The sequence below is a fragment of the Micropterus salmoides genome, unplaced genomic scaffold (genome assembly GCF_014851395.1).
Source record: "Micropterus salmoides isolate LMB-PRFRI ecotype aquatic unplaced genomic scaffold, ASM1485139v1 Ms_hic_scaffold_20, whole genome shotgun sequence".
NCBI lineage: Eukaryota > Metazoa > Chordata > Actinopteri > Centrarchiformes > Centrarchidae > Micropterus > Micropterus salmoides.
Window position 1 is genome coordinate 26,485,542 of NW_024041151.1, and position 121,384 is coordinate 26,606,925.

Consider the following 121,384-nt stretch of genomic DNA (forward strand, 5'->3'; position numbering starts at 1 on the left):
TACTTTTAACCTACTAGAGAAATGAAAGTATGCACATCCAAATTAAACAACCACTAAATGTTTTGAACATCTGTACACCAGAAGATTTCAGCCTGTTGAGAAGACTTTGTTCAGACTCTTAAATTATTGTCGTATGTAGACCTACAATGCAGAAGAAAATTTCGTCTTTTCCCACTTTTTCCAAATAACACAGCTCGCATCTGTTTTCCTCCTGATTATTTTTTAATCTGTCGACCACAACAGCCAGAGGGAGAATTTTACTTCTTAACTGTTTAGCTACAGCTTCCAGATAAGGTGTGACATATTTAGGAGTTTGCGCTTTATGTAATTAAAACCCCACTTTTTTTTTTTCTTTGACATTTATTTAACTAAAATGTTCTCTGCTATGTACACCTGCTTTTTGAGAGTGTCCTGGCTAAAATGGCGGCACATCGATGTTGGGCAAATTAACACACACTAAACTCTAAACTGAGGAAATGACAAATGGAAAAAGTATATAATGCAAACACTTCTCCATGTCTTAGGGCTACTGCAAATATTCAGTCCTGTTCTACGGATATTACAATGACCAGAGGACCATCGGCTTGCTCAAGTTCAGGCTGCCTCTGTCTTACCTCATGGTCGGGATCGGCACCTTCGGCTACAGCCTGATGGTCGTGATCCGCACGTGAGTCTGCAGCAGCATCCAGCTCAGGAGGCTCCATGTGTTTGCTTTTCATTCATTTACTGTCAAATAAGTTACCCAAATATTCTCAGCCAGGCTGCATCAACAACCCCTGAGCATTAACCTTAATACTGTCCTGGGAAAATCATCAAGCTCCATTTTTGAGTATTTGAATAATTGGATTTGGGAAGAAATGCTGTTTGTTTTGATATGATTTCAAGTTTGAAAATGTGACAAAACAAAGGATAACGGAACTTAAAGACATCAGGATTAAAACAGCTGTGCTGTTGCTGGTTAGTGATGCAAATATCGAGATTCATTTCAGTAATGTTTTCTGATGTAATGTCTAAAGAAGGATGTTTTGTTTTTTTCAGAATGGCCAAGAACGCTGATGTCGGTGGTGGAGACGGAGAGGAAGGAGAGTTCACGTTTGCCTGGAAGATGTTCACCAGCTGGGATTACCTCATAGGCAACTCGGAGACCGCTGACAACAAGTACGCCTCCATCACCACTAGTTTCAAGGTAACCATGGCAACCATTTTACAAGAAACATACTTTTGTTCTGTATTTTTCAGTACAGCTGTTGTTCAATTTGAGCTCACTGCCACGCCACTGATGCAGTCAATGACAGGATGAGTGCTCTGCTGACCATAAATCCTCTCTGGTCCTGTTTTGACAAGAACAGGAGTCCATTGTGGATGAGCAGGAGAACCAGAAGGATGAGAACATTCACCTGCGGAGGTTCCTCAGAGTCCTGGCCAACGTCATGATCATCTGCAGCCTCGGCGGCAGCGGCTACCTCATCTACTTCGTGGTGAAGAGGTCTCAGGAGTTCGCCGACAGGGACGACCTCAGCTGGTACGAGAAGAACGAGGTAATGATGTTCAGGTGGTTCTGAATGAAACACTGAAAATGATGTTAATAATGCTGACACTGCAACTTCAGGTACTAGTAGCGGCTGCTAAACTACTGCTAGTAGTGCAGCTAGTGTTACGGTACAACCATTATGCTGTTACCAGGTTTATTGGACGCTGAACAATGGTAACAAAGTCAAATTCAAATGCAAAAGGTCTCCCTGTTGCCTGCTTTCTTACTATAACTACTACTACAAGTAATACTCTTTCTTATAGCCTACTACTACTGCTCACTCTCAACTCAAAGTCCATGTAGTTGCTCGTTCTGGAGCTTTTCCACCATACCACATGGTCACCTATAAACTGTTACCTATAAAGGTCTAGAAAAAAAGGCAGAGTGAGGGAAAAGACTTTCCATCAAAAACTGCTCTAACAATAATAACAGAAAAAAGAAATGTTAAACAACTGAAATAGGAAGACAAATATAGAGAAATAAAATGGTGTTGTCTGTTGTTATTAAATAATTATTTGACATGAAGATGTACTGGTGACTTTGAATGTTTTGGACAGCTGGAGATCATCATGTCTCTGCTGGGTCTGGTGTGTCCTCCTCTGTTTGAGACCATCGCCGAGCTGGAGGACTACCATCCTCGAATTGCCCTCAAATGGCAGCTGGGACGAATCTTTGCCCTCTTCCTGGGAAACCTCTACACCTTTCTGTTCGCCCTGTTTGACGAAGTCAACACCAAGGTATGATAGCAGTGTCTCTGTGTGTGACCCCATTTCCCACAAACGCTCCTGATTGTGAGATAACTTTGTGAAATCCTTCAGACAATGCTGGCACAATGTTGCTCATTTTAATTCATTTTTAACTTCATTTTTGCAGGACCATAAATCTTTGATATTTATTTTACAAAGGGTATGAGTTCTGGCCTGCTTTGTTTTGTTTTGTGGCTCCACCTGGAACCGTTGTCATGTTAACCTTTGATGGATCCTCCACTAGACACTCATATAAAAAGACTGCTGACTTCTTTGTGCCTTGCAGCTGGAACAAGAGGAGTCCATTAAGAACGCCACCATCTGGGCCATGAAGGAGTACTACGAAAACTACACACGTATGGTTAACGACACCGACGCCATCCCACCCCCCATGAATCCTGCTGATGTCATCAGAGGACCCTGTTGGGAGACCGCTGTCGGCATAGTAATGAAATTTAAAAAAAAAAAAAAATTATATGACACAGAGACAATACATTTTAGCCAAAAGTTATGCATTTTCCTTCAGTCACTATTTTGCAAATCATTCATTTCAGAATTATCTTGTTCTTACACTTCTCTCAAGCCAAAGAATCATCGGATTTTCATCGGATTTTCAAACCACTAAAAGTTGTTCAGACAGCAAAAAATCTACACCTACGCTGAGTAATTCTCCAACTGGTTGTTCAAGATTTAAATAAATTGATTTCTTGAGTCTGCTGTTTTGATTTGAAATTAAGTCTCAGTCTTATAGTTCCTAAAAAAGCCTGAAATGGGAACGTGAGAGATGGCATGCTGCTGACAAACTGCGGCACAAACCCTTTTCTCTCTGAATTATCCTGAATTTGTGCTGTTGCAGGAGTTTGTGAAGCTGACGGTGTCGGACATCCAGGTGAGCTACCTGACCATCCTGATTGGTGACTTTGCTAGAGCCGTCATCGTTCGCTTCCTCAACTACTGCTGGTGCTGGGACCTGGAGGCTGGATTTGTAAGTATGCCAGCTGAAGCATTTTGTGGTTCAAATTTATTTTAAATAGTTTACTTGTGTCTAAAGAACAGTCCATCGTTCGTTAAATAGTGAACCTTTTCCCACCTGTGAGTAGCTCCTCCATTTCTGTGAGCGTTGTTGTCTGTATGTACCATTTTTTATCTTACTAGCTGTAAGATAAGCGTGGCTGCGTTCACTGATCAGCACTTGAAGAAGCAATCGCACCACAGATGTTATTCACTTTTTGACCTGCTGTATCAGTAAAAGCACAGATGTTTAACTTTAATGATAGTTCAGTCCCGTTATTGATCCCAGTGAGACATTCCAATGAGTGAACATCCAAAATGTCTGCTGTAAAAAAGGTCTCTGTAGTAAAATGACAGACAAAACTTTATTTTAAACTCCAAGTGTTATTACACCTGTACCTTTTCTTTTGTTTGTACTTTTTAGCTGTTAAATTTGGTTAAATTTCAGACATTCATTTCCCCCTCAGGGTGAAATGTATTAACTTTGGTATAATTTGCATAAATTTGCATCTTTGCATCGATTTTGTATGTAATCAAGCGCGAAACGCTCGCTTCGCGTTGTATGTGAGCATACAGTTAGGGTTAGCAGAGGGGTGTTGCCACAGGTCAAAAGTTTAATTTGTCCAACACTTTTATGACCAAATATTTACAAAACCAAATAAAATTATCATCAGCCTCAATTGTTCTGGCTGAGTATGTGGTAATGGTAGTAACACTTAACTAAGATGGTGAACATGGTAAACATTATACCTGCAAGACATTGTCATTGTGAGCAAGCTGTCTAGCCTCCCCGAACCGCTAGCATGGCTGTAGATTCTCTGTCTTGTTTCATACATTTTATATACAGTATATCATTATTCTTTTTGTCACAGGTCTAACCTGTTAACTTACTTGAAATCTAGTTTTCTATCTACTGACCTGGGACTTATTTAAAGCTAGTTAGGCAATTTATTCATAAGCAATTTTTGTTGTTTTTTGTTGAAATACATCCCGACAACAATCAATAAATCAAATGCTCTGACACAAAAAATTTAAAAAGTCCGGTATCCGTGGCTGTTGCAGGACTGTAAAAAGCATGTCCAATAATTTCATTCAAACCCAATGAAATGGTTGGCTGGCCTGCCTGTCTCCTTACCTATCTGCCCCTGCACATGAAAATGTGTTTTAGGGGAGTGGCTTTTGAGGGAGGCCTGAGAGAAGGGGTTGGGACTTTTAGTTTTTTTTGTGGTGGTAGGATACTTTCAAAATTGAGCTGTCTCATGTTTAACTGCGAGTTAAAAATATGATTAGTAAAGCTTTCAGTAAATAGTAAGTAACCATTGTCTCTGTTCACTTTTAGCCCTCATACGCAGAGTTTGACATCAGTGGTAATGTGCTTGGATTGGTCTTCAATCAAGGAATGATCTGGTACAAATTTTAAATTTATACGTACACGGCACTCACTCAGGTGCCAGTGTGTTCCTGTGTGCGTGTGTGTGAGTTTACATGCATGGGTGCATGTTCTGCATGTGTCCAATGTCACAGAGTAAATCGATTATGTATTACCAATAATACTGCCAGTGTTTGGACTAATTATTTTTCATCATATCTTCTATTGTTCTATTCTATCATGGTGTATGTTGAAAGTGTTTCGATACCCCTAAGGTTAAGAAATTGTGCATTTAATTGTTGTGTATTATTTCCCCAAAATTTCCCCAAAACTCCCTGTGATAACGCTTAACTTGGTTCGTAATTTGACCACAGTTACACCATGTTTCGTGTTGGTAAATATAGGTCTAAACAGCATGTAAAAAGCAAGCATTCATATATAAGATGTTAAACAACATCTGATCACATTACATGATGTCATGTTCTGGTGTACTTCAGGATGGGTGCATTTTATGCTCCTGGATTGGTCGGCATCAACGTGCTCCGCCTCCTCAGCTCAATGTACTATCAGTGTTGGGCTGTAATGGCCACCAACGTCCCCCACGAGAGAGTCTTCAAGGCCTCCAAGTCCAACAACTTCTACATGGGTCTGCTGCTCCTCATCCTCTTCCTCAGTCTGCTACCTGTCGTCTACACCATCATGACCCTTCCACCCTCATTTGACTGCGGCCCCTTCAGGTAACAACACATACAAAAATACCTCAACCAAATAATTAAGTTATAGGAGCATAGTTAGAAGTGAGCATGTGCAAATGCAAACACATGTTGACCGTGCTGATGTTTGCAGCGGGAAGCCGAAAATGTTTGATGTGATCATGGAGACGATCGACCTGGACCTGCCAGCCTTCATGGGGACAATCTTCAGTTATGCAGCCAACCCAGGCCTCATCATACCAGCTGTACTGCTCATGGTGTGAGTGTAGAGAAGAGACAGTGGATAATATGCACACACACTTTGAACCCAAATGATCTATTTGATCTAATCTAAATAAATACTTTTTAGATTTTTTAACCCCATATCTGATTTTAAACATTGAGTTGAATTTGATATTTGAGTTTCTGGTCAGTTTTGTCATGTTAAATCTGTCTTGATTTCATTTAAAAGATGCACATTGCACATGCACACATCTCTGGACTGCAGATACACACACAAATGTATTTACACAAATTATTATTTGTTGTTATAGAGTGTGTCTAAAAAGGCTGCAAAACTCCCCATGTTGTCTTTGCATCCACTAAAAAAAAGACAAATCATGTCATTTGTCCTTTACAGACTGGCCATCTACTATCTGAACTCAGTGTCTGAGGCCTACCAAAACTCCAACATGGAGCTGAAGAAGAAGATGCAGATGGTAAGTAAAGAATAGAAATAAAGTAAAGTACATTGTTCAAAACCTGGAAATGACTTAATAATTGGTCCAAAATACTATTTAATAAAACCAATACAAAGAAGTGCAGCTTATGCTTGCTGCGTGGCTCAAGGGATGCATTGTCTCTCAATTGCTGCAAAACTGATGAGATTCCCAACAGCCTCAGTTGTGCTTTGTATTCACTGCTGAATTAGCAAATGTTAGCATGGTAAAATGTTAACATATCTGCTGTACTTCAGCATGTTGACATTGTCATTGTGAGCATGTTAGCATGCTGACGTTAGCATTTAGCTGAAAGGATCACCAAGTCTAAGCAAAGCCTCTCTGAGCTGCTACTCGTACACAGCGTGTACAGATAATCAGCATTTCCCCCTATTTTAGGTCAAGTATCTCCCTAAAGATACTATTTAATTGAGTTTGGTGATATTATATATTTATCTTAGTGGCAACAAATTCATCATGAAAAGACCAAAACCGTCTTACTTTTGCCTGTGTATCCAAAGCCTGATATATTTTACTCCTCTGTGCCATAGAGCTAAATAATTGTCCAAAGACTATTAAAAACATATCGATGAGCCACACTGTTGCACTGTTTGACATGTTCCTTCATTACCATCAAAACACTTCAGTATATTTTGTCTCAGTCAGTCCTGCTGCTGTAAATACTCACTTGAGCACCAAATACGTAATAATCTGCAACAAATTCACTATTTATACCTGTTTGAGTAATGTTTGCTAAAAAATACAGTGCCTAGCTGTTTTAGACTTCGACAAAAAAAATCAGCTTACTGACCTGTTTGTAGAGTCTGTTTTATGTCTTGAGTGGGAACAACAAGGCTGGGAGAAGTCAGAAAGCACTGAGCGATGGACTAACACATTGTTGGTTTTGGTCTTATTATGGGATTAACAATAAGAGGAATATAGAATATCTCCAGCCGTATCCTTTAAGCACCTTCTTCACATGTATTTAACATAAATAACAACACATTAAACATAACTGTTCTGTTCCTTCTCTTTATTTTCTCACTCTTCATGAATTTTTTCATCATCTCCCCACTTTTCTTTCTGACCACTACCTCTGTCTCTGTCTCCCCCCATCTCTGCGTGTCCAGGCTCGGGATGAGGAGAAAAACCGGAGGAATAACACAGACAGCACCAACCAGGTCATGAAAGACTTGGAGGACCTGCTACCGAACCGATCCCTCGCCCCCCCTGCTCCTCCACCTGAGCCTGGTCAGTAAACACATGAACAGCTGATTGTCCTATGCAGATATATGAAGAAAAAAAATACTAAATGCCTCCATATAAAATATATTATTATGTTTTTAGTATTTAGTTAGTATTAGTATTTAATTTAAGTATTAGAATGAAAAGTGAGAACGGTATCTATTTATCTAATACTGATCCAAAGTTTTTCCCCCATATACCATAATTTAAAAATACCATTCCTCCTGATTACCGTTTTATGTTATGCATTCATTGAGGCATTAATGTTGTGATTTAAAAACTAACATGTCTAAACAGAAAAGACACCAGAGCCAGATGCAAAGCCAATGAAGACCAAGCCCGGGTCTGCCGGTAAAGGCGTTAACCTGCAGAAAGATGTGGCTCTGGCATCACCTAACCCCAACGCTCGAGGGCCAGTGAACCGGCCACCTGGGCCTAGAGGACAAGGACCTATGCCAGGCCAGGGTGCCAGACCGGGCCAAGGCCGTGGGAGAGGGCCCCCTCCGAGATAACAGTGTGAGAAAATCACATTCCTGCAGGCTGTGTTCATCCCTTAGACAATCTGCGTTCATTTCACAGCTGGAGACTTAAATAGGCACAAAGCAAGGTGTTGAGATTGTGGCATTTCAGTTACATTTTACTGTTCATTACTGACATTAACAACAATTTGTCTTGAGTAACTTACAACTCATGAAGGAAGATTGTGTTGTTGGTCCACTCTTTTTTTTTCCAACTTAAGTTGAAAAACGTACGTTATACGTTAACTCACACCACACATTTAAATTGGCCTTTCTGCACGGCCAGAACCTGCGACTTTTATGCTTACACTGTATGGATCAATTGACCGGCCGCAACATGGGGGCTCACAATGAAAGTAAGCACTGAACCCCTTTGTCCAGTGACAATTTCAAAAATATTTCAGAACAATACACAGCTGGTGCAGCAAGATGCAGACATACAGTTTATATATATGTTTTATTATATTAGCCTATATAAGTTCAGTTTCAGTCATGCCTGCCTTTTACTAACCTGTGTGGGACCTTGCTTTTATGTTTACTCTTACATTTACAATAACTTTGAAACCCATGGTATGATTCTGACTTTGCAATAAAGTTTGCAGCAGCTCAGTTTATATCCGTTTTAATATCCAATTTTAAATTGTCTTTTATTAATTTATTTTTGTTGTTTTTGCTTGAAACTTCAGAGAAAAGAGGCAAACCGCAGAGGACTCAAGACGTTTGCTGTTTGTTGGATTTATTGTATTTGATGTTGAGTACTAGCATTTATCATTGTCAGAATCATGATAAACAGTGCCAAGTACAAAAACCGATGCAGCAGAACCAGAGATTTTTTTTTTTATTCCACTTATTCTTCTTTCAAAACCTGGCATCTACATTGTCCACAGTATATCCTAAATGCCGACAGTTCGGTCAGAGATTTGTGTGTGTTATGCTAGTAGCAGCTAATGTAGCCTTGAGCCGCAAGGAAGGGCTACAGAGGTCTGGGAAGATCTCACTTCTTTGTAACTCCACACCCCCAGATTATTATTATTTTTTTCATTTTTAAACTTGTAGTCTTCAGCCCCAAACCGATGCTGACTCAAGTGACATCACTTGAGTCAGCTTTATCAGATTATCAGGAGCTTGCGCAGCTCCCCTGGAGTCACAGAAGACTTTATACAACTTTTTTCACATATATACTAGTACCCCCTGACACCTGTAAACAGGCTTTCATGTGTAAAATCAGGTGAGGTCCCCATTCAGCAGTATCAGCTCAAAAATCTGGTTCAGTCATGTAATAGTGCAAAAAACAATGTGTCAGGTCAGTATTTAGGAGTGTTTACTTCAAAAGCTCCTTAAAAACATGAACTACAGTCACCTTCATCTTAGTTGTTACTCTTCTCTGCATGTATGTGCGTATGAAGTTGTTTGATTGAAAGGTGAAGCACTTTGAATTACAATACAAGTCTTTACAGAATGTGAAGGAAATTCTTGGGAGTTGGTCATCAACAGTTATTGATGAAACTCAGGATGTCTTCCACAGCAGTGTTTAATGAAGCTCGGCCGAGGAGAAAATGGTTAGTCTAGAGTGGGAATGAGTGTCAATAATAGCCACAATATTTATCCCTTTACTGTCCCTAAGGAGTCTATGATGTAACCCTACAAGGTAATTATCTACTGGCCTAAATAAGTATAACCATCTTATTGAATGTTGAACTCTAATGTTTACCTACATCACTTTGGAATTAGGAGGCCACATGTATTACATTCTGTGACACAGTCTGTCTGTATACATCAAAGACTGAAGCACCATATCTCTCATTCTTGCTATCTCCCAGCTGTTGTTATGCACCCCAGTGGCGTTTCCAGTGGCGTTTCCAGACATTTTTAACTAACGTGGGGCACGGACTTGTGCAGGGGTAGCATGAAGTAGCCTATGTTCAACCGCCAACATACACACACGTCAAAATAGCATTCCATTAACATGTCTCCACTGCTCATATCAACTTTAATTATGAACATTACAGTTTGATGCATTACAGCCTCAATGCAAGATGGTCCCATTACAATCAGAGTAACTTAAGGTCAGCAGCGGATTACAGAAGTGACAGCACGCATCTTCAAAACCACCCGTAACAGAGAAATGCACTGCACAGAAAAACTATAACAACTGACAGCACACTTTCAAACACGTGAAAAAATGATCTTATTAGTGACAGCGCACTATGACACACATAAAAATGCTGTGTGTCATTGTGCAAAGTAATGTATTACACCCCAGCTAGCAGGCATGGGCATTAATTTATTTAGCTGACGCTTTTATCCAAAACAACTTACACTTGCTATATGAGCTCGCACACCTCTGGAGCACCTAGGGGTTAAGTGTCTTGCTCAGGGGAGAGTGGGGAATTGAACCTGGGTCTCTCACACCAAAAACATGAATCTTATCAACTGCGCCATCACCAGTTGTCAAGAAAAGCAGCAAAACGGTGCAGACTTCCCCAAAGCTTGCAGCTCTGCATTGGTCCAAACCAACCATCTTGGTTAGTTCTTGTTTTGCTCTCACTTTTGAGATGCTGTCTGGATTGCGCGATGCTGTTGCTAGCAGCAGGTGACTCTTCTGGCTCTCAACTTGTGCTTACTGCTATCCCGTCTTTCTTTTTAAGGAAACTCAATATTTTTGGAAGCTTTGCATTTTCTTGCTCAGCAGCTTCTTTTCTTGTCTAAAAGCTGCTTTTGTGTTCATAACTCTGTATGGCGTTAATTTCTCAGTTGCTGTCATGTCACTAGTTAGCATACGCTTCTGTGTGGCTGAAACAGTCCCCGACAAAAACCATTACCTAGAATTCTGCGCGGGTACACGTTGCACTTTTTTAACATAGAAGTGACAAAAAGTCTCTTGGCTCAGAGTAGAGGGCTGCATTGGGAAATGGGTCAGGAGCGGGCAGTTAAAAAATATACTGTGTTTCCTGGGATTTAGCTTGTGCTAATAAGATGGAGTCAATAAACGAAGAGCGGGATCGAGAAAACAGTCCCACGGGGGACTAGCGCGGTGTGTTTGTCCGACTCGGATCATGACTGTTTAATCAGCCCACCTACAAGGCTCACCTGCCAAACACCAACGCAGCATCACTGATAGGCGAATAGTTTTTTTAGATTCACAGAGAGCTTATAATCTAACTAATACGGTTACATCTCTCATGTGTGACATGATGTCACAGGGTTTTGAGGTCATTTTTAAGTCTACATGGAACCTTCCATCCAGGCCTTTGTCGGCTTCACTTCTCAAACTGTGGCTTACCCCCTTGGTTGTAAGACACTTGAGAGGAATGGTTTGAACTAAGGTTACACCTTTGACTGTACTGGCACAAATAGCCAATCATAGTTTGGGAAAATGGTGTGGCCTATCAGATTTCACAGGTGGCACGTGCCACCCAATGCCACCCCCCTAGACACACCCCTGATGCATGGAGGAAATCAGCAGCATAAATATTTCCTGAGAGACAAAGAGGTCATTCAGCTTCTATGTCTGTGAGTGACCTAAACATGACATGTATGACCTGTACAGACCTTTTACCGACAAGGTCCTCTAAAGGAAAATTCCTTCACACAGAAGAGTCGCCCAACCAGTCAGACGTGCCCAAACCTCTGACTGTCACCTTGTAGTAATGTTGTCTTTGAGAGGTGGCAGGTGATTGGCTGATCCTCTGCAGGTGAAACTAATCCTGCCTGAAAATCATCTGGACAGAGTTGGGTGGAGACACTGCAGACTGAGTTAAATACTGCAACACCTGAGATCTGTAAATCTGTGACCATCTCTAACAGCAAAGGTGAGGTTTTTGTTTTAAAATTTTAGTTTTGTTTTAATAATTATAATTTCCCTTAAATTCTTAAGTTCTTCTGCCTTTCTACAGCAAAGTGTTAATGTTTGTGGTTTGAACTTTCCAGCCAAGTAAACATGGCCTTCTTCAAGAACATCTTCAAACATGTCATCAATGACAAAGACCCCAAAGATAACACTGTCACAGTGAGTATCACCTGGGAACTACTAGTCTTGAGAATAATACACTTGTTGTAAAATGACTTCCTGACAGCTGTCTGCAGCTCTGCTTCTTGTCACCTTATTGTCCTCTCCTCCATCTCTCCTGTCACTCTGCCCTGTGATGTAACTGCAATGAATCAAAAACCATCTTTTAAACTGAAAATGATCTGTAGCTTGGGATGCCTAGTGATTTTAGCAGCTGACATTAGTGAAACATTTCTACTTCTGGCTGTTGTTCTAGGTGAAGGATAAGCCGAAACCGAAGTATTATGGAACAGTCGTCCCGTATCCGAACTTCAGTGCCAGCAACGATGCTGCCGTTCTTAAGAGTGCCATTGAAACTAAAGGTGTGTGTGCGCACTCGTGTTATCTTAAAAATGACTTAATGCTTGCAAGGTTGGGCTGTTCTTAAATGTTAAAGTTGAAGAACGGTTAAAACATGGTTAATGTTTCATCTATGAATGACAGGAAAAACCTAATTAAAAGATATTTTGGATGCAACTGAGGATGCTCTTCTGTTTTAAAAAAAAATAATTTTAGTACTTTGGACAAAGACAAATCTTCTTTCTAGACTCCCCCTTCCTGACCTAGCAGCTGCGCTTTAAGTGCTTTAAAGAAAGTAAAGTATATCTTGTCTTCACAGGAGTGGACGAGGCTGCGATCATTGCAATCCTGGTGAAGAGAAGCAACGAGCAGAGACAGATGATCAAAGCAGTTTTTGAAGCTACCGCTGGGAAGGTGAGTATTTAATTTCTCATGAAGACAGAGGCAAGTGTGGTCAATAATAAATGAGCAACAAGCCAAAAAAGCAAAATGAAGCAAACCTGTATAGTTGAATTGACAGGTAATTAAAAAACACCCTTACTCAATAAACTTGTGTGTGTGTGTGTGTGTGTGTGGGGGGGGGGGGGGGGGGGGGGTGCTGCTACAACCTTGCTCAGGTACAGCCACTATAGTAGTGGATGTCTATGAAGATTCTCAGTCATCCAGGTCATAGTTATCCAACGAAGGTTAAAATCAATGATTTTAACCTTCGTTGGATATAGTAGTGGATAGTTTGCAAACTTCACTGACTTCATCTCTGTTCTCTGTTTGAAATGTCTGAATGCTTCCGCTGTTAGGTTTGACTCATCAGAGACAGAAACAGCCTAAACCTTTTATTTCAAAGTGAACACACACACCTGGACAAACAGGTGGAACCGCACTCTTGCAGGTAACAGGTGAAGCACACCCATCAGTGTAGGAACAAAAACAAGTGGGCCTGATTTTGTTTAATTAATTAATTTATGTTAACTAGTTAAACAATATCTTCATCATCCAAGGAGTGTTTGATTAGTTGAATTCACAAGTAGACCCCCTATATCAATACATTTTGGGGGTTTGCTGCTATAGCCTTGCTTGGTCTGGTATGAACAGTATCATGGTGTATAGTTTGCAAGGACGGACTGACCACGTGGGAGTTTTCCAGGTGGGCCACAGGACAATTGGGTCGATAAACTACATAGTATTAAAATAGAGACAAAGAACTGCAATTGAAAATCGATTGGTATGTGCCTTGATCGACTGGCGCATAACACGTGGTTATTGGCCCAGGCGGGGGCGGGGCGGGCGGGGCAGGGCGGGGAAGTGCCTCAAAATGACAGACTTTTCTTTTGGTTCTGCTGCTACAATCTATATATTTAATGAGACATTAATATGATGGCTTACTGTTTTTTGTTAGATTAGCTTAGAGACAACCACAAGTCAGATCCCAATGTAGACAGACTAAGGGAATCTTGGGAAGTCAAGGGAAAAATAATGTGTCATTATCCTATAATTACTACTAGTGTCCACAGTGGTAGTTGTTCAGCACAAGTTATACAGTCTTGCTTTAGAGCCAATATGTGTAGAATTGGCAGGCCTAGTGTGAAAAAAGTCACTGTGGCAGATGTTATGATCATCACAACACCCCAGAACAACCACACGCTTTAATTTTCAGCAGCAGTCTTAGTTTTGAAATGCCATGATCGAAATGAACAGTAGTACCCTCATGCCTTTGTGTGACTGCTCCCTGTGTCTTGCAGAAGCTGGAATTAGCTCTGAAGTCGGCTCTCAAGTCACATTTAGAGGACGCCTGTCTGGCTCTGCTCATGACACCCGCCCACTTTGATGCCTACCTGCTCAGGAAAGCTATGAAGGTAAATATCAGCAGTGTTTGTACTAAATACCAGAGGAGGACTGTTTTAGATTTTGTCACTCCTAGCATTTGCTCTGTTCCAACAGGGTCTGGGCTCAGATGAAGATGTCCTCATTGAGATTCTGGCAACAAGATCAAACCAACAGATTCAAGAGATCAAGAGGGTCTTCAAAGAAGGTGAGGCCTGATTCAGTGCAGCCACTCTGTTACTTGTTGGTGTACATTCAATGGAATTTTCCTGAAAGGTTTTCACATTTTACCTAACATCATACGCACCAGAGACACTAAAGAGTGTCATTTTAGTGCCTCCAGTGCACGCAGCAGCAGAAGCACTCTATGCTGAGACCGCACAGCACTGGAATCACCCAGTCGTGAGGATTTAATTCTCTAAACAGCAGCTTTAACCACAGCGGTTATGCTTTGTTCCATTATGTTACTGCAAAGTCTGTTATCTTGGAGCTAAAATGCTCTTTGTCCCTTAGATTACAAAGCAGAGCTGGAGGATGTTATTAAGAGTGACACCAGTGGTGACTTTACCATGGCCCTCCTGGCCATGTTGAAAGCTAGCAAGGATGAGAGCACTGTAGTCGACATGGCTCTGGCAGAAAAGGACGCAAAGGTAAAATCAGGAAAATCAACTTTTAAAGGATAAGTCTGCCGCTATTCAACAATTGTTCTTACTGTCAACAAAACTCATTAAAGAAAACTAAGCCAACACTACTTTGTGATTTCCCTACTTAGGGAACCCTATGATTCATAATTTATTTGCAAAAAACGAAGAAGAAACGTAATTTCTTAAACAGACAGTTACTGTAACTTTTAATTTGGGACCTTCGGTGGCGGATTATACTTATTTGCTGCCCTAGAGAGTATTTCCAGCAGCATGACCATTTACTGTATGTGGGACTGACTCAAGTTAAACTACAGTGTGTGGTGGATGGTAATATAGGATCATATCAGTCGGTGCAACTGTGTGGCTCACTGATGTGTTTTTAATAGTTTTTGGACAACAATGGAGCTCTGTGGCACAGAGGAGTAAGATCACGCTTTAAATACAAAATGACTAAGTTAGTAAGATCAATTGTTGACAATACGAAAAATATAGAATTTCACCAGATGTTTTCTTTAATGTAAAAATTTAAAGAAGAGAACAACATTAACTGGTAATGGATTGTTACTGTTTTGTACCTTTTAGATTCTGTTTGAAGCAGGTGAGACCAAACATGTCAATGTTTCTACCTACATCGACATCCTGACCACACGGAACAACCTGCAGCTCTCTAAAAGTGAGTGCATGAAATGTCTCATCAGAGGCTGAAACAGCAAAAACTTTTATTTCAAAGTGAACCCACACACCTGGAATAACAGGTGGAACCACAATCTTGTGTTGGAACAATACTGAGAAATGTGGGCCAGATTATTTAAATATATTTTTTGTTAAATGATTTCTTCATCATCCATGGATGAATTGTGAAAATGAAAAACAGTTGCACCCTGTTCTGGTAATATTTCTTTAGGTGTATGCATCAAGTGTTTAAGCACACATAGCACACTCTTTCATCAAGGCGAGGTGAATAAAGCAACAACATCTAAAACAAGATCCAGTTTAAGCATCATATGATGTGCTCCTGTTTTAATTAAATTTTAACTTTAGCTCAATGTGTATTTAGTTGCTTACAGGATATTAATTCTGGAAGTTCATATCTAAAGATCCTTTTAAACCGGCTAAAGAGTGTTTTCTAAATCCCAAAAATGTTTAGGTAAATGGGCTGATCTCATACCTTTTGAGTACAATAACGTTTTGGAAAGCGTTTTGTCTGACAAGAAGCCCATTAACCTATAAATCCCTGTTTATCTGTTTACCTGCTAGCATTCCAGCAATATGCCTCCGTCAGTGATGTCACATTACCAAAAGCCCTGGACATGAAGCTGAAGGGAGACATTGAAAAATGCCTCCTTGACCTTGGTAAGGGGGATTTTGTTATTTCTTTCCTGGTTTGATCAGATCTGGTTTCACTTTTCATGAATAAAAAGGTCACTTGAGTTTTGCAGTATGCCAAACAAATTTTAAAGGCCTAGAAATCCATTTTCTCAATAGGCTTCTTACTGTGAGCAGTGGTGTCCTAACACATAAACATAATGTTCTGCCACAGTTACAACTGTTTTGGTTATTTAATATGTGATTTTTGTTGTTTGCGTATGTTGCTAAACCACTGAAAATCAAATCTGATCAAACCACACTCACATAGCCTTGAAGCAGCAGCTGAGCTCAGTACAATCTCTTGATAAATAATAATTAAAGATGTTTTTCTCTTAACTTTAACATTGATTGTTGCACATTGGGTAATGGATATTCAATATTATACTTAAGGTTTAAAAACAAGTTGTCATGGACTCAAAGAGCTTATTTTTGTCATTGTCAAGCGGTGTTACTCTGGCATAGATCCCGACTGATATGGGATTTTTGATACCAATACCAATTTAAAAGGGGTAAAAAATCAAGTATTACTGATATGGTGGCCGATGGGGCCATTTTTAGCTGTAATGAAAATAGACCTTTTCTAGGCTCTGATTTTGCACCGACATAACAATGCAAAGGTAATCAGAAGGAAGCTTTCTCAAACAAATACAAATATTTAACTTAAATAATCTTTAACATGTTTAATGGTTACAATAAATGTAAGGTATTTCACAAACTAGTTAGCAACTTACTGTGAAGACGCCGCTTGACTGTGTCCGCACCACCCTCTGCTCAGCTGTGATGTGAGTTGGAACAGCAAAAAAATACAAAAATACAAGTGCAAGTGAAGAGAAGTGCATAAAAACAACAGATTTGAGCCCTGGATAGACCTGATCCCAGTGATACTATCTGCACATCCAAGTCTTCCAGTGTGTGGCACAAGGGCATCATGACCTCACACACCATGAGATCAGGGAGAGTCTAAAACCTTGTTTGGACTACTGAATCCTGAACATGAAACTTCATAAGATGAACTATAACACAGACGTGAATGAAGAGACATTGTGAACTGTAAGACACAGCAACATCTAGTCGGTGCATATTTTCACTGATGATGTTTTTTTGTGTCTTCAGTGAAATGTGCCTGGAACACACCAGCCTTCTTTGCTGAGACGCTCCATCACGCTATGAAGGTGTGTATGAATATCTCCTTCCCTCTCACCATATGTAACAAGTGTGTGTGAGACTTTTCCCACACACATCCTCTGCTGAGTGAAGTTTACAAGGTCAGTTTTACTTAGAACTTGAAAAAACACGTCAACGCTATCAAGTCTGCCATAATACGTTACATTCACATGCAAATGGTAATGTGAAAGCTGACATTAATAATCAAAGGTTTTCATGTAAATGAATCCCTGTTTTGCCGCCGATTCTCTGGAAATGTCTTTGAAGCACCATAAATATTGTCAGCCTCTGGAAAACACTGCTTAACTGCAGTGACTGGTTATGCAACCAACACAGATGTAGTGTGAAGGAATGCTACATAACTTTACCCGCTATCATACAAATAATGAATGAGAAAATGTAACTAAACAATGTGTAAAAACCCGCAGAGTGAGGCGATTTGCATACACTCATGCTTTCTACCTCTTCAGTAATGGAGGCTCTGCTCCGTTCTCGCAGGGCCTCGGCACAAACGAGAACGCACTGATCAGGGTGCTGGTGAGCCGCTCTGAGGTCGACCTGAAGAAGATCATCGATGAATACAAGGCCATGTTCAACATTAGCCTACAGGAGCACATAGTGGTAAAATGACATTAAGTATTCAAAGTGTCACTCATTCAGTACAGACACAAGTGACTGAAACTATCTCAGCTGACCACATCTTTGTCTCTGTTTCACAGAAAGAGACTAGAGGAGACTTTCAGCATGTCCTGCTTGGACTGTGTGGATCTAACTGAAATTCTGCTGTAACCACTTTACTGGAAAACAAGGCCAGCTTGTCCACTGGATGCCACTGAAACCTCACATCTTTCAAAATGATTATGAATAATGTGACCAATCTGTCTTATTGAGTTGATGTTATCCCACCAACAATAAAAAACATCTCAAACCCTTTCTTTTTGTTGTTTGGTATTTCTTGTTTTGCTTTCATGTATTGTTTTTCTTTTTTACAATGAATCCACCTGCAGGTCTGTCTACTTGTATATTGAGTTCTAATTCACAACATGGATAATTATTATAAGAAAATTATGTGCATGGGGAGGAAGATGGAGCAGGAAACAAGGAGCTAGAAAGGTTTGGATAGATAATCTCAAAGATTAAATCTGAAATATATGCTACAACATATCCCATGAGTCTTTGACACAGAGCCACTGTAAAAGCCTTGTGGGAGCTGTAGTTGTTTAATGTTACCAATGTTACCAAATAAAATGTGCTCTTTTATTTTTGCTCAGCATGAGGTTTTGGCCAGTACAGTAGTAGATACTTTGCAAACCCATTTCCATCTGTCTGCCAAAGTCTGGACTTTTAAGTAATTTAAGTCACAACCATGAAATGGTATGCAATTTCATATATTGTAAGTCAAAATTATGAAAGATTTAGTCAATTTGATTAGATCTTTTCAGAAAAGATTATGAGAAACTAAGGCAGAAGCATGAGAGGAGAGAGAGAGAGACTATTGCTTACGTACTTTGGATAGGTGGCGGCAGCCGGTGGGATGAGGGGTGGGGGGTGAAAACAGGTGAAAAAATGAAAGATTTCTAGGCTGGGCTAAGCCCCCAATGTTTCAAGAGCCTGGAAACGCCCCTGGTGTCATTCCATGTCATCTCTTTTTCCTACATTGAGCTTTGGAAGCTAATGGGAAGGGATTGAGCCTGAACGTGGGCCGGCTTTCTTAAGATTGTGCACACACACAACAAGAACTTTAGAACATAATTCACCTGAATGCACATAGCTACTTACATTCATCGTCATCATCTGCGCAGAACCCTGAACTGCGCAGGAGCAACGCTCGCGAACACACACACACGCACGTGACGTGGACCGCTTACCGTGTCCGGAAGTGCTGGGGCTTGTTGGGCAGCTTGGATGTTTTTCCTTTCATTACGGACTGTAGCTGTTATTGTGGTCAACTCAGCCTAAAAACGGCACATTATATTGCTCAAACAATGAGACCACGTGTATTTGTTTGACGTACTCAGCACACAGAGGACGTGTCGCTGCGGGGGACTGGATATAATCTAACTTAACTGACATGCCAGATGGCTAGCTCGCTAACAGGCTAGCTAAGAGGTATGTTAAGATATTGGGGACATAAAGACTGCAACTGGACTTCAGCTGGTCGAGTTTAGGTGCTTTAAAATGGAAGAGAAATACAGCAGCAACGTACTCTCAGGGGGGAAACTGGGAATGGTCGAAGTGCCCAATTCTAGGTATGTGTTTTAAGCTGATTGTTTCACCACATATTTAGTGTCAGTGCAAAATAAATAGTGCAAAACCTTTTATAGAACGGTTGTGGGGTTTTTTCTGTATCTCCCACTTCCAGTACAAACATATGTTTCTTTGTCCTTTTTCCTCTTCAGGTTAACCAGATATATAGTTTTGCTGGTTGTCACGAAGGTCCTCAAGGCTCTTGGGATCTTTGAATCTTATGATATCCTAAAAGTTGTTCACATTGTCCAGTTTATCTTTATACTGAAATTAGGGTAAGTACTTGCTTATTACTTGCTTAGGTGTCATTTAATCCATTTTATAATAATATTACACTTGGTTTAATTATAATTACTTTGGATTTTTGGATTTATGGCCGCTGACAACATGCTGACAGTGATCCTTCTCTTTTCTCAGGACTGCTGTTATTCTGCTTTTCTTTCAAAAGCCTTTCTCCTCAGGCAAAATCATCTCAAAAAGACAGGTTTGTTGGATTGTTATTTTTCCATTTGTGTATGATCCAGCTGTTGTTTCATTTATGAAAATCAGAATCAGAAATACTTTATTGATCCCCAATGGGAAATTCTTTTGTCACAATTGTACACTTGTCAAAGGTAGATTGATAAAGAGTAAACATAAATATAGTGTATATATAGTAGCTTATATAGTAAAATTATAAAGACAAATATAAAGGATTGTGGCTGTGTAAAATGTTTACATTACAAAGATGGTGAACCAAAAAGGACTAGTGAATAAACAAAAGATTTCCCCTCATAAGTTCATCTGCTATTTCTGCAGTAGGGACACATACTGTAAATGTCTTTTATCTACCTGCGGATGCGGCTCTGTTGTCTGCAGTGTTTTAAGAATATTTAAGGTTGAGCTTTAAAAACCTAAAAGACTTTTTCATGAAAGACACTGTATCAATGCCACTGTGTCAGCTCGCCATAATGATGAATCTGTTTTCTTTTTAAATCTGTTTTCTTTGTAGTGGATAAAGTTATTAAAGCACGCTGTTTTCAGCTGTGTCATATCCCTCCTGGGCTTCTTCGGATTAACTCTCTGTGGTCCTCTAAGGTAAACTGTCACCATAAATGTTTGTTAGTGTGTTTCATAGCAGTTAATGGCAAAAGCCCTGCGTATAGGTGAGCATATTTGTTTGTATTTAACTGTGTGTGTTGATGTCTTTGTGTGGACTCCGCACGTGTTTAGGGGGTGATTAAAATTGATCCTGTCTTTTACAGAACATTGTTGCTTTTTGAGCACAGTGATGTGGTGATCATTGCTCTCCTCAGTGTCCTGTTCACAAGTTCAGGAGGGGGGCCGTCCAAGGTAGGAGCCCACAAATGAACACAACTGGTTTGGAATCAGAAACTAGCATTTATTTATTTATATTTAAGAATGTCACATATATTTTACACTACATTTATTCATCAATGTATTGTAGTGTCAGCTCTGTCGTGGTTTCATTTAAAGGACCACTTTACCACAGAACCCATTAAAAACCGATTTTTGGTGTCATTTGCTGATGTTTGGAACTGTTGGTTGCAACTCACTCCAGTATGTCCTCAATAACATTTCATCTGTTTCATCCCCAAAGATTACATTTGTCACCATCAGTGTCTGTTTTCATTTATTATTATGACACTATTATTAACAGTTGCCTATAGAATTTGTTGTAACAAATTTAACTAATAGCTTTCTGATCAAATTAAATCCACCAACTTTATGCAGACGACCATTCGCTCACTTCAGCAAAAAATAATAATACCAATTACATACAAAATATGTCTTTTATATATATTATTTTGGCCATCATTCCTACCAGTTGTAACATTGTACTCATCAAGTTATTTGATGAAATCTGGCAAAACAATGTCATTGCTTAAAAACGTCTAACTGCTAAAGTATGTTGGAATACAAAAGCAATCTGTGTGAATATGTTACCCAAACTCTCTGTTGTAAACACGCAATGTTGCTGTGTCCCATATCCATTAATTCTCTATCAAGTAGAACGTAAGTAATAATGCCAGAGAGCATTTTGTTGCTGTTTGGTTTGACCTTGTGGCTGTAACGCTTTGAGAGGAAGACGAGTCTCCTAATGTTGCAAAGAATATAACTGAAATTATAACAAGACAGACGAGGTGACATGGCTTAATCTGCATTTTGGACTTGGACTGTGTGTGCTGCCTCCAAAAAATAAATCACTGTGGTAAAAGTATGTTAAAAGCATACCTGTTTGTTTGTCTGTGGCTTTTCTCAGACCAGAGGCGCTGCTTTCTTCATCATCGCTGTGATCTGCCTCCTCCTCTTTGACAACGATGATCTCATGGCAAAGATGGCAGAGCACCGTATCTTTTACACCTTATGAAGGACAGTAGTCCCTGTCATTGATGTGATCCGTGTTTTTGTTGTTCATCATCATATTTCTCTGTTTGGATTGTGTCTGCCTTGACTCGGCTTCTAACCAGCTGAGGGACATCATGACAGCGCGCTCACTCATTTCCTCTACACGGCCATTGCATTTTTAGGGGTTGCAGATCACAAAGTAAGCAACGCCTGTGTCACGCATGAAATTTGATGTTTAGTGACGATTCCACAAGCATAGTAAATTATTGCCTTTGTTTTCCACATTAATTTCCTCCGTGTCTTCCCGTCCTTCCTGTCAGGGTGGTGTTGTGCTGCTGGTGGTCTCCCTGTGCCTGAAGGTGGGCTTCCACACGGCCTCCAGGAAACTGTCAGTGGAAATTGGTGGTGCCAAACGCCTCTATGCCCTTGACAACCTGGTTTCTGCAGTGGTACTGCTGCCCTGGGTCATAGTGCTGTCAGCAACCACAGACGTAAGTGCACTATGTGAAAAAATTAGAACTCTTGCATGCATGTAGCCCGTTTTGTCCTTTTGAAGAATTGTGTGGTATCATGAAGCTCACAAAGATCTGAAGTAAGTTAGAAACCACAGACATAGTGAACTGTTTTCATTCATTAGAGAGTTAAAATTAGCCACGGAAAGCTTATTTTCTACCTAACAAAATAACCTAACAAGAGTTGCTCTTTCCTCAGTCTTTTCAATCAAATGTTTTCCCTGTTAGGATGCCGCGGCTAGTCACTCTGTTGGTCTGTCCAACACGGTCTGTTGTGATTTATGACCCCCAGAGGATGATATCTAATGTTTTTAGTGACCTCATCTTTCCTGTAATTCCATCTTCTGGTTTAAAATTCTCCTTGGCCAGCTTTGGTCTGTGAGATAGACCACATAAAACTATCCTGTGATCCTTGTTCAAACATAGTAAGATTTCTTAAATAATTTGGACTGTGCTATATAAATGATCGTATAAACAAGATGCATAAATAGGTACTTCTTGAGCTCCGTGTCTCGATACTGTGAATTTGAATTGAAACTATATCTGTTTATGCTCAGATTATGTATCTCACTATTTTTTTCCATCTGTCTCTACACCAGAGTAAAGTAGAATCATGGTCGGCCCTCATCCTGCCGTTCGGGATGATAATCTTCTCTGTAATGATCCTGGAGTTTTACGTCGAGGCCATCTGCAACACAAAGATGGAGATGCCGAGGTGCGCCCGCTACGGCACCATCGCCCTTTTCTTCAGCGCCGTGCTGCTGGCCAACTTCTGGACTCACCCGCTGACCGACCAGCTGCGCTCCATGAGCAAACCGCCACAGCAGGTCAGCACGGAGCACGTGCTCTCTGGAGGAGTGGTAGTCAGCGCCATCTTCTTCATCATGTGTAAGTGACAGCTGTGGGCATCAGCAGGATAAGCTTTCTAATGATAGAACTGAGTTGGGGTTATAAGTCATCATTTGAAAAGTACTGTGCAGGCATTTTCCTTGTTTTGCGTACATACTGTAAGTGTTGCCCAGCACTGGCATAGCGTTTATGGATGTTTATGTACATTTCCCCATTCTCTGAGAAAAACATTTAACTGCAGCTTTCTGTTCCATATCTTCAAATAAAAGGTGGATCTACTTTTTTATACTTTTATTATTTTATTAATTCTCCTCCCTCATATGTCCCTGCAGCTTCCAGTATTCTCTCGTCTCCATCAAAGAAAGGTCAGAAGGGCACCTTGGTGGGTTACTCACCCGAAGGGACTCCCCTGTACAACTTCATGGGAGATGCCCTGCAGCATACATCACAGTCCCTCCCGCGGTTCATCAAAGATTCCCTGAAACAGATCCTGGAGGAATATGACTCCAGACAAATCTTCTACTTCCTGTGTCTCAACCTGGTACGTACGGTGTCAGGAAGAGAACAGTCAGGTGAAAGATCAAGGATATCATCTGGGGGGCCATTTACTGAAACTCTTAAAAATTGGCAGCACTGCAAAAAACATTATTGTTCTGCCAGGTAAAATTAAAGGGTTAAAATTTCTGATTTCAAAATAAAAGCTTTTGTAATAAAAGAAAAATAAAGAAAAATAGAAAGATATATTATTACATAGGGTAAATTAAGGATAAAAAAAGGATTGATAATCCAAATAAGACAGCTATTGTGGGGATATCCCCCACAAACTGCTCCTGCTCTCCTACAACATCTTGACAGTTGTGTTGGAAAAAGAAACTTCCACTAAGGAGATGTCCTTGCTACTGTTTCTAGGAATTCAGGGGGGTTAATGACCTGAACAGGACTTTACATTTACACACAAGTTGCAAATTATATAACTCCACATATTTAAATTTGTCTGTTTCTGACGAAAAATAATAAATAAAATAAAATAAAGCATTTTGGGCATCAAAAATATAATTGGGGAAGTTCAACTTAGATATTTTCAGTTAGATATTTTCAAGTTGTAAATTAAATTTCAACTTTGTTTTCAGACGATATTTATGACTTGACTGTAGAGGTGGGTTTGACTTCAAATACTCTGTTGTTATTTTGAGTTCATGTAAGCTATGTTGCTCTGCACATTTCAGGCTTTCACCTTTGTGGAGCTGTTTTACGGCGTTTGGACCAACAGTCTGGGATTGATCTCTGATGGCTTCCACATGCTGTTTGACTGCTCGGCTTTAGTCCTCGGCTTGTTTGCTGCCCTTATGACCCGCTGGAAAGCTACTAGGATATTCTCCTATGGGTAAGGTCAATAAAGAACATGTGCAAAGGCTTTGGCAGGAGATATTTGAATAATTGAAAGCACTTGAACTTCAGCTGGATGTTGAAAAAACATTTTCCCTCCCAGGTATGGTCGTGTTGAAATACTTTCTGGATTCATCAATGGGCTGTTCCTGATGGTCATCGCTTTCTTTGTCTTTGTTGAGTCAGTCACCCGTGTGTTGGATCCTCCTAATATAAACACAGACATGCTGACTGTGAGTAAGCTGCATCTACAACTCATGTAAAGGCTTGTGACTATTATGTACTTTGGTAACATTTATTTGGTATGTCCTGATATTTTTCCTTTGACATCATGTCTGCCAATACACAGTCCTCCCTAGGTATTTATTTTTTCCTGCTTAAAACAACCGCACATCGTGCTCTTCAAGTATTATTTAATTTAAGTATTATATTTTATTATATTTTCAACGTGAAAGTACAAGTCAGCCTGTCAAAACAGTTGAAGAATGCTGAAGGCGGTAATGTCATTAGGGTTATCTTGACTTAAAGACTGCAAATGTATATTAGAAAGCTTGTGTTACAAACTGGGGCTGTGGAGTTTGAAAGACATGGGCATTTACCAGACAGGGAGGGTCTAATGAAAAGACACTTATCTAATTACATAATGGGGAAACGTATGATCAACATGAGAGAAACTAAAAGTCAGCTAAATCTCGGCCTCTGCCACATTCTGACCGTTCTTTTAATAATCTCTCTCTAACACAAGTCCCCCAGTTTAATGGATGTGCCAAAATTAATCACTGAAGTGAAGCCCTTTAAGAATGAACACTTTTATTTAGGGATGCACCGAAATGAAAGTTCTTGGCCGAAACTGAATATAATAAAAAACATTCCCAAATGCCGAAGGTTTTTTACATTTTACATTTATTTTGCCAATATTTTTCAGAATGTGCTTTTTACTCAGTGTTTCCCACAGGATTTGGAGAGAGTATGGGGGTGGGCCCAAGGCCTGAAAGGGTCCGATAAAGTAAATTGGTGTCCATTTACTTTTAATGGACAAATATAATATGTTTTATACTTTCTGTGAATATAATCCAATTAATCTTGTCTATACAGACACCTTATTTTGAAAACAAGACGTTGTCACATGTGTATCCTCGCGCAAAGTCTGACGCAATTTGATAAATAATGTTGTATGTGGTTCTCGTATTACGTACTTCATAGTAGAGGTTCTCCGATCAGGATTTCTTGGGCTGATCAGCGATTGCTGAAAGCAGTATTGGCTGATATCGATCACTGGGTCTATTTGAAGTCTTTTATTTATCATGTAGCATTGTGCAGTATACTGTATATTTATTTAATTGGTCCTAAGAACAATGTATTAAGTATTAAAATTAAATGAACAGATGATAAAGTATCATGAAATGACAATTTTATTGCAAGGAAACATGGGCAACAAATTCCACTCTATCTGTGTTAGAGACTTAAACCATAGCAGCCTTTGCCTGGTTACTGTGAACATCTTATAGCTTAACAAATATAGCTTTCCTGTGGAATAAACTACAGTGTGTTGTAATGTGAGGCTACGTCCACACCACTGTGTTATTTCTGTAGTTCGGTAGTAGGTCACCCTTACTTCATAGCCTCTCTTCAGGTAGGATTCTCATACTGCAACACAGAGACAAACTGACAGGATAAAGTTTTTCTTTCGCGCTATTTCTGGTCAATTAATTTTGGTGGCCGAACATTCTGTGCATCCCTACTTTTATTCAGTGTCATACACCACACGGGTCTCCAAGATATTACTTAAATTACATACAGAGGCATGATCAAACAAAAAAGGAATGCAAGCAAAACACAGAGTAATCTCCTTATGTGTCAAAGCATAGTATGTCAGATGAAAACAGCAAATTAAACATTACTCTTATACGTTGATGGCAATCATGACAAACAGGTGGGAGGATGTCCAGCAGACCTCATTCAAATCAGACTTTAATGGCTGTCTCAATAAAAACATTCTTACACATCCTTTATATTTAGGATGATATTGGGGAAAGTTATATGTGCCATCAGTCATGGTAAGTAATGGTCTTTGATCGAGTCGTTAGACATCAGTCAGTCTGAATTCTGCGTGCCATTTTTCTACCCTTTAGCCCGTGTCTGTCGGAGGATTACTGGTCAACCTGGTGGGCATCTGCGCTTTCAGTCACGCTCATTCTCACGGCGCCAAAAGCTGCCCATCGCACGACCACGGCCACTCACACCATGGCCACTCCCACAGCGAGCACAGCCACGGAGGTCACGGCCACTCTCACGGAGGGCACAGCGGACACGGACACGGCGGGCACGGGCACTCCCACGGCTCAGGGGGCGGAGGCATGAACGCTAACATGAGAGGTGTGTGTTTCATTTAATGCGCTAAAAATTGAGCTTTGTTGAGAGGACATTGTATCTGGATATAATCCTCATTTTCTTTTCTTCCAGGTGTTTTCCTCCATGTCCTGGCTGACACATTAGGCAGCGTTGGCGTGATCATCTCCACCATCCTCATCCGTCAGTTCGGCTGGTTGATTGCCGACCCCATTTGCTCGCTCTTCATCGCCACGCTCATTTTCCTCAGCGTTATCCCTCTGCTGAAGGACGCCTGCGAGGTTCTTCTTCTGCGAACTCCCCCAGAAAATGAGAAGGACCTGAACAGTGCGCTGGAAAAGGTGAGGAGTCCCGCGTGATGAGGTCAAAGTTACTGCGGGGGGGGATTAAAATTGTGTCTTTCTTCTTTCTTTCTTTAATTTTGTGTTTCTTTAATAGATTTTGGTTTTACAAACTAACAGTACGTATGAAGGGCAGACATTGGGGCAATTCTTTTTTTCTATTTCACGAGATGAGATGAATGGTGGCAGTTTTTGAACTGTTGTGTGAAGATGACTTCCTAAAAACATGTCAATGAGACAAACGATGTGATCAGGTATTCAGTGTAAATTTTAAAACAGTTCTTTTCACCTCCACCAAGGAGGTTTGTTTCCAGGATATCAGAAAAAAAAAAAGTCGACATGAAACTTGGTGAAAAGAGACAGTTTCAAACTTGTGTATAAGCTGGAAATTTCCCATTTTCTTGAAACAAATGACAATCTATTTAAATTACGTCAATCAAATCACTCACATCAACATACGGTAAGTCATTCAAGAAGGTACTTGAGCATTATTATCTGCCCTGGCAATGGTAAAATGTTCAGCAGATATTTTAAAAACGGTTACGGTCTGTTTTTTCAGATTGAGAAGATTGAAGGAGTTCTGTCGTACAGAGACCCTCATTTCTGGAGGCACTCAGCCAACGTGATCGCAGGGACCATCCACCTCCAGATCATGTCAGACGTGGTGGAGCAGAGGATCATACAGCAGGTAGAATTAAGAGTCATACTGATGTTTCACTGCAGACTCCTATCTGTGGGCCTAACTTCATCATACCAGCTGACAACAGTTTGATCTTTGGGCAGATTGTCATGAAATTTTGAGAATGTGTTACTGACAGTTCTAATATGCCTGTGACTGTGTGGTTCCCCCCTCTATTTGTAGGTGACGGCCATTTTGAAAGATGCCGGGGTGAATAATTTGTCGGTCCAGGTGGAGAAGGAGGCATACTTCCAGCACATGTCTGGACTCAGCACCGGATTTCAGGAAGTTCTGGCAATGACGCAGCAGATGGAGACCATGAAATGCCTCAAAGACGGGACATGCATCATGTAACGACCAAATGGGGACCAAATGATACTTCACCGATTCAACCCTCAGTCTCTTTTTCATTGAAATGTACAGTTTATGTATGTATGTGGTTCAAATAAATCTGAATATATTGGTTTTATATTTGTGTCGACTGCATTTTGTTTGTGTGCAGAATTTTTCCTTCTCTAAACATTCACTGTTGAACTGTCTTTATTATTTGCATTTGGCATTTTCACTGCAGCAGCACTTGCCACAACAAAGAAAGTGTGTTTTGATTGTACAAAATCTCACTACACTGAGAGACGTTTAAATATTTGTCTAAATCATAAGATTTGGGACTGACTGCTAGTTCACAGCTGTAACTGTATAACAATCAATAGGGAATAACATTCCCACATTTGCTTTGTTCTGCTATCCCTCAATGGACCCTATTGCCCTATGCCCCCAGATTTACAGTATTTGTTTCATTTCTCAGCTGTGTTGACATCAGTTTGTGACAGAAATGCCAAAGATATGTTTGAGGTAATTTAGAAACTGTCATGATTACATAGTTTAGCCACCAGCAAGCATTGACAAATTGATCTAACAATGGTAAAATGTCGCCCGCCATCTATCTCTGTCACAATTCTTAAAAAACATATTCAAGAGATCCTTTTTTTAAATGTTTAAAAACCAAAACTAATATTGGCCAATATATTTTACATATGGCCACCAAAAGGCAGCATTGTTACACTAAATGTCATGGTTTGCTTCACTGAGTACTCCTGAAATCATACTTTATGTTGTTATCCTTTCTGTGTCTGACTGCTTCTGTAATGTATTTGTACTTTGTCCGGCGCAACCATAACCAGTTGGGATTGGAACTGTCACATCCCACCTTTTGTTCTATGTCACTGTCAGAAGGTATTTGGTCCTAACTAGAGATATGTTGGAAATGTTCTGACATTTGAGTCACTACTTGAGATTCAGTAATGGTACTGATAAAGACTGACCATGAAGATGTCGGTCTTCCCTTTCTAAATCTCATTAATTTGCAGATCATGCTAATCTATATTCCCCATTAGGGGACAGTAAAAATCAAGGGCTGAATACAGCAGTGACCAATGAGACGTTAAACAAAGTAATGTTGAATAACCATCTTGCTTTATTTGAGCAATGAGCATTAATCTAATGCATATAAATGTGAAGAAAAACACAGTTTCACACGCTTTCTGTTGCTACAGTGCAGAGAGAAATGCTGATTATGACACAACTGATATGTGTTGATCAATGAAAACAGAACTACATGAAAAGTTTCCTTTTACCCACATCCCTACATGTTCAGACTGACATGTAGGAGTCAGGAGTCTGTAATGTGCAAACAACAGGGTTCATGCATCCTACACAGCTGTTCTCCTGTTCGTGCCTTCTACTCTATCTCATTGGAGGTTCCCACGGTGGCCTTGATCTCCATTTCTGCTGGGGAATCAAAAAGAAATCAGGAAGCTGCTATAGACCATAAGCTCATTCCCTGTGTTTAACAAATATCTTAAATAGATTGTTTACCTGGGCAAGGTCCCCCTTCCAACATAACATCATCAATGGCGATGTCACTCCGTACCGATGGACCCCTGGTCGCTGTAAACACAATCTGCAACAGTGACAAGTGAAACAATTGGTCAAAGGCCCTGAAATCAGCTTCTGGCTGTGGCGGAAGAAGTACTTAGATCCTTTGGTGAAGTAAGCGTACCAATACAAAATGTAAAATTACACATAAAAGTCATGCATTAAAAATCCTACTCAAATAAAAGTACAGAAGTATTATCAGTAGTAATGTACTTAAAGTATCAAAAATAAAAGTACTGCAGAAAAACAGCCCATGTGACTAATATATTATTATATATGACATTTGTTGAAGGAGTTCAGTTCAGTGGTTCCCAACCTAGGGGTCAAGCTCCCTTCAAAGGATCACAAATTAAATTTGAGGGGTCGTGAGGTGATTAATTGGAGATGAGAGAAAAACAAACAAAAAACAAATCGTTATTCATATTCATAATCTTTTGCTTTTCGGGGGAAATACTGGAAAATTGTAACTTCTTCAACTAGAAACACATTTTTTAAAATGCTTCACAAGCCGAAGGGGTTGGGAACCAGCAGTTTAAATAATGCATTGTATTTTAAAATCGTATCACATTAACAAACAATCTTCATTTGAAAAATGACAAGTAACTATAGCTGTCAGATAAATGCAGTGGATTACAGAGTACAATATTTTTCTCTGAAATAATAATAGAGTAGAGGTATAAAGTAGTATAAGATGGAAACACTCAAGACGCACAAGACTATTGTACTTAAGATTTAAAGACTCAAAGAGATTCACAAAATCAGCAGTAAAACCAAACACATGTATATTAAAATCACCAAAGATTAGAACTCTATCATATTCAGCCTTGGGAACTGCTGGGAACTTTATGGACATTTTTCGCAATTTATTGACCTGACAAAATAAAACAAAAATAGCCGTAGACTACAAAAGCCCTGAGAGGCAAGTGAGAAAAAGAAATATGGTTATCCATTTCTAAGTCTGATCTAAATTGTTCCCTCTCCTGTGTTTATGACTTAAGAACAAAAAAATAAAGGTTTTGCCAAGATAATCTTTCTAGGTGCTTTATATTGTTTTTCCATCCGTGAAGCAGGTGGAAAAAAAGCTCTGCCAGGGGAAAATAAAAGTTTTGCAAGGTGAAAAGATTTAGCAAGGTGAAAAGATTTAGGATCATTTGTGTACTCAAAGTGTTTGTTGTTGTAATAATCATTTCGACCTATAGAGGCAACCCCGTGTTCTAAATAGAACTAAATGCATTTATTGTTTCTTCCAGGTGAGTTTTTTGTTTCTCCGTGCACTCTGGACACAACGTTCATACAGTGTATTGTGTGTTAGCAAGTCATGTAACATTATATATAATAGGATAGAATTTAGATTAGACTTAGAAAATGGATCACCAGAATAGTGTTTATCTCACTTGCCTCTCAGGGCTTCCATAATAAACATTATCATTATTTGCAGCCATACACGAGTGATTCTATCAAAAAAAGCTTTGTAAAGTGTACTTGAACTTGAAGCCAGTTGACATGCGTTGGTCCAGCACACAGGCTTTAAATATAAAACAGTTAGGAGAGATTTAGTTGCACTCTTGCCTGATGCTGGCTGTCACACTGGTACTCCACTGTGGCCCTCAGCCAGGCAATGCTCTGCTCGCCTCTCCGTTGCCACAGCAACACGTCCTCTCCGTCCTTGTCGAGGTGAACGCTGAGTTGCCCGGTGCCTGAGCCGTACATGTGGTAGTAGAAACGCAGACACTTAGGTCCCCTGGAGCCCCTCAGAGGGCGGGACAGCAGGCGGACACTCTGACCGGGCAGCATGGGCGACGCCTCCATGTGCAGGTAGTATCCTGTCAATCAAAAGTCAACGGGCTCATACTGTGTGAGCAGCACCTGAAGGGTTTTTGTGTGTTTTTGTGCGACAAAATAAAAATTTAACATTTGAATCTCTTCTTCAGCATGCCTGTGTACTGCGTGCATTAAGACATATAAGCAGAGCACTGTGGACTGTGTCCGGCGGTGGCAGGACAGCTGAAGCACGGGGCCCTCACCGAGTCCCGTGGTGTGGTCTCCTCTTGGCCCGGTGTATGACGTCGGGGTGGGTCCTCTCCTCCACTCCCAGTCAGCATCATCACTCTGTTTGTCCTGAGTGTAACCGCACAGGCCTGCTTCAAAGTCACAGTGTCCTGGGAGGGACAACGACAACAAACCTGCCACAGGAAAATGAATGAAACCCTGTTAGGTAACACACAACTCAAACATTAAACATCTGCTTTCATACTATTGTGGGAATCACCTGAAACTCTGAAATTTTAGTCACCCAGACAGATTATTATAAACTGTAACTTTGTATGAAAGCTGTGACCAGCTTTAGATAACACTACAGCAGCAGATTTCCCATTTCCTCAACAAAGAGTGCTTTGCAACATCCCTCCAACCACAACATCTCACTACTGGGTGGTCCATAGCTGACTAGGGGCCCTGCAACCATCAGGGGCCCCAAACAAGCAATTAACCAGTTAGTATGTTATGCACAAAATGGTGATTGAAAAAATAGTGATGGGTTGATATCAGACAAATATACTTTCCTGGCACAAATTCCCTAACAAAATCACCAGGGCAGTTGCATATGTTATGTTAATAATCCCCCCGGGACCCTGTACGCAGGATAAGCAGTTGACGATGGATGGATGTTAATAATCCAGCCTTGATTCCCAGAATGAATTTTGTTATTCTCCGGAAATCCTGGCTGCCATCAGAGTGCTTGTTCAGTTTTACAATAAAATAAAAACAGCTACAGCGCTGGTTGTTGGCAACATGTGCGTACACACTGCAATCTGCAAATAATTTTGGTGTTTTTACCCGCTGACTGCTCACAGTCTCCGAGGCTCACAGTGATGTCGTCCAACGCCACAGAGCCACAGTCCCAGAAGCTCCTGCAGGTGCTGACAAAAACCACCTGAACAGCAATGGTAAACAGTGAGCAGAGACGTCTTCATCAGCTTCATGGTCCCAAAGGAATTTGTACTTCTTTACAACCACTAATCATTTACAGATCAGCTCTGAATAGAACTGAAACTACGGACACTTTGTTGTGGCTGTTGTTCACTTTCTGCTCGCTGTTTGTGTGATATTTTAAAATCCCCCGTGAGGAAGGAAAGAAATCATTAATCAAACGCTGAGTGTGTAAAGTGAGGAACAAAAAGCCAATGTGGGGAAAGCCTTTGAGCATTTTGGCATCCGGATAAATAAATTCTTCTCATCATGCAGAACACATGACGGTACTCTGTCTTTTAACAGTAAGTTGTTCAGTGATAAAAAAGAAATCACAGATCAGAAAGTGAAGCTTTTTAATGAATTACTAGAAATTTGTTTCTTTATTTCATCTGTTGAGCCTGTTTGTCCTTATTTCTGGCCTGCTTTCATTTAATTTCCCCTTCCTTTGTCTTCCCTTGATCCACCATTTGTTTATTAGTTTTTTTTATTAGCTTCTTAAATTGAGCTAAATTTTTTTCTAAAATAATTCCTTTCCTTTTTTAGCAGTGCTAGTGGCGTAGCTGTTGTAACTGTCTGACCGAAATATCTTTCATCTACTTTTGGTGGATTGCTGTGACATTTTGTACAGACATTTGTGATGTTTTCCTCTAATGCCACCATAAGGGCGATATTTGAGGTTTTTAGTGAAATGTGAGTGTCATGAAATTCAGGACATACACTCATGTCCCCCTGAGCATGAACTGAAATAACTTACTAAGGTCAACATGCTGACATGTCCAGTACTTTGGTTTTCCCATCAGCTTCAGCTGTACTTTGTGCTAAGTAGCAAATGTTAGCAAACTAACACGCTAAATTAAAATGGTGACCATCTTAAACATTATACCTGCTAAATACAAGCATTTTAGAATTGTAATTGTGAGCGTGTTAGCATGACATTTGCATTTAGTGTAAGTACAGCCTCACAGAGCTTTGCCACCTTTCCTACTTCCAGTCTTATATCCTTTGTTCCTTGATTTGCTTGTTAGTTCCTCACTTCCTTCCATCTTCTTTCCTTGATCATAAATTTCTAGATTTCTTTCGTCTGTCCATCTTTTTGAATCTGTTGTACATGTTTTTGTCGGCCTTCCTTCATGTATGTATTTTTTTTTATTCACCCCCACCATCTTTCCTTTCAGCCTTCATGTATCCAAGTGTTTATTTATTCCTTTGTTCCGTCCTCTCTGAATTCATTCATTCTTTGGTTCCCTCCCTCTTTTTCTCCTACCTTTTTTTCCTTCCCTCATCCACTTACTCCCTCACTCCCTTTCTTCATCCTTTGATTGGATCTTTCTTTCCCTCCTTCCTTTCCTTTGCACTCCATTCATTCCTTCTTTCTTTTTTCCCTCTGTTTGTTTATCCCTTTGTTTATTTTTTCCACACATCTTTCTCATTTGTCACACATTTCCATTTCCCCTCCTCTGACCTTGGCCGGCCGTGACGTCTGGAAAGTGACGTCTGTCGCGATCCAGATTCCTCTGGACTTCTCCCCCTGAGTCCAGATCTTCTCCTGGCTGCCGCTCTGCTGCTGCAGATACACAGTGAGAGCCCGGTCCGTCTGATTGAAACCTGCAGTTGCCAAAGTTATTTTTGGTTGGTGAATCAGTGAAATACATCACAACACAGGATTCACACATAGACCTCAACCACCACAATTGTCCTCGCAAATATCCTTTAATCCAGAGTTTTTTTGGGTGCCACTCACCCCTTAGAGAGAAGTAAAATCTCAGGCAGTACTTCATGTTCCCAGGCAGAGTTGGACCAATCAGCTGGCTAACGTAACCAGAGTGTGGGCTCAGCCGGGAGTGTGCCAACAGGAAAGATCCTGGAAGGAGAGGACAGCCTTTATTTTCTTGCGAAAATAATCTTCTTCCTCTGAATCTGCTTGCCATCAACCCTCGCACCTGGTATTGATCTTGATTTCAACAGTTTTCAACTGTTTTTCTTCCTCACATCCTGCTTTTTAATATACAGTCTTTGGTTAAACAAAGACTGTATATTAAAAAGCTTTTAACACGTCTTCATTGTTTTTAAAGCTGCATATATTGATTTTTGGCCACAAGGGGGGGCAAAGCATTTACAGATCCAGCGTGCAAAAAGCAACATTATCGATTTGGACTTGTGTTTGTAACCACTAACTAAATATAAAATTAAGTTTAATATTGAGCTGTGTGTGCTTTCCACCAACTACTGTGAAAAATCAAAAAAAAAAAAAAGTCTCTTCAGCTGCTAAATGCTACGCTATATTCACCAGCCAGTCCCTATAGCTTTGTCTGTCTGCTGTTTGTTGCTGGACAGGTGATGATAGGATACATGGGGTTTTAGAGCTTGTTTGCCTAAAACCTCTGCCTGCTGCTGGTGGAAATATGTACCAGACAGTAAATGCGCCATACAACCAAAACAATAAGCTAAAGGAACCTATAAGGCTCTGTAGATCTGCTGAGTTGTCTACTATTTCTTTTATGATTTTGGCTCTCTATGGACAATTTTTATTAACCAGAGAACCAGACGTCTTTCACACATTCTTCTTTCTTGTTAAGACTTGGCACCTGCATTACCCACAATACAACTCGACTCACTCAACTGCAGAGATTTTGCTGTGTTATGCTAGTAGTGGTTTATGTAGCTTCGAGCTGGGAGCGGGATACAGAGGTCTGTTAAGCTCACTTCTGTCTAACTCCACACTCTCAGATTCATTTTCAAACTTGTAGTCACTCACTTGAGGACATTTATCAGTCATTACACAGCCCCTCTGAAGCCACAAAAGTCTTTATATAGCTTTTCACATATGCAACAGTACAACGCCTATAAACAGACAGTAAAATTGAGTTATCCTTTTATGTAGGTTTAAATATTAGAAATGTTCTAAAATCCATTATCAGTTGTTTTATCCCACCTGCTCCTGTGGTGTGGTCTCCATTCCTAAATATGTTGGGCTTCACAGATACTCTCCTCCATGATGATCCCGTCACCTGATCCTGGGTATAGTGGCACAAACCTGACTCGAAGTCACAGTTGGCGATGGAGGGGTCAAAGGTCGGCTCTGTGGACAAATGGCATGTTAACGTTGGACTAACTTTAAGATTAATCAGCAAGATTCACGTAACATTTGTTATGGATATTTAAAGTCCCCAGAGGATGAATCCTACAGTGTTAGTGTGAGGGTTTGGTTTCCTGTTTTAGTTTTTCTTTAGCCTGTTATGATGTGATTTTGGTTTTCTGGTTTGGGTTCTGTGATTTCTGTATCTGGTCATGTCCTGGTTTGTGTTTTGTTTTGCATTTGTTCTGTGTCTAGTGCCAGTCCTGTTTCCTGTTTGGTTCTGTCTCTGTGTTGTATTGGTATCTGTCTCTGTTCCCTTACTTTACTTCTTGTCTGTCAATATCAATATCAGTTTTATTTATATAGCACACTTAAAACAACCAAGGTTGACCAAGGTGCTTTACAGGTTAAAAATACAACAATAAAACAGTAATTACAAAGTAAAAGTACAGCTATCTGCCCTGATGTGTCTCAGCAGTGCCTGGTAACCCTGTCTGTCTGGTGTGTGTTGTCCTGTGTCAGTATTTAAGTCCTCAGTTCTATTCAGTCTTTGTTGTGTCTTCGTCATATGTGGGGTGTTCTGCCTGTTTTTGCACTCTTTGGATTATTCTGTTGATCACCGGCCTGTTTGGAGTTTTGTTACCTTGATGGAATACAACCTTTGTTTGGAGTTTTCCGCAGTTGTGAGTAAGCCTGTGTATTTCTGTTTTGTTTGGAATAAATCACATTAATTGCACCCTGCTCTTCAGTGTCTGCATCTGGGTCCAACCGCCTAGTTTCCTGCCTCTGCACTCAGCCAAACCTGACAGTTTGTGACTTTTCCTCTAGTGCCACAGTGTCAAAACTTTCACTTTCAACTGTACAGAGGAAATATCAAAATCTAAAAGCCACATAGATATAGAATTTAAGGAGCAAATTCATGCCTTTCGGTCCATACTGTAGTACCACCTTTAAGACAAACTTGACATTTTCATGCCCACTACACGTAAACCTCCAAGGTTTGATCTGTCAAATATCTCTTGGCTATTGCAGGTCCTCTTGGCTGCTAAAATCCTAAAATGTTAATATTCTGGATGTTTAGGACGTTCACACAGAAGGTTGTAATGGTGAGATTAAAATGATCCTGTTTACAATTAACAGTGAGTGACTGATCCTATAGCTCACCAGTGTCTGTGCTGCAAAACTCTGGAGAAAAGGAAATGTCATCAATTGCAACACGCCCGCCACTTGGACTGTTAAAGGCCACTTCAAAGACCACCTGGAGAGGCAGACATACACTCATTAAGAAAGCTACATACAATCACACAGAAGTAGATTTTATGCACAATGCAAGTCATTTTGAGGTATAACACTTATGATTCTTTATTAATTTTGCACAAGCTAAACTAAGGCAGAAAAAGGCTGCACATATTTCAAACAGAATGAGGAGCAAGTCAAAAAATTCTCACAAACCTGCCCACTAGGACCCTTCACAGTTTGTCCAATACTCCTGTGTCAGGCAGTGGCGCAGGTTTATTGGACAAACAGTGAATATGATTTTAGCTTCAATGCTGCACACAGATGGAACCTACTTCCTAATGAGCTCAAATGTGCTCCAACCCTAGCCACTTTCAAATAAAATAAAAAATAATAAAAACGTGTGATCTCCTGTGCCTTTGATGTGCATTTGGTGTAACTTACAACTTTACTATAACTGCACTGTAACTGTATTTATGGTCTATTCCATTTGTATTTTATTTAACTGTATGTATTTTTTTTCAAATTGATAAATTTTTAGATTTTATTCTGTTTTCTTGTGCCTCTGTGAAATGTGCCATATCAAAAAAGCTGCCTTGCCTTAATCTCTGTTTAAGTAAGTCATCACATAGCGCAGTATAAATGCTGTATACATAAAGCAGACATGTTAATACTTGACCTGTATAGAGTACGGTGCCTTCAGGTCCACCTGCACAGGTATCCATTCTCCAAGTGTCCTGCTCCAGTCGCTCTGGTTTTCTGGCCCCGCCCTCCACAGCTCCTGGTACTGACCCAGTCGGTCCCTGGTGAAAACAGAGAACAGGTTCCCTCTCTCATCGCTTCGCTGGTACTGAAAACTCAGGCAGCCGGACATTGGCACCGTCGTCATAGGAGACACCAGTTTGGCCACTTCTTTAAAAGTCTTGGCGTAGACGGAGTCCACGTACATCAAGTGACCTGAGAGGGAGTTTAAATATGAGTCAGGTCATGAAATCAAATGCAGCGTCCCCTCAGTGAATTGAGACTGGAGAGTTTCAGAATTCTTTCATGCCGAGCAAGCACTGATTTGGTGACATTTTTAAGATGTCTAGGCTAAATAACCTTTCAACAAGGTTTAAATATATTTCAGTCTGAAGCAGGTTCTAATTGCACGTCTATTTATATTCAATGAAATGCTGTTTAAACAGTCGGTGTGATCAGTCTTTTCTACAACTGAATGTGTCAAAAAAATAAAGAGGTGTTCATTGTTTACTTGTCTGGCATGACAGATCAAGTCTGTCACGGCAGTTCAGCCTTATCAATATCTCGGTACCCTCTGAGATGATATGCTAAAAAGGGAAACCAAAGTTGTTCTTCTCAAGCAAGCTCAGAAGTCTATGTTTAATCAGGTCTGAAGTTTAAACATTTACTATCTGTTAGTTTGGTAATCTCAGTATAAAAAACAAAAACCTACTGTGAATAGTTTGTTGTGTTCATTATGTGTGAGTATTAACAGCCTGACATATCCTCTTCCTCTGTGCCATAGTCCAAAAACTATTAAAATCACATCACTGAGCCACATTGTTGCACTGGTGACGTGTTCCTTCATTACCACTAACACACACACACACACACACAGTAGTTTATTTTGAATAATCACACATACACCGCCCTGCTGCTGTAAATACTCATTAGAGCACCAAATTTGTTTTGATTGATCCCCAGCTGAGCACAGTCCCCAACAAACCCACTATTAACTCCCTTTGGAGGAACATTTGCTAACAGTGCCCAGCTGTTGCAGATTACAGCCTATTTAAAAAAATATATATATACTATACATTTGTATCCCGCTTTTACGGATTTCATAAAGTATTGAGAGATGAACTAATTCATTGCTAGTTCAGGTCAGATTTGTTGACCACACGAAAAATATAGAGAAACCCTAGGCTTCTCCTTCCAGGTGGGGTGTAAATGTTATTAGAATTAAAACTATACTAAATAAGACTAATAATAAGAAGAATGATTGTAGAAAAATAATAGATCTTAAATCTTAAATTTTGTCCTAAATGAAAACCAGCAGGGCTCTAAGTCTTTGGATAAAAACACCTTTGTATGAATAATACGTGAGTAAATCCCACTCACCTGTCCTCTTGTTGTATGTGTGGTCATTTGGCATGTTGGTGTTAAGGAACTGGACCCCGCCTGCTCCCACATACCAGTTTACGTTGGCGTTCCATTGGTTACTGTATCCACACAGGTGAGACTCCTCAAAATCACACTCTAGACGCAGAAAAATTTGAGGTCAGCATCAGACCTGCCAGTTAGGGTGTGGGTGCAAAAGGCTTTTAATTTAATAATGTATCAAATATGCTGTGATGCTGTGACACAGGTGGTCTTCATCCATTCACACTTAAGTGGATTGCTTTTATTCTTTTTGTTTTAAAATATGTGAGCGAAATATGTGTGTCACAGTCACAGACCCAGGCAGTATCCGGGGCTGATGTGGATCTCAAAGATGGCCACGCTGCTCCCAGTGCTCCGTCCAGGTTTACCTTCGATGACAACCTAATCAAAAACACGTGTTCAGTAATACCGTGCAACCATATGGAGGGACACAGGAATGACATCATAGGGTGAGCGAACTTCAGTCAGAGGGTGTTGAAGAAGAAATGTTTCACTTTCTTCTCTGCTGACATTAGTCGCTAACTTTGTCTGTTGTTTGATGCTGGGCTGGGAGCGTACAGTGGATGACTAGAGTTTCTTTGCTGAAAACAAGTTTAAACCTCTGTCATATGCATATTTTCACCTACATAGGTCTGGGCTGAAATATGTTTATGTGCTGAGAGGCCCACACAGACCCGACTTAACCATCATCTAGGTCATGACCCTGTCAGAGTCAGCTCTGCCTCTGCAAATAATATAAACATGTGCTGTACTTACTCCCACACAGTGTTTAGATGATGTGTGTGGGTGTAGGTGTGGGTTTTTTCCCACACATTTCATATTGGCCTCAATTTGGGCCTGCATGTGGAACGTCAACCTATATCTGTCTCCCTTTCAATAACAGCGTGAACTGTTGTTTTCCACACTGTTTACTTTTTTAACTGAACAGGGTTGCGAAGTCAGCAGTTACAAGTATACATTGCACTTGTACATTCTGTGTACATTTTAGAAATAGTAAATAATCTGTAAATTGGTTTGGTGCCAGTAAATTAGTAAGAATATGTCTTAGAGTAAAATTTTTTATGTATCTTGAAGTTCTGTACTTTAAAAAAAGAGAGAATTGTATTGGACTCAATGGTTACGTTAGAGACAATTTATTTTAAATTTTAGCTTGCTTTGGACTTATTTTCCCTCAGTGTTTTCTGATGAAGCACTGAAGGTTTCTACTTGGAGACCATCAATTTAGTTCAATTATTTATTATTATTATTAGAATTATTCATTGTAAAATTCTGACTTTATTCTCAGAATATTAAAAACATGTTCTAAAATTACAACTTTTCTTTAGTCTAGAAATTTTACCCCTTGGTTTCTTGTAAAATATTGTGATTTGTTTTTGTTCTGTTGGCGCCACCATCAAGCTTTTCAGCTTTTTAGCAATGAAATTTAATGAGCACATTCAAGCTCATCAGAGGAAGAACACTTTACATTTTGAACACTTAACGACCTTTCCTTTGGTCCTACACTCAAGAAAAACATTACACTCTTAGTGCCACTGGTAAGGCTCTAAGAATAGCTAAACTGTCAGTATGCTGTTGGTTTCATCCAACATTTTCATATTGCGGATTAAAATAAACTTTAACAACTTCCACGGACCATTGTAGAAACTTTGCACTATACTGCGGCTTTGATTCTGCTTCTTTTCAAGCTATTTTTTAAACAAAGATTAGACACTATTTCAAAAGGTATTTTACCCTGTAAGGTTCAGTGTTGTTCTGCAGGTCCATGCTTGAGATGACCCAGCTGTCAGAGGGCGCCTGGCTGCTCCACAGCGGCCTGTCAAAGCTGTTTCCCTCCGTGCGTTGCAGGACTTCCAGGCTTCCTGACCCGATGATCTGGTAGACAAGCCTCAGGCAGCTCCATTCGCCCTGCTCCAGAGCAGGACTCAGTAGGACCGCTGTGATCTCTCTCAGTGGTCCAGCATCTGCACCTGTCTCATCATCCTGGTCATCGCCTATGGCTGTGTCCACGGCAACAAAACGGCCTGAAAGGAAAAAAGTAAACATTGCAGCTGTCAATAAAAATGGGATCATTTGAAGGACTGCATTTTGACCAGTAACACAAAAAGGGAGAGGTTGAAAAGTGGAAAATCTTAACTTTATGCAAATTAGGACAAGAAGAGACCGAGGCAGGCAAAGTTTGGGAACTCTACAGTCAGCTCTGTGAGGCTGCAGACACAGTGGGACTATGAGCTATATTTTAACATTTTCCATGTTTGCCATTGTCACCTTCACCTTTAGCATATTAGCATGCTAACATTTGCTAATAAGCAATAAAAACAAAGTACAGATGAGACTGATGGGAATATCAGTTTTCCAGGTATTTGGTTATAAACCAACGTATTGGGAGGATTGAAATTTTGATAAAGATATGAAGCGCTGTGAAATAGAATGCATCCGTCCTGACTCGAGTTCACTCAATTCTAGCGTTTTCTAAACAGTTTCTCTTTTGGGTAGAACAATGTTGAAAGGCTGGATACTGTTTCTAACGGAAACTTTATCTAAAATTAGCAGTATCAGGCATTATGCATCAGGAATTATGTCCAAAGTCATGACCCTCTGACTTGCAATAGAATAATATCCACCTCAGCTCCAACCATAACAGCAACTCTTAGCTTTTGTTCTGCTCCAGGGTCTAAGAGCTGTCCTCACTGGTCTGTCATTTATTATCTGTCCCTGTGGAATGCCCTGCTGCCCCAGGGCTCCTACAGTATATCCTGACAAACACACACACACACACACACACACACACACACACACACACACACACAGACACACCAGGACTGTGCTTAATTCACCTTTAATTCAGTCACTGCAAGATGTTTTTCTTATTTTTTGCCAATAAACAGCAATTGTTTGCAAATGTTTGTATTTACACAAAGAATTGACTGATGTGAATTCATCATAACCTTGAGGCTCAGCCAAACCTTGCATTCAGAAAAGAAAAAAGCTCATAAAAATGCTTTATATATTTGGCATGACCTCATTTCTCTTGCCTGAGCTGTGCTGCACAGAACACATGAAGGGAAAGGAGGACTGAGAGAGGAGAATAACTGAGCAACAACTATTAACGCACCAACTACACTGACCTTTTTAACAAGCCGGCAGCAATAGCAACAAGGATGGAAACAGGAAAAGAGAAAGTAGTTGACGTATCCCAGAGCTTATGAGAGTGAGACGGGGTGCAGCAGCAGAGCAATTTTCAGACAAGTACGAGGATCCAAAGCTCATGATGGGAAAAAAAGTCTTTACAAGTAGTTTTTCCAACATGGACTGGCTGCAGATACAGTAGCTCCTGGAACAGGAGGACACAGTCATGCTAGGAGGAAGTCTGCCTCACCAGTCAAACGGATCCAGATGAGAAACAGTTAGGTTAGTTAGGTTTCAAGAACAATAATCATAGTGCAGGGTATATGCAGTATCTCTAAGGGAGCTCTGATTACACCTCTCAAAATTACAGAAGCAGTGAGACCAGATCAAGTGGTTGCTCCATCAAATTTATTTGATGCCATCTTTGGTGCTAAATTAAGTCTTTTAACAAGTAATATATCAGCCATTTGCTGATTCCAGCCTCTCAAGTATGAGGATTTGACACTTACCTGTTACATAATGTTGTAAAGCCAGAGTGCGAGACTTGTTATAATGTTATAAATGACCGTCCATACTGATTAATAACCACTTGGATTTAAATTGAAAAGGGGGATGACACAACTCTCCAAGTAGCTGTGGAGCAACCGTCACAACAGAGTAGAAATTTTCCTGTATTTTTGTAACTATTTCTGAACACAGCCTGGTTTTAGGGAGACTTATGTGCTGGAACAGTTTCTAGATGAACATCAGTCCCCCCCCCCCCCCCCCCCCCACACACACACACACACATTTCTATGCAGTTTTTCTATGATTTCTGCTGGCAGACTCACTTTGACAACAAGTCTCTGGGAAGTCACTGCACCCAGCTGTGCTTTGACAAGAAATAGTTCCAGCAAATAACTCCTCTTAAACAACACATTGCTGTTTTTGAACTTTAGAGAAAGCCACGCCAGCTGTATCCCCCCTGCTTCCAGTCTTTATGCTAAGCTAGGTAGATAACCTCCTGACTCCAGCTCCACAGTTAACACGCAGAAATAAATGTGGTAGCGATCTTCTCATCTTACTCTTGGAAAGAAAGTAAACAAGTGTATGTCCATGCATATTTATACAAACATATACCCACTTCTTTAGTTTTCACTGTACCACTACAATAATAAACAGTAGTTATGATTTTAGTATTAGTTTAAATTTATAGTTGGTTATGTACTGGCGCTGGAGGACCAAATATATTGTGGCTCTCGCCCAAATATGGCTGTCTGAGTGTGGATGTTGGCCGATTTATGCTGAGGGTCCATTTAGCAGCACCCATGCCAGCTTTTGGCCATCATCAGACCAGGGCTACTTCTGATCATTCACTATTTAATTAAATTTTATTTATTTAGTACCAAATCATAGGAGAAGTTATCTCAGGGCTCTTTTCATAAAGAGCAGGTCCTAGTTCAGGTCTAGGCAGAACAAGCCAACCAGATCGATGCGTTAAAGATGGTTCCATATAGGGATATGTTTTGTGAAATTAAAATCAGGTCAAAGATCTGAGAGAGCGTTTTGTTACGTTAACATAACATCGACCTCTTAAAGCAGGCCCCACTTTATGTCGCAGTTAACTTGACAGGATCCTGCTGCTGGGAAACATGATGAATCTGTCTCCAGACGGATATGCAGCTAGACCCATCTCAATATTTTGTGCATGGACTTTGATCTCCACAGAAGAGCCTTCATTTGTATTCAGTCTCAGTAGCAAATGACAGGTGAGCAACAGTTGTGTTATTTCTGCAACAGGGTAAACACTTTAATTAAATTAAGTATGATCTCATCTGCATTTATCTGTTAGAGACTGACATAACTTAGATATGGGTGAACTCATCTGTGTCAGCTGCAGTACCAACCCGATGAGAATACCTAAATCTGTTCTTTCACTCACTCCAGATGTTCAGAGATGCTGGAACACAATGCAGACCAGATGGGCTTTTTTTCACCAGTGTGTTTCGGTGGTGTGTCTGAAACCAACACCAAAACAACTGAACAATAAAGTTTACACTTAGAACAAGCCTCTAAACTAAAAATCATTTTTAAATATTAGAGGACTGACGATGCTGTGTGGCCAGTACCATCTTTGTGCAGGGTCCAGCTTGTAAAGTCTGCATCTGACGTGTATCCGCAGGTGTTGGACTCAAAGTTGCAGGAGCCTGGCAGTAGTTGGTTGTGGGCTTGGATGGTGGCTTTGAGCAAAAGAGAGAAAACCAGAGAGGAGACGAAGTAGAGAGAGGGAATGGTAAGTATGAATCATAGCAACTGGCATTAACAGAAACATGCCCTCATGCCCCAGCACTGGCACGACCGTTAAAAAGTACTCACCAGCAAAAGTTAAGAAGTAGAGTGGAAGCATTGTAGCTTTCTGTGGAAATGAATCGACCCTCCGAGGAAATAAGAAAAGCAAAAGTAGGTCTTAGGTTTGCATCCGCAGTCGGAAAAAATATAACAAGAAGTTGCAACCAAAGTTTGTTGTTGAAGATTTCTCTCGTGTCATCTGAGTGTCTCTCCAGCTCACAGACTGGCAGCACACTGCAGACTCTCCGCTGCGAAGTGTGTGCATGTGTGTGTGTGTGTCTGGACATCAGAGCAGGAAGGAGGAGGGAAAAGGGAGAGTGAGAGGGGGAGAAAGAGGAGGAATGGCTGTTGAGAGAAAGAAGTGAGAGATGTGAAGAAAGGAGTTGGTTCTCCTTTCCTCACATCTCCTCGAGAGCATGGTTGTGGAAGACGAGAAAAGAGTAATGAAAGGGAGAGGAGAAGCAGTCACCTTTTTGTTACACCTTTTTGTTACACGCAGGAAATGTACAGTACGTGTCACGTGAACAGCAAATGTTAAACAATTTATATTAATATTTTAGGCACACTGAGAAAAAAATCTCTTTTTCAACAACAAAATGGTAAAGTACATGTATAAGGGAAGGAGAGTTAGGGATTGAGTGCCTTGATCAAGGGCACATCAGCAATGGCAATAACAGAACGGCAAAGCTATTCATTCACCTCTCCGCCCAGATTTATCCTGCTAGTCTGGGGACCGAACCGTCAACTTTCCAGTCGAGATCACGCTACCGTTAGCCACAAGAATGAGACAGCGTAGGTCGTTCTTCATTGAAACACTTACCTATGATTTCATTTTCCTGACTAGTGACTTCTTGTGGTCATGTGAATAAGGACAGAAGTAGCAGGATGTTAACCTAGCGCAGCCTCTGTACATTTGAGGGCCCTCAGCAGAATAATTTTGGGGACACTGCCTTATATGGATAGACTGTAAAGTATTCTTAGAACCAGCTACAGTATGCAATCACAACCCTTTTTTTTTTACCTCTGGCAACATGATGAGCCGCAGTTCTTTTACTGCTAATGAGATACACTCACTAAAACACTCAAAGTAAAACTCACTGCACTTCTGCCATCTTTACTTCTGCTTGTTTTTTGTTTGAATGCTTAGTGTTGAACATTTCAACTGTGTTTGCCCCATAGACTGTGTATAAAGAGGCGGCTCCAAACCTGCAGTATAAAAACATCTTGATGCAGCAGAAGACCCGAGCAGATTCTGGTTTGATTTTCTATATTTTATAGTATTATCTATACATCAAGATACTATTTCAGCACAGTCAAGTAAATATTATTATTATAGCACATTGAAAAACAACTAATGTTGACCAAAGGGCACAGTATTAAAAACCACCCATGTAAAGTGTAAAACAACTTCAATACAAAACAAAGGTTCAGTCAGCGATATATTAAAAATCAAGGACCCCTGTAAACTAAGTCAGTTTTCACTTGGTTAGACAGATTTGCAGCAAAATTTGTTGGAAAAACCCCAACCCTACCCTGTATATTAAGCTCATTAAACCCATTAAACTCAGCTGACAGGTCAGCCTGTCAGTGCTCAGACCATACGCCGCACACTGGCATCAAATTGGTCTGCATGGCTGAAGAAGGAAGCCTCTATTAAAGATGATGCACATGAAAGCCCACAAACAGTTTGCCAAGACAAGCAGACTAAGGACATGGATTACTGGTACCATGTCCTGTGGTCTGATGAGACCAAGATAAACTTATAGTGTGTCTTGCCTACAGTCAAGCATGGTGGTTGGAGTGTCCTGGTCTGGGTCTGCATGAGTGCTGCCGGCACTGGAGAGCTACGGTTCATTGAGGGAACCATGAATGCCAACATGTACTGTGACTTACTGAAGCAGAGCGTGATCCCCTCCCTTCAGAGACCGGGCCGCAGGGCAGTATTCCAACATGATAACAACCCCAAACACACCTCCAAGACGATCTCTGCCTTGCTAAAGAAGCTGAGGGTAAAGGTGATGGACTGGCCAAGGGTCACAGAGACAACTGCAGCCAACGCAGCAGACGTGTCCAGCAACAGCTGTACGATAGTGTAATTAAAGTTCGTACCCCTGTTATTCTATCTTTAAAGTCTCAGTAATGTTGTATGTAAATGTATGTAAAATTTTAACTTAAATCAAAATGCATCTGGCTCGTGATGTACAGAACATTCTTGGCTTGTGAAACTTAAAAGCACTTTGGAACAAATAAAAAATAAACAACAGTAGTATGAAAGGGGGCTTTATTACTATCATCATTTTAAATACATATTTGCAAGAATTATAGTGTTAGTATATTATACTATATGATTATAGTAGGGTATAGTAGGTAAGTAGGCTTGCCCCATGTAGCTCTACATGGGGCAAGCGGACGAAATAAACGGCATCACGTTTTGTGCGCGGTGGCTTCTGGGACAAACCATACAAGGGAGTTCAACTTCCGTCACGTTTGTCCGTGGTCTGCAGCTGGACCCTATTCCCAAATCCAGTACTGTGAGATTGTCGCTAAGCAGAACGAGGGAGGACTAGGGCTAGTGAGTAAATACATCAGGCAGCAGAAACCAAGGATGATGACAAAGAGGAGGATGAACCTCCATGGAGAGACAAGCCCCTGCACGGCATGTACCACCAACAGATGAAAAAGTGGCTGATATCCTACCAGTGGCTAGGAAAAGCTGGACTAAAGGACAATACAGAAGAACTAATCATGGGGCACAAGAACTGGCACTCTAAAGAGATGAGGACAGCAGGGTGCCACTGGCCAGTACAGCCTTTGATGTCAACACGCAGCTCCTCTGGCTCAAATACGAGGTTGACGGTGTCCTTATTGAGCTCGAGAAGCTGCATGGGATGTGTTCACAAGTGCACTCCGTGCACCTGCTGGTGCTCATGCTGGATAAGATGAAGGCAGTTTCATCTTTTGAAAAAGTACCTTGTGCTTAGCCAGTGCTCAGATGGCCCAAGAAAAGCACCGGCAAGCCCTGGATATACTTGCTTTTAACTATGCGTTCACATACGCAAGATGGCTGCCACGCGTATCCTGCGTTCCTTTGGAGCGCGTTCCTTTGGAGCGTAGGTTGTACAGGTCTCCAGAAATTAACGCAACGCTACCAGCTCGATTGTCGCTATGTTTGATTTGTTTACGATCTGCAAATTTGGAGGTTGTCGAGGAAGATAATCAGGTGTCGGCAAGGGATGATCCGGTCCTGATCTGCCCCCTAGTGGATTCAGGTTTAATCCTCTGCAAAGTACACACGCAAGTATGTGAACAATGCCATTTGCGTCGCTGATGGCTGTCTACGTCTACGCATTGTTAAAAAGCAAGTATATCCAGGGCTGATGGAGTTTTTTTTATCAACATCTCGTGTGCCTAAGGACTTCCGAGCCATATACCATCCAGGCTTCCTTGATTTTGTGGCACCAGTTAGGCAGTCAACATGATTAACGAGGAAACCAAAAGTCTCACGAGAAACTAGGGAACCTGAATTCAGAGAGGCCAGCATCCAGAAGAACAGCCTCAGTAACCTGGCAAATAGTTTTGTACAGGCGTTGTTGGACGCGTGTGTGGCAGATGTTAGCAGGGACGACCCCCACATGGCCATGATGCTGACAATTAAGGACATTGTGTTAGACACGTGGAGGCTGTCTCTGTGCACACCGCCTGTACAATGACAGTCCATGTTTTGTGGTCCTGAGTCGGTATGCAGGAGGAGAGGGAAACCAAGGGCAGGTGTTTAACGCTGTGGGGATGTCTGGTTGTGCCAACTTCCAAAGCTTCAGACCTGTTCAGACCTTTCCTCTTTGGCTGTTTCTCGGCCACCTCTCCTTCACAGTGCCTGAAGTCCAGTACATTTGAATATGCCGGTGTATAAAACTCTCTCTCCCACTGCCCCCCTCCCCTCATCACTCCTGTGCATAAGCACTAATGCCACCTGTTGTTGATTGGCTGGAACAATGTTGTGTAGCAAGGTCCAGAGCAGTCCAAACCATTTACAGAGCCAGGGCTGTGTAGGAAAACAGGAAAATGCACAAAACAGGGAGCACAGAGAGCTATAAGGAAATGTTTTCTGAAATTATCAATAAGTGTATTGCATTACTATCCCTTTAAGTGAATCCAGCATAGAATAACAGGTGTTTTATGGTAAAATACAAAGCATAAAGATAAACTAAGGCAACATAACCAACCGGAAAGTGGTATGCATGTGGAGAGAAGAGAGAGAGAGTGATTAGACTGTAGCCAGAACTATATAACCCAGGAACACACTGGGCACCACAGGTGTTCCAGGTCATGCTAATCAGCCACATACAGAGCAAACATAGATAAAGGTTAGTACCAGATCAAACGGGTATCGTCACACAGTTTTTACGGACATTTTAGACAGTACTTTAACGTTCAACTTGAAAAACAGAGTTTGGGGAAATTTCCTGTTTCAACATGATAGTATTCCATTGCACAAAGCCAGGTCCATAAAGAGATTTTTTCGCTGTATGAGCTGGAAGAAGTTGACTGGTGTGCATAGAGCCCTAACATCAACCCTTCAACACCTTTGGGATAAATTTGAACACCAAATGGCAGCATGGTAATGCTCATAGCTGTGGAATGACATGGATCGATCTCATATCTGTGTTGAGAGTTCACATACTGAGGGCATATATTATGCATTATCAACATATTTTGTGTATTGTATGATAGAATTTCATGAAAACATGCCTCAGACCCAAGTGGCATGATGGTGCTTCACTGTTTGAGGAGAGTCAAAACCTTTTGCACTGAACTGCTTGCAGGCTTTCTTTCTGTATTTGTGAGTATGAACATTAGGCAATTCTGCCTTAATCCTGCATGTGCACTTAGCAAAGCCTGCAGACGTTCCCATGCAGTTTTCACCAGTTTCATTTAAATGCAAATTAACCACGTGGGAATTTGAACGCAACAACGACAAAGACACAATCCTCAAATACTAATAATTACAAAAAAAGTGATTCAAATATGCGAATGGGACTTGTTCACTCACTGTATCCATCCCAGGACTAAAACAAATCGTGGCCATTCCCTACAAGATTGTGGAATATCTTATCTGGACATCTTCACATAATTGCAGATAGAAATGGATCTGAGAGGTAGAGGAGAAAATAACGTAGCAAGCTGGATGCAGGAGACTAGACTTTCCGCATTTGTGATCCATCTGTCAGACCTGCTTTGTCTGCTTGCATTTGTCTCTGTCTTTTCCCCCTTTCTGTACTTGTCTTGTACATGGTCAGTCCTCTGCCTTTGGTTATCAGCATTTTAATGAGGTGCCATGTGCACACTCAGACCAGATGGTTAGGTCAATTCCCTCCATATCATCTCAAGAAAGCCTGACGGCAGCCATTGTTCCTCCTTCAGGAAACACTTTGGATCCTAGTCATCTCCAGCTTCATAAAATAATAATTTTCAAATGCTAATACAAACAAAGAAATGCTTTGTTAAAAAACGGTGAACAGAGAGAAGATTGGAAATAGTCTTCTGACTGTACTGCATTTATTCAGTTCCAAATACAATTTTAGTTTTCCGTTAGTTTACATTTCCATCATTCACCTATTTGACTTCCTGGTTGTCTGTGTCTGTGTAAACCAAGTAGACAACTTTACAATAAATAACTTAAGGGTGCCAGAACATGTCATGTGCAAGGCATGCAGAAGTTACTGTCTGCACGATGATGATAATGACATGTTTCCCTAAGTATGTGATCTGCTGCCAGAGGGCTCAGCAGGTTACATCCCCTTTGTCCCCTCCCCCCCCCACACCCCCCAGACCACCGCTCCGGCCTACAAACTCTGAACAAACAACTCAGAATAGCTATAGGATTTTTGATATGCTCATGTTTGAAGCTTGATGTTAATCATCAAACTAGACCTGCTCTTTTCTCAAGGGGGTGGGGTGATCTCTAAAACTTTAACTCATTATTGTCATATGTGCAGCTAAGAGTTCTCTGTGAAGGGAAAGATGCAGAACAAACCTGTCTCAGATACTGTGCTTTTACTCCATCTGCTGGGAGCATTACTAACAGATTATAATGAAAATCACTTGTAAGTCGTTTACTATGGCCACCCACATAAATGAGACACTGAAATAAACAATTATGTCATTAAATATGCACCCATGTTATTTAGTTATTATCAAAAATATACATTACATAAAAAAAGTCTCCTTTTGAAACTATTATCTTCACTTGACTGCATTATAACAGGAAAAAATCCAGATACACTTTAAAACACATTTGGACAAATTGATTATACAGTGTGCCAGAAATCATCTAGTTCCTCCTTTAATATATGCATTTTCGAACAAGACTAACAGTATTCTATCATGCTAGCACTTCACCCTGACACCCCATAAAACCTACCCTGAATCTGCCTGTATCTTATAATTCTAGTTGTGCTAATATTACTGTTCTTTCTAGCCACAGGCACTGCAACTCAGTTTTGCTCAGTTGTTACACTCGAGTCACCACATTAAGACCTTGCCTCACTGCCCCAGAGCTATACATTTTAACAATCTTCAATATATAACACCTGCTGCCCCTACTCATCCAAGTCTAGTCAAATTTGGATCACTGAATGTGAGGTCCTTATCCAACAAGTACTTCACATTTCAAGATATTATAAACACTACAAATTTAACCAAAATCTGGACGAACCCTGGGTAGCACAATCCCACTGACAGAAGCTGCTCCCCCTGATTTCCACATCTTTCCTCAAGTCGAGGTGGTGTATTAGCTGTTATTTTCTCCAAAAACGTGACCTAGTGTGTCCTGATTTACTGGTAGATAATGGCTAATAACTTACAATTAAATAATAACATGATATGATGGGACAGCCGCCCATCCCTTGGCCATTAATCCAATCAAATCAGAGCCTATGCAAAACACCTTGGAATAATATTCAATAATAATTTGATAGATGGGTAAACACAGTTGTCAAATCTATCTTCTTCCAGTTCAGAATCATCTATATCAGGAAGCTCTTGTCATCAAAAGATATGGAAAAAGTTTGTATTCAAAGCCATGCATTTTCTCGCCCAGAGCTACAATGAAGAACTTCAATCCCCATACATTACAGCTAGGCACTTCCGATCTACAGATTAAGGGTTCCTTTCTATCCCACATACTGATCGAAACCATTTTTGTGAGATGGCCTTCTCACCAGCTGCACCAAGTGTCAAGAATAGAGCCTAAACCCCCTTAATGTTTCTTGACATGATCTGCATTCTTCATCGATGCATATGAATGTCTCTATGTGTTTACTGTGCGTGTATTCCAGTACCTATTTCTATAAACAAATATGACCTTGACCTTGGCACAGCATGGAGCTAAATGCTAAAGTCAGCTTGCTAATCATGTTAAGGCTATAGGTTAAGGCTAAAAATGCTAACATGCTGATAAGCATGTGTAATGGGTACCAATGTTCCCCATCTTAGTTTAGTGCAGTGGTTCTCAAAGTGGGGTCTGGGGACCCCCAGGGGTCTTTGAGGGTGTTCCAGGGGGTCCCCAGCAAAAAGAGGAATACTTTATTTTCGTTCAGTTGAATTCCATCCATAATTAACACAATACCAGAATGTATGACTACTTGGGTCACAGGTTTCAAACACTTTCTGTAATAAAACTTTTAAAAGCAAAAATTCTATTAGAATGGGGACTCAGATTGGGACAATATGTTATCATTTGTGTCAGTTTAGGGGTTCTTGATGTGAAAAAGTTTGAGAACCACTGGTTTAGTGTGTTAGGGTGCTAACATTAGCTAATTAGCACTAAACGGGAATGTCATTATGAATGTTTTGTATTTGGTCATAAACCAAAGAATTGGACCAGTTGAATTTTTGACCTGCTTGTGGCACTCGATTAATAGTCAGGTAATTGCCAAAGTCATTGGGATTCATCCTCGGGCACCGTGGATATCTGGACCAAATCTATCCACCCAATACTTCTCAAAACATTTCATATGTGAGGAAAAGTCAGGGCATCGCCAAAGGCTGTTTGATGGGAATCCATCCAGTAGTTGTTGAGTTATTTCAGTGCCTAGCTAGAAAATTACAAATATTTCACCATACATGAATGTTTTTTAGATAATTATTTAAAATAATTATTTATTGGCCATTTACACATTATTTGTTAATGTTTGCTCTCTAATGTTTAATTCATTTTAATTAATTTATAAAATATTTTATCAATAAACAACTATTACAAAATGGGCTCTGTCCTGGGGCCCTTACTTTTCATCATTTATCTCCTTCCCCTGGGCAATAGGGGCAAATTTCCACAAATTTAATAGTCAATTCCACTGTTACGCTGATGACACCCAGCTCTACCTCTCGACCAAACCCCAGAATTCAGCTGCCATCATAACTCGAACACCCTCCACCCACCACATCACTCCTGTTCTCCAACAGCTTCACTGGCTCCCGGTCCTGTCCCATTACCAATTCAAAGTCCTTCTGTTAACATTCAAGGCCATCCACAACCTTGCCCCTCCGTATTTGTCTGATCTCCTGCAGGGTCCAACTTCCACCCGCTCCCTTAGATCCTCTTCCTCCATACACCTGTCTGTCCCCCCTGCTCGTCTCACCACAATGGGGAGCAGAGCATTCAGCCGTTCTGCCCCCCGTCTCTGGAACTCTTTACCACCCCAACTTAGAAACATCAATTCATTCTCCCATTTTAAATCGCAACTCAAAACACATCTGTTTAAAACTGCCTACCTCATTTGATGTAAATTCTTTGCTTTTAGCTTGTTTTAATGTTCTTAGTTTTGCTGCTTTTAAATGTCTTTGCATCCCTGTACGGTGTCCTTGAGTGCTGAGAAAGGTATAAATAAATATAAAATGTATTATTATTATTATTATTATTATTATTTGTAAGTGATCAGTTGATAATTATAAAAGTTAATTGATCGATCCACTGTCAATATCTTAGTGTATTCATTTCACGCTGTTCATACTGTATATACGTATCTTAGACCATTCATATCTATCCCTCACTGCTATTTATATTACCCTGCACTTCTGTTTAGATCCTAAACTGCATTTTTTTTTGTCTCAGTACTTGTACAATAATGACAATAAAGTTGAATCTAATCTGATGCAATCTAATCAAAAAATAAGTGGTGCCCTAAAGGTGAACCAGGAGGTTGCTAGTTTGATTCCTGGACCAGCAAGAGCAATCTGGAGGGGTAAAGTGAGAGAGAAGCATTTTCATTACTACCACTGTAGTGCTCATGAGCAAGGCCCTTAACCCGCAGCTGATCCAGTGGACATGCTCAGTGGCCAGAAGATAAGAATATGATTGTATTGGGTGTTGATAAACTGTGTGAGTGTGAACAGGGTGTTCCTGCAAAAATAAAGCATTGCTCTCAGTGAAACCTCCCTAGATAAACAAAGGTCAATACTGTCAATAACGTGTTACTTGTGTATCACAGTAACCTGAAACGCAGGCCCTGGGCAGGTAGAAATGGAGTCTGACAGCCTCATGAACATTGGAACCTGCAGTGTACATTTTGAATTGAGGCCATGGGTGTTCTGCTTGATAAGAGATCCTTCTTTAAGGGCTCGTCATGAAAATTTAATGTGCGTTAATTCCTGTAATGGGTTCACTCTGTGCTCACTACATAACTACCAACAGAACATGTACGGTAAACCTTCATACATGTATGCAGCGAGAGAGGGCCATAAATTATTGATGTCTTCTGTGAAAATAGAACAGCAGTGAACTGGAGTTACTGAAATACAGGCTGTGTGACATGAGTTACCATCAGCAGCAGACTGATAAGGTTACCTCAGATGGTATAATAAGGAACTTTTTGATTGGCTCTGGCCTTAAAATGTGTCACACACACACCTCCACATTCAGCTAAAAGTTCACAGCCTGTATTTTACAGAAGGAGGCTGTTTGCGTGGGATCAAAGCTGCGTGGCTGCAGGGATGGCAATCCCAGATTAGATGCCATGGTTACTATTCCACACCATCCTCCGTCACATATTGTTGTCATGGTAACCGCTGCTTTGGTGGAAGGGCATGCGTGACTTAGGTGAAAATGCGTTACAGGGGCTCAACAATGTGTTCATCTGCTCTACCAGCCCTTGAGTGACACTGAAACATGCCTGGATTATCGTGCCAGGAGCCCCGCAAGCACCGCACCCCCTGATTCACTCTCCACTCCACTAGTCTACTCTGTACATTATACATCAGCCATGATTAGTTACTGTATTTCCTATCATACATGTCAGCCTAACAATAAGAACAAAGGTTTGCAATGGATACATTTGCATTTTAATTTGGAAAATCTAATTTTATTGAAACTGCTATAACTCGTGCTTTAAACTACAAATCAAAATAAAACCGCCTGTGTGTTTGATAAAGATTGACAGGTCAATGTATAAATATTCAGTAACTACTGTATAATTAGCATAGGTAATTAACTCATTAGCATCACTGATGGTTATGGTGAGACAGTAATAAGCTCAAGAGGATCTCATTGAAATGAAGTTGTCCTCCTGGTTTGAATGTCAGAGCACTCAATCTTGAAAAAAATTTGACATAACTTAAACAAGAATGCTCATACTATGTAAGTTAATAAGTGAGTTTATAAAACGGGTAGGTCAAATCAAGCAATCTGATTGGTTCATAGTAGTGATATAATGAGCGTATACAACGGGTATGACGTGAAAATCCTTTGGACAGATCCGTATCACTCCGCGACAAACAGAGTTGGAGTTATAATCTGAGCTTCGTGCGGGTCTCACGCCCCATTTACACCTGTTATTAAAATCCGATCTGATACAGATGGCATTTTACCGGCGGAGATAAATAAATAATGAGAGTGAGAGAGAGAGAGAGAGAGAGAGAGAGAGAGAGAGAGAGAGAGAAATTGCGTGATTCAACATTTCCCTCTCTCACATACTCGGATACGCACACACGCACACACACGCACACACACACACGCACACACACACAGTAGTCCACTACTTTCCCCAGATGTCTGGCATATTGCAACAAAGTTTAGGACCTAAGTTTCAATACCGTGTTCAAAAGACTATTGCTCAAGGAGAGACGCAATTCCGCCCTTTATGGTAGGTGAATATTAAAGTGTTATTATTTTAGGCACTGCTGTGACGGCAAATGCGAACAACGCCCCTTAACTGTGGATATAATACGCCTATATCACGGCCTGTCGTGAGCTATTGCTCAAACAATACACATGCTGTATTGCATGTACAGTGTGAACTTTTCTGTTTCCTATGTGAACCTTTTCCCATGACCTTTGCAATTATGAAGTGAGTTGTCCAAATGTGAAGTAGGCCTATTAGCAGATTCCTAATTGACTCCTTTATCTAACTAGCAGGAAAAAGCTTTTAGTTTCCCAAGTTGTGACTCTGTTTTTCAGCCAAACAAAGGTGAATTTCCTTTTCATCCTGTTGGTTGATCAGATTAATTTATCTACTGTTTATCCATCTTATTTTCAATTATTTTATAATTTCAAGCATGGATAAAAGTGTGTTCATCGGCTATTCTCCCATGACACTTTATTGAAACATGTGCATCACATATGGAAGGAGATGATGGCCATATATATAATAATATTAGATAAATTATATCTAATAATTTAGACTACAGGCTACACTTAAGTTAAAGAAAAATAAGTTTTAGAGGCTCAGTGTCATTACATTACTAAGTTTAATGGTGAATTAAAAATCCATAGGATGTTCTTTCTTTCTTACAACTTCTGGCCGCCATCTTAGATTAGCAGGACTGGTTAAATTGTTGGCTTTTGCCTCTGGGCATTTGGGATTTTGAATTAGTTTTTTTTTCCAGCTGAAGAGTATTTTGAGCAAGTTTAAAAAATATATATATTTTTTTGTTTCTTTTACTTTTGTCTGGCGTGTGGGGGGGTTAGCTTATCAGGGCTAAACATTAGCCAGCTCAAGCAGAGGTAACTACAGGTTAAATGTGAGCGGACTCTCAGGTGAGCATAACTGTTTAGCTAACAGATGTGTGTAAACTATGATTGGGCACAAACTGTGGTTAGTGGGATGCCACTTATCCACCTGTCCACCTCATCCACTAGTTTTACTAACTCAGGAGCATCTTTATCAGACCAGAAAGATCCACAGGCAGATAACAGCGACCCCACCGACAGAGCGTGGGCGGGTCGCGGTGATGCAGCAGGCGGGCAGAGCTGGGCAGAGCCCCCGCTGCACTGCAGGCTGCTGCTGATGCGGGAGGTGGCAGCGGGACAGGCTCATGGCCGCGAAGAAGTGTTTGCGTCTGCTCCACCAGCATCAGCGGTGTTTGTAAAAGCGCTTTGTGCATCGCTAATCCGCTCTGATGTCACGGTGCGGAAGGAGGGGCTGAGCTCTCCTGCTTTAATCCGAGCAAGTTGTCTGGAGGGACAAGCCGAGCCGAGCCGAGTCGAGCGAGCGGCCACGGGAACAGGGGCGATGTGTACTGCAGCAGCCGGACTCGGGCCTCACGTCCTCTGACATGCAGGTAAATGAGAGTAATGTCCGGCAGCCCGTGACGGGAAACCGGGTTTAGTGCGGGCCGGGGAGGCAGAATGTGTTCAGGTCTGCACCTGCGGAGGTTTAATCTGGACCGTCAGGAGGGAGCGAGAGAGGCATTTAGGCAAGGGACAGTTTACTGCACTTTCCCCCCCTTCAAATAGATAGATGTCAGGCGTTTTAGGCATTGGGATTCAGTGAAAGACTGTATGTCATTCCCAGGATAAAACGTCACGTGATTCATATCCAGGACAACATCATGATCGCTTATGAATTGTAAACTATAAGCGGATTTCAGAGAGAGAGGGGGAGCGCAGGACTGATCACTAATTGGTCACGAGCACCAATCTCTAAAGGAAGGTTTCTACCCTTTTAACATAATAAAATCGTTCAAGGCCATGGGACGGGATTGAAGAAGCCAGTAATCCTTCAAAATAAAAGCACTTGCCAGTTTGGCACTTGTTCGTGGATTAATCTTCTCCTCCTAGAGCAAAGGCGTAGTCAACAGCACAATGTAAGTAACATGACTAACTGATGCGTCCCAACATGGACCATATGCTCGCTGAGTGACTGTGTCTGTCACTGTGTGGTTTGTGTGTGTGTGTGTGTGTGAGAGAGAGAGAGAGGGAGAGAGAGGGAGTGTGAGAGGGTGAAGGGATGAATCATGCTCTCATAGCCACATGAAGAGAATGTGAAGTGAGGACAGTTGCATATAGTCATTATTCTCATTATAGGCAAATCTGTATTTCTTTTGTTTAATCATTTATCTTAGCTGTCAGAAAAGAGGAAAAATGCCCATCACAATTTAATAGAGTTTTTAAGTTGCTTGTTTTGTTCGACCAACAGTCCAAAACCCAAAGATCAGTTTACTGTTGCATAATTTGAATAAGAAAGGCATCAAGTGCTTACTATTGAGTGGCTAGGACTAGGTAATAGTTGGCATGTTTTTGCTCGAAAAAGATAAATCAATTATCAAAATTGTTACATTTCTGCTGACTGACATCAAACAATCAACTATTTGTGGCAGCACTTATTAGGACTTTAGGCTGAATTAGTATTAGGGCCTGGGTTAAGGGCAGCATTTTATTCAGTATAATAGCGTGATATCCTGCACAATGCATGGTTTCATTTGTTAATTCCTGATCACTGCACCATCCTGTATTTCTGTGTGTTAACCTCGTTTTAAATGTTTGAGTATGAAATGAGTGCCTAAAACAACACAGTCATGTCCAGGATCACTTTTAAACCCTTCTATCAAAATCCATTTATAATCTACTTAATTCACCATGATGGTGTAAAGTGTTTTACTGCTCCTGGATATTTGTCAAATTGCTATTTTGTACTGTTGTATTTTGCGTTTTCACGGGGCTGCACGTGCAAATTAGCTTAAAGCTAACTCAGGTGCAGCCGTTTTTTAATTGGACATGGTCCACAATAAATGAGCAATAAGTAAAACAGATTCATATTTAGTAATCTGACACGTTTACGTATTTGGTTGTTGTGTGTGAGTGGGACCAGTGAATGCCTCTACCTGTTTGGCCATCATATTCACAGAAGTGATGATTGTGTAAATACCTTCTAAAAGGACTAATAGTCTTGTCAGACCCAAAATATCATCACATTACAATGACATTTTATAGACTAAATGATTCATCTGTTAATTAATAAATCAGGGACCTGGCTAATAAAAATAATAGTTGGATGCAGCGTTAATTCAATCAAAATTACTGTTAGGCATGTAGTAAAGGAAGTTACAGGCTTGTGAATAGATGTAATAAGTGAAGGTCCTTGCATGTACATATAGCACGCGTGTGTGTCATCGGTGTGTGCTTGTGTGTCAGTATAAGATCAGCAAGTTAATGGGCTAGAAAATCCCCCCCCCCCCCCCCTCCGGCTTTCACTGCAGCCTGACAGATGGAAGTGCAGTGCCCGGCTCACAGCTCTGTAGGCCTGTACGTTCCACTGCCACGCTGCCAAGGCCATCTGTGACCTGGGAACCCATCCCAACCATCCGACCTGACCCATCACCAAACCATTGCCATCCGGTCCTAAACTCCAGGCCGAGAGGGACATTAGCCACCCTGGGAGTCCGCCCTCGCTCCTGCTGCATCCCATCATGTTGCCTCCCTAGCAGTCGTGGTTTGTGCTCAGATTACAGGATCAACATTAACCTTTGCCCCCTGTGTCTTCGCTCTATCCACATGTTCGATGTTCAAGTGTAGTTTATATGTCTGCACGTATAAGACTGCAACCACATCAGTAAATCTTGTGCTGCCTCTTTTCAAGAGGAGCTGCAGTAATTGGCAGTTAGGACAGTTAGCTGATCATTAGTTCACTAAGGTTACAAGAAGTGCACTCTATTGATGCAGTGGATCAAATAGATTGTAAATTAACCTACGAAGATGTAAGCAAGAATTGAAGATACAAAATGACTCTGTATACTTGTACTTAGAATCACACTCACTTAGTTCTTTCAAGATTTCCTCACCAAAAAAAACCCCCAACAAAAACAAGTTAAACAAATTTAACCCATCAAATATTTAAGTAATATCCTTAAAAGAATAATATTACATCCTTAAGTGAATTTCAGGAGTGAAGGAATTCCTTAAAGTCAATTCTGCACAACTGCCCTTTAAATTAGGGGAGACCCGAGACATTTTCGAAATTTTTTTAATAGACTAAATTATTTATCTGTTAATAAAACAGTATAGGTACATCAACAATATCGGGAAAAAAATGTTTGTTGCAGCCTTAATAAAAATTAAAATGTGAATGAATTGTGATATTGAAACAATTGCCCAGTTGGGCTAAAAGTGTTCCTGAAAAAATATATATACTTGCTTTTCAAGTATATATATTTTTTAGAGTTTTTTTAGAGCGAACAAAAACATGTGACCCATGTAACTAACGTTAGCTAAGTTGTGGGTTAGCAGTCTGTCATTACAGTTACTGCTGCGAAGCTAACACGCTCTACAACTCTCTTGCTGCTGTAGATAACATCGCAGCAACAGCATGTTTTTGCAAACTAGAAAGTGAGCTGAATGTTCGTGGACAAGTCATTGTTACCTGTCACACAGATCATGGCTGTTGTTTGGCAGGGTGCAGGCCAGTTTGTTGGTTTCCTACTTACAGAGCCAGAGCTGAGTACACTGATTTTCTTTTCCTGTGCACACACAGAACAGACAGCTAGTGGACCCTGAGGAGATATTTGCTGATATTGACAAAAAGATGTATACTGGATTAGAATCGCATACCCCACCTTCAATGAGCGAAACGTAGATGTCTCATGGATACTGTCACACATTTAGGGATTCTCCAGATAACTGACATATGAAGGCAGCTTCAGTGAAAAATATCGAGTAGCAATAATGAGACATTTTTTTAAGCTTTCATGTAGGCCTTCATAAACAAGGTTTAGCCGTTTTCTTTCTTTAAATAAGACTGCCCAGTTTTCTCCATTGATTACCTTTTCTGGAACCAATTTGTAATTTCTGCATCATTTGGTAGGATTATGTTGTTGTGTCCTTTCTCAGCTCGTTGACCTCAGACACGGTGAAGCCTGCGATAAGACATAACTGTTGGATACCCTGATAGCCTTGTCATATTGAATAAATATCAAAACTCACTCACAGAGGGCATTTATTATTCAGATCGCTGCCCTATTCATCTCTCTCTGTCAGATCTTATCTGATACCAGAGAATGTCCCTCCTTGTCCTTGTGCCCCTGCCTCCTCCTCCTCCTCCTCGTCCTTTTCTCTCTTCCCGGCTGTGCCATCTGCCAGCTGCTGGTGGACAGATGAATGTGGTGCAGATTAAAGTGCACTGCGCACTGAGATGAATCCCAGAGGATTTAAGTTTTTGCTATTAGCAATATAGAGACAGGGAGTCCTCGACCTGATACCTAGCCTCACTAATAAAGTCTATCTAAATTATAGTGGATGTTCTCTGATGATTAAGCTGGTCTGCGAGAGGACCACATTAAGATGATAAATCACTCTAGTGGGAGGCTGTTACAAAGATGGACTGGACGGGGGGTAGCCACGGTTGTAGCCACAAACCATCCAACCATGACCTCACTCAGTAGGTGGGATGAAAAGCCTGCCGCCTGGTTCCTCCTGGCTGCATCCTCATGTCTTCCTGTATAAAGTATATCTTCTTCTTCTGTCCATCGGCTGTACTCGCTTATCCTTGAGGGTCATGGGAGTGGCTGGAAAGGCAGGGGTACCCCCTGGACAGGTCGCCAGTCAATCACAGGGCAGATGCATAGAGACTTAGCCTGCATGTCTTTGGACCGTGGCCTGCAGGCACAGGGAGAACATGGAAACTCCACACAGAAAGGCTTCAGCCACCCGGCACGTTCAAACACAGAACCTTCTTGCTGTGAGGTGGCGGTGCTTACAGCTGACCAATTCTGTCTTTTAGTAATTCTGTAGCTGTTTTCTCAATTTATACAATGGGGACAATGGCAGAAGTAGGCCTAGTTAGGCCTATGTGAATAATGAATAAAAAGTACCTAGAGCTTGCAAGAGAAGTTAATACTTTGCCTACCACACCGCACAAATGCATGTCTCAATATCCCAAACCCCAAGGACGTGATGTCTTCATATTGCTTGTTTTGTCTGACCAACAGCCCAATACCCAAATACATGGTTCGAATTACAGGGGGGGGGATTGGGGGCGTCTGACCCCCCTAGTTAAGGTTTGGACCCCCCCAAAAGAGGCAAAAACAAGTTCAGGGGGGTCTTTCGTATTTGTAAATAATACAATCTATGTCCCATATTCATGCCTTATATTCAAGACACTTAAAATATGATTTCAAACATCCCTAAAATGGCCCATACCATTTCCTAACCTTGACGTTAGTTGAACATCTTGTCTGCCCACATCAGCAGCAACAGCTACAGTCCAGTCAACCACACGCTGGTGGAGACACTGTAATTTAATGTCAGTAGTTAGCTACACTTAACTTTCCCACCTTTCCCAGTTTCATAATTAGCATTTCTTTTACTTAAAATGTGCTGTCTAATGTTAGCTAGCTGAGAGCCCATCATATCATTTCATTACCACTATATCCATATTTTATCTAAATGTCAGCTAACACTGGTGCTTAGGCATGGCCAGTGAAATAGAGGATTAGTTATTGTAGAGATACATTTTGACATCAATATAGAGTTTGTTATTACATTTTAAGTCTTTTGTAAGTCTTTTTACTATAAGCAGCCATTTGTTTTCACTCTGGTAAATGTTAAAATCCAGGTTTGTTATTTCACATGTATTCAGTTTCAGTTTAATTTATGTAGCGCCAATTCATAACAAAAATCATCTCACTGCACTTTTTATATAGAGCAGGGAAGAGATCCAGCAATTCCCAGTTCCCCAGCAGTGTATGACAACTGCTTTATTGAACATTATACATTGTATTCACAGTCAACATGAGCAAGAGGAAAGGAGATATTTGCTAAAAAAGATTTGCAAATATTGCAAATTAAAATGATAAGAATTAGGAATTAGAGATGATAATGTGGCCTCTATTTTATGGTTGTGTCTTTGGTTCTGGTTCAGCATTGTGTGGGTCTGTGTTTGAGTGTTTTGATGGTCTGCTGTGTGTTGTATTTTGCTCTAGAATACTTGGTGACCTCTGACTACAGAAGTTGAAGTGTGGTATGGGGCACCCATCAACTGGTGGAATGAATATGATCTACAGACTGATGACATTAGTTAAATAACCGAGGATATTGTAAGATTTCAGTTCACTGTCGCACATATCGCAAATGCAATTCAATTCAGTCAAAAACAAAAAAAACAAAATTAAACTGAATATCTGTTCAAAGACTAAGCGAGACTAGGAAGCCAGCATTTAGTGCCATTTTTTGATACTGATTCCTAAAGAAACATTGAGTCTGTACTTACAAACTACTGACACTAAATATCCAGTCCCTAATTAGGTCTTTGATTGAACTGTTTCCTGTCTTTGTCTCTCCCAGACCGTGCTATGAGTGGGGTTTTCTTGGAGACAAGAGGAGCATGTTCTGAAAATTGGAGTCCGATCACGCCCCAGCCATGAGCCACAAGTATCAGGGAGAAGCATCCGGGGACGCAGGCGAGGGGCACAATGTGCTTCCGAGGAGCAGGCAGCTGAACGGGACGACACCCGGGGAACCCCCTTTACGTCGGTCCTGGAGGCCATGCCAGATGCTCAACCAGGATGGGGAGCTAAATCCCCATCATCATCACCCTCATCATCATCACCCTCCTCAACACCACCACGCGCCCACGGGTCGTGGACCCCCTCGGCATCGCCGGCGGCCTCCATCAGGGCAGGGGCAGGGCGAAAGCCAGGCTCAGATTCCTGGTCTGGCCCCGGCGGTGGTACCTTCACGGTTGGATGGGGCAGAGAGTCGAGACACTGAGCTTCGTCCTGTCCAGCAACCCCGCCCTGCTGTTGCCCGTTACCGCCGTCATGGTGACCCGAACCCCAGGCTCAGAGGTCACAGACAGAGGCAACCAATGAGAATGATGCAGGACTCTTCACCTGGTGCAGATGAAAGAGAGGGTCCAGCAGAGGCGCTGGTACAGCAACGCTCATCAGATGATCCTGTAACGGACCAGTCGCAGGACAGGGGTTCTCCGCACCAGACTCCCGTTGCTGTTGTCACCCCAACCCACCTCTCACCTCGTCCTGCAACCTATAACATGCAACTTCACCCCCAACACACTCCCCCTGCTGAGGCAGAAGAGGACCTCCAGGAGCGTAAAGTGGAATGTCAAGAGGAATCGGAGGAAGTTAAGGAGAAGGAAGAACAAGGACTGGCGGAGGATGATGGAGATCATCGCACAACCACAGGTCACACCAGCTGCAGCCACGATGACATGCAGGCAGTCGATGACAGAGCAGAGGGATGTGCAGAGAGGGTTGAGGAGGATCAGGAAGAAGTGATGGACGATGTAAGGGAGGACATTGCAGCTCAGGGAAGTGAAATCACGGATCTCTGCTCCGACACGGAGAGCGCAGCCTCGCTCAGTATGGACGGACCTCTCCACAGCCCGCCGCCGCTCCAGTCACCTACTCCTCCTTCGTCCCCTGACGTTCCACCTTTTCCCCAGATGGACCACTTCAGTGAGGACACCAGTGTGAGCCCACTGCCCGACAACGATCTGCCACCCGAAGAAGAAGAAGATGAGGATTATTCTGAATCGTGCTCTGAATCTTATCCAAAAACCTATGCAGACTTTTATTCAGAGTCCCACCAAAAATCATACGCTGAGCCTGTGTACAAGTCGTACTCAGAGCTAAAATCCCATCCTAACTCTTTTCCTGAGCCCCTCACGACATCCTACCCCGAGTTACACAAAGAACCTCGCAGGCAATCTGGTTGGAGGACTGAGCCTAATGAGGCCCAGCAGGAGTCCCGCCAAGAGCCCTTCACCAGCCATAGACAGGAGAATGTACAAAGAGGGGCTCCACCATCCCCCACCAAGGGCTCCCATTATGCCCCTAGGCAGACCAGAGACCGCGGATCACATCACTCCCCTCCGGACCGCTCTGTTGGCTGCCGACTGCACCACTATGATGGACAGTCTGACAGTGAGGGGGACAGCGCCGATCAAAGTCCCATTCCCAAAAGTCGCCGGCAGGCACCCAGACAAGCAGAAAGCCAGGCTAAAAGCCCCATGTCCGGGCAGATCAGCTCAGGTGAGAGCCAGGAGGAGCGAAACACGGTGGGTCTCCAAGGGGAGGAAGGTATGAGGGGCTCAGGAGACGCCATCAGCCTGGTGATTAAAGACATTAAGGAGGCGATTGAGGAGGTGAAGACTAAGACAGTACGCTCCCCGTACACCCCTGACCAGCCTGTGGAGCCAATATGGGTGATGAGGCAGGAGGTCAGCCCCACAGAGGATGTTTACCCACTGCAGACTACAGCTGGCCACGTAAGCATGACTTCACGCATCATTAATGCTTACTTTTTATTGTTTTTTTACGTAAAAATATGTCTCCCAGAGAGCCGTCATCGGCTCCCGTTAGAAGCCAAATTGGCTCATCAGAACAGTTTTGATTCCTCTGGACCTGATGTTGCACTTTTCCTTATTAAGCGAGGAAGCAGTGGGTTCTCGCACTCTTTAAAAGGAGTTGGCCGGTTTAGTCAGATTTTGTTAATGTTCCTGTTGTCCTGTTTAGCACATTTAACAGTGGTCTCTCATATGGGTAGAAGCTCCAAAAAGCATGAGCAGAAGTGTAAAAGTAACCATTTTATCTTGCAGCTATTTCTATTTCTTTCCCAAAATACTGAGCTATACCTTTGAGGCCGTACTGCAGTGTTGCAATAAGTAAACTTTGATCTCATTGCTTTCAGGAAGAAAGCAAACTTAAGATTCGCATCCCTGGCTCTCATTTCATGTTGCGTTACTTGGATTAATGCCTAAATCCTGAATCATGTGTTGTCAGAATGAGGTGTATGCTGAGTTGCTGTAGATGCATTGCAGGTTCAAAATAGTGTTTTGTAAAATATTTTTTTCTTACTCTCTCCTCTCTCCCGGTTTCCTTCTCTCAGTCCTCTCCTCACTCCCCTTCGAAGTCAGTGTCTGAGTCTCTGCCCCGCTACGCCCCCGCTACGCTTCCAGTCCGGGAGCCGGTTAGCCCGCTGAGGGCTGAGTCCGCAAGAGCACTTCCTCATCCTCAGCATTATCACCAACCGCAGCCCCAACACAGCCATCACCACCGCCAAGGCCACCATCCACAGCAGAGGGACGCCGCGAGGCCGCCGCAGACATACACAAAGCCCCAACCGTATGCGCACATGCCGCCCAACCAGCATCAACAACGTCAGCATCCACAGCATCAGCAGCTGCCGGCTCCGCAGCCGCGACCACAGGTTCAACCACTGTCGCCTCAACAGCAGCCGTCTGTCCAGGAGGTGAGAGTTTGTGAATAAACATTCATAAATCAAAAAAAATGCAGTTCCTTTATAACTCCAGAACTTGCAGGATTCACCACATTTTAAGTTTTCTTCAGTATTGAAGTAATCCAGTGTCAGTCGTCTGCACATCCATCGACACATTTCAAACAGAAACCTCTAATTGCTAATTTTCCATACATTTAATGCTGCCAATTTGCCAACATGTTAGCAAATACAGGCTAAAAAAAACCTGGGCTCACGTTGTAGACGACGGCATTGCTCACTGAATCCATGGCAACGTGGATGATGAATCCTGCAAAGTCAGGGAGGCATCTTTTACAAGGGGTTTATTTGCCAGCGGCTAAAAAGGCTGACAGCAGTTAAAGTCTGGCAGTATTAAATAAGTTAGGAGAGACCTGAGAGAGAAATAAGAAGGATGGTGATGTTTTTCCTTTTCGTGCCTTCTCAGATTCGTAGATCTCTTCCTCCATTTCCAACGTTTGTGGACGGTGAGTGGCCTCGCGCATGAAAATCATAATATCATCCTCAGCTCCATCTCCATTCTTTTCATCTGTTGACATGAATACTATAACATTTTAAAAGCGGTTTAGTTTTGTTCAGTTATGTTCATGGCTGTCCTCTCATATTTCAAAACTGTATCAATATTGTAGATGTTGGGCTAATTTTCTACCAGATCATTGCCGTAGCTTAATTTTTTAATCTGTATGTTTGTGTGCTGGTACGTATAAGCATGTGTGAACATGTGCATAACGAATGCATTTGATTCATACCAGTCCCGGGACCATGTGACCCTGAAGACCTTATTGACGGCATCATCTTTGCGGCGACCTACCTGGGCTGCACCCACCTGCTGTCAGAGAGGACGCCCACAAAGAGCGCCCGCATGCAGCAGGCCCAGGAGGCCATGAACAGAGTCCGGGTGAGAGCAAACCACAGATTATTTTATTTAATTCCGCGGTCTTATAGTGGAGGAAGAACAGGAAAATACATAAGTAAATTAAGATTCCGGATACGTGCCAATCACCGTCGCTGACAGGTGTAGTGTTGCCTGACTGTAATGTGTTGCCTCATTAAAATGCGCCATATTGCATTGTGGGATAGTCAGCAGAAAGTGGAATACAGGTACATACCATGGACATTACTTATTTCGTTCCATTGTAGGAATATTTATGAGCATTATATCGTTCAGTTCAGAAATCAGACACTAGAATAGATGGCAGAGGGTAGGGAGCGATTTCTGACACAGCCTCTATTTCTCATAGTGAAGCTCTTGAAGATGCCCATTTTTAGTTTATAAATTTATTTGTACAATCCCTGCCTTTGTTGACAGACTATTCCAATTCAAAGGCTAAATATTAGTTCATATATTTTACATCTTGTTATAGAAATAAAATAAAAATGTCATATCTCTGAAGAGAAACATTTTCTTATTTCTTCAGCCTCCAAAAATTTGAATTTGGGGTTATGTGTCTGAAATGATGCACAAGACATTTACAATATTCCCATTTGATGAAATAGTAAAGCCATAAAAAAAAAATCATAGAATCTGGGTTTTTAGCATTTCAAGTATAAACTTGCTTCAGTAAAGAGTTGGAACAAGCTAATTCAGAGGAGACAAGAAAAGTAACAGATCAATAGAGAAAAGTAAAAAATAAATAATTAGAAGTTTATATGTAATACCCACGACCAGAGTTGTGCTCAAACTAATGGCAAAGTGGCACAGTGGTGTGGTTAACACTTTTAACACTTTGTGATACTGTCAGACAGTGTGGTATAAGATCATTTTCACAACCTTACATCTTGTTAGACTGTATATATAGGGGTTACGTTTTTGAATTAATAATAGTGCCTACAACAGATTGGTCATTTGGAGATACATTTTCTAACACACTTGGACACATCATCAGTGATGTAACTGAAATTCGCTTCATATTTGGGTCTTTTTAAAGTCAGAAACCCTCAGCAGGCAACACACACAGCCAGCGGGCGAGAAGTCCCCGGGTTTCTGCACAATGCATCATACACAGATCGCTGCTCCTGATCCGCAGTCATACAGGCTTTTCTCCTCGGCTCCGCTGGATGTTATATAAATTGTTGATCAAGGCTGCGAAGCCCCGGAGACTCTAGACTCCGCTTTCTGCTCCAGTCACAGCGCATGATGTCAAACAGGCATCACGCTAAGGAAAACACTTTTAACTTTGATCACAGCGATTCAGCTAAGTATATCAGTACATTAAATGTTGCTTGAATCGTATATCAGGTGGGATGCTTTTGCTGTTCACGTGAGAAGAAATATCCACTGCTGATATTGGACACACACGAAAACAAAAACAGATTTGCGGTCAGTTGAGGGCAGTGAGTGGGGAAAGATGGCTTACGGTGACAGCATGGCATTCAAACATGGAACTGTGCGAGCGTGAGAGATGACCAGTAAGACGTAATGCCATTTTTGGAGAGACATGTAAAGAATGTCAGGGGCAGGAAGAGGACAGGAGCTCAGCCGAACTCTGCTTTCCGGACGGTTGACTGACAGTTCCAGGACATCGCCTCCGTTAAGGTCTGAGACACTGAGGGAAGGAGAGGGTTAGAGACAGGTATAATGATGGGGGGGGGATACATAAGTTATTTCACTGGAATGGAAAAGACAGAGTGGAGGCTCGCTGTCTAACAGGCTGGGTGAGCTGACATCTCACTTGTCAGATTCGTGGTAGTGGCTCAGAACCGATCTGAAATTCAAGAGAACGTCTGAATCCAGTTTTAGAAGTTTTTGGTAACATTAACTCCCAAGTTAAGACCGTCACATTGAAATGTATTCATTGTGAAGTATGTGAAGCAGAAAATGATGATTTAGTATCAGCGCTGGCTTTATGCAGTTAGTGTTAGTTAACCTCAGCAAATGAACTGACTAGAACAGAAAACTATATTTAATGTGGATCAGTCATGCCTGGCTGATACCTGATCCGTTTAATAAGGTCACTATCGGGTGAATACTCACACAATGGACTGGATTCAGGGGCTTACTTACATACATTTCTGCAATTGTTGCATGTCAGGATTTCCCACACCTGCATTTAAAAACAGCCTATTTATATTTTCTCACATTCGTGATCTTATCATTTTATTTTCTCTTGTGGTATTTTTTTAAAATACAAAATAATATAGCTCACAAACTGATAAAAATGCAGAGATCTTTATCTTTTATGAAGAAGGACACTGACTTCAGCAGCCAAAGCCTTACACTGGGGACAGTCGAGGATGGCGTAGAAAGACGGATGGTGATTATTGTATGAGATTGTCTGCCAAATATAGATGAATGACATACTGAAGGTGACATGGCGGCTCTTAACACAGTGATATACGGTGACGTCCGTGACGGCTCAGGAGTCAGACTCGAGCTGATGAGGACGAGGAGCCCGCGAACAGCGTGGTTGAAATGTGAGCATCTGGCAGGGTCTGGAACAGTTTAGACAAAAAAAAACTTACATATTCCTGCCTACAGTGAATAAAAACTAGCTAGCACCATGAGGCTGCTTACCATTGCCGGTTTCATAACCTCCAGTTATATTTTCAGAGTTTTAACAGTACAGTCCCCGCACATTAAAACACTTAATAAAATATATATGTAGCTATAAAATAAATTTGTACCAGTCAAATCCAAACAAACTCATCTCATTCCAGTTTAACCGAGGGATTCCAGCTACTGTTCACTAAACGCCTGCTGTCATTAATCATTAATTATCAACACTCGACAACCAGAGCGCCAGCTGCTAACTACCTGTCTGAAAACAACGTGATGCCATTAGCTAGGTTGTTTATTTAGAAAAAGACCTGCCTACACACAGTTTAATAATTAAAAGTGCAGCTATGCTTGAACTTGAAAATGACACCTATAAAAACGAGATTTTAACATAACTATTCTTAATCATTCAACTCTTAACATGGCTTACACAGTGTACTACATTCGGGGCCACATCCCGTTGAATTCACAGATTAAATCCACTTTAATGGCATCTCTGCTGATGAGGGTGAGCAGAGAGGTTTGGATTTTAAACCTTGAATCAACACCGGCAGAGTTTAGTGAGTGTGAATGGAGGCACAAGCTAGCCAACATTTGGAAACACGAACCCTGGGCTGTGATGAGGCGTCTGCCAGAAACACCAGAAGGTCGCTTTTCTTTCTTCAGGGTCGTTTGTGTCACATTGATGAAGAGGAAACTTTTGATAATGTTTGCTGCAAAGGCCCCTGGCAGCCTGCTGTTGTCAGATGTGATAGACAGTAACATCACTGTCCTCCCACACACACACACACACTCGCGCACACACAACATACACCACTAAGGTCCTTTTGTCCTTTAATTTGGCATTTGGAATGGAGACAGTCCACAGTGAATGAGGCGATTGAGTTTTTGGCGATCCACCCAAAAAGCAATATTCTCATACTGTTGTCTTGATTTGTCACTTTCTGAGTCTCTATTCTGCTCTCTGATCTCCGCAGGCTGCTCAGAAGCAGGCAAAGAACAGGAAAAAGGTACGTTTGCTTTGTGATTGTATATGTTTCATGTAAAAGATGAATTTTGTGCACAGACATCTGAGGTCAAATGCTAATGTTAGATGTGAACAGATCTCTCTGTCTTCATATGTAAGGCCTTTTAGGGTCTTTACTTACCTTTTTATTTTCCTGTCTTCTCTTCATTTTAACTTAAATAATAATTTCCTTTCGCTTATCGTGTGCAGATTGCACGAGACATTGGTGTTTTGCTTTCATTCATTGAGTCTCTGTAGCCGTTACATTTGATGACTCTTGACCGTTGTGACGCCCGCTCATGTCTCCTTCGCTGCTGTTCATCAACCTGTTGCTTCATCTGTTCACATCCTTTCTCGTGGTTTCTCTCCGGCTGTGCAGAGCCCCGACGGGGAGGTTCCATCAACTGCTGAGGTTGATCTGTTCATGTCCACGCAGAGGATCAAAGTCCTCAATGCAGACACTCAGGTATAAAAATGACTGTATGCTTTGACTTACCTGACTTCATCAATAAATACCTTACATTACTTTTTCTTTCAATACTTGAGGGACGATGTCATCGTACAAAAGGTGTTGATCCCATAAAACAAAGCTGACAGTACCCGAGCAACAAGTTTTCTTTCCAAACCTCATTAAAAAACCTCTTTATTTAGCAGGTATAATGTCACAGTAACACGTTGTTACCAGGGACCCATAGAAAACTGATTTATTAAAAGTACCTCTGTCTTTTTTGGATCACCAGGAGTCTTTAATGGACCTGCCACTGAGGACGATCTCCTACATAGCTGACATCGGTAACATGGTTGTGCTGATGGCCCGGGGAAAGATGGTGCGGTCCCGCAGCGCACAGGAAAACCTGGACAGCACAGCTGAGCAAACCACCATGAGCCACGATGACCGACGGCTGTACAGGATGATCTGCCACGTCTTCGAGTCCGAGGATGTGAGTACTTGATTATAATGTATAAATATTATTATGTACAGTACATAGGTGTAGTTAGGCCCAGGACAAGTTTAGCCTCGCTTTGCATAAACACTGGAAGCAGGGAAAACTGTTAGCCTTCACCAAAAGCAGACAAATACACCACCAACTCATTGTTTATGTGCTGGATCTTGTTAGCTAGGAAACTAGTCACCTTTATGTCCAAGAACCACCTGAATTCCATTCAGTGTTTTTCTTTTATGTAGCAACATCTGCCACTAAGAAGTACATTAGGAAAGGTACCACTGATATGTTTGATTATGCATCAAACATATTAAATATGTGTTTTGAGAGAAATTCAGACTTTTTTTCAATTGAAATTGTTTTCCTGGAGGAGCATCTTGTGAACAGGAACTGCAGTTTAAAGGATAATTCTGCCAAATTATAACCTGGCTCTTATTTTTGTAGGTTCGTCCATCAAGTCATTATAACATAGTAATAATTACTCGTTAATTGCTGAGATCTGGGAACACGGTTGACGAAGAAAAGAAATCCAACGTTTAGGGTGAAAAAATATTCGTTTGTATTTTTCATTACTAGTTTAACACAACAAACTTAACAAACAAAAGCAAACAAACCAGATTGTGATTCAAATATTGCTAAATCCTGATTAATGCATGGAAGTATTGTAAAATATGTTTGTCATTGTATTTATGTCAAGGCCTTGAAGAATTGATGAGAGTTAAGGTTAGAATTACTGGTATTACTGCACGTAATAAAGGTCCTCACAAGTGTTGCAGTACAATGCATGAGTCTTATAGGGTGATGGAAACCAGCCTTTTAAACACGAGGCCTGCGCAGACAGAGGCAGGGAGTATCAAAATGACCGTCATTTCACGCCGTCCTCGTCTTTCCCGCTCTCTCAGGCCCAGCTGATTGCTCAGTCTATCGGTCAGTCTTTCAGCGTCGCCTACCAGGAGTTCCTCAGGGCCAACGGCATCGACCCCGAGGATCTGAGCCAGAGGGAGTACAGCGACCTGCTCAACACTCAGGACATGTACAACGACGACCTCATTCACTTCTCCAAGTCAGAGAACTGCAGAGACGTAAGTGAACCAGCAGGTGGCAGTGCGGTCACAGAGGAGATTAATTTACTACTTGTGCTTAAATAATGTGTATTTTTCCACTGGGGTCAGTTTCAACTTGACAAAATAAACTTCTGCTTGACTTTAATTGAATACTCCACTTTATATATTGGCTGATCTTTATGTATTGTATGATTTGTGCAACTTTTGTCCAGATTAAGAATAACACAAGCCTTCAGTTCCGGTCAAGTCATGTTAATATTTAAACCGTGAGCCAGTGCCATTAGTTTTCTGCTCAGCCTGCTCTAGTAGTTTGCCTTCCAGCGGTTCAAATGAGCAGCTGGTTTTGGAGTCACAGCTGTGTGACAGTTGTCCTGAAAAAAACTAACCCCAGTATGAAGGTGAATTTGAGACGCTCAGCCTGGTCTGACCTCAGACCCTCCTCCCCCCTCTCGCTGCCGCCTCGCATTTTTTCTGAATGGTGCTGTTGGCCGCAATAAGCTCGTTGATGCTGTGTTTCTTCACCAGGAGGGGTTTAAAGATTTTAATTTAATTCTATGGTTTATCCAGCTGGAGGAAGTCTGTTCAGAAATGGTTACAAATCATGACTTTATGATGAGGACACTACAAGAGCCCGTCCTGCCTTAGAGAAGCTGCACAAACAAAGCTTGACGTGTTTCCTTGCAGGTTTACATCGAGAAGCAGAAAGGAGAGATCCTGGGCGTGGTGATAGTGGAGTCGGGCTGGGGCTCCATCCTCCCCACCGTCATCATCGCTAGCATGATGCATGCTGGTCCGGCTGAGAAGTCTGGGCGACTCAACATCGGAGACCAGATCATGACCATAAACGGGACCAGTCTGGTGGGTTTACCGCTCAGCACCTGCCAGAGCATCATCAAGGTACTGCTACTGTGTTTTTAAAACCTAAACATGCAAGTAAGTGAGTTAACCCAAAATAGTCTCAGTTAATTCTTAGTCGGGAGTGTTCATGTCCCCATTTTCCCCATGCGTCGCAATATTGAAATGGTTGAAAACGACTTGCATATTGTGAAAAACCTGCACTACTCAAACTATTTTACTTTTTAACTAACACACATCTAATAAATTGCCTTTAGCTATATAAGAAAAACTTTGGTTTATATGTCATTATCTTTTTGTAACACACACACACACACACACCTGTAACTATGTCCTCTACCACAACTCTATGTCTCTGTGTTTGTCCCTGTTTGATGTCCGTCTCCTGTAGCTAACCTGACTCTGTATTCCTTCAGGGTCTCAAGTCTCAGTCCAGGATCAAGATGAACATTGTCAGGTGTCCTCCTGTCACCATGGTTCTCATCCGCAGGCCGGACCTCAGATACCAGCTGGGCTTTAGCGTCCAGAACGGCATTGTGAGTACTGATCACTTCCTCTGCAGCTCCCACCCAGACACAGAGGAGGTGGCCAAACTGTGGTCCCACTGTGGGGTAGTCCTGCTGTCCTCTAAATGTTCAAGAGAGGCTTTTATTTTAACAGTGCACTAAAAGCAGTGTCAGTGTCTTAGAAAAAGATATGAAGCAGTTATTGTTCTGGACATGTTACAGTGTCAGAATAATGTTCTTACATACAGGAGGCTGCCAGTTTGAGCCCACTCTCCCTGCGTTTTTAACTTCCTGCCCGCAGATCTGCAGCCTGATGAGGGGAGGCATCGCTGAGAGAGGAGGCGTCCGCGTCGGTCACCGCATCATCGAGATCAACAGCCAAAGTGTTGTGGCGACGCCTCACGAGAAGATCGTTCAGATTCTGTCCAACGCCATAGGAGAGGTAGGAGCACTGCCAAGTGTCTCTTTTTGAAATCAAGTTAAGGATTTCCCAAAATATACAAGAACATTTGTTCCCACATGAGGTTTGCCTGCATGAAAGTGTGCCTGTCAGATCTTTTAAATTTGTGGTTAAACTATTATCAGTGAAACTCAACACTTCCTGCACAGATGTTTCACAGTAAAAGCAAGCCCATAGCAGAAAGGGTATCATTTCTAGCATAGCTTTTATGATTGATGATAGCTTAATAAGAGACTGAAAAAGCAACAAGCGTGAAGCAACAGGACTTAATTACTGAATGAAAACTGTATTTCTTTAATGAGCCACCATGTCAGCTTTTACAGTACAGTTAATTCCACCACCCATCCGACCTTATTACTGCAGACCGGGGGCACTATTTGAATACTTTGTATTATGAGAATTTACGGTATTTATGGTCCCAAAAAGATGATTCAGAATTGAGTTTGGATACTTTGGTTCATGACCTTAACCTAAAAATTCACAGCCATATTCTCAGGAGTTTCATCATAGTTCCCCAGAGGGGGAATCCTAATTATATCACAGACCACATGGTCTCTGTTGTGTCACCATTGAGCCAAAATTTCTGCTCTCCATTTTCATCCAAATAAATGTTTTAATGTCTAAAAGACGTGTCACATTCCTCCTCCCAAGAAGATTGATTGACCCCATGACCTTTCCTGCAGCACCACACTGGTCAAAATTTTGAGCTGTACTGCTGGGGTCTAAAAATATCAACAACATCAGTAGGTTTGTTCTGCTTTTTTTATTCTCATAATTTGGCTTCTTTCTGCTCCAGATCCACATGAAGACGATGCCTGCAGCCATGTACCGTCTGCTGACAGCACAGGAGCAACCCGTCTACATCTGAACACACACTTCTCACTCTCTTTTTACCACATCACTCAGTCTCTTTACTACTGTCCATCCATCTCAGTTGTTTTAAATACCTTCTCCTCTCTTTGTCCCGTTTGATATCACTTGACTTGCCTTAATCTGTACAGTACACTGTCATGTAAACATGTACATCTACAGTATGACAGCAGAAGACAGATTATCTCACGAGGCCGAGTGTTAATGTGATGTGTTATGTTGGACCAAAGAGATAGTGGGTTTTATTGTGTGCATATTTAGGTGGCAAATAGCTGTAATATCTGAATGTACTTTAATCATGTTGGACCTATAAATTGTCAGGGCGACCCAGATGATAAATAACTTTTAAATTGAAGTGGTGAAGTTAAAGGAGGATGCATGTACAATTCTGCTGAATAAACTAAAGAAAAGGCAGTGGTCAGTCATTTCTGGTTTGTTTTATTCAACAGAATTTAAACTGAATGCAGTTGGGTGTTAATTCAGAAAATGCTATAGTTCGAGTGTAATAAGAAATAAATGCATGTTTGAGGTATGCAAGAAACCTTTCAAACCCAGCCATTATCTTTCTAAAAACATTTCAGAATCTAAAAAGAGAAAAGAGACAATTTTCTTTATCTAAACACCCCTACTTCAGTCATTGGCCAGTTGTCCACCGAGGTGAGAGTGTAGGCGTTTCAAATAGCATACTATTGCGGTTCAGAATAGCCAGAAAAGCATGCATACTGCACAATGGGACCAGATGCAGTAGGACATCCTGGTATTTTTGGAATACTGCATTTGGCATACTAGGTATTAAAATACTAACGCACCCTATGAATGCCTCCCGGAGAAGAGTGCACTGCTTTAGCCATTTGAACATGCTGTAAATTGCATCTCACCCAGACATCTGGGACAAACAAGTTGGTTTCAAGATTACCCCGTTCTTTAATCTCTCCAAACTGCCCCATGAACAAACGTGGAACCTGACACTTAAAGGCACAGTGTAAAAAAAAAAAGATTCATTTATTTGAATTGTGTCTGTTCTGTAACACTAAGGAGAACACAAACAAAAAAAAAGAGAAAAATCACAAACTAAAAGACAAGAAACTGATCAAACATGATTGTCATCACCACATTCCAGATGCTCCCCTGTACAAAGACGCAACTGAGTTCACTGTATATTTAATACAAAAAACATATATGCAAGAACAAGTTCATCAATGCCTTGAGCTACAAGGCACTTGAAAATATGCCGCTTCCCAGAATGCACCAAAAATACACGGTGTAGTGTATATACAGATGTCCAATCAGGAATGTAGAGGCTTACAATAAACCAGAGAAGACTTGGCAGGAGAGTGATAAGAAGAGGAAGTTTAACACCTATTACATCAGAGCAGCTGCTGACAGAGTGCATAACCCACACTGAAACACTTCATTACTGTATGAACATGCCTGCTGTAACAATGAATGGGGAAAAAAAAAAAGCTTGGTAATAAGATGTAAAACCAGAGTCTAGATACTGTACACAGTCTACAGTACCGTATCTAAGATTTGGTTGCAGCATGGTGTAGGAGGTAAAGCATCAGTTTTAAGGAAAAATATATACCTAGTGATCTTTGAAAAACCCAAATGGTCATCTAACAACACATACAGATGTTCTGAAGGTATTTCCAGAATCCTCAAAGACTCTTCGAACTACCTGGGTGAAAAAAAAGATTTAATCTGCTGCACGATTAAGCTTTTGAGCTTAGAAGTTGTGATTGCTTCATAATCAAAACAAAGGTAGCTGGAGTAGCCGGTCATATGTCCTTAGTCAATATGTATGAGAAGCTGTCTGTATTGTTCCTTAGTGTTCTGATGTTATACACAACATCACGTTTTTACAAAATGAGCAAGGAAATATGGCGGTTGTCTTGTGCAGGGGACATAATAGTTTTCTTCCAGATGTTTAGAAGAGTCTTTGTGGATTCACAAACAAACAAACAAACAAACAAAAAAAAAAGATGTGGGGGTATTTATCTTTCAGAAAAACATGCTTTGCTCTTTCAAATGCAATGGTTATACACGAGATACAACAACTGGGGCTAGGTGTTAATGTAGCGGGGAAAAATAAAACCTCACACTTCATAAGAATATTGTCGCAGGGATCAGCGTACGGCTTTTGTACAACATGTACAGTAGTGAGACAGCAGTGCTGAAAAGTGTCTGAAAGTAGTGCTGAAATCTTCGCAGGAATGTGACTACAACCAAAGCTCTGACAGTTTACCTTGATGTAAAAGGTAAAGAGGTAAAGCTGCCTAAGCCGTTACCAAGGCAGCGAGCGCTGTTTGCTTGTAGCGATGACGCGGGAGGAATCCAGCCGCGTGCAGCGGTGATGTCACGTCCTGGTTTCCCGACCTACAGCTCCGTGTCTTTGTATTTCTGAGGATTGTAGTACCCTCTCTTGGTCTGGTCGGCCAGCTGTCTGCGGTACTCGGCCTCGTCGTCCTCGTGTCCTCTGGTCTCGGAGTACGGTGGCCTGAACGGAGCCTGCTGCTCGGGATTGGAGCTTGAACTGCGCGAGCACACACACAAGCAGTTTAGCGTTCTCTTTTATACGACTAATGCTTAATTATCTTAATAAATATGTAATTTTTTATTGCGTTACAAAGATGAGTGATGCTCTCACCCTATTGGCTGAGGACGGTTGAGGTTGGGCTTTGGCAGTTTGACTGGGACGGCGTAGATGTCTGGATGCTTCTGTGCAATTTCCAACTGTGTAGAGAGAAGAGAACCAACCCAGATAAATTCAGAACCAATACAACATTTAAAAAAAACAAAACAAAACACAAGACCTCCAAACTCAACGTGGAGCCCAAGAGGCTACAAGTCTTTTTGTAGCTTTGTTGAACTCCTTATTTAAGGGAGACATTCATATTTTTACTACCTTAAAACAATACTCACATGTACATTGAAAGCTCTATTGGTTGCTGTAATCATTCCTCCTCTCCACACTTGTCGTAAAGAGCTCCCTCCCTAAAGCCATTTCAATGCAAGAGATCCACATCACCGATTGCTGGAAGCGATATCAGCTGATACCGATTACTCCATTTGAAGCTTCATGTTTATCGTGTAGCATTATATATTTATTTAACTATTCTTAAAAACTATGTAAGCTCAGGCAGCTTTCTTCCAGGGGTGGAGAGAAGAGCAGAGAGAGGTAAAGAAAGAGAGAGGGGCCGACAGCTGAGCGAGTGGCGCCTGAGCTGCTCCCTCTCTTCCTCAGGAAACTAACACACAGCGAGGATCAGTCTCTCAGTCACACAATTCAAGCAGCGTGTGGGCATGTGCGGGAAACCAGCACGACCGCTTCACAGAATCGCGCCCGCCTGTTGCTCCGCCTGTCAGATCGCTCGCACGGCCCTTCCTGCCCGCTTGCCTCTCATTGAAAATAATTTACTAGGCGTGTCAGTCCATTCACATCAGAAAAGGACTTCAGTGCTAACTATCTTTGAACAATTTTAGCAACGTGTAAAATGTAAAAATGTATTGCATCATCTGATCAGCCTTTACAGAGACCACCGATCAAACTATTTAAAAAAATTATGGGCCAATACTTATCGGTGGCCGATCACCCTTAGTGGCCACTAAAAAGACAAAAATTTCAATTCTCATGTTAGTGGGCACTGATACCAAATACAGGCTGCGCTTTGATTGTTGTGTTGTTGCAGCCACCCACAGGACAAAATATGATCCAGGAAGTCCAGTTTGAGTAAAAATATTGGTGAATTCTAGGACCTTTAATATTACTCAGACAGGATTTTGCAACTACTTAATCTTCCATCACATTATTTACATCTACCAGGAATGCGTTCTTGCATGCATTTGATTGGCCACCTTAGCGCATCTGATTTTGCGTTGTGGTCTGACAAAACGTGCTTCATGCGTTGACACCCCTGCTGCACGACAGACTGTCACACAGTCAGCCTGAACTGTAGATCGTCAGCCTGAACTGTAGATCCATTTGTGCACATAACACGACTGTGGATTTTGTCCATCATAACTCACATTAGAATCCCATTGTTTAAGGAGTAGATGGTAGAAAGACCACAGCAACCAATAACTTTCTCAATGTATATATATGGACACATAAGGCCTGTATTTAGAGAAACATGAAAACATCTGAAACTGACTCGAGCATTTTCTGCTTCTTGCAGCTCCAGGAGTCTCTGAGCTCGGGCCAGGTGGTCCATCTTCTCAAAAGCTTTGATCTAGGAGAAAGTAAAGAAATTGATTAAATATTCCAGTTTTGATGATTACTAGTTGATGCACGACATAACTCATATTAAAGTGTCTTTAATATGAGAGAGTGTGAGAATTTGATGAAATGCAGACACCAGAACAGTGTTATTGTGGATGGTGAATAATTATGGCTGTTAAAGGAGGGCCACAAACATTTAAGACGAACGCAGACACATTAAGTTACCTGGTCACCCATTTTCTAGTCATATTAGAAGCAATGAAAGAAAAAAAGAGGAATAAAATGAAATATATAATTCATTTAAACATAAGAAAAAATATTCTAAATGCAGGATGAGCAAGAAAAATAGGGAGGTTTTAGATTTAGGTTACAAGGTTGATTTATTTGTTACAATAAAATAGGGCTGTAAGTAACGATTATTTTTTCAATTCGATCGATTAATCTAACACCCTGTGTGACCCTGTATGCAGGATAAGCGGTTGACGATGGATGCATGGATAGCTTAATCTAACGACTAATTTTGTGTATTCTAAAGGCAAAAATGGTGCTTATTACTCAATTAACAAACCAATTTATCCAAATTAAATTATCTAATAAATATATTAATATTTTATTCAGTCGTCCTGATGAAGCACATCAGAATAATGACAATAGAAGTATATCTTAAAATGAATCCAATTTCCACGTCACTGATGTGTTAATAATAATAACAGACATTAATTAGGCTGCTTTACTTAAAACTTTAAATGTTTCTAACATGGATTTATTTCAATATTGAGTAATACAGTAAGATAATTAAATGTATTTCTGCATCAGTGTGGGGCAAAGAAAACTATTGAGACGATGCACACATTGTGCAGACCGTCACAGATTGTCTGTACTGTTAGTTTCAGCTGTTTTCTCGCTCATACGTGCCCCGTTAAGGCGATGAAGAAATACGAATTCATTTTAACGGACTACGTGTCCTCGTGCTGATAATGTGCCGTGCTTGTGTGGAGACAGAAAGTAAACAGGATTTGCGGTGCTACCGTCAGTGCGTGCGTGTTCATGCTACTTCATGTATTCGTGGACTGCAGTTGTGCAGCAGTGAAGCCATTTCCTGTTCACAGAGCTCACGGAGCAGCACGTTGTTGAGTGTCTGTCTAAAATACTCCCAAACTTTAGCCGGTCGAAGGCGCGGTCTTGTGGCAGGAGCTTGTCCGGGGGAATCCCACTAACACCGGATGCAGCTATGCTTCGACGCACGTATTGCTACGAATTTGTTAACTACTGCTATGTAGCAGACAATATACATAATAAAATGGTAGACAGAAATAAACTATATTCAATGGATATAATAGTAATAATAATATAGTGGATATTAACAGGTTGGAATAGAAACTAATTTGTCTCACCTTGCCCAGGAAGGATGTTGCGGCGGGGTCCTCCTCCTCCGGCTGGTTCAGACGGGTGACGGGGGGCTTCTGGGCCACAGGAGGGGGAGGCGGCTTGTTTCCGCCCGCTGCGTCACTACTGATGGTGCTGCTGGAGTGTGAGTCATAGCTGCGTGATGACTCAGTCCGAGTCTGAGCCCGCACCTGTCACAGGAAAGGTATGTTCATATTTGGACCATTTGAAACCGTTATTTAGCTGCCTGATGGTGTTCTGGTGAGGATGTCCTGCTTCAGCACGGTGCTCCTTCACATTAAAACGCCTGTTCAGACCTGCGAGCTGCTGTTCTGCACTTCTAGGTGCGTTTTAAAGGTCCAGTGTGTAATATTTCTGAGGCTCTGTCGACAGAAAAGCAATATAAGACCCATAACTATGTTTTCAGTGGTGTGTAAAGTCCTTACATAATGAACCGTTATGTTTTTATTATCTTAGAATGAGACATTTATATCTACATAACCGCGGGCACCCCCTGCTGTGGAGGTTGCTGTATTTTGTTGTCATGTTTCTACTGTAGCCGACAACGAACAAACACGTCATCATCACGGCGTTCTTCTTCTGCTTGTGTAGATGCCCGTCACTACATTGAATACTTACAAAGAAGAAGAGGAAATAATAATAGTAATATACAGTCTCTGTGTAGTCCTCTGGTTTATTAGAAGTAAGAAGAGAAGTGACATTTGGACAAATGAAGGAGCACACACACGTGTTATTTAGCACGAGAGCCGACAGCACAGACGGCGTTGGGACAGCAGAAATCACGGATTTTGTGGATTTTCCCAGATGGAAGGCCATAACGTTAATGTGGGACAGATGTTTTCAAAGCGGAGCTGAAGTTGTCTGTTTTCTGCTGGACAGGTAATTAACTTTGTTTGTCAGACTTTAGCGATGCAAATGAAAGATGGTCATAATCACAGAGAGCCGTGACATGTTTCCCCTGTCAGTGGTGTGAAATATGGATTAATTTCATGTCGCCTACTTATTCTCCAGCCTGTGGTTTGGCTTTGTCGGTTACCTTAGCGAGACAATCAGCTGATCAGTAACGTTAACTGGCAATAAAACCGTAACATTAGCTTAGAGCATGGAAGCATCAGCCAGCTAAGCTTTTACTGACTGGTAGAAAAACATTTATTGTTAGTTGGATGGGTTTATTCTCCAGCACTGTGCTTTGGCTTTGTATGTTACGTTCTTTAGAATCAGCTGATCGCTAATTGGCAATAAAACGGCAGCTTCCAGCATCGAAGCTCAGATTAGCCTGCTAAATTTGGAAAAAAATATGTTGTTGGATTGTAACTTCATGTAGTTCTTCTCCAGCTTGTTATGGCTTTGTTACATGGACAGAAATGTGCAGTTACCTTCCTGAGACAGCTGATGAATATTATTGGTAATGAATCGGTAACAGCAGGGAAGCTCAGACCAGCAGCTAAACTTCACATTTTACTACCTTGGTGGAAAACATGTATTTCTTTTTACTGCTAATGGTGATGTATAACAAGACCTTCCCACTGTGAACACAAATGTGTAATTTGTACTTTCACATGCTAAATGCCTATTAGAAAACGTTGCACCATTTTACCACAAGCTGAAATTATGGCTGTCAGTACTACTTTGTGTTTCTGTTGTATTTCAAAAAATTCTAAAATACATTATAATATTATTTACAGATTGCTCATCTAATTAAACAAAGCGAGAGGATCTTTGATAATTGACTATGCCTTTGTAAACTTCATGTATTATGTGGTTTATAATGGACTGTGGTGCAGAAACAGTGAGGCTTACGTTGTCCTGGTATCTGTCAGTGGTCATACTTGATGCACTCGATGTGATAGTTTTTGATTTACTTTGGTATATTAGTCCAGACGAGCCAAACCTCCAAAGATGTAAAATAATGTGTTACAGGAGTATGAGACATCATGTAGCACTTCATTTCTTCATGTGGCTGTTGTTTGTTAATGAAAAAGTAACTATAATATAAAAAAAACAAAAAACATGGTTTTATGTAATTTCTTAATATATCTAGAAGAAACCACATTTCTTGAATGGTAATCTCTTATCTCATAGATCTTTGTCCTGTCTCAGGCACCGTAGCTATACTGCTCGCTTGGGTAGGGGAGGGGGGTGCAATTTGCAACCCCCACTACTAGATGTCACTAGAACTTACACACTGAACGTTTAAAGGCTGGTCCAAGGATTCATCTTTAATTTTTTCTTTCTCTCTCTAATATATATATATAAAATATAAAGTGCAGATGGCTTTTACTTGATTTTCTTTGAATAACTCCTGAAGCAAAAAATTTATATTCATTTACTTTCATATTTATGTTTTCATTTACTTATCTGCTTTATTATTAAGTACTGGATTAATTATTTGTTGTTGACATTTTATGTCTTTAGCTCAATGTGTAATATGTATATTGTAGTTTTTTGTACTGTTTTGAACATATGTTCTTAATAAAATTTGCTATATTCAAAACTAGTTCCAATATCTTTTTTCTTGATCGCAGCTCCCAACTAATTTCCTGTCTGAATTTGACATACTTTGGTATTACTCATTACAGGAAAAGTGTAGATATAGAGATTTTGGGGAGGAAGGGGGGGGGGAGATCTTACCTTTGGGGGTTCAGGGACAAAAGAAGGGGGAGGGCTGGGCTCTCTGTTTGTCTTCTCCCTGCTCCCTGCCCTTCTTATACGAACCCGGGGTTCAGGGTGAGGTTTCTACACACACACACACACACACACACACGGGTTGTCACGGTCAGATTATGCAAACACACACATTTTTAAACATTTAACACAATTAAAAGGGGGGGCTCTCAGTATTTCACATGGTATCAGCGGGCATTCCCACCTCATCTGGCAGTACGGGCTCAGATGATCGACTGATGGCCGACACCGGCTGGAGCTCGTCCAATGGCTCGTCCAGCTCATTGTCAGTGTAAGCCCCGCCCTCATCCGCTGTGTCTTCGTAGTCGCTGTTCAGGCGGCTGTCCATGCTCAGGTAGTCTGCGCTCATCGTTGATAGGTAGGACATGCGGTCGTCATGGAGATCCAGGTCCTCCTCTGAACCGTCCAACTGAGGAGAGGAAGTGACAAACTCAATTCTGGGTGTGTTCTGACTCACATAACTGAAATGTTCATGCAATGGTCTATTCTTGGAGCCCATTAAACTTACGTGAAAACATATGTCATTTTTTAAATGTCTATCAACAGCAGTTTGTCATATACACATATAAAAAAAACTCACCTTGCCCTCACACACCCACACAGCTCTGTCCTGCTGCTCCTGAATGGAATCTTTCACGCTGCCGTACCATGCGTCGTTGGCAGAGTTCAGGTTGATTGTCGCTAGACATGTGCGCAAAACAAACAAACACACACCACAAGTTAGGCCAAGATCACCAATAATGTGTCAGTTAATCAGTGTGAACCTTAATGATACACAAAAAGCAGAATGGCTCTTGTATTTGCGGTTTCACTCATGCCTGAGGTAGGCTGGTGGCATTAAGGACCTTGCCTAAGGCAGATGTGGCAAAATGGCAAAATGGAAGACACCTCCTAAGGTAGTTGAGAATGACCAAGCTAAGATCCTGTGGGAGATCCAGACTGACAAACTGGTGATCGACAAACAGCAGAAGAAGGCTGCAGCGATAGAAGTGGCAATCCCAAGCGACAGCAACATCAAGAAGAAGGAACACGAGAAGCTTGAGAAATACCAAGGGCTGAAAGAGGAGCTAGAAAAGATGTGGAAAGTAAGAGCAACAGTGGTGCCAGTGGTAATCGGACCACTGGGGACCGTGACCCCCAAACTGGCAGAGTGGCTACAGCAGATTCCAGGTAAAACATCAGAGGTCTCTGTCCAGAAGAGTGCAGTCCAAGGAACAGCTGAGATACTGCGCAGAACCCTCAAACTCCCAGGCCTCTGGTAGAGGACCCGAGCTTGAGGATGACACGTACCACCCCGCGAGGAGGGTGAGAGGGGGATTTTTTTAAATATTATATATGACTGCAATGTTAAATCTGTGGAGTACTCTTAAGTTGAAGGTGGTGAGACAATAACAATTTCCTGAACAAAATCTTTACAAAAGTAAAGAAAAGGCAGCTAAAGGAACTGAGGCGTGAAGATTCAGTTACGTCTCTTGCATCCTTTATTAAAAATAATGGTTTAAAAGAGCATTTTCTTGATCTTTGTCTTGTTTTTTTTACTTGTACACCTTGTAACTTTTATACAATTATTGTCAGAATAACAGCCATTCTCCTAATAAAACCTACCAGTGAAAAGGTGTGAGCAGGTCTTCCTCAGCTTGACCGCCTGCTCATACAGTTTGCGTGCACTGCGGGAAGAGCCGGGTACGAGGCGGTTCCTCATGGTCTTGACGCCTTGTTTGCTGTCTGGGTTCAGAAAGATGACAATGGGATACCACTGGGTGTAGTTCAGAGTGTCCACAGCTTTGGGAGTCACGTCCAGCAGAGCGTGGCGGTCCTGAGGAAACGGGGAGGTGGATGAAGTTTAGATGATTTTTACAGTATTCTCATGAAGCTGCATTTTGGTTTAATAGTATACCTGTTCAATGATTTGTCTGATGGTGTTTAGTCTCACTACTCCGGAGGATTTTTCACTTCCTGCATCCTTCGGCTCCGTTTCTTGGGAAAGAAATGATACATGAGCAAGAATTCGTCACCCTAAAATACTTTCACAAATTCAATATTTATGTTAAACTACACAGGCACACAGAGTTTTCTCCATACATTTTAAAACTTCAATGAAGAGGTGATAATGTAAGCACTTACTGGCGACGACAAACATGTTCGGCATGTCGTTGGCCAGTTTTTCATTCACTGCATCGGAAATAGGGCCAAATATCACCACAGGTCTCCTGAAACCAGCTGAAACAAACAAACAAACAGAACACACGCTTAGCTACAAGTACACAGGATAAACAAATGACTGCAAAATACATTCCGTGTGAAACTGTAGAATAAACTTTTTTTGGGGGTACCTTCACGTAACACCACTCTCTCGTAGGCAGGGAATCGTGTTGTGACCGGAGCTGCGCTCAGGTCCTCTCTGCTCTTGCGCATGTCTTTCTTCTTTGCGGCCCTTTGACCTCTCAACCTCCAGAAGTCTCCTCTGTCGTTGCCTGATGCTGCCCGAGCAGCATTCTGGGCGTTGGACATTTGCTCTGCTCTGTAACACAAAATAAAAAGGAGTTTTAGTCAGCACCACATCTAATAACCAATTGTGTTTGGTCATTCTAAAAGTTTCAACTTTCCACCCTACATGGTTTGTATGTCTCTTGATGAAGCAGAGACCTTGTTATGCTGGACCGTAGAGCTGATCTGAGCAATCAGTTGTAGCCAACTGATCCAAAACCAGTTAATCACTGGAATTTGTGCTACCATGACCGTCACTAACATTACAGATGCACCAATATTGTACCCATTAATTTAACAAATACAAATAACCCTACATACATGACCACCGTCCCTGCACATACCTGCTCTTGTTGGGGATAATTCCTTTCTCCAACAGCTGGTTGTCTTTGTCAGAGCGGATTGCCAGCCAGTTGCCTAGTTTGCCATCATAAAGCGTGTCTGTCACTTTGAAAATGTCTCCTCTGGTGAAAGGAAGACTTTGAGGAGCCTCCTTCTCATACTCAAAGTGGGTCCTGATGAAGAAAGAGTCGCCTCTGCCAGATGCTAAAATGTCCTTGTACACTGAAAGAGAAGACAAATGGTGGGGGGCACCCGGTCATTCTGGGCCCATCTACTCACTGAAAGTAAATGTAAATGCTCTGTATTGGTATAGCACCTTCACACACATTCATAACTGAGCCTAAGTGCTCAAACAGAATCTAACATTCACACACATTAAGTGGGGTGGCATTAAGCCATCGGGGGCAATTCGGGGTTCAGTATCTTGCCCAAGGACACTTCAACATGCAGCCTGGAGGAGCCGGGGATTGAACCTCCAATCTTCCAATTAACAAGCTCTGCCACATGAGCCACACTGAGTATAACAAGGCATAATCCTACTACTGACCTTGAAGGTCTAGTACTAAAGACCATAAAACTACAAAAACAACTAGGGTTGTGACAATATCAGAAATTTAGTAGTCAATACCAATACGCGTGAAATTCCATTAATCACGATACCAAATTAAATACGGTTAAAAACAAAACAATAAATCCCACGTACTGCAAACATACACTCTTTAATTAAAACATTTGAACCTTATAAAAAAAAATAACAAAATAACAAATAACAGCTGTGAAAATTGTGAGTGGATGTGGATGTTCAGGAGGGAAGGTGGTTTGATGTCAAAATATTCATAAATGAGCAAGCTATTGAAATTACAACAACATTACAATGTGCATAACTAATGAATTAATACATTTTCTTAACTTTTTAACTTAACTAGTCACAGGTGTGAAATGCTTAAGGGTGGTAACTAGGGCTAAAATGATTTATCGATAAATTTGATTAATTTGATTAATTCAATTAATTCGATTACCAAGAAGCATCGACACTAATTATTTGCAGCGATGCTTTGTTTAATCCATATAATTTTATAGCGCACTGTTTTGCACGGACAATTATTACTGTTGCACATTGCGCTTACATTGTGATCAAGTGAACACAACATGATTGTGATGGCGCCTGTTTGCAAAGTGGAGGAAGAGAGAGAAAATAGCGCGGGACGAAGGAGCGGACCCCAAACAAGGTAACAGTAAAACAAAAAAGTTTTCGTGACATCCCGCTAACAACTAAAACTATATAAATGACTCAACCTGACGGTGGATTTGGTGTACCTCTGGGTTCAATTAGGAGTACATTGCTTTTATCCATCTACACAGTGCATCTCTGTAAATGTATTCAAAAATCTAAATATTTATTGCTATACAGACACACCTAACCTTATACTGTCATTGGTGTGGACAGTTCACTGAATCTGCAATATATTGATTGTGCATCTTAATTTGGACTTCCACTACAAAAGCTGTTGAATTTATGCCTTTTTAGTATATGCACAGGTGTTTGTCAACTTTAGTGTGCGCTCGTATTTATCTGCTGCATTTACCTTTCATTTTAAAAAATGTTGTTATCGATAGCGATATATATTTCTATTAGTTTCATTAGCAGCTATTATCTATATAGCAGGCATGCTTAAATCCGACACTGATATTGGCCCTGACTCAAATAGCTCGATATAGGGCTGACCTATTCAGTTCAATTAAGTGAAATCTGATGTTTACATACACATAAATGATTCTGAGTCTCTTCCTCACAGTGAGGAATACGGTTTATTAATTTTACACCGGTATCGGACCGCTACTTAGCATCGGCCAATACCCAAAACCCAGGTATAGGTATCAGTATCGGTATAGGGGAGGGAAAAAGTCTGATCAATACATCCCCACTACACAGTACCTTCAGGTTTCCGTTGAGAAAGAATAGTTACATCTTCTCCTTTCGGAATGTCTAGGAGGTAGAGGACAGCATCTTCACGCACCATGCCTCTGAAGTCCATGTTGTTCACCTGAAACAGATAAAACAGATAAGAAATACCATTAGAACAAGTGGTATAGTATACTGTAGAATAGACTTAAATACAACATGGCCAGCAGATCAAATATTCCTTTGTGTAAAAATGGCCTAAGATACCAGATCACTGGCACTCCAGTTAATGAAGGGCTGCTAACTTCTCAGTTAAGGTTTAGGTACCTACACCCTGGGTCTGGGTCTAATGAGGATCTTGATTGTGCCGTTGAGCCATCTGAGTGTTTTATCTGCAGGTGTTTGAGGAATAAAAGAAGTCTCACCTTCATGATCTGATCTCCTGTGACGAGACCTTCCTGCTCGGCCGCGCTATCTTCCTGAACGCCAGCGATGAAGATGCCGACATCATTCCCCCCCGCCAGCCTCAGACCCACGCTGTCACCTTTTTGGAAACGCACCATCATTGTGTTCGGCCTGGACGATGAAAGCAAAACTCCATTACACATAGTCCCAAAAAGTGGAAGGAAAAAAGAAAGAAATTCATAAACAATCCTTATTATGGTCTCTGGCTTAGATGTGTGGTCAGAAATCTAGACAGTGTCACCCTCATAACATGCGATGCACTGACCCATATACTTCTTGGTCCTCTATGCTCGGCTTCAGTGGCACCTTAGGAGGAGCACGAACCTTTGGGACAGTGACCACCGGTACTGCAGAAACAGAAAAGAAACCTCATGTTTTCAAGGTGCAGCATTCACAGCTTTGATCATGATCAAAGCTTTGTAAAGCTTTGATCATGATCAGAAGGAGACACGCGTTTACCTGGTGGTGTTTCTGCGCGCGGTTCCTCCCTCTCTGCCTGCAAAGGGGGCATGTCTTCAACAGCTCGGTCGGGAACTCTGAATGGTGTCGGCATGGCTCCCATTTTTGCCAGCCTGTTGGGTGGGTCCTCTCTGGTAATGTCACAAAGTAAAGTATCAGGATATGTCTAATCTCTAATAGGATGATCTAGGACAACCGCCAAGCCTGATCCACAATACTGTCAAGATGAAGGCAAAATGGCTGACAAAAAATAAATAAATATACAGACAACTCAAACGTTACAGCACTTATGCTATGCAGAGAAATTCCTAGTCATATTAAAATCCACAAGATAAGAAGATGATAATTATCACCAATGGAATTCCATTCATCAGATTTATTGTGATGATTGGGCTAAGCCTCATGAAGCATAAATAAACATAATCCTGCATTATCCTGATTTGTCTGCTGTATTTAACAGCACAGATAATAAAAACACTGGGAAATCTTAGTAAAGCAGTATTATAAATCCAGCAGTTCAATATTTAGGCAGGGGAAACACTTCCTTCACGTGGCGGAAGATTTAATGACAGCTTACCTGGGCTTCTCTCTAAGCCTCTCATTGGATGAGTGGGAGGAGAGGTCGGAGTGGTGGCCCCGCCTGTCATCCTGTGGAGAGTAGGAGCGGTACGACTCGATCTCTGAGATATCTGCAACACACAACAACAAACTGTCTATGAGGTCTTTGGCTTCCGTAGTGTCTTCATGTTCAGGTAAACAGTAAAAACCATGTCTGAAAGAGTAAAGTGTTTAATTTCTCCCTGATGTGTTTCCTTTTCTTGTTTTTTTAAATACATAATGTGGCTTTTACACGACTGAAATGGCCCACAGGTCATGGAAGCAGAAAAGGCACAAACACACACAGGTGCAACACAAATGAAGGTCACATTCCTACACAAAGTGGAGCACGCCCAGTAATTATATGTGCCAGCTCCACGGATCTTGATCATACACTGAACTACGACAAGCACTTTAAACTTAGATATAAAGGCTAGATTGCATTAGCATGGCAGGATTGATGAAATGCAGCAATAAAATTACAAAGAAAAATTAGATGTAGATGCAAAACAGGTGATCTGAAGCTTGCTGAGCTGAAAATCTGTACTCACACGCACAATCAGTCCCTATTTTCTTAGAGATCTTTACAGAGAGGGGTCCTGGATGACAGAAACCAGAGGGCTGCTGTGGGGCTAACCTTAACATAATGAAATTCCGTTATATCCAATAGCAGGATTATGACGGGGGATTAGATCACCCTGCCTAAAGCTAGTGAGCATTTTCACACATAGACACACACTCTCTCTCACTCACACACACACACACACAAACACACACCGTCCCAAAACCAGACAAAATGGGTCACAAGTCTTCCGGATATACCCCCCCCCCCTCCCGGCAAACATTTGGTCAGCGAACAATCCACTCACACCACTTAGCTACATTGGTTCTGACCAATCACAGCATGTCATCTGGTCATGTGACATTAAAATCAGGTATAAAAGAGTGGGTAATCACAACGGTGGAGGAATGATGACGGTTTGGTGAATCTCTGGTTAGCTCATAGTACTGCAATGTAAAATATTTGGACACATTAAGTATTTCAAGAATACTAAAAACTGATGTGAGTAAATCTTTTATTTTATGAAGGGTAAACAGGTTTGGTGGACATTTACAACAACAATAATGGCAATAACGTTTCCACAGTTGATTCATGTGTCGGTATGAAGTTCATACGCAGTGGGTTTTATATGTGATGGTGGTGGCCACTCGCCAGGTTTGCCTCTACAATGGATAGGATCGGCTGCTTTTCAGTTTCGACTGTCGCTCACCATCGAGCTCCGAGTCGCTGTCGACCATCGGGGGGACTCGGATCAGCACCTGCCGTCTGTCCCTCTGCACCACCAGCTGCAGCTTCCCGCGAGACTTCTCGATCAGCTTCCCTGCGTCGCTGAGAGACAGGTTTTCTGTCACTGTACCGTTAATCTGACAGAGGGAGGGGGGAGAGAGAGAGAGAGAGAGAGAGAGAGAGAGAGAGAGAGAGAATTAGGACACATTCAAATTGCTTATCACTGCCCTAACTACAAAGAAACAATGCTCTAGTATGAACCCTGTGCAGTTATGTATTCAGGCAGTGTTGTTCTGCAGATAGAGTGATCATGATAAAATACTGTCAGAGACTTTGATGCTGCCCTGAAATAAAACAAGACAGAGATCTTCTTTTGATTTATTTTTATTAAGATACCCAGCATGCTAAATGACCAAACACCATGTAGTGAAAATAATTTTGATATTCAAATGAGTAATTTATTAAGCACAAATGCTAAATATTTTCTTTGTCCAGTCCTCAAGTGTGAGGATTTGCTCCTCTATTCTTTTTTATTTAATTCTAAATTGAATATCTTTGGGTTTTGGAGTGTTGATCAATACAATAAGCTTTTTGAAAACATCCCTTTTGCCTCTGGAAACTTGTCATGAGCATATTTCAGTATTTTTGACATTTTCAGGAGTCAAATATTAAACAAAATGAGACAGTGAGGGAGATTAATTAATAATGAACATAATCATTTTCAATCCTTTTCTGAAGCCTGCTCACGATCTGCACTTTGAGGACAAACCTTGACCCTACCTTTAATATAATGTCTCCTTCCTGCAAGTTCCCATCTCTGTTGGCAAGCCCTGTGTTGGTCATCTCTTTGATGAAGAGCTGGCTGCCCAGACGCAGGCCATACTCTGGAAAAGATGGTAAAAAAGAATTTTTACATTTATTAAAAATGCTCTGTCAAAGCATACAATTTTTAGTAGGAAACAGTTTCTCAGATGCCCAAACAGCTGGCATCGAATATCTGATCTGACTGGTGCTCATTTACTTCTTCTAATTCTCTGATCAGACAGTTATGAATATACAGTAAATATATCTTCTTCTTCCTCCATGTTCTTTGACAGATGCAATAGTTTTCTCGCTTTGGCATTGGTACAGAAACAAGTAATTTAAAATTTTAAAACGTTTTATCATTTCAAGAAAATACCCCCAGTCCTACTTGCTGTAACAAAAAACAAACTGCGTTATCTGTTTGAAAAAGTACAAACTACATATGTTGTTCCTCAGAATGGGGTCTAACAGCCTAACAGTAGTAACTCATAACAAGGTTTGATAGTTTCTCACCTTCATTGGGCCGGTTCTTCAGCAGCAGTACATTCAGGGGTTTCTCCAGTGGCTCCAGGTCCCGGGCAGGGCGGGGCACAGGTATGGCAATGGAGGGAGGTGATGGCGAGCGTTCCAGACGGTCTCTGCTTCCACTCCGCTTCATTGGCTCGTCGTACTTCCTGGCGTCACTGGGGATGTATTCACGTCCTCGTTCGAAGGAGTGTTGGCCTCGAGGCGGGCTGTGGCTGTCACGTCTGCGCCGCAGGTCTGGGCTGTTGGTGCGGTCCAGTGTTCTCTCACTGCGGTAGCGTCTGTCTGGGCTGTGCTCCCGGTCAAGGGCTCGCTCGCTGCGGTACCGCAGATCTGGACTGTAGTCTCGGTCTAACGTGCGCTCGCTGCGGTACCTTCTGTCTGGGCTGTAGTCGCGTCCGAGCATTGGGGGCCGATCCGGGCTGCGTTCTCTGTCCAAAGTGCGACCTCTGCTGCCGTCTCTCCTGTACGGCCGGTCCGGGCTCAGGTCCCTCTCCGTGCTCCTGCCGCGTTCCCGGCGGTCATATTCCCGCTCACGTGTTTGGTAGCCGGAATCCATGTAGCCTCCCCTCCCTCGTTCCCTCTCTGGGCTGTGGTCTGGCACGCTGTACACACTGCGGCGTTCCGGCTCGTAGTTGTAATCATCATTGTAGTCGTTGTTGAAGACTCTGTCATCAGGTGACGGGGGACGATTCATCAGATTGACTGGAACCTTTCTGGGCCTCTTAACTGTCTGTTGATTAACAGAGACAAAGATTTAATCAATAAAAACATCAAGCTCATACAAACATTAGGAGAGAGAGGGGAATCAATATAAGTGATTACATTTTCCAGACAAGTTTCAAACACACATCATCTTACTCACATTGTAAGCGACTTCAATTAACACTTCATTTATTAAGTAATAAAACAAAAATTTGGTTCAAACAACAAATCAAAAGCTTCACTTACAATTTTTGCTACTTTGCCACACTTCCTGAGGGTCTGGACAGCAAAGGAGTGGGTGGCCCCCTCCATGGGGATTGCGTTCACCTGCACCACTCGATCACTCTCACTAAACACAAACAGGTTGATATGAGCCAAACATACTAAACTTAACTGAAACAGTTTGTTATTTTAGGTATTCTCAATAAATGTGAATGTTTGGTTTTTGCTGCACAAACACTTTTTAGCAGAGAAAATTTAAAATTTTGACAGTGGGTCACATTAGGCAACCTTCAACTTAATATGACCTCAGTGACCACTTGAAACCACACCACATGCATGATTTGCGACATTGTTGGCAAGTAGGACTCGCCCACCTGGGGTTTGGAACCCTGGACATTTGTATCTCCAGAGAAGGTGACTTGATATATCTGCCATCTACAGAATGTTTCGATTTTGGCCACATTTGAACGAAGACTTGTAGAGATATAGATGTTAACTGATTTAACATATTTTGAATAATATAGAGTGACACCCTTCTGAATTAATTATAAATATTATAAGTGTTCTAAAATGCATAATTTCAAAACCATATGTAATGTCAAAAATTCAAAAAAGATTGGTATAGTCGTTAAAGTATCTTTAACTAAGTTTAGATTAGACAATAATAATAATAATAATAATCTGTCCTAACTGAATGAAATGACTTGAAATAGAGCCGTTACATTTGTCACTCCAGTAGCATTTCACTAATGACAAACAGTTTCACAGTCTGCAAATGTTTTGAGTTTCAGAGTTCTGGGATTTATACTGAAGGATGACCAATAAAAGTACGCACAACAACAAGCCATCAGCCGGTCCTCCCTGCAGGACGTCCGACACCACAATGGACACCTCGCCACTCTCCTCGTTGGGGTTATCCCGACCACCTGACACTGCGATGCCAAAGCCCATCTTCGGATCCTGAGAGGAAAAAATTAAATCATGTGTAGTCTCCATCTATTCTGTGTCTAAATGTGTGTGTGTGAGCGATCCTGTAATCCCTGTGCGGTGTGTCAGCTCACACAGCATTATCATAGCTGCATGTTTATTGTGCATGGCGATTAAAGGGATTTTGACTGATTGTGATTACAGTTGTGCATAATGGAGTCATGTATGACTGTACAGCAGTTCAGTGCCTGCAATTTTCTATGGCTTTGCGTGTCCTATGGCATAAACAGCTACACTAATGCTCAGCTTCAAAATGTTCTGATGCGTCACATGTGTACATCAGCAAGGGGTGTTTTTCACTTTCAAACAACTGTTTTTAAAGGCTCCTTGCTTCTTTGGAAACGTGTTACGGCGTTGAATGATTCTACCTGCCACTGCTCCAGTTTGCCCAGATGAGATTAGGTCAGAGATTTGATAACCGTGTCTCTTTATCCTCTTCCATCTGTACTTAAAAAAAAAAAAAAAAAAAACCACACACACACACACACACACACACACACACACACCACCACACAATTCACCACTTCCCCCTGTCTATAGCAGATGGCCGTGGAGGCAGAGGGAGGGAGAAAGTGCAAGCAGAGAAACAAACAGGCAAAAAAGTAGCTGAGACAGTCACTCTGCTAGAAAAATCTTAAATATTTATTTGCTGTTAATAAAATATTAAGTTAAGAATCAAATCGTTTTGTTTTTAAACTGGAAAATAAAATGTCAGCTTTTCATGATCTGACCCTTGTTTTTACCTTGAAAACAAAAGGTTTTATGAGCCAGAGAAGCCGGCCAGTATTCTCTTCCACACAGAAAGATGGTTTGTAGTTTTTCCAACCAATGTGAAACCACACTGGTATGAAAGGTTTTTAAAAATGACAGCAGACAGTGAAGCCGAGGAAGCCTGTCACTGTTATGTTATTTACACCAGCGGTTGAGGAGAGGGATGATGGGATTTAATGATGTGAAACAAGTTGGAAGTGTGTGTGTGTGTGTGTGTGTGTGTGTGTGTACGTGTGTGTACGTGTGTGTGTACTGGGATATCTAATTCCTATTCAAGTATGACAGGTATTTGATGATTTCTGGTTATTTTTTCCATTGCTGGTAAATGTAACTCTCAGTTATTCAGAAGGACGTTGTTTAAAAAGTGTGTCTCTGAAGTTGGATGATAGCTGGGTTCTCTGATCGGTCAGATTGTTTCCAGTCGGTTGAAAGTTAAAGCAACAGATAGCCTAATTTCTTCTTCCAGATGTGTCCACACTTGAGTTAACAAACATCGTTTATCACATCAACCCTTGCTTTGACATTTAAAAAGTAAAATCCAAAACAGTGCCAGGATTCAAACAGTGCCTCTAAAATCTCAGCCTCTGTGTTCATTTCCTCCATGTTTGTTTTTACTTTGCATCTGGTAATCTGACCGTACAGTACACACATTAACAAAATAAGTTCACCTGTTTATTCGAGTATTGGCTATTTGAACATAGTTAAAATTTATTTATATTCAAACAGAAAACATTATTCATTATTTACATAAAGCTCCAGTTCATCTTCTGTCCATTAACATCTGTTTGCAATGTCTGCTACCAGAGATATTTATTAGCTTTGTGTGCTTTACATGTTTTGTGTATGTTGTAATTACTAAAATAAGTTATAACTATATTTTGCTGTACTTGTTAATGTTAATCCTAGTCAGTTCTGTGTGGTAAAGTTATGATTACCATGTGCACCTTTACTTTTTCTTAAAAAATTTTAAAAAAGGCAAGAGATGTGAAAAATGCTACTCCGCTAACAAATGGTAGAAGAGACCAAAAAGTACATGCACAAAGCAGAATGTGACAGCTGGCTGTGGCGGGGCTGAGAGTCGGGGGTCACACGCCTGCGGCAGAGGACCTTTTTGCACTAAATCTGCTTTTCTGGCTTCAGTGAACCGCAGCACGAGACAATGAGCTCATCAGCATGATTACCTAAGCTCAACTGGTTTGCTCTGCTCACATAGCCGTACACGTGTTTCACATTAACAGCAGTGTAGAACTTGGTCCACTTGGCTGGTGGCGAGATGTGGCACAAAGATGTAACACGCCTGTAAATAGCGATTATTACTACTATCAACGAGAATGTGTCAGTATCTCATAGTTCATGATTTAATTTAGACTGCATTTTTTTTGGACAAAGGTCTTTTATAGTTGCTTACGTTCAAATGACATTAAACACTTGAGACCCGTGGCTTCTGTTAAATAAAACTAGGGTTTTATATTTCTCAAATTACTATATATGGGCCGGATTTATTTATTAACATCTCAGAAAGTACTAAATTGAGTGTGCATTCTAAAATATTGCACGTGCAATTGTAGTAACTGTTATGGGTGATCAACTTAGAAGTACTGCGTAGATGACAACAGGAGCAAACACACTTGAGGTGGCAGTATTTAGGGTTTTTTAATGGTTTACCCCATGGAGAGTCGGGAAAGAAAGCAGCCACCGCATAAAAATGTTTGTTTGTTTCATTCAGTGCATCCCGAGTATGTGGTAATCATATGTACCTGCCCATCCTGCCTGAGATTACACTAAGTACTTGGGACAGCACACCTGAAACACTGCTTTGGAAATCCCAGCAGAAACAGCTACAGTATGCTGGAAGGACCCAGACGTGAGGAAATGCCAGCAGATCGTGCTTCATCCATCCAGAGGGAACAATCACAGACCGTCCGCACCGTGCCCGGTCGCTCAGCGATCTCCAGTCCCTGTACACCCCAACACCCCATTCCCTCTCCGATACCTACAATGGGTTGTGTCGCTTTACGACCGGCGCACTGTGAACAGTTGGTGATCGTTCCCTTTGGCTGGATGAATTTTATACGTGATCCATGCACTACTGCAGCAGGGGGTTCTCCGCAGTGCCATGCAACTGTCTAAATTCTTCCATCTCCCGGAGAAGAGAAGTTAGGTCGAAATGAAATTTGCTGTATTGGCATGAATGTTAATACAACAGTACTGCCAAAGCTTCAAGGAAAATACAAAACAACCCAATTCAATTCATATAGTTCATCGCATAAATAAAATACAATTGTATTTCTATACATTGGATAGAGAATAATATCATCTAATATTGTTAATTTCTCTACGTGTTCATTTATTACGGCTGGGTCGCCTTTTCACAACAACAACAGCAGCCATCTCTGCGCAACACTTGGCAGTTTGCACCTTCCTTTCAAACGTATTAAATACAGATGCTGTTGCACTCACATGAAATTGCTTGTAGCCTTGTTAGATCACATTGCTGTAATAAATAAACCTATTTGCATGTTACCCTCCCATTACTTTGCACAATAAAACTGAAACGCCCCCAATTGTATATTCGTTAAGGCAAAAGTAGTAAATGAACAACAAGTGTTATCTTGGACAAAGATGTCATTCTGCGTGCACACCGTTCAGATCAGCTTACAATTTTAATTTGCTGGTGTCTACTCACGCAAACCTAGTAAATCTGGCCCTACATGTATAAAAAAGCGCTGCTTTGGTTATTGTGATACAGTGTTACCACACGTTACCAGATTCAAAACTCTAAACTATAATTTCTCAACTCTGATGTACTCAGTGTTTTGTGTTTAGTGTACCAACAATAAAAATATTTTGAAAGCTGTAACATGCCAAGAAATGGTTATTTTACTTGATAATTAACTAAAGTAAACCATCAGTGTTACTGTTAGAGCTTCTGTCAATTGACAAACTGATTACCAGTTTTAGAGCCATCTCAACTTTGTTAAATTCAGGCCTATAGGCTGCATTTTAGAAATGCTGTGGTAATGAGTCAAAATTCCCCCTGCAGAACCCAAGTCCAATCAATGGTCATTCTTACAGCTCAGATTTGGTCTCCACCAACTCTTGATGGAAATATGTGGCTGTTTAGCGGCTAATTGCCCCACTATGTTTACCATAGTTGTATATAGATATATATAAAAAAGGTGATCTAGCCAAAAACTTAATCACGATAAAATATTTAATATCAATAATTATCACGATAAATGTCAAATCATTATTTCTTTCAAGTTTAATGGATGATTTTTGCTCCTGAGTGAAGGTTATTGTGGTTTTAAACTATTCTTCATGGTCACAACATGACAAACATTTGCCAAACAGTGAATCACTTTAAAAATTAGAGGTAGAACATTCAAAACAATTATGATAAAATCTTTTCTCACCAAATATGCATGAGTAAAATATGTGAAAGATTTCTCAGTCCCTGTTCCTCAGCAAAATATAATGGAAAAACGAAGTGCTAATTCGTTCGTGATTCAAATGAATTAAATCAAACATTTGTTATACGTTATTGAGGAAAATTATATTGCAATAATTAGCATTATTGTTTTATTGCCCAGCCCTATGATATAGTTGATCTTGCCATGTTGGTTTTCCACACCACCATACAGGGAGCTCCAGCTTTCATCTGACATCTGCTAATTAATCATAATTCTGAGGATTAAACTAATGAATAAATGATTGCATACATTTACTCCAGCTCTCATTCAGAGGACAGGGGAAATGTCTGTTACATGTGTAGTCTGAGTGCGCTTTGCTCTCTTAACCGTTGATGACTGCTGACTGCAACGTGTCAAACTAATAATTTAAATGCATTCCCTGTGAAGGACTGGGTGTAACAGCCTGCACGTTCATGGCTAAAATGTAAATACTGAGATAAGGTCTGGTATGCTTTGGTGCAGATGGGACTCACCCTCTGCAGGGTCACGGTGTACTGCTCCCACACGGTCTCCTCCATGACCGGGTTCTGTGGACAGAAAGGAAAGATTACCATGGGTAGTTTCATTTCACTGAGCAGATTAATAATGCATTACGTGATGTAACGACAAAGCCAGTTCATTAGCCCGTGCTGTCGTTACACAACCAGGAGCTCCAAGTAGAACAATGGCAGGCCGTTGATGGGTACAAGCTACTACAAGTTTGTCTAAGAAACTTCTCTCTCTCAGGTTGATTAAATATTGATGAGAACCCCTGAACATCAGTTAGCTTTCTTTAACAAGCTCTTGAAAACAATTCAGGATGAAAGCGCCTTTTCTGACAGACTGTTCCATTAAAACACCAGCAGGTTACACAGATCAACCGTAAGATACACACCGGCTAAACTTCAAGTCATAAAACCTGACAACTCAGCAAAGTCTAGGGCTGCAAACGACACTTACGGTCATTATCAATTACTATAACATTCTTTTTTGGATTCATTTTCAAGAAGAAAAAGAGCCCTTTACATAATTCCTTGATTATTATTAGTTTACTTTTAATTGACTGATCAATAATCCAGTCAGTCCATCCACCAGTCCTAATGAAGTACTAACTTTTGTCAAAAATATTCCATCACTTAACATCACTGAAAGTTGATTTCCAACATCCAAAAACAGACCATTCTTCAATTTCTCTACAAAAATGAACCACTGAGCCACTTCTGATTTTGACTGCTTACATCAGCCATTACTCTTTGAAACACAATTAATTTCGATCCCAAATGATAATTTTATAACAGTCGATGGCACTTTTCTGCAAATGTGGATCACTCATTTCAGCCCAAGACTCGACTCAACCCATTTCCAAAAAGAGGGAAGGAAATAAAAAAACAAAAACAAACAAACACTCGGAACCAGTTCGGTCCAGCTGCATGGCCGAGCCACTTGCCCAGATCTGATCAAATCTGAGCCATGGTAGCAGAATCTCACTCACGAGCCCCTGAAGGATACGTATGGTCTTGACCGCGTGGGCCCATTTCCTGTGCAGGCTGAGGACGGTCTTCATCGTTGGCGCTCTCCGTCTCTTATCTGTGTCTCTCCCTGTTCACCGCCAGCGGTGCTCTGGCAGACTGATGTGCGGCGCAGCCTCCTCCATGGTCACAGCTGCACAACCACCAGCAGCTCTCCTCCTGCATCTGCCCGCCTGCCTGCCTTTGACGTAAGAGGGATTCTGCTGGCCTACATTCAGCACAAATCCCACCGTCTGCAGACAGTGTAAACAGAGACACACCAACTTCTGCACAGGCACGCGGTGATTAAACACCAGAGTGTTCATCCACAAACAACAATAAATCACACCACAAATTTTGAGTTCGATGTCTCCCCAGACCCCAAGATATGTCAGACGCTATGTAAAGTTTTAGAGATGATTCTCACACCAGCAAAGACAAACTAAAACTAAACGTCTGCAGAGTGCTAATTTGTTGGTGGGGGGTTTCCAGGGGGTACTACAGTGGAAAGTGAAATCTGTGTGGTGCTGACATCTCAGGCCCAGGCTTAGAGAAATGGGGGCACGACTCAAGCTGGCAGCTCACCCATCCTAACCCGCCTTTTTGATCTTCTGGCCTAGAATGGGGAAACCAGAGGACCAGCAGCAGCAGCAGCAGCAGCGAGGAGACTACAGAGATCCAATATGACCGTGAATACCTATACACTACAGAGAAAGCAGAGAGGATCTTTGTTTTGGCACTGCCCTTGGAAATGTCCATCTGGAATTTCATCTTAAACTGGATCAAATGATTAATATTGCGCAGTACATATTCCCAAACAATGTTTTAGTGCTATCCAAATACACTTGTCCTTTACAGCTAAATAACAAACTGGAGCTAAAACAACAGAAAACCATCCCATCTTTCAAACCAATACCCTGTAACTGTGTGGGCTGTATGCGAGGACTGAGGTAGAGTATTTCGTTTTTGTGCTCACCCTAAGTGAAAAATGTGTCATATCAATAAAGACAATACTCATGAAGAAGTACTGCCTCTTTGGGTCCATTCACCCCCCCCAAAAACCCCCCCACAACAGCAGAAGAGAATTCCACTATGTGAGGACAGAGGAAACATATCAACTCATGAAAGTCAGATAAATGACTTAGAAGCAGGCGCTTCGGGCAAGGCCAAACCAGTTTTTAAATCAGACCGTCTTCTTGTGCCATGTGATATGATTATGATGGCTGCTCGCAGGCAGGCCTGCTGGATAAGTCCTAGCCTCCTGAGTGTTGGCCATTACATAACAAAACACAAACACATTTCCACTAATGAGGAGGGAGGTTGAAATACTGGGTCATCCTCGCAGGACGTGACTTACAAAACAACTTATTCAGAGAAGGAGTCGACTCTCTTCAAAAGCCAGAAAAACAGAATATGTGGGGAGAGTTCAGTCATAACTCAAAGCTGAACTGAAGTAGAGTCTCTTTGGGTGATGTTCAAATTTTAACGTTGTTTGCTTCCTTCTTCTTTGGTAGGGTTAGTGGTTCTCACTAACAATATTTTGGGGGATTTTGATATGAATTATTGAGTAAGGGTAAAAAAAACAAAACAATGTCCACAATATAAACGCATTTCCACATGAATTTCATAAAATAATTTTAAAAAAGGGTGCATGCCAAATAGGATGTTTGCATGTTAGTACTTCTTGGAGCTGCAAATTAAATGTTTTTTATTATCATTTAATCTACTGACTTTTGTTTTTGATTTATCGATTCATAGTTTAGTCTAGGCTATATTTCTACAATTGTTTTTCCAAACCAGGGCTTTTCCTGCATCGCAAAATTTTGTCGCCCCCCCCCAAAGAGGTTTTAGTGAGTGCCAAAGGAAAATCACCAGCGCCAAAATGATCAGAATTGAAGAAGCGTTTCAAATATTATCCTAATGTGTTTTAATAGCCATAAATCAAACAGCTTTTGAGCAAGCAGAACATAAACTTAAATGCGACATCTTCAGGCCCCGGTCCTCTTCTCTGCCCTTGCCATATCAGGATCTCCGCAGGGAGATCGGGAGCCTTTCATGCAGCCGTGTGCGCCAATTGCTCGTCAAAGTCACTTTTCGTGAACCGACCAATCACAGCCTGGAGTAGGCGAGACATTAAAAAAGGCTGATGCACTACATCAAACTTTAGAAATGTTTAACTTGTTGTTCTGTATGCACGGTTTTTATTATTGACAATTAGTACATTACATAAACAAATCGGAGACTGACCACCATGTAGAGCATTTTTCTTGCACAATAACCTAATGACTGAACACAACCCAATAGTGATATCTAGTGGTGAGGGTTGCAAATTGCACCCCCCCTCCCCTACCCAAGCGAGCAGTTTAGCTACAGTGCCTGAGACAGGACAAAGATCTATGAAATAAAAGAGATTGCCAGTCAAGAAATGTGGTTTCTTCTAGATATATTAAGAAATTATATAAATTATGTAAAACTAGATGTTTGTTTTGAATATTATTACTTTATAGTTACTTTTTCATTAACAAACAACAGCCACATGAAGAAATGAAGTGCTACATGATGTCTCATACTCCTGTAACACATTATTTTACATCTTTGGAGCTTTGGCTCGTCTGGACTAATATACCAAAGTAAATCAAAAACTATCACATCTAGTGCATCAAGTATGACCACTGACAGATACCAGGACAATGTAAGCCTCACTGTGTCTGCACCACAGTCCATTATAAACCACATAATAAATAAAGTTTACAAAGGCATAGTCAATTATCAAAGATCCTCTCGCTTTGTTTAATTAGATGAGCAATCTGTAAATAATATTATAATGTATTTTAGAATTTTTTGAAATACAACAGAAACACAAAGTAGTACTGACAGCCATAATTTCAGTTTATGGTAAAATGGTGCAACGTTTTTAATGGGCATTTAGCATGTGAAAGTACAAATTACACATTTGTGTTCACAGTGGGAAGCAATATCCAATAACATTTTTTAATGCAAATTCGGAAAGTATTTATTATTATTGGTCACTTGATAGGGACACGGTCTTGTTATACATCACCATTAGCAGTAAAAAGAAATACATGTTTTCCACCAGGGCTGTAAAATATGAAGTTTAGCTGCTGGTCTGAGCTTCCCTGCTGTTACCGATTTATTAGCAATAATATTCATCAGCTGTTTGTCTCAGAAAGGTAACTACATATTTTTTCTACCAGCGCAGTAAAAGTTTAGCTTCCATTTTATTGCCAATTAGCGATCAGCTGATTCTCACAAATTTAAAAGAAAGCCAAAACAGAGCACTGGAGAAAAAAATCCAACTAACATAACACCACAAGCCAAAGCACAGTGCTGGAGAATAAACCCATCCAACTAACAATACATTTTTTTCCTACTAGTCAGTAAAAGTTTAGCTGACTTATGCTTCCATGCTTTAAGCTAATGTTACGGTTTTATTGCCAATTAATTTGTCCAAATGTCACTTCTCTTCTTCTAATAAACCAGAGGACTACTCAGAGACTGTACATTACTATTATTATTTAAAATACAGCGACCTCCACAGCAGGGGGTGACCGCGGTTATGTAGATATAAATGTCACAATTTAAGGTAATAAAAACATAACGGTTCATTATGTAAAGACTTTATACACCACTGAAAACATAGTTATGGATCTTATATTGCTTTTCTGTCGACAGAGCCTCAGAAATATTACACACTAGACCTTTAACTGGAATTAATATTAGGCTACTAATAGTAAGCTATAGTAGCCTATACCATTATCTGAAACTATAATGAATACACAAACATTAGCACTAATCAAACCTTAACCACGGGGGTATAGGCTAATATCAGAAAAGGGTTTTATTTGCGAAAAAAGCTGAATCTCAACTTAAAAAAAATATATCTGTAGGCAGATTATCCAAATCAAGTGTAACCCGTAAATAAATAATTATACTAACATTACTTTACTTTTATACCTTATATACCTACCTCCAGGTTGTGGATATATTTTGTTTATCAAATGGTCAGAAATAACAAGAAAATGTATAGATTTCAGTTATAAGGTAACTGATGGCCTTCACTGTACGAATACTGATCATGCTTACTGTCGTGCAAAGTCACCCCCAAAAGGCCCATTCTGAGCCAGGAAAAAACCCTGCAAACCAAAGTTGAAACCTCCAATTTATTCAGTTTACAATAATATTAAAACAGAAAAAAGCAAATCTTCATTTATAAGATGCCAATTTTTGCTTGAAAAAGGGACCCAAATGATTTCTTGATTATACAAATTGCTGCCAATTGATTTTCTACAAACCAATCGATTAATCAACTAAATAGCTTCAGCTCAGGTTTCGAAGCAGAACTGCTATTGTTATAAATTTCTAAATAAATTTTTCTATACAAGTTTCAGTCCCAAGGCAGCTGGAGATGGGATGAAGAAAAACAAAAACATGTTTTGTAAACTTGTACAGGAAAAAATGTAAAACTGTATTGAAATTTTACTGCACTGTCTAAGATGCTGAAATCAAAGTGTAAGTTCAAATGAAAGAAGTCGCCATAGTATGTACAATAGAGAAAAATAATGATTCATTCACTGTTTTTAACTGTATAACTAAACTAAAGATATTTGGCTGTAGTCAGAGGTATAATGTGATGTTTCATGCAGGCCATACTTTTGTTAAGTATGAATTTGTTAGAAAACAGTTTGTAACCTTTTGGAAGGGCGTTTGTGAAACAATGAACAGCTCAAAAACAAACAAACAACCAGCTGACAGAGAAGTTGGACAAGTCTGCCCCCTACTGGCGACACAGCTTCGTTACACCGTGAGGCACAAGAACGAACAACATATGAATAACTTGAAAATAAATCCATAATAATAACTTTGGACATCTGTAGCCTTTAGGTAGTAATGCCCTGCGGGCTGTGCCACCGTTAACTGTTGCTCCTTAAAAGATAGGGTAATTAAAGAGGACAAAAGGAAGCAAAAATTTTGTTTTGACCACCAAAGGAAAGGCAAATGAGCACTGTCCGTCAACTTCAATGAGACCAGGCGATCAAATATGGCAATAGTCGATACATCATTAAGACTTATAGGGTCAAAGCAAGGTTCAAAATAAGGTTCAAAACAGGGTTTATTAACTTCATAAGTGTTTCTAGTCTTAACAAACCATAGCTGACAGTTAGCAGGTGCAACAGGATGCAACAGGGATTCATGGAAACCCTGAATAATTACTTCTCCTTAAAAACATAACGTTACATACAAAACACAGGATTATATCAGCACTATTATCTCTCGAGTTTTGTATTTATGCATACTTTTAAATTTAGCTGTACTTACGGTGAAAAACTGAGTTGCGTATCTGCTCAAAGAGAGCAGCCCTCCTCCGTTTACTGGCATCACGCACTTTGAACTGGCCGGGACTGGTACTAAAGATTAAAACAAAACTAACTAGTTTAGATGTTTCCGGTGGGATATAGGCCAACGTTTTGAAGAACAGAGTTTCAAACTCTAAAAGACTAGTCTACTTTACTTCCAATATCGCACTTTTCTTCCTAAAACCACACACTCAGGGCAGAAATTAGCGCCTCGACTTCTAGCTTGGTTCAGCTTTTAGCAATGGGAGTGGGGGTGGTCGTGTTGGGAGTTTAAAAAGCAGCTGGGATAGAAAATAGTACACTAAAACAACGTGTTATAACATTAACGTCGTTTACATTTTAAAAACTATCTATATCTATAGTAACGAACCGGTGATGACAATACAGACACAGTCTGGTGGGGGGCTGCCACCCCTCATACCGCTGAGATGGAACCGTCCAAAACTTCCTTTGATTTTTAGTGATCCTGCTGTGAGGCTCCCAGACAGATAGCACAATAACAGATTTAATGCGTCATCCTGCAGAGTTTGACACGCAATTTAAAAACGTATCTGAGCAGAGAGGGAATTCATTTGAAATGTATTTTGAAGTGTATAAAACGTATGTTGGATAGCCTATATTTACAGCAGCGGCTTTCCAAAGGCAAAAAAAACAATAGTTTATGTAATATTTCAAGTACTTAAGATTAAAGACAGCAAAACAATTAAACCCACACATTATTAAATTTCTAAACATATATAGCCAATAATAAATTTGCAATCAATCAATCATACTTTCACTGGAACTAAGGGACCCAAACCATGAAACGGACCCACACAAAAAGTACACACATGTATGAGGATGTAAAATGTAAGGTTCTCATACACTCTCCTGACCCCACACTTTACAACAACGCTCATCTGTGCTTACCAACTTTTGCACATACTTGTCAGAATTGTAGTATTATTGTATTTTTTATATACACTTGTAATTTTTTTTGATCTCCTTACTTTTTATATTTATATTACTATTTATGTTTTATATGTACTGTAAGCACCAATTCATACCAAGCCAAATTCCTCGTATGTGAAAATGTACCTGGCAATAAACCTGATTCTGATTATACATAAGCAACTGAAGCAAAGTCTGAAAGAACTAGACAAGCATGTACAGCTGTCACACAATAACCTGTTGTGTGTGTGTGTGAGATACTATCCATTCAAGCCTGCCAATATCTGGTATTTTTATCAGCGTGAGACAAATCACAGATAAGAACGCCGGCTGACCCTGAAAATGTCCAAAATCCCTAATACCACACAAAATGTAACTGTTTCCTTTCAATATCAACCATTCTAAGAAATTGTAGAAGCTTTTATGCTGGTGAAAAAGACAACACTTAACTCAAAATGTTTAACTTGAGAGCAGCAACACCTTCAGAATGAATAAAAGTCTAGTAAAATGAAGGTCGACTGAGTCAAATTACTACATTTCACATCAACTGAAATATGTGAAATAGGCCTTAAAAATAGGCCATCCTAATGCAAAACAGCTTCGCTGGCCTGATTAATTTGTGTGACCAAGTCATTAAAACAATGAAGCTTCTGGGACATGACATGTCTCTCTGGTTAATCATCATCCTGGATGCAGGAAGGGTCACTAAAGCGTAGTTTCATTCAAATAATGATAGAAGATAGTCAGGGAAACACTGACTCACTAAACCTCACATCTCCAAAGCAGCAGCAAGTCAGGAGAGAAGCAGCCTTGTTTGCAGCTTAAAATGCATGCATGCATTTTCCAGCTTATCCAATGATGGGATTATGAAAGAGTTTCATAAGCTTAAAATTCATGAAATTTTCATCAAGAGAGAAACCCATAACCTTGCAAGTGACGTCACAGTATGAAAATCACCAAAGCTTGACGGACCTGTCCCAGTGTTTGCTGAAAGATTCACAGTTGTATGTGTATAATCAGAGAATAATCATAAAGCTGCTTCAGGAATCCATGTGACTGGATTCCAAACTAGCATAATAAATGCTAATGCTTTAATAGATTCGTATCTGGTGAAGTATGAGACATGTTGAGTATAAATACTTAAACAGTAGGGGGTCAACAGCCCCACACATACAGTGTAGACAGAGTCAAAGCAGACTACCTCACTCTGAAAGCACACCATCAACATTAAACACCATGTAAACGTACCATCGTAATAGCCGAGTAGCTGCGTGAAGAGAGGCGGCGAAGATATAAGTAATGGGCTTCTCTGGACCAGCGTAACTTGCAGCTGGACTTGAGTAGGTCAGTGCTGGTATGGTCAGAGCCAGGCTGGTCCCTGTGCACACAGAGAGAAACACACACTTTTAACAGACACCTCATTACAACAGATGTGACTCAAAAAAATCAACAAGATCATTCAAAACCCACTATATTCACTCTGTAGAAATATGTAGTTTTTTTTAAATTGGCAGCTGTGGCTCAGGAGGTAGAGCGGGTTGCCCGTTAATCGGAAGGTCGGCGGCTCCTCCAGGCTGCATGTCGAAGTGTTCTTGGGCAAGATACATAAATCTCAAATTACCCCTGGTGGCTGTTCCACCACTGTATGAATGTGTGTGAATGTTAGTTTCTGTTTGAGCACTTAGGCTCAGTGTGTGAATGGTGAATGCAGATGTAGTGTAAAAGCACTTTGAGTGGTCAAAAAGACTAGAAAGGCGCTATACAAGTACAGAGCATTTACATTAAAATAAACTTTTCATTTGAAATTATGAAAAAGGACACTCAACTGATTTTACACAAAAGTTACTCACATTAATTACTATTCAGCCCCAGTTCTAGAGCTTAATAACACAATCATGATGGTTTCATCATGATATGTCAGTTTGGGCTTTGAGACTAAAATTTTTTCAAAGAGAAAGTTGAGTTACACACTGTTTGAAAGACATGCATTCTCTTCAGATTCATTCTTTATTGTCCTCGGTGGAGGAAATTTGCTGCTAATTTCAACAATGCTAAAATGCTCACAATGGCAATGCTAACATGCCGAAGTACAAAGAAAACAGGACAAACTTTAACTTGCTGATTGTACTGGATCAAAAGTATCGTAGAAGTTATTATAATTCATCCTTAAGGGGGACATGAATGTTTATACTACCAACATTTACCCATCCAATAGTAGACATTTCACTCAAAACCAACAAATGTCAACCGTGTGGTGGAAAAGTCAGGGGCATACATCGTTTGGGAACCATGAATGTAAAATGTGTTGTGCAAACTAGGGTTGGGTATCGCTACTCTATTCATTTATGGTATCTACCGAAACAGCCCAGTATCGAGTAGAATCGAAACGTCTCCAGTCAAACCAGTACTTCAATTGATACTTTTTGTAACCAGATCGCAGCAAATAAATTATATATTTGTATTGTTTTGCTTGCAGCCAAACACCCTAGCAACACACTCAAAGATAGCTAAGAGCACACCTTTTTTTCCCCCCTTATGTGCCTGCACCATAAACTGTATAAAAAAAAAGGCCGCTCAGCTGCGGTCTCAGGCATGTTCGTCACTGTTGCATGTTTATCACCACAAGCTTGGCTTTCCGTTGGTTTCATCTTCTGGTATCATTTAACACTTCTCTGTACATTTTTATTTGCTATTCACATCACTTGTCACTGATCAATCGCTAAAATAGATAACCTTGCTTGTCCATAACAACAACAATAAAAATAATAAGACAACCAATGACCTACTATGGGTTCAACAGGTGGTATTTTATGCAAGGTATCGAAAAAGTACTCTATTGGTATCACTTTAAGGGTACTGGTTTTGGTACTGGGTATCGTAAAATTTTTAAATGATAACCAACCCTAGTGCCAACTCATCCAGTAGCTGTTGAGATATTTGAAGATTAGAAGTCAGAGCATCACCAAAGTGATCCACCAATCCACCCAGAGATATTTCAGCCTTTGTTTTGACACATTTAACAAGTAATGCTAAATGAGAAAGCACCCTTTCACAGGGATTAAAGATTACAACCATCTCCTTTTTCAGAACAACAACTAAAACCTTGATTGTTGAAGAAATATAAACCAAATATTCAAAGATCAGATGAGGAAAAAGTAGAGCTCTCAGCTGTCAATAAAATGCCACGTTTTCCAAAACTAAGCCACTTGTGTATGGCTCTGAGGGATGCCAGCGGAGACCAGGCTAACACTGATACTACCGACTATAATACTATAATCTGCAGTCCAAAGAGCAGCATCTCTGATCTGATTGCTAACATGTCAGAACATGTGGTGTTCTCCAGTGAGCTGAAACAACAATTGTCAACTTCAAGGCAGTGAGTCAGAAATGAGGTTTTTGATGCATTCAGATGAAGATTACTTTGATACTGTGCTGCAAGTGAAGAAAGCACATGGCCCTGCATGACTAAACCCGCTGCCCATACTTCAAGCAGAGACTTGTAGGATCATGCGGAAGTGCCTGGTATGTAGGTAATACATGACATAACTCACTTCACTCTAAGACATGAAAGAAAGCGGACTCGGACTGGGCAGGGCCACATTAACTTGTTACGAGGCTCTGGTGCAAAACTGCCACACAACAAGACGCCCTACTGAAGCTCCAAAACTCAGTGTCTTTCGTTAGACCCTCCCTGCGTGATTAGCTCCTTAGCTCCTTGCAAAGTCCCCTTCCCTAGTTTGTAATGCAGTATTAAAACTCCCAATCCTATTTAGACCTTACCTCTGTTCAATCAGAAGCAACTACAAAACTACTCAGTCACACTGAGGCAAAATAGATTGTAAACAGATTATATTTACTTGCCCACAGATGATGCAGTTCAAACTAAGAGCACTTTAGTGCCCATTTGACTCCGAGTCAGGCAATATAATAATGTTTAGTGCCTTTCAGTGGAATCACATCACGCTGATATGAAGAAGTTCAGTGCATGTGGTGATGCACAATTCTTGCATGTAAAACGTTAAGATACTTTTATATTCTTGTACATTTCTACAGGTTTGTTTGACATTAATGGAACATTACCACGCAATGTGAAGAACATCAGTTCGATTATTATGTGTTTGATTAGATTACGTAACCTTATTGCTCACAGTAACCCTAACAAAGTGAAGTGCATACGATAGTTGTGATATACACATAATTAATAAATGTACAGTACGAGTGAATGCAGCTATAATCCATACACGACAGAACCAATAAAGTAGTATATACAGTAAAATTAGTCTGGCTATGATACTGTAAGGGCTGGACAATATGAACAAATGTGGTATCACGATAAATAAAGTTTCATATCTTTCAATATAAATAACCTGATGGTTAATTGTGGTTTAAACTCTTATCTATGGTCAACACTTGGTGCCAAACAGTGGATCACTTCACAAATCTGAGGTAGAACATTCAAAACCATTATGATAAAATCTTTGTCAGCAAATATGCATGAGTAAAATTAAGTAAAAGCTTTTTTCAGTCCTTTTTCCTCAACAAAATAAACATCTTAATAAAAAAACTAAGTCCTAATTTGTGTATGATTCAAGTGAATAAAATCAAACATTTATTGAATATTTGATATGATTACAATAATTACATTAATTGTTATACATTATTAATTGTTTTATTGTCCAGTCCTAAATACTGTATAAACAACAACTATGTAATATGACCTGTACAGTGAAAAAAGAAGCTGTTATGTATTGTGTATGTGGTTTTGCATTAATTTGCCATAAATGAATGTAAAGAATGTTTACATGAGTGACAAATTCCACAAAAACACTCAAAGCTGGTTGTGTGTAAACAGTGTGTTTCCTGTTATACTGGACATTCAAGATAAAACAAAATCTCTTCCGGAGTCTAGGGCCAGGCTTTTCAGAGCTTTTCCTGTCAGGGACCCAAGGCTTTGTAATGACCTGCCTGAGGAAATTAGGTTGTGTTCTTTCCCAGTCTCTTCCAAAAACGCACTTATCAGAAAGTGCTGATTTTCATCGACACCTCCAGCTTTTTTAATTTTGCCACTCATGTATTTTTTTTTTATTATTATAATATTATTAATCAACTACTACAAAAACAGACAAAATTGCAAACATGGAGCATGCGGATGAGATGACATACCCAGGGTTCCACTTCTCTCCTTTAAACAGGAAATTACTCCTATATGCATTTGTAAATGTTAGTTTTGAAGATGCAATTGTTCAAAAATGAATTGTTGTAAGTTCATTAAGTAAATTGCGGCTGGTAGCAACTTTGCATAAAATTACTTTACCGTCAAGTTAAACCAACTAAACTTCAATGATCGCTAAACAATTACTACTCTGGCTTTGAAATAAAATTATTGTTGTTGTAGTGTTTTAACATTTCACCACCTAGCACTATGTAGAACAGCCCTGACTGTTGAAAAGTGAAATGAATATGAACATGTGATATATGTACTGATAGATAAGACTTGTCTTTTTGGGTATTTTCATAAACTACTACAAAAAGAGTCCAGGCGCGATTCACAGCATTAAGAGTATATAAGTGAAACCTCATAATGATGGCGTCTTCCTACATTCAAAGCAGTCAGTCCACCAATATAACACATTCTTGAAACTTATGTCCAAATGTATCAGAAGAATCTAACGATCACAAATAGTGAATTTGTTTTGGTGAAGTCCAGACACCCCCAAAAGAAGGCATTCAAAATACATAAATTTTTCATTTACATCCTGTGGTACCTATAGTTTTTCTTAGGGCGAACAATTAATCAAAATCCTGTGATAAATACTTGTAGTCCTGGCCTACACATCATATTCTACAGACTTAAGAAAACATTTTTTCCCTCCAATATTGTAAATCATATCGCAATAAATAATCCCAACAAGATTTTTTCAAAATCTTTCAGCCCTGGTTTTGATTTTATTTATTTATTTTTAAGATGTCTGCATCGGAGATTTCTGACTACACTACCCTTGATTATCCACACAGACACATTGATGTCATTTTCCACTTATGTGAGGACCATAAACCAGATTTCACTCACCTCCATTGTACTGAAGTGGAGGTGAAACTATGGGTAAAACTCAAAACCTGGGCAAATAAAACCAAAACCATCTAGATGACTAGATACCACTAGACGGAAGCATGCTTTTTCCTTTCAGTGAACTGATACTCTACAGGGACATGTTACCGGCCCCTTATCATCTAAAATCTATCTGTTGCTTCCCTGAACTAGATACTAAAAAAGGTACCCATATTTCTAAAACATTATCAGAATTTAGTTAGAAATAAACAGCTGCAGCAGTTGGCACATCATGCAGTTCACTACTATAATGCACATGTGCTCTATACATGTTAAAGGTATTGACACACAGACACACAAAGAGATATAACTCACCCAGGGGGCCTCCACAGTTTCCTGCCAGGTGGCAGAAGCTCTCGTTTGTTCAGGGGTACAATCCCCATGGCTGCCTGCATGATCGTGATGAACTTTTTAAACTTCATCTTCTAATTCTTCTTTAACAGCGATAGCATCACACACGCCACACTCCTCTGACTTCCATCACTCATCTTCCAACCAAGTGCAAGACCAGAAGCGGATTCAACATCTCCACGTTTGCATCATCAGGACTACAAACTTGTCCTCTCTTGCCGTCTCAGTGCATCAGTTTCTCCATGACAACGAGCTACATCTTCAGCTCCCGGAGAAGCGAGGTCCCCGTGGTGTGCCTACTACGAGTACTGTCCCCGACCGCCGACTCTGACAGATGTCCTTTTGGCTTTTGTGAGGGAGGATAAAAGGAAAACAAACGGCCACGTTCCTGCCAGGCGGTGGGCCGGCCGAGTGAGGATGACAGCACGTCACTCTTACATAATTCTGGAGCTTCTCTGGACATTACACTAATGAAAACGTAGCCTCTGCCACCACCACCGCCGCTGCTGCTGCTGCTGCTGCTGCTGCAGCCGCTAGGATAATTGTGGTACTAAGCCCTGACAGATCATGTATGCTCCACGCCCACTTCTCCTATAATCCCCCATCCAGGCTTAGTCTTCTCACCATTTACACCCGGAGAGACCCATCTACTTCACCCTCACACTCTCTACAATAAGGGCTAGCCCCTTATGGAGGTTTATTAAGGACAAAACTACTGCTAAACAAATTTAAGCTGTAATACATTTGCACTTAAAGATTTGAGTTTGCACAGGGACAGATTTGTGAGTACAAAACACATTTTCAGAGCAATGTCCTGATTTTGTGCACCGTCTGTCTGTAGCACTCTGGTTTTTACTGAAGATGTACATCTTTAAGAGGATCCTTCTCATTGTGGGCTGGGCACTGTACTCAAACAGGAGTACAGAGTGCATTTGCTGGGGACTATTTTCAGCTGAAGAAAACATTTGGTGCTCCATTAAGCTTTAAGTATCTATGTGTCAGCCAGTGCAACAGGGTGGCTCATTGATGTGTTTTTGATAGTTATGGGACAACAATGGAAATCTGGGGCACAGAAGAACAAGACATTATAAGGCTTTCGATACACCAACACAATACTGATTATAATCATGATTATTTGTTTGATATTTTTTGGGGTCTGTACCAAACAAACATGTTTTCTTACATCTGGAGAACAAAATTTGTATGCCGGGGCATCTCTGCAGCACTTCATTATAATGCTGTTTTGTCACAGATTTCACTTCTATCAAAAAATTGCAGCTTCCGTGATTTGGATATTGCACTTGGCGATTTCAATAATATTTCGATTGGATTGCAGCCCTCCAAGCCACACAATTTGTTAAATCTTTGTTATTGGCATTCCATTTTTATCAAATTGAAAGAATGTTAAGGCAAGGCAAGTTTTATTTTATTATTTTATTTTATTGCACCTTTCAGACACTGCAGCAGTGTCTTACAGATGTGAAAATATAAGTATAAAGATAATTCCGAAAAAAGTTTTCCTGGTCTGGTTTTGTTAGAAAATCTCTAATCTCTTTGATGTTCTTGAGGTCATAAAATGTTGATTTAGTAACTGATTTGACATGACAGCTAAAGTTGAGATCAGAGTCCATTTGTACACCAAGGTTACGTGCTAGTTCTTTGGATTTCAGGGCTCTCGAATCCGGATAGGCAGCTGATCTGAGCCTCTCACTGCTATTCCAATTAAAATAATCAGTTTTATCTTTATTCAACTGCAAACACTTTTATCCCATCCAGATAGTGATGTGCTCAAGGCACTTAAAAAGTTAGTCATGGGGATCACAGTTGTTTGGAGAGGGTCAAGTAAATCTGAGTTTCATCTGCAAAGCTGTGGTAAAATATTCCATAGTCTAGTAGGATTTGGTAATAATGAAACATGTCGCACATAAACATCGTTTCCTATTTTCTTTAGGACAGAGATTGAGCAGTAGCCTAGTAGAACCATAGACTGTATAACTAAAGTGGACATAGTCACCGTGACGTCACCCCTGTGATTTTAACCGGGGTGCTAATTTTGGCTAGCTATACACAGGCTTAAAACAAAACATACTTACTGAAAAAACGAACAGCTGACTCCTAATAAGCTTTTTCAACGGTGCTGGTTAACTTTATACAGTGCAGTGGAAATGAGTCACCTCTGCCTTGATTGAGAGGTCACCATGGTAGCCACTTAATTAGACTGACTGAAAGCCAGTAAGAAGCTTGAAGACGATGTTTTGAAATAAGTCTTTAATTAATTACTATAGTTACTTCTAGATGTTTCTTTTTAAGAGAGGCTTCACTAGCAGTTTTTATGTGCCGGACATGAGCTTGGTATTACACTAACAATTTTAATTTCACATTATTCACATAAATGATGTAATTCGGAACCACAAAAGTCTAATGAAAATATATTCAAACAAACGTCCTTGTAACTACAGTGGGAATGTCTGACAGAACTGGCTGTGTATCAGACCAAGTTAGTTAGTAAGCCCTATGTTTCACCATTGTCTTTTCTAAATGTTAACAAGTTTCTCCCATCCTAAATGACAGCAAATCTAATCTAAAAGCATTACTGGCTAGCGTTAAATATACATTGTTATACTGTAGAGAATAATGCAGTTGAATGACATCATTTCTGACAAACTGTACCCCAGTCTCCCTTAAACACCTGTCGTTCTGAAATCTACAGCATAATCCAATGTATTTTCACATTTCATTAATTAATAAAAATATTCCAACTAAAAACAACAAGTTACTGGCTAAAATAACCATGTATAATAGATTGCATGGAATAATACATGACTTTTCTTTGTTTTGATATCAGCATTATTTATCGGCCATTGGCCATAATGCTCTAAATATCGGCATCAGTCATTGAAAAACCCATATCGGTCGAAACTTAACCATTTCTATTTTTTATATATTATTTTCTATAAGTTTTTATATATACATACACAAAACATACATAATTTTGGGCAACAGACAATTCCTAAAATTTTTAGACTATAGCCATTTTTAGACCAAAAATAGCATGCATAAAAAAAAACAAAAGTGGGAGTTCCCATGGTCTAGAGGTTGAGATGCCAACAGGAACCACAACATCTCAGATTCAACTCCAACCAGAGTCCTTTGTTGCATTTCTCGCTTCCTCCTGTCGTCTCTCCACTATGGTTATCTAATAAAAGGCAAAGATGCTAAAAATACATAGTGAAACTGAATCTGGCTTTGCCACAACGCTGCATTGCATATTGGGTGCAGTTTTCAGTCTGAATGCCCAGTAACAGGAGAAACGGAGCACACAGGAAAATAGCCTGATGTCAAAGAGGACATGGTCTAAGAGGATGACATCCCCAGGTCAAATCTGATCTCACTTGCATACTCTCAATTTTCAATTTGCAGATAACTATTTAACACATGTTGTGCACCCATTCAATAGTTTTGTCTATAACAAACCACCATAGCCCTCTGCCTGACAAGGAGCACACTTCAACTCCAATACTTGTGCAACCCCCGGCGTGCACGCCAGACCAACGCACAAATTGAATGTTTATATCTTGTTTTTTCCGAGTCACCAGCTGACAGGCCGCCATGTCCTAAGAGGTCGGAAATAAATAAATAATCTCTGTGGCCTCTTGACAAGCTGCCAGCCAATGCAAACTCAGGATTTATATTCCAGCAGCTTGTACGTCTGGATTACGATGGTCGTGCCATGAGAGCTGCTGCAGATTTCAGAGAGCAGCAGAAATCCCTCAGCACTCCAATGGGGGGGGGGGGAGAAAATACCAGGAGCACAGCGGGAGCAGGGGGGAGACACAAAAATAACAAGTGTCTATTTTTAAAAATGTTGGGTAACAAGAGCACAAAGGAAGAAGAAAAAGAAGGAGAGGTTTTTTAAGTTCACCCTGTGTGTCATCTTTGTCAAAGGAGCCCAGATAAGGAGCCTTGTCTGGTCTGAAAGCACAGAGCAGACAAAACCATTAAGCCGTGCAAAAATTCACAAAGCAGCATGACATTCACAGGCGGTTTTATCATAATCCAACACCTTATAATAATCTCACAGAGAACACTCATCGAGCCTAAAGAGCATCCAGGCAGAGGAGAGTGTGAATGTGTATGGATACAAACACGGATGTACACAATCATATCCTGTGCACACTGGGTACTATAGATGAAGGGGTCAGCAATCCATAACCTATAGACCTGTACTATTAATTTATTTTCTTGCTAAACCACATTAACTGTGCATTAGCAGGGATCATTATTTTGTTGTTATTGTTCAAAAGAAATGCGAGAATTTAACAGTGTTTACTCCACAAAAAACTAACTCCTGAGCCCCAATTGAATTGGGTATGGACAGACAGGTCTGATAACACATTAAAAGCAGAAATATTTTCAGAATGACAATAGATTGAAAGATTATGTGTAATGCAAAACAGGTTGCTGTAAGGGAAAAACCCACACCAGACTCCACAAAACAAGCTGGCACCTAAACTACTTTACCAGCTAGGGTGAACAAACGTCGTCTGTCTGCCGTTTGTTACTGGGCAGTTTTGGGTTTTTTTCCCCCTCTCTGTCCTGCTGTTATTATCCATCCATGGACTCACCTTGTGTGTCAAGTAGTGACCTTTAGCCCATTAAATGCTGCTAAAAAACTTTTAAAAATTTTATTTATTTACTTTATTATTGAATATAAAACAATATTAGAGATTTTCTCAAAAGACTACATGAAGTCAACCACACGACATACTGTTAAAGGAGGGCTGTATTTTTAGTAGCATTGTTTCAAATGTCAACAGAACCTGGAAGTTCAAGTTTCACATTTTCTGACAAGTCTTCGTAAAACCACAATGCATTGTTTTCACACTTCAGTTTATGTATGGATTAAATACACAAGATATGATGTGATAATTAGGAACAGTTATAGCTGCTGGTTGGTGGATATTGTTACTTTCAGAAAGAGTCACACTGTTCCTCCCTTTTTCCAGTCTTTGTGCAAAGCTAAGCTCACTGTCTGCTGGCTGCAGCTTTGTATGCAGATGTGAGAGTGCTATCCATCTTCTCATCTTGGCAAGAAAGCATAGAAACGTATTCCCCTAAATGTAAAGCTATTCCTTGATCTGTGTCTTTCTAAAACTGTAACAGTATCTGTGAGGTTTATAAAACAATTGTTTAAAAACCTTACAATATATTTCAGAATTGAACAAGTTTTAAAGAATGTTGGCTTATAAAGTCTCCACTTATAGTCAATGCTTCAATAATAATAAGTTGTTTTTTTTTTTAAATCAACAACGGCCCAAATGATTTGTGTACTGCGAATGTGTAGTTCTCTGCTGGTTTGTAGTACTGAACCAACAGAATTATCATCAACACTACAGTTCAATGGAACATTTTAGCTGCTTTTAGCTTCAGTCTCTGTGCTCTCAATACATTTATTCATTTAGCTGACGCTTTTATCCAAAGCGACTTACAATTGCTATTATGTCAGAGGTCGCACGCCTCTGGAGCAACTAGGGGTTAAGTGTCTTGCTCAGGGAGGCACTGGTGGATCTGTCACAGCATCTTATCCACTGCTCCATCACCACCCCCAATAACTTTGTTTCCAGCAGCAGCGGACGCTGTTTTCAGCAAACACGCTCTACAAAAACCCGCTGCGACTAGCTAGCTAGAGAAGAAAGTATAAAGTATTCAGCATCTAAACAGCCAGACATTTTTCACATTAGTTGGTGGAAACAAACAACAGGGAGACTGAATACTTTACATTCATCAGGTGGACACAAACTCCCAGTGGGATGAAAAGGTTGTTTGCCAACTCATTCACCATAACTTTAGAATGTAATAGTCTTTAATAGGCCTTTCATCAAACCTGCACATTTTCCACTGCACATTCACAGTATGTTCTTTTTAATCTTTCCTCGTATGCTTTCATGCACAAAGAAACATTCACATCTTGTACGGCATTGCCATCAATTTGGTTTTGCACAGATGGTTGCACAAAGATTTGAACATGTTAAGCTTCTTGGCTTCCATTTTAATGTTTTGAAACTTAGCAGTGATCTCCATTTTTCCCCATGCATATATACACTCCCAACAAGGCGCCGGCCTACTCATCAGGAGAAATCTGTATAATATTTACAATGCAGACACATAACTACATGTTTAACTGTGTACTTTGTTTTAGTTGTAAAAGCTATTCAAATAAATATTATGTGTGAACTGCCTCAAACCAGTAGGTCAGGGCTTTTTCTTTCTAAAAAGGCTCAGATTTAAATAATGAAGGAAGAAGGAGAGAGATTCATTCTTCCGGCTAATTCCTATGTCACTGCATGTTTTCATTATTTAATGAACTCTGAAAATGCCTTCTATTTTTTCTTCTTCTGTCGCCACAGGGTGAAGCAAACGTAGCAGGAGTTGTTTGGCCATTTTAATGCTTTTACATAAGCGGTTTGTTTCTCTGCTCCTTGTCACTTCCCCACGTGTTGGAGTAGCGCTGTAGTGCTGCATTACTAAGGCCCAAGGCCATTATGCAATGTCCGTATGCAATGCATGCGCAGGCCAGATGGAGGGACACATGCCACTCACAAATCTGTGATGAGAGTGTAGGGAGAGAGGGAAAGAGCTTGACAGAGAGGAATCAATCGATGTGTGCACGTGCCGTCCACAGGTATAATCTGGATGATCAAAATCTGGGAGCATAAAATGGCCTGGAGAGGCAAATTACAAAAATTACATATTACTGTTACCTAACTACCACTGAGGACATGTTCTTAGAATTGTTTCTGGGAATTTGAGGAGACGGGTGTTGCAAATTAGCATTTACTTTATATTATTATACTACACTTTACTTTTCATTTCAGTCTATGTATACCGTCTTTGTCCCTATCAAATAAACCACATAAATAACCTAAAGCAGAGTTTACATTTGGTAATTAGTGACTTTTTAAAGATGATTATTTGTAAGAGTCTGTCAGCAGGATGGCAGGACAAAGGACTTTACACTGCCTGCCATTCATACACCAATGAGAGTGGAGCTGCCAGTCACAGAGCATTTAGACCAGTGGTTCTCAAACTTTTTCATGCAGGGACCCCTAAACTGACACAAATTAGACTACAGACCCCCAACTGATAGGATTTTTGCTTTTAGATATTTTATTGCAGAATATGTATGAAACCACGATCATAATAGTCATTCTACAACATTCTATTGTTGTGTTACTTATGGATGGAATAATAGTGAAAATAAATTAGTGACCTTAGGGTTTCTGTTGGAAGCTGTTGTCAGATTGTTTTGCCTTTTAAGGACAGGTGGTTCTATTACTTTAACCACCCCATGTATATTAATGAGAGTAGGCTAAATAACAGAAACACCTCTCTGTCTAATGTGCAACACCACTTCGTCACTTCAGGTAGGTTACACCTACTGATTGGCTAACGTTTCACAAAATGCTAGTTGCTAACCGGTAAAATCACATACTAGCCTGCCAACAACGGTACAACGGTAACGTTAGGCCAGCCATATCTTTCATATCTTACACTGCAGGCATGAAGCCAGAGAAACATACCGACAGCACCACTGAGGCCTGAACACCTAGTAGGTCACATTTGGGCGTTTGTTTAACAGGACTCATGTAGCGTTAAAAAGGCAAAAATAACAGACCGCTGGCTTTTCAGAGCATAAACATGTTGCTTATTAACTTACTGAAACTGCCAAAAAACAACATGACCTTTGAAGGCATCAGCGTAATGCCCTAATATGGCAGTGAGCGCAAACGACACACGGTGGAAACATGTCGACAGTCAGAGCGAACAAAACACGACCAACTCACCAGGTGAAACTCCTTCTGTTCTTATGTGCCCACAGCAGACTAACCCGAAAAGTAGAAATGGATGTGAATGACGCGCAGGACGATGAGGGTTTCAACGGGACGAAATCCTGGTGAGTATTTTTATGTCGTCAGGCCCAAATAATGATTTCCTGATTCTCGCAGGTATGTGGGCGTGGCTTTGAAACTGCAGGTGTGTTGTGTGTGCAGAGCTGCAGCTCAAATTCAGTTTCGCATGTGACTCCCTTTGGGTGCGGCACAGGTCCTGAGTCACCCTTCCTGTAACGTAGGCTACATGTGGCATGATGGCTCGGTTTACTATCAACAAATAAAAACAACGGACATCATGAGAATAATGTACATTTTATGTCTTCACATGTGAATTGCGTTTTACAGATGGAGGACCACACAGGTATCATGTAAATGTTTAAAAATCATTTAATTAATTGATATCTCATTGGACAGAAAGGGCAGCAAATAATATTCAAAAATAAAAATAACTTATTTACTAATAACTTGATGAAGTT

At 40.8% G+C, this 121,384-nt stretch overlaps 6 protein-coding genes across 11 annotated transcripts in view; 4 read left to right on the forward strand and 2 right to left on the reverse strand.

The window, feature by feature from the left end:
- tmc2a (transmembrane channel-like 2a) overlaps window positions 1-8,445 on the forward strand; it is a 12,730-nt gene extending 4,285 nt beyond the window's left edge. Inside the window, exons 9-20 of the mRNA XM_038734552.1 lie at window positions 525-667; window positions 1,039-1,186; window positions 1,350-1,538; window positions 2,089-2,268; window positions 2,564-2,722; window positions 3,134-3,262; window positions 4,628-4,695; window positions 5,155-5,394; window positions 5,504-5,629; window positions 5,990-6,068; window positions 7,199-7,319; window positions 7,611-8,445. Coding sequence (XP_038590480.1) covers window positions 525-667; window positions 1,039-1,186; window positions 1,350-1,538; window positions 2,089-2,268; window positions 2,564-2,722; window positions 3,134-3,262; window positions 4,628-4,695; window positions 5,155-5,394; window positions 5,504-5,629; window positions 5,990-6,068; window positions 7,199-7,319; window positions 7,611-7,825 — 1,797 coding nt within the window. The 3' untranslated portion in view covers window positions 7,826-8,445. The remainder of the gene's footprint in view (window positions 1-524; window positions 668-1,038; window positions 1,187-1,349; window positions 1,539-2,088; window positions 2,269-2,563; window positions 2,723-3,133; window positions 3,263-4,627; window positions 4,696-5,154; window positions 5,395-5,503; window positions 5,630-5,989; window positions 6,069-7,198; window positions 7,320-7,610) is intronic.
- A 2,948-nt stretch (window positions 8,446-11,393) lies between these two features.
- LOC119915111 (annexin A1-like) lies at window positions 11,394-18,109 on the forward strand. The gene is made up of 12 exons (XM_038734696.1): window positions 11,394-11,643; window positions 11,762-11,840; window positions 12,097-12,202; window positions 12,499-12,593; window positions 13,919-14,032; window positions 14,118-14,208; window positions 14,514-14,650; window positions 15,227-15,317; window positions 15,902-15,997; window positions 17,126-17,184; window positions 17,675-17,797; window positions 17,896-18,109. The coding sequence occupies exons 2-12, from the start codon at window positions 11,772-11,774 to the stop codon at window positions 17,950-17,952; spliced, it is 1,038 nt and encodes a 345-aa protein (XP_038590624.1). The 5' UTR covers window positions 11,394-11,643; window positions 11,762-11,771; the 3' UTR covers window positions 17,953-18,109.
- A 930-nt stretch (window positions 18,110-19,039) lies between these two features.
- On the forward strand, window positions 19,040-28,357 carry slc30a5 (solute carrier family 30 member 5). Its single transcript, XM_038734106.1, has 16 exons — window positions 19,040-19,425; window positions 19,576-19,698; window positions 19,841-19,907; window positions 20,415-20,500; window positions 20,668-20,755; window positions 21,687-21,774; window positions 21,895-21,971; window positions 22,093-22,263; window positions 22,884-23,172; window positions 23,466-23,674; window positions 24,360-24,517; window positions 24,623-24,752; window positions 26,652-26,895; window positions 26,983-27,209; window positions 27,769-27,897; window positions 28,072-28,357. Exons 1-16 carry the CDS (start codon window positions 19,355-19,357, stop codon window positions 28,240-28,242), a joined length of 2,328 nt encoding a protein of 775 aa, XP_038590034.1. The 5' UTR covers window positions 19,040-19,354; the 3' UTR covers window positions 28,243-28,357.
- Window positions 28,358-29,344: 987 nt separating this feature from the next.
- Window positions 29,345-44,978, reverse strand: LOC119915148 (MAM domain-containing protein 2-like). Of its 2 annotated transcripts, none has more exons than XM_038734748.1 (15): window positions 44,750-44,978; window positions 44,503-44,613; window positions 41,000-41,289; window positions 39,565-39,649; window positions 39,227-39,364; window positions 37,785-38,062; window positions 37,034-37,127; window positions 35,726-35,872; window positions 34,535-34,654; window positions 34,256-34,398; window positions 32,659-32,755; window positions 31,848-32,006; window positions 31,393-31,646; window positions 29,764-29,848; window positions 29,345-29,673 (listed from the first exon to the last, which is right to left on the reverse strand). In XM_038734748.1, exons 1-15 carry the CDS (start codon window positions 44,778-44,780, stop codon window positions 29,627-29,629), a joined length of 2,079 nt encoding a protein of 692 aa, XP_038590676.1. In that variant the 5' UTR covers window positions 44,781-44,978; the 3' UTR covers window positions 29,345-29,626. The 2 variants fall into 2 exon arrangements, with proteins under 2 accessions (XP_038590676.1, XP_038590675.1); XM_038734747.1 differs by having other exon boundaries at window positions 29,345-29,676.
- Window positions 44,979-57,034: 12,056 nt separating this feature from the next.
- Window positions 57,035-75,839, forward strand: LOC119914139 (amyloid-beta A4 precursor protein-binding family A member 1-like). Its single transcript, XM_038733201.1, has 13 exons — window positions 57,035-57,277; window positions 63,273-65,217; window positions 65,838-66,200; window positions 66,652-66,691; window positions 66,977-67,122; window positions 70,698-70,730; window positions 71,106-71,192; window positions 71,467-71,667; window positions 72,573-72,752; window positions 73,419-73,631; window positions 74,006-74,125; window positions 74,397-74,537; window positions 75,352-75,839. The coding sequence occupies exons 2-13, from the start codon at window positions 63,349-63,351 to the stop codon at window positions 75,421-75,423; spliced, it is 3,465 nt and encodes a 1,154-aa protein (XP_038589129.1). The 5' UTR covers window positions 57,035-57,277; window positions 63,273-63,348; the 3' UTR covers window positions 75,424-75,839.
- A 562-nt stretch (window positions 75,840-76,401) lies between these two features.
- tjp2a (tight junction protein 2a (zona occludens 2)) lies at window positions 76,402-121,017 on the reverse strand. Of its 5 annotated transcripts, none has more exons than XM_038733199.1 (25): window positions 120,861-121,017; window positions 107,805-107,934; window positions 99,238-99,291; window positions 94,369-94,493; window positions 93,558-93,660; window positions 92,595-93,339; window positions 92,058-92,161; window positions 91,261-91,414; window positions 89,970-90,081; window positions 89,393-89,523; window positions 89,199-89,280; window positions 88,894-89,044; window positions 88,502-88,610; window positions 86,568-86,787; window positions 86,070-86,257; window positions 85,861-85,956; window positions 85,634-85,713; window positions 85,342-85,552; window positions 84,317-84,417; window positions 83,921-84,145; window positions 83,683-83,787; window positions 81,039-81,221; window positions 79,577-79,654; window positions 78,073-78,158; window positions 76,402-77,958 (listed from the first exon to the last, which is right to left on the reverse strand). In XM_038733199.1, the coding sequence occupies exons 2-25, from the start codon at window positions 107,805-107,807 to the stop codon at window positions 77,802-77,804; spliced, it is 3,603 nt and encodes a 1,200-aa protein (XP_038589127.1). In that variant the 5' UTR covers window positions 107,808-107,934; window positions 120,861-121,017; the 3' UTR covers window positions 76,402-77,801. The 5 variants fall into 5 exon arrangements, with proteins under 5 accessions (XP_038589127.1, XP_038589124.1, XP_038589126.1 ...); XM_038733196.1 differs by lacking the exon at window positions 120,861-121,017 and adding an exon at window positions 112,981-113,485; XM_038733198.1 differs by lacking the exons at window positions 107,805-107,934; window positions 120,861-121,017 and adding exons at window positions 105,589-105,677; window positions 105,782-105,799.
- Between the last annotated feature and the right edge of the window lie 367 nt (window positions 121,018-121,384).

Excerpts from the sequence above, each read along its gene's own strand:
- LOC119915111 (XM_038734696.1), top strand. The coding sequence starts at position 11,772 with ATGGCCTTCTTCAAGAACATCTTCAAACATGTCATCAATGACAAAGAC. Across the intron at positions 15,318-15,901 it reads CAACCTGCAGCTCTCTAAAA|CATTCCAGCAATATGCCTCC; the intron begins GTGAGTGCATGA and ends TTTACCTGCTAG. Across the intron at positions 15,998-17,125 it reads AAAATGCCTCCTTGACCTTG|TGAAATGTGCCTGGAACACA; the intron begins GTAAGGGGGATT and ends TTGTGTCTTCAG.
- slc30a5 (XM_038734106.1), top strand. The coding sequence starts at position 19,355 with ATGGAAGAGAAATACAGCAGCAACGTACTCTCAGGGGGGAAACTGGGA. Across the intron at positions 20,756-21,686 it reads CAGGAGGGGGGCCGTCCAAG|ACCAGAGGCGCTGCTTTCTT; the intron begins GTAGGAGCCCAC and ends GGCTTTTCTCAG. Across the intron at positions 23,173-23,465 it reads CGCCATCTTCTTCATCATGT|CTTCCAGTATTCTCTCGTCT; the intron begins GTAAGTGACAGC and ends ATGTCCCTGCAG.
- LOC119915148 (XM_038734747.1), bottom strand. The coding sequence starts at position 44,780 with ATGCTTCCACTCTACTTCTTAACTTTTGCTG. Across the intron at positions 44,614-44,749 it reads CTACTTCTTAACTTTTGCTG|CCACCATCCAAGCCCACAAC; the intron begins GTGAGTACTTTT and ends TTTTGCTCAAAG. Across the intron at positions 34,655-35,725 it reads AGACCACACCACAGGAGCAG|GATCTTTCCTGTTGGCACAC; the intron begins GTGGGATAAAAC and ends CTCTCCTTCCAG.
- LOC119914139 (XM_038733201.1), top strand. The coding sequence starts at position 63,349 with ATGAGCCACAAGTATCAGGGAGAAGCATCCGGGGACGCAGGCGAGGGG. Across the intron at positions 67,123-70,697 it reads AGGCCATGAACAGAGTCCGG|GCTGCTCAGAAGCAGGCAAA; the intron begins GTGAGAGCAAAC and ends TGATCTCCGCAG. Across the intron at positions 74,126-74,396 it reads TTAGCGTCCAGAACGGCATT|ATCTGCAGCCTGATGAGGGG; the intron begins GTGAGTACTGAT and ends TCCTGCCCGCAG.
- tjp2a (XM_038733196.1), bottom strand. The coding sequence starts at position 113,087 with ATGAAGTTTAAAAAGTTCATCACGATCATGCAGGCAGCCATGGGGATT. Across the intron at positions 90,082-91,260 it reads CAGCGACTCGGAGCTCGATG|ATATCTCAGAGATCGAGTCG; the intron begins GTGAGCGACAGT and ends TGTGTGTTGCAG. Across the intron at positions 77,959-78,072 it reads AACCGTCCTCAGCCAATAGG|TTCAAGCTCCAATCCCGAGC; the intron begins GTGAGAGCATCA and ends GTGCTCGCGCAG.